At 48.1% G+C, this 121,896-nt stretch overlaps 2 protein-coding genes and 1 long non-coding RNA gene across 8 annotated transcripts; 1 reads left to right on the top strand and 2 right to left on the bottom strand.

The window, feature by feature from the left end:
• Nucleotides 1-557: 557 nt before the first annotated feature.
• Nucleotides 558-18,025, bottom strand: LOC133234342 (uncharacterized). Of its 2 annotated transcripts, none has more exons than XR_009732112.1 (3): nucleotides 16,960-18,025; nucleotides 2,627-2,675; nucleotides 558-1,119 (listed from the first exon to the last, which is right to left on the bottom strand). It is a non-coding gene; the product is annotated as an uncharacterized LOC133234342 (long non-coding RNA). The 2 variants fall into 2 exon arrangements; XR_009732113.1 differs by lacking the exon at nucleotides 16,960-18,025 and adding an exon at nucleotides 8,913-9,645.
• On the top strand, nucleotides 16,282-43,245 carry TSPAN3 (tetraspanin 3). The gene is made up of 7 exons (XM_061394738.1): nucleotides 16,282-16,562; nucleotides 30,041-30,232; nucleotides 30,482-30,556; nucleotides 34,264-34,365; nucleotides 35,321-35,473; nucleotides 35,728-35,811; nucleotides 42,338-43,245. Exons 1-7 carry the CDS (start codon nucleotides 16,500-16,502, stop codon nucleotides 42,428-42,430), a joined length of 762 nt encoding a protein of 253 aa, XP_061250722.1. The 5' UTR covers nucleotides 16,282-16,499; the 3' UTR covers nucleotides 42,431-43,245.
• A 17,096-nt stretch (nucleotides 43,246-60,341) lies between these two features.
• Nucleotides 60,342-105,047, bottom strand: PSTPIP1 (proline-serine-threonine phosphatase interacting protein 1). Of its 5 annotated transcripts, none has more exons than XM_061394733.1 (15): nucleotides 104,382-105,042; nucleotides 79,836-79,936; nucleotides 79,428-79,502; nucleotides 71,174-71,331; nucleotides 70,950-71,056; nucleotides 69,190-69,252; nucleotides 68,492-68,590; nucleotides 67,569-67,614; nucleotides 66,582-66,661; nucleotides 65,949-66,047; nucleotides 64,787-64,883; nucleotides 64,166-64,256; nucleotides 61,903-61,958; nucleotides 61,566-61,699; nucleotides 60,342-60,635 (listed from the first exon to the last, which is right to left on the bottom strand). In XM_061394733.1, the coding sequence occupies exons 1-15, from the start codon at nucleotides 104,415-104,417 to the stop codon at nucleotides 60,504-60,506; spliced, it is 1,374 nt and encodes a 457-aa protein (XP_061250717.1). In that variant the 5' UTR covers nucleotides 104,418-105,042; the 3' UTR covers nucleotides 60,342-60,503. The 5 variants fall into 5 exon arrangements, with proteins under 5 accessions (XP_061250717.1, XP_061250718.1, XP_061250720.1 ...); XM_061394734.1 differs by having other exon boundaries at nucleotides 71,297-71,331; nucleotides 104,382-105,040; XM_061394736.1 differs by lacking the exons at nucleotides 79,836-79,936; nucleotides 104,382-105,042 and adding an exon at nucleotides 73,634-73,786 and having other exon boundaries at nucleotides 79,428-79,501.
• Nucleotides 105,048-121,896: the final 16,849 nt, after the last annotated feature.

Genomic DNA, 121,896 nt, shown 5'->3' with positions numbered 1-121,896 from the left:
ATTAGTAATTCAGTTTCTTCAGTCACACTAGCCACATTTCAAGTGGTCAACATCCGTACATGGCTATGTGTGTGTTGCTCAGTCGTGTCAGACTCTTTGTAGCCCCAGGGACAGGAGCCATCCAGGCTCCTCGGTCCATGGGATTCTCCAGGCAAGAATGCTGGAGTGGGCTACTGTGCCCTCTTCCAGGGGATCTTTCCGACCCAGGGACTGAACCCACATCTCATGTGTCTCCTGAATTGGAAGGCAGATTCTTTACTACTGAGCCACCTGGCTATAACATATGCGTATTGGCTACCATTTTACCCAGAGAAGATGTGGAACATGTCCATCATTGCAGAAAGTTCTACTGGACAGCACTGACTGACGGTACTAACGGGTACTAAAGGGTAATGGGGAGATCATTACAATAGTACATGAAGAAATGAGGTTGACTCTCAGGAACCCTCTGCTCTGCCTGCTAGTACTGCCATTAGTAACTTCCAGTATGGAAGCAAGATTACAACAAAGATGTTAGGCAAGACCACTAGGGCCCAGACCCCTCAGGAATGGACACATGGCCTAGAATCCCCGCCAGATGAGGTGTTGGCCAAAGGCAAAGTCATCATGCAATAGATGGTAGAGGAAGGAGGTTATACACCCGAGTCAAGGCACAGAGCCCCGTATTCTCTACCCATATTTCCTTCCCTGCTCTGCCATCTATACATTTATATACTTTAATGAATTTCTCTTGTATTTCCCTTTAGTCCATGCTTGTATATACTGTTTGAAGAGTATTGAGAGAGAATTGGGACAGAATTAGAGAAGAAATGGACCTTGCCCAGAACTTGGAGTTGTTTACAGTAACTGATAAGAGAGTGAAGATATTTTCAGTTTGCCAGACTGGATTTTTTTTTTTTTTTTGCACTTCAGCATGGGAAGAAGTCTGAATTCTAGTAGGACTTGGTTGGTTTTGTTGGCTTCCCGGAGTGTGGCTCTTCCAATAGTTTTCCAGTGTTAAAGAAGAGTTGGTTTTCGTTGTTTGCAGTCAACGCCTCTGACTGGTACAGAAATATAAATACTGATGAGGAATAGACCACATGCTATTTGCAGATGACGTACTTGGCTTCCCAGAAATTCCTAGAGAATAAGCAGAAGAATAAATAAAGAAAAGAAAAAAATACATGAAATAATTTACTGTGGCGACCAGATACAAAATTGCTTTTGTATTTATCAGCTTCATTCTGGAAGGAAATGTGATCTTTAAAAATTTTTGATGTAAAATAAAACCAGACCCAGAAGGCTTTGAATATCAGACCATTTTGTCCTGAAGGTGCTGAGGAGAAGTGAGACCTGTATTAGGAAGCCAAACACAGGAGTGTGTGGGAGGGTGGGAGCTCCCTGGGCCTGGCCTGTTCCTCCTGAGAGGTGCCTGCTGCTGCTGCTGCCTGGAGCAGGGGCTGGGGATGGCTCAGATGGAGAGCAGCACCAGCTGCAGTGCACTCTGGTGGGGCCTATGAGGTCCAAAGTGGCTGGAGAGAGCTGGGAGGGGGGAATGAGAGTCCCGTGCAGCCCCCCAGGCCACAGCATATCCAAGGCCCTAAGCTTATACAGCCTCAGATATGCAGATGATACCACTCTCATGGCAGAAAGTGAAGAGGAACAAAGAGCCTTTTGATGAAGGTGAAAGAGAAGAGTGAAAAAGCTGGCTTAAAACTCAACATTCAAAAAATTAAGATCCTGGCATCCGGTCCCATCACTTCATGGCAAATAGATGGGGGAAATGTGGAAACAGTGGCAGATTTTGCTTTCTTAGCTTCTAAAGTCACTGTGGACGGTGACTGCAACCATGAAATTAAAAGACACTTGCTCATTGGAAGAAAAGCCATGATAGACCTAGGCAGAGTATTAAAAAGCAGATACACCACTTTGCCGACAAAGCTTTGTCTAGTGAAAGCTATTGTTTTTCCAGTAGTCGGGGACAGATGTGGAAGTTGAACCATAAAGAAGGCTGAGCGCAGAAGAATTGATGCTTTCCAACTGTGATGCTGGAGAAGACTCTTGAGAATCCCTTGGACTGCAAGGAGATCAAACCAGTCAATCCTAAAGGAAATCAACCCTGAATATTCACTGGAAGGACTGATGCTGAAGCTGAAACTCCAATATTTTGGCCACCTGATGTGAAGAGCTGACTCAATGTAAAAGACCCTGATGCTGGGAAAGATTGAAGGCACAAGGAAAAGAGCACAGAAGAAGCTGAGGTGGTTGGATAGCATCACCAACTCATTGAACATGAACTTGAACAAACTCTGGGAGATAGTGGAAGACAGGGAAGCCTGGCATGCTGCAATCCATGTGGTCCCAAAGAGTGGGACAAGACTGAGCGACTGAACAACAACAAAGCTTATACAATTGGAGGCCTTCTAAAAGGAAATCTAATACAAATTATAAGTACAAAATCAGGGACAAACACGAATAGTTACTTAGAATGAGAAAAGAAATGAAAACAACCCATGGACAAGAAAAGTTGATCTACCACAAATATCACAAAATCCCCCCAGAGAGCATAATATTTTTAATATTCTATAATTTTAATGTGCCTAGCACATCTTTTAATACCTTGTGTTCCTTGACTTTGGCTACATACCTTTTGATGGCCTCTTCATATGGCAATAGTATATAGTGTATGGCATTTCCTGTAAGGAGAACAGAAAGATAACTCAGTATCTCCCCTGGTGTGGTAGCTAGTTTTATTAATAGTTTAGGGAAGTTTCTTTCAGTTTCACATCTTGTTGGTAAAGTTGTAAATTTTTAGGATTGTTTTCAAATTGGGGGAAACTTCTATCCCGCTTCTTTTATACACGAGCTGTAAGCTTTCAGGGTAAGGACCCATCTTAAGAACTCTAAACTGATGGCTCGTTACCCAAAGCAATTCCGATGCATTCGCAAATTGCTACTACATCACTTTGAGCTACACAGTTGTGTACTGAAATTTCTCTTATGCTACACACGCTGTACTTACTGATGAGCGTGTGTAGGAGTTTTGTCATTGCAATCCTCGTTTCTCTAGGCTGTCTTGTTGTATTGGTAGCAATTTTGTGTGCCATTTCATCTGGAACTTCCAGGCCTCATCAGGACACGATGCATTAGTTACACGATGCATCAGTCAGCCCAAAATGTGATTCCATATATTGGGATGAGTAAAACATGCAACTTCACACACAGAAGCACCCCTTGTTTGTAGGACTGCTACAGTGCTCAAGTCCTACAGACAATTGACTTCTGATACGTTTTATTTTGCATCCCATTAAAGAGAAACAAAATGTATAGTACATTTAGAATTGTATATGCGGCATTGCCGAGTATATTCTTCAACAGGAGGGAGTTCCATTTTGATGGGCATCCATGAGAAATGAATCTATCCTCTGGTGGCGGAAGAATTTTCCCCAAACTAGTTTCTGGCTCTGTACCCTTCACACTTTGTTCCTCCTCCACAACCTTCCAGGGCTGGGTGTAGACACATCCATGTTTCAGTATGGCCTCTGGGCTGCATCTTCCTGTCCTGATAACGAGTGAATCCCCGTGGTGGGCATTGGTGGTTAGAAGAATTATTGCCAGAATGACTAGCAATATACAGAAGTGCCTATACACAGAAGTGCCTATAAACTACATAAATATATCCACTAAGTCAAATAAATTGTGTCTCAGACTCAGCTTGCCCTTAACCAGATCCCAAAGATGCCCATGGCCATACAACATCATCCAACATGAGTGGAAGTATGACAGAGACCTTACGGTGGAAGAGATAGTGGTCTTAACTGAAACATTTTACTTTTATAAGTTTTACAGAAACATTTATGACCATGTAAATGCATTGCTGGGCTGCCTCCCAGGGCTTTGGAGGAAGCCTGTGTAAATGAGCTTAATTAACATCACAGAATAGCTTCCTTCAGGAGCTGAGGGACCAGGGAACAGTCCCATTAATCATTCCTCTCACCAAAAAAAGCACACCACAGTCCACACAATGCCCCTCAGGCTCACGCTTTCATCTTTGCTCACTGCCGCGTCTCAGGCAGACACCATTGGTCCCGGTCCACAGATGAAAAATGGACGCCCAGAGAGGAAGGACCCTTGGCCACCATCACACAGCTGGCAGGTAACAGAGCCCAGCTCTTGTGTCCCAGTCCAGAGCTCAGGCGCTGCACCAGTTCCTGAACTGTCTCCTTTGCCCCCATAGTCATCCTGACAGAAGGCCGAGGACGGGGTCACACCTCTGTTTATAGAGGTGGTAGCCTTTGTCGTCACTCCTCATACCCACACTGACAGGACAGTTGGCAGGGCACTTTCCTGCTCAGGAGTTTATTTAACTCACAGCAGTCTGCAGCGTTATCCTCATTTTTCAGTAGAGGTTCATGGACATCACGTGGCCTGATAAAGACCCAAGTGCAAGGCTGTGGGAGGAGAGGCGCTGGAAACCAGGTCTCCCCACTCCTGCTTCAAGGCTCTTTTCACCACCCTTTTCTTGTTTCCCCTTTTGAGACCAAAGGGACCTCAGAGCATCATCTAGCCCAGTCCCCTTGTCCTGTAAATGAGAAGCTGAAGCCCAGAGAGAAGGGACTTGCCCAGGTCACACAGGAAGTGGGCAGAAGCTCCTAAGCTGTACATTTTGTCTCTCTGCCTCTTTTCTCCAGGCGCTGTAGAGCCATCGTCTGCCCCTCAGTGTCTAGGACGGCCCATTGCAGGCTGGCTCTTTAACCTCTGAGTCATCAGGCAACAGCCATACCCAGCGAGCCTATCACTGCAGTCCTGCCCAAATCCCTCTTCTTTGAAACTTGTCTCTAACCACAGCCCCTACTGAACAGGGAGAAGAGGCTCAGGCAGCCATGTTTGTGCTGAGTAACCCCCCATCCAGTTTGAGCAAAGCTAGAGTGAGTCCAGCTCTGGTGCTGACGCTTGAATAGGTTGGGAGTCTAAGTGATGGAGAAGAACCCAGACAGAAGCAAGTGCAAAGCTCCCTGACAGAAAGGCAAAAGCGTAAGAGACAACCCCCTGTCCCATAAGTTTCCCTATCACATGATTGCTAGGACTACTGAGTCCAGGTTATTTTTCTGTAGGATACATCAGCACACTTTCACCTCTGAGTCTGGTAAGTGGGTTTTTGCACCATGCATTTCAGACATTATAGAATTAGTTTTTAAGCAAGTTTAATGGGTAATACCTTCCTTCACATGGTTCACAAATGAAAACAAAAAGGCATACATTCTAAGGTCGTGCTTCCTCCCCTGTCCCTATACACCCAGCTCCTTAGCCTCAGAGGTAACCACCTTTGTAATTTCTAGTATATCTTTTACAGCTTTCTTTATGCAGATATAAGCAAATGTGAATATATGCTTCTTACTCCCCAATTCTCTTCCTTGGGCCAAGGTAGCATACTGTATATATTGTTCTGTATTGCTTTTTTCGCTTAATCATCCTGGCAATCATTGCATATGGTAAAGTGATACAATTGTTTTGTTTACAGTCAAATCCATAGTTTACATCAGGGTTCACTCTGTGTGCTGTACACTTTGTAGATTTGGGCAAGTATATAATGGCATGTATCCACCATTACTGTCTCATACAGAGTAGTTTCACTGCCTCAAAAATCCACTGTTCTTAAGCTGACATAGTAGATGCAGAGCCAGGACTTCACTCTAAGATATTGGACCGCAAGACCAGGCTCCTTCCACTGATTGGAGCAGCGCTGTCTCCACTCGTATTAGAAATGAACAGCTTTCACGCTGGTTCTTTACTCTTTTTCTACCCTCTGTGCAACACACTGGGGGTGTTGACAAAGCTGGGCCCAAATGATGGAAAAGAGCAATTTTCCTGCAGTGTGAGGCATGGGAGGCAATACTTGTCTATTTTTGTCTGCATGCACACACCAGGGCACAGCTAGCAGGGTCAGTAGGTCTTATGAGAGTAAATGGGGCTGTCGTTGACTTTTCAGTGCGCCAGCATCTTCATATGTGTGGCGGCCTTAATATCACCAGAATCGCATATGATAGGAGCTCCTAGCCCAGAAAGAGCCACACTGTTCAACTACAGACTTACTAAGGTCCTCCCTAGGTCATGGGATAAAGAGACACATAAGAAACAGGGGCTTATAGCACAGTCTATCAGGACCCAGTGTGGCAAGTGGTTTTGAAATGGAACAGGACACTCCTGAGGCTTCCCTGGTGGCTCAGTGGTAAAGAATCCGCCTGCCAGGGCAGGGGACAGGTTCAGTCCCTGGGTTGGGAAGATCCCCTGGAGAGGGAAATGGCAACCCACACCAGTATTCTTGCCTGGGAGGTCTCATGGACAGAGGAGCCTGGCGGACTGTAGTCCATGAGGTTGCAATGAGTTGGCCCGGACTTAAACGACAACAAAGGACCCTATTGTCCTTGCCCCTATCTCCTCTATCTGCCTTTTGTCTGTGAAAAAACTTTAGCCAAAGAATAAGTTTAATCAGAGAAGCAAGAAAATGCAGAAACAAAGGAAAACCGTTAAAGGAGACAAAATAATAATAATGTAGTCATTAATCGTCAAGGACCTTTAATTCCTTCTCAAGGGCTATAGACAATATTCTGAGCCATGTCCTGTAAACTGTCTTATGGATACTGAAACCCCCACCAGGTGGAAAAATTAACGTGATGACTGACTGTAGCCATGACATAAGCTGTCACAAGCCCAAGAATTGGTCTCAAGGAAATGGAAACAAACCAACCCTGGAACTGAAGATTAACTGTACTTAAAACAATCAAGATGACACAGGTCAGACCAGCAGTGACCAATTTCAAAATGACTGTCAGAGCTGACTGCGCTGTTTCTGCATGTAGCCCCCTCCCTCTCTCTGTAAAAGCTCTTGCTCCCTGATTCTCCGGTGGTAGATGGGCAGAGGGAATCAGCACCTGTACAGCTGTTGGCCCCCTCCACCCCAAGGCTGCCAACCTCCAAAATAAAGCAAGCTTTCCTTTCCACCAACCTGGCCTCTTCATTGGCTTACAAGCAGCAAGTAGCCAGACCTGTGTTCAGTAACGGTTTGATGGAAGAATGCATGGGGGGAGAGGGAGTTGTCAGCATTCAGGGAAGAGGATTTACCCCAGCCTGAGGGGGTAGATCAGAAAGATTTTTTGGAGGGGTTGCCTGAGCTGAATTTTGAAGGGTAAACAGTCCTTCAAGGTAAAGCTGGATGAGAATGGGCATTCCAGTCCACATGTGTAACATATTCAAAGGCCGGGAGGAGAGTGAGGACAAGGCCGTTTTTGAAAACTGTTAAGTGGCTCAGTGTATCCTGAGCCTCAGCCAGGGGCTTTGTTACAAAGAGTCATTCAGCCAAGCTGGGACTTCGGTCTCTATTCAGTAGACAATGAGAATTATTAAAATCCTGTAAGTGAAGGTAAGGCATGGTCAGAGTTGCATTTTAGAAAGGTCATTCTGGGAGATGTCTTGTTCTAAATGGTGTCTAGAGAGCAGCCCCCATTACAGCCTTCTGCACTTCTCACCAGAAAAAGCACAAAAATGCCAAACAATTTTGAAAATCAAAACTGACAGACAATCAATTACTAGCATCTGAAAGGCAAAACAATTGCTTGCCTGTGCTTCAACTAGGAAACAAAGCAATCCATTCACATAAATAAAGACAGAAATACACTTAATTCTCCTGCAGTCCAGAGATCCAAGCTATCTAACAACTGGAAAATTGGGCAGCTGCCCCTGGGCTGTAAATGGGATGGGTTTTTTTCTTTTTTAGATATCCAGCACACTGTTCTTAAATTCCTGTCCTTCTTGCACCTACCTTTTTGCAACTAAATGAAGTTGCAACCCCAAAATAACAAAAGGAGAGAAGGTAGGGCAGCCTGAGGCTGGCACTTAGCCTCCTGAAGGTGAAGAGTCTCAAGGTAAAGCACTGAGGTGGGAACAAGGATGGACGGGGAGACCCGGTGATGACCCAGGACACTTTTTCACAAACTCCACTGATCAGAATGGGAGACCAGACAACGGGAACAGAAGAGGATCCCTTTCCCTCATAGACTAAGAAGCTAGAGAAAGAATAGAAAACTGAGCTCAAGCGAAGTAGAAGGACGGAAATACCAAGACCAAAAATGAATGAAATAGGGAAACAATCAATTAATTTATTCATTAAATTTAGCAATGTTGCTGGAAACATTGTCTTTATGCAACTACCAATACTTCTACTAACCAGTACCAGTTACCAGTACTTCTACTAACCAGCTACAATTTATGAAATTCAAAAATAAGACAATTCACAAGGACATCCAAAAGGCAACAAATATCTAGGAACAAATCTAATGAAAAGTGTATAAGACTACACACATTACTGAGAGAAATGAATGAAGACCTAAATAAAGGAAGGGAGGGAAATACCATATTCATGGATTGGAAGATTCAAGAATATTCACAGAAATATCAGTCTCAATAACCTAAAAACTGGAGACAACCCAAATGTTCTTTACCAAAAGAATGCATTGTTTCATCTTGACATAATCATACAACTGAATGTATTCAATGCTGAGAATGAATAAATTACTGCTACTTGCAGCAACATGGATGAATCCTATAAATATAGCATGGAGTGAAGGAAGCTAAACTCAGAAGAGTACATATCATATGACTTCATTTATAAAAAGTTAAAAAACAGACAAAACTAATCTATGGTGTTAAAAGTCATGATAATAGGAGATACTGACCAAGAAGGGCTATGAGAGAAGATTTCTGATGCTGGTCACCCTCTATTTCTTGACCTGGGTGGTGATTTCACAAGTGTGTTCATTCTGTTAAAATCAAGCTGGGCTTTGTGCATTTTTCTGAATGCATGTTTTCATACAGTAAAAATTTTAATAAAAATGAGATAATTTAGGAAAAGGAAACTTGTGATATAAAGAACTTACAAGGCTTCTCAGATGCCGTGATCCCATCGAGTTCTGTGTCGTATGTGGACTCTGCTGCTCAGTAGTAGAGCTGAGCACTTTACTTACTTATGTATTCAATTCTTGCCAGTTAAATAGTGCTCTATGAAATAGGTGTTATTCTTAACACTCACCTCACCCTCTTTTGAAGAGACTGCAAAAATCTGAATGAAAATATCAGCAAATATCACTCGTCATTTTACAGATGAGGAAACAGGCCCAGGGAGTTTAAAGTAACTTCTCCAAGGCCACATAATGACCGAGGGGTGAGAACCAAGAGTCAGTCTGAGCAGTCTGGGCCCAGGACCCAAGTTTCCTGTCACTTCCCTGAATCAGCTTGTCAGCTGTTTCTCTTCTGTTCCACTCCTCTCTCAGTTCCTGGAAAAGTGTTTCTCAGCCTCCATAATTCATCCCACAATTCGTGTGGTATCTTTGCCATGTTTGATGACACTGAAAACAATAATGATTCCTATTGTGTTTCTGCACTTGCCTATAATGGACAAACTTTTTAAGAGCTTGGAGCACTGTGCCAGGAAACCAGCTGAACAAAAAGGCTTCTGTATTTTTGTCAGTAGAAGCAGAGTTGTGAAGGGCAGCATAATGTGCGTGTTCACTGCCAAGAAACTTGCATAATGATTTTCTGCATCTTTAAATCTCTGAATCCATTAAGGCTCTCTAATTGGTATTGAGTAATACATCATGTGAATGGCAAGTATTATTCACATCTATCCCCTTGCTTCTCTTCATATAATCTTTTATCTAGGAAATGTTAAATTGTCTCAGTTATCTATGCATGAAACAGTTGGAATCCTCAGTGTATTTTCAGCTATGTAAAATGTAAAAATGTAGAGAAAAAATTTTAAGGAAATATACCAAATTATTAACAGTGGTTATCTCAGAATTGTAACTTTTGGGGTTTTTCGTGGGATTTTTTTTGTATTCTCAAATTTTCTGCATTGAATATATATCAATTTTGAAATAACAATTTTAAAATTAGCTTAGAGTATATAAATTTTTATATAGTTAAATAATTGCAATTATGTCAACATATATATGTAGTAAAAGACTGGAAGAAATTACTCATAATTTATTTTGTTCTGGATGTAGAGCAATGAGTTTTTGTCTTCCTTCTACTCTATGACATTTTCTAAATTTTTTTAATGGTCATTCTATCAGTCAAGATTCTTGAATGGGGATCCTTCCAAACAGGTAAGGGGTTCAAATGTGGGAAAACTTAAAAAAAACACACAAATGTTTGCTACAAGCAGATATTATTGTTCAGTCGCTCAGTTGTATCCGACTCTTTGCGACCCTGTGGACTGTAGCCCACCAGGCTTCTCTATGCATAGGATTCTCCAGGCAAGAATACTGGAGTGGGTTGCCAAGTTCTCCTCCAGGGGATCTTTCCAACCCAAGGACTGAACCCGAGTCTCTCGTATCTCCTGCATTGGCAGGCAGGTTCTTTACCACTAGCGCCACCTGGGAGACCTATATATCTGTATCTACATTTTTTTCTCCTGTGTTCCAAATGGGGCTGTAGAGCTGGTTTAATAAAGACACTAATCACTATAAGCAGATACAGATTTTACAGTGCAAAAAATAAATTTATCGTTTCCTTTTTTGGTAAAACATAGCCACTTTGTGTCACACAATGTGAAATCAGACTTCATTTTACTTCATATGATATAGCTTAAGAAACAGGGTTTACTGGGGAAAGTTATCAGCTGAGAGTCAGTAAGAGAAGACATGCATGCCCCAGCCTCCCCTCGCCCCCCAAATAGATGGGCCACGGTCAGGTGCAGCGGGACACACAGTGGGTCTGCATTTCTGGGGATGAACCTCAGCCCCTCATTTGCTCTTTTTCTACTTTACCAGGGGATAAAATCAGCCTGCTTGAGCATAGGGCAGTCAGAATTTAGAATGCCAGGAGTTATCCAGAAGGCTGGTTTTCCAGAAGGAAGGATTCTCCCACTGGGTGGAAGTGGTCAGTAAGGGACAGTAGGAGTCATGAGGTCCAGGACTTAGCCCGGGTACCGTGATAGGTGTGCTGCTCACTGATCGAAGAGAGGGGCAGGTTCAGGGAAACAGCGAGCTCAGTTTGGGACACGAGGAGTCCGGACAATATATGTCACCACCACAAGGTCAGGTCCCCATCATACACTCTCATAGTGCCCTGAACCTTTAAATTGCACACAGGAGATGCACATTCAATCTCGGGTTCAAGAAGATCCCCTAGAGGAGGCATGGCAACCCACTTCAGTATTCTTGCCTGGGAAGTCCCATGGACAGATTAGCCTGGCGGGCTACAGTCCATGGGTTTACAGAGTCGGACACAACTGAAGCGACTGAGCATGCGTGCATCCCAAGTGCAATAAGTCAATCATGGCATGATTAGCATTGAACCTCCCTTCTGGATGGATAGTGAGCTCCCTAAGGTCTTTGCCCAGGTCTAACCACTTCACTACTGTACCTCCAGCACTTGACATAGGGTCAGGCACAGAGCAGGAAACTAGTAGATATGTGCTGAATGGATTAAAGAATATACCTGGAGCCATGCAGCAGGCTGTCGGGTACATGGATAGGAAACTGAAAGATCTAGGAGGAAACTCTAGAGTCAGGAAAGCTATGCATTTGGGTGGTAACTGAACCCAAGGCACTGGGTCAGATGGCTCAGGGCAGGTGAGAAAAGTCCGAGAGCCTAAGTCAAAGTCCTGGGAAACACCATCATCCAAGAGGGCTCAGGAAGAAGAGCAGCTGGAGAAGAGGTGGAGAACTAAGTGGGAAGTGGGTGGAGAATTCTCTAGTGGTCCAGTGGTAAGTCCACTGATGGACTCAAGTTGTGTCCACTTCTTGTCTATTGTAAATAATGCTGCAGTAAATGTGAGAGTGGGCTTCCCAGGTGGCACTAGTGGTAAAGAACCCCCTTGCCAACGCAGGAGACATAAGAGACGTGGGTTCAATCCCAGGGTTGGGAAGATCCCCTGGAGGAGGACATGGCAACCCACTCCAGTATTCTTGCCTGGAGAATCCCATGGACAGAGGAGCCTGATGGGCTACAGCTCATAGGGTTGCAAAGAGTCAGACATGACTGAAGCGACCTAGCACACATGCACAAGTGATTAAGACTCCATACTTTCATTGCAGGGGGCACGGGTTGGACCCCTGGTCAGGAAACTAAGTCCCACATGCCACGGGGTACAGCCAAAAAGAGAGAGAGGAGGGTATCCTGGAAGCTACAGGAGGAGAAATATTTAAACAAAGAGAAGTCAGTGGAATCAAATACTGGTGAGAGGCCTTGTGAGATGAACGACACCAATGCTTATGAAACCCTTGGGTGCCAGGCACTGTTCTGACAGCTCTGTGTGTCTTAACTCGATTAATTCTCACAAGGTAGGGACTATCATCATGATCTCCCCCGCTTCCCAAAGACGAGGGTATCGAGACACAGAGAGGTCACCGAGCTAGTAAATGGGAGGGCTACAGTTTGAACCCAGGCTGTCTCCAAGCCTGTGCTCTTCCCTGTTACAGACACTGCCCTAGAAGAGAGGGAACAGATCAGGTCATTGGCAACACTGGCAATTTCAGTGACGCTATAGGGTAAAACCACAAGGCAGTGAGTAAAAAAAAAGTGAGTTGGAAGCAAGAGAGTACAGACCAGCAGGCCAGCCCTTAACTACAAAGAGTGGTCTGACTGTGTCACCTGGGGGCTCATTAGACATGAAGAATCTTGGGCCCAGCCCCATCTTCTGAAACAGACCCTGCAATTAACAAGTTCCTCAGGTGATTCACATGCGCGCTGAAGTCTCAGCGAGCTGATCTTTCAGAACTAGATGAGCTTTCAGGAACGTTGATGGAGAGAAGAGAGAAAGAAAAATGCAGTTTTTCTTTTTTGGTTGGAGAGACTGAAGCAGGTTATAAATTTAGAACAGTGGTTTGCAACCCTGACTCCACATTAAAAACATGTAGTGTGCCGAGGCCAATGCCCAGAAGAAAGTCTTGTAGTCCTGGTGATCCAAATACGGGGGCAAGGTAGGGAGACTCACACAAGGAATCAAAGTAAGGAAGGACAGGATGGAGGTGCAGGTGCCAGGGAATTAAGGCCTCCTCAGGTAACTGGGACCCATTCCAGTGTTCTTGCCTGGAGAATCCCAGGGACGGGGGAGCCTGGTGGGCTGCCTTCTATGGGGTCACACAGAGTCGGACACGACTGAAGCGACTTAGCAGCAGCAGCAGCAGGTAACTGGGAAGGTTTGAGGCTGAAGAAATGCAAAGAAGATGTTTTGGGGAAGGAAGAAAAGCATCACAGTAAAGCAGAGAGAAACATTTTAGAGTATGGGGACCAGCAAGGAGATAGACTATCAAAGGGAATAACTCCTAAGAGTTAGGATTGATTGATTGACTTCTTACATTTTAACTGGGATATGATGTAGCAAGAATGGTGCTTTTAAAACTGAAGTCAGATGGTGTTCCTAGCCTGCTCAAAGCCTTGCAGTATCTTTCCATCACATATGGCTTACTAGGCCCTTGGTGATCTGGCTTTGCTGACTGCATTCTCTGCTTTCCACTGACCTCCTGCACACTAGGCTCTTTAATGTTCTTTTTCCTACTGATCCCATTTCTGCTTCAGGGCCCTTGTACTTACTATTCTCATCTTTGGTTCTTCCTCTAAATATTCACACAGCCTGCTGCCTAACTTCAGCTGGGTCTCCTTCCATGTCCTCTCAGAGGATTTCTCTCATCACTCTCTATGCCTTTCCTCTGAATTCTTTTCTTTTTAAAATATTTATTTTATTTTTTATTTTTAATTAGGCTATAGTTGCTTTTCAGTGTTGTGTTGGTTTCTACCGTACAAAAACATAAATCAGCTATATATATCCTCTCTCTCTTGAGCCTCCCTCACACCCACCCACATCACACCCCTCTAGGTCATCACAGAGCACTAGAGCTGAGCTCCTTGTGCTAAACAGCTGCTTCCCACTAGCTAGCTATTTTACACACGGTGACCTGCCTCTTGAGAAACCTATATGCAGATCAGGGAGCAACAGTTAGAACTGGACATGGAACAACAGACTGGTTCCAAATAGGAAAAGGAGTACGTCAAGGCTGTATATTGTCACCCTGCTTATTTAACTTATATGCAGAGTACGTCATGAGAAACACTGGGCTGGAGGAAGCACAAGCTGGAATCAAGATTGCTGGGAGAAATATCAATAATCTCAGATATGCAGATGACACCACCCTTATGGCAGAAAGTGAAGAAGAACTAAAGAGCCTCTTGATGAAAGTGAAAGAGCAGAGTGAAAAAGTTGGCTTAAAGCTCAACATTCAGAAAACTAAGATCATGGCATCCAGTCCCATCACTTCATGGGAAATAGATTGGGAAACAGTGGAAACAGTGGCTGACTTTATTTTTCTGGGCTCCAAAATCACTGCATATGGTGATTGCATCCATGAGATTAAAAGACGCTTACTCCTTAGAAGGAAGTTATGACCAACCTAGACAACATATTAAAAAGCAGAGACATTACTTTGCCAGAAAAGGTCCATCTAGTCAAGGCTATGGTTTTTCCAGTAGTCATGTATGGATGTGAGAGTTGGACTATAAAGAAAGCTGAGTGCAGAAGAACTGATGCTTTTGGACTATGGTGTTGGAGAAGGCTCTTGAGAGCCCCTTGGACTGCAAGGAGATCCAACCAGTCCATCCTAAAGGAGATCAGTCCTGGGTGTTCATTGGTAGGACTGATTTTGAAGCTGAAACTCCAATACTTTGGCCACCTGATGCGAAGAGCTGACTTATTTGAAAAGCCCCTGATGCTGGGAAAGATTGAAGGCAGGAGAAGAAGGGGACGACAGAGGATGAGATGGTTGGCGGCGTCACAGACTCAATGAACATGGGTTTGGGTGGATTCTGGGAGCTGGTGATGGAAGGGAGGCCTTGAGTGCTGGGGTTCACGGTGTTGCAAACAGTTGGACACGACTGAGTGACTGAACTGAACTGAGAGCATATATGTCAATGCTTTCTGAATTATTTTCTATCACTACTCAATATCATGTCATAAACCTACCTGCCTATTTGTTGAAGGTCTACCTCCTCTACCAGAAAGTGAGCTCCATGGGGGCAAGGATTTGTCTTGCTCACTGTTAAATACTCACCACCTAGAACTGTGAGGCACAGAGGTGGTACTTGCAAAAAGTTTAATGAATGAATAACTGGCTGCTGCTGCTTGGTGCCAATCAATAGGAGTTTGAGATGAAAAGGTGTTGCTGAGAGTGCCTGGAGAAGGTGATTATCTAGGGAGACTGTAGAGAACGAGATAATTAAGGACAACCAAATGGCCATCTTTGAGGAGGGCGTGCAGAGTTGTAATGGCAGGTAAGACAGTAAACAGTTTTGTGTGTGGCTGAGAATGTGGTTTCTGCCCTACACCACCTACTCTCTGTGTGGCTCTGGGTAAATTTGTTAATCTTTCTGAGCCTCAATTACCCACCAGTAAAATGAGGCTGATAACCGTGATGCATGCATGCGTGCTAAGTTACTTCAGCCGTGTCCAACTCTGTGCGACCCCATAGATGGCAGCCCATCAGGCTCCTCTGTCCCTGGGATTCTCCAGGCACGAATACTGGAGTGGGTTGCCATTTCCTTCTCTATAATACCTTCCACCTAAAGGTTGTGATGGAAATTAATTGAGCAGATGGTCATAAAAAGCCTAGCACAGGGTAAGCTCTCAATAATTGCTAATTAATATGATCAATCCCAGATTGGGAGAAGAGTTTGAAACGTTGCAATATAAAACAATGTTTATGTAATTCTGCTAAATCTTGTTCCCCTTTGGAATAGTCTACCCAGGAATAGACTCGATGCGTTTGTTACCTTGTCCCCAACCACACACATACACGAAAATGTCTCTGCCTTGCCAACCCCATCACCAGCCTTTTCTCCTTTCCGATGACTCTTCTGAGAGCTAGCCTAGGGCTTGACACAATAAGTTCTCCATAATTATTTGTTGATGTTCATTGCACGGCTCCCAGACAATGCTTAGGTGTTACTTTGTCAGGAAAATCTCAGTGTGGAGTGGGAGATAATTAGTTGTCTCTGACTTCCTTAGGAGAACGAACTAGGTAGAAAGATGGCGTTCTTCGGGCTCTGAATAACCTATAAGCCTGGCATGGCAAACCTAGCTCAATAGGGAGGGATTGGGTTTGGTCCTCTGGAACTTCCCTAGTGAACCATCTGCATCCCAAGGGCGGCCAGAGGCCAAGGGCGCTGAGCCCGCGTCTCCTTTAAGAGGTGTGGCCTCGCTGTAGCCACCACAGGAGTGATTGGCTGAAGCTGCCTGTCCCGGGGCGGGACTCGGTTGCTAGGGAGCGGCGCGGGCCCCGAGGAGACTGCGGCGGCTGCGCGTAGGAGCGAGGTGCTTGCTGGGGCTGGGGTGCGCGACGGCGCCGGGGGCTGCGGTGAACGCCTCACAGGCCGTGCAGTTCCCTGTGGGGAGGCGCCGTCGCCATTGCCACCTCGCCCGGTGAGCGCGTCCCGCTCGCCGAGCAGGGCCGCAGCCGACCGCCGGCACCATGGGCCAGTGTGGCATCACCTCCTCCAAGACCGTGCTGGTGTTTCTCAACCTCATCTTCTGGGTGAGCGTGGCCAGCGGGCGGGAAAGGGCGAGGGGCCGGCGGTGCGGCCCGAAGAGGCCTCGGCTGAAGCGCCGGTGGGGACCCAGCGGGGACACAGGCTGGGTCGCGGCTGGCGCTGAGGAGGTGGGGGAGAGACGGGAGTCTGCGGCGGAGACCCGGGAGGGCCTGGGCCCGGAGGCCGCTTCGCTTGGTACCTCCGCGGCCGGGACGAAGACTCGGGGTGTAGCGGGCGGTGAGGAGAAACCCTCGGGGGCTTCTGGCGGCCTCCGTCTCGGGCCCAACGCCCCGGCCGGCGGGCTCTGTGCCAGGAGCCCGGCGCTGAGAGCCCCCCCCCCCCCCCCCCCGCCGCCCACAACCCAACCTCCCCCCGGAGCAGCCTGCTGGACGGAGAGCTCACGTTGCAGATTCTTTCAGGACATCAGGCTCGAAATAGGATATTCCCCAAAGGGTCGGGCTCCTCTTTCTTTGTCAGGGCCCGGAGCCCCCGCGGCTCCACTGGCAGCCCCGAGGCGAGCGAGCAAACGGTGAAGTGCGGGGACGCTTCCGACTCAGGCAGGAGGAATTTTGCCTTAGAGCTCTTTGTGTGTGGAGAACGGGTCGACTGGTTACCAGCCCAGAAAACGGAAAGGTTTCAACTTGAGAAGCTAAATAATCCTGTGACCAGGAAAATCAATCATATTTGTTTGGTCATGGGGGTGGGTAGCCTGAGATTATAAACCTTGGTTAAATATGACTCGAGTGTCACAAGATCTAGAAAGGGATGAGTTCACTTTCAATAAAAGGTGGCTTATGAATTTTTTTGGACACGCCCCCAAAGAAAGGGCCCTTTATAAAGCACTTCATCTTACTTCAGGTCCTTATCTCGTCAGGGACTTTTGTAATAACCTGTGTTATTCCTATCAGCCTCTCCACCCTCTAGTTCATCTGGACCTTGCACCCGGATAAGTCTTATTAAGCTTTTCTTCCATCACATCACTTTACTTCATTTCAAAAATAAATACACACCCCTCCCCGAAAGCTTCAGCAGTAGAATAAAAATTCAATGCCCTCCTGGTATTGCAGCCAAAATCCTCAAATCATCTTTTCCTTCCTCGCGATTGACCATGTTCTTAAACACCTGGACACACTTCTCTGTCCCCAGTCTTCAGGACACTTCTTGAACATTTCCACTTTCCATCCTTTTGTATGTCTCCATTCACCTCTTTGCCACAAACATACCTAAATTGGAAGGAATCCTTTCCTTCTTACAACCCGGTTCCCTCCTCCCCCTGCAAAGAATGAAACTTTTCATATCCTGACTGCTGTTGCATAAAAGAATAACTACACATCACAGGGCACTTAACCACACACATCTTTTGCCATAAGAGAGTCTTTCAGGGTATGGTGTGATGAAAAGAATCCTGACTGAGAGTACTGTTCAGGATCACCCACGTGACATCAGGATTCCATGATTTCTTCTTTTCCGTTTAGAGCAGTGTTTCTTATACTTTAGTTTGACTTCGAAGCCTTTTTAAAAGGTAAAAGAATCTCCTAGTATCTCCAGATGAGAAACACTATCAGATAAGAAGATTCTTAAGTGTAGACTTAGCTTTGTATCCTTTACAGGCCCTTATTTTTTTACGGGCGTACAGTTTGATTTTGAAGAAGAATCTGTGTACTATCAGGTGACTTCTAGGCCTTTCAAGCTCAGGGACTGGAATTGTTAAACAAAATACTGGAAATACAGGAACCATTTTCTTTAAATAATTAAATTTTCATTTAAAATTGCAGTTTATTCAAAGATTCATTCATCTTTAGAAATTATATAAGTATATGTACTATTATTGGCACTTAGTGAAGAAGGTTATGTTGAACTTCGGTTGTGCTTTTCATGGTGGGTTCTTGCCAAGGCTGAGGTTAAACACCCTTTATCTAGGTTAGTAGAATAGTAAAATGTTTGTGAGGTGAGCTGTGATGAGGAAGTTAAGCAGACACGTAGGGGAAAAAAATGTGGCACAGAGCAGGATTCATGTAACACAACTAAGAAGGAAGCAGTATTAGCTGTGTCTCCCACAGAATTAGTAGTTAGGGACCAACTGTTGGAATCTGATGATGTTGGTAATCATAACTAAATTTGAGTGCTTTTTATACCCAGGCACTCTGCTAAGCACTTTAATGGAATAAAGCCTCATAACAGCCTCATTTGGCAGGGAATATTATGCTTCTCTTACAGATGAGGACATTAAAGTTTAACTTAAAGTGGCACACCCAAGGTGGGGCAGAGCCAGCCTTCAAACCCAGGGTGTCCTATACTCTAGAGCCTGTGATGTTAGAGCAAAGTGTGATTTCAAAAGACTTGCAAAGGGGAAGGAGCTCTTTAGGCAGAGTTAGACTCACTTGCTCCAAAACATGATTTTAACCTTGTTTAGAACTTCCACCAGCATTTAAATTAGACTGTTTAACTTGTCGGTTTAAAAAATTAGGTCGTCATGAGGAAGTACATAAAACATGTTAATCTGTTCTTCCTGGTTTTTTTTATTGCATTCTTCAGTTCTAATAAGTGTATTCTTTTATAAGTGGTCCGTTCCACCTTTTAATACCTTAATGTATAAGTGTAAGAATAAGCATTCCCTACATAGAGCATCTCTAACATTTATCTGGGTTCCCCTCGGCAACGTTTCCCTCATAGCTCAGTTGGTAAAGAATCTGCCTGCAATGCAGGTGACCCAGGTTCAATTCCTGGGTTGGGAAGATCCCCTGGAGAAGGAAATGAAATGGCAACCCACTCCAGTGTTCTTGCCTGAAGAATCCCATGGTCAGAGAAGCCTGGTGGACTACAATCCATGGGGTTGCAAGAGTGGACACAACTTAGCGACACAACTACCACTACCACTGGGCAACGTTAGCAAAGATTTTTTTTAACTGTTGCATTGGCTCTTCACTATCAACTGATTGTTGATAAGTGTTGAAGTTTAATTCGTTTGGCAACATATTTAAACTCTGTCTCTTAATATCTTGATATCCTGGTTCAGTTGGCAGTTTGTTCAGTGAGCTGTGATATGGAAATAGATATGTACTTGAAATGCTTAAAATCGGCATTAAATGATATAACAGCCAAAGTTGTTAATGTTGACTTGGTGTAGATTATTGTGGACAGTACAGTCTAAGAAAATTACTGTGGAAAGGCACAAAGGGGAAGCAGTGGTTTCTAAAGTCTTTAAGCTTGTCTTAATGGAAATTGAGAGCTCATCACCAAATTCCAAAATATTAGGGCTTGTAGCGTGAAAGGTTAATTTTGGACAAGTGAAGGGATGTGCAACTCGGATCTCTTTGTTTTTTACAGAGTGGCATAGCTTTAAATGTTAGTGTATTAGTGCTAGACCCATGATGATTTTTGGAAGATAAAAGTGTTTAGTTACTAAGTTTTGAAGGCTTTTAGAATAAACAGTCATTAACCTCTTCTCTAAACTGCACTTTTGCTCCAAGGTCAGACAAGAGCCTTAATTCAGTGGGTCATTTGATCTGACCTGGGAGGCCTCATCTAAAACAAGTTTAAATCAGTACTTGATAATTTCAGGTTTTTTTCTGTTCAGTTAATTGAGTACTTAATTAAGTCCCATGTTATACAAATTACCTTTACTTTTTCTACCCTAGAAGAAGAGCCAATTGGCTAGTGTTTATTTTGCTCACACATATCTTAGGCATTATAGAGACTGTAAGGGAAAGCTTTGTCCATGCTTGCAGAATTTCTAGTCTGGCACATCTGCTTAGGGTGTTGTTTTTCATCAGTATGAAAAGCCATAGTAACGCTACAAGGGCTGTGGAGTAGGAAATACCACAAGGTAAACACCTTTTAAAGGCTTTTGGAAACAACTTTAGAATGTCGCAGCTTCACTAATCATTCATTCATATGAAATACAAATCCTATTTAAAAGCCTTATTTAAGCTTTAAAATTTGTCTTGTCTTAAAAAAGTTTCAACTTTCATTTCTCTCTGTGAATACATAAAATTAAGGAAATGTGCTGTTAAGCAGATACTACACAAATGTTTAAGCACCCACTTTTTGCTTATATTACCGATAAAGTGGTGGAAAAGTGAAGATCTCTGTTCTTACAGAGCTTTACAGGACAGACAGTTAAAAATAAGCAAGAAAAATAACAGATAGTGATATGTTACGCAGAGAATTAAGACAGAATGATGTGATAGAGTGATTAGGTGGCTGCTTTAGGTTGGCAAAGAAGTCTTCTCCAAGGAGGTGAAATTTAATCTGGAATATGTGAAGGAACAGATGTTGGGGTGATTTGGAAGAAATGGGGGACATTTAAGACAAGGAACAGCCTACAGGCCCTAAGGCAAATTTGATGTGTTCAAATTACCAAAAGAGGTTTTAGCTATACCTTCATGCTTTTGTTTAAAAGATAAAAATTTATATGAAATATTTCATTATAAATGAAGAAAAACTGCTTGTCACACATCTCCATATACATGTTTTGTGTTTTCTAGCACATCTTGCACATCGTGGAATTTGTTTCTCTACCTCTTGTATTCCCGTCTTCATGAGTGACTGCTCCGACAAAGAATATGTCATTGGAGCACACCTTCAGCTAACAGATTTCTTTTTTCATAGTTGTTTCTCAGTTTACTAGAAGAAAAGCAAGTTATGGTATATGACAGGAGACCTATTTCTTGTCTTTGACAGTTAAGAAAATGAATTACTTCCAGTCTTACTGCATTCACAGTCATCTGTCCACTGGACCAAGTACCTTGTGGCTGGGAGTTATTAACTGAAAGAACTCAAAGCAAAGGGAATGTAGGAGGACTCTCTTTAATTGGCAATTTAAGAAATAGGTTGTTTATTACCTTTTTAGGGTATTTATCATGCTTTGAAATATTTTAATGAATTTTATTCCATAAGATCCAACATTAGGAATTTTGCAAAAAATTTATTCCATAAAATTTATACTTGCATCAAACAAGTATACCCTAAGACTCATTCATTCAGTAAATACTTGCTGAATATCTGTGCTTTACCTGTTTGAGAAATGCAAAAGGTATAGTTCCTGCGTTCTAATAGCTTATAGGAAGAGGGGTCAGACAGACAAGCAAAATCATTTAATGTTCTATTGAATTTAATTTCTAGCTGCTCCTCTCCCTCCCCCTTCCACATGGACAGTCTCAAGTCTTCCTTAAAAATGTCATCTCCTTCCTCCCTCCCCCTCTTTAATAGTTTGGTAGAGCCAGTAGCTGAGAAAAAGTATTTGCATTGATGTATTTGTTTTTGACTTACTAAAAGGAAATCTATAGTAAATGCTGACATACTGAATTTTACATTGTTGTTGCTATTGATTAAATACATAACCCAAGCAAAGGCAAACCTGTTATGAAGCTGAAACACCTCAGGTTCCAGTAGTAATAACTGACTCTTTACAGTTAGAGTAGGGTGTGGGGATAGAGAGTCTCAAAGAAAAATGCATATTTAAATACTCTGAAAATACTCTTTCAGATGACCCCTGGAGCCTAGCAATCTGAAAATATCTAATTTCCATGCTGTTACAATAGTTTGACTGTGGCAGTTGCAGATCTCCAGTTTCACTGCAGCCTGAATCTTTTGGATTTTTCAACTGGGAGATATAAATTGGATTAAATAGAAAAATTTTGTTAAGCTAGATGAACAATGATTATAAAAAGTCAAATACAGAAAACGTTAAATAGGACAGAATTGAGGAACGTGACCTTTGGAATATATCTCCAGAGCAATATTGGTTTAAAGGATTAAAATATTCTTTAAGAACAATGGCAATAATGATAGTGATATTGATAATGAAGGAAGAAGTGGCTTATTGTCAAAATTATACACCTCGAAGTAGGGTTTTGTTTTGCTTGTCTCCTTGATAGGTGATATTTATGGGGGAAAAAAGATGTGTACTGAAGTGATCAGAATTGTGTTAAGTAGTCAGAAAACATGTAAAGATGAGTCAAAGCCAGGCAGACCCAAAAAAGTCATAAACAAGGAAGATTGGCAGAGGTGCCTAAAACATTTGGGATTGAAGAGACTCCTGTTTTATGTTTTGGTTAAGGACAGATTTAAGAATTCATTTGTTAAAGAACAACAAAGTCTCAATTTCAGATACAATTTTAAATATTGACTTTCATGATTCTGCAAATATATATTTCCTTTTTAAAGAAGACACTAAAAAATATTTTAATATTACCATAATTTCAGCACCAGGAGACAACCAGTATTAACATTTTGGTGTTTATAAATATCCATGCATAAGTGTGTTTTTCCCCTAACATACCACAAGTGTGTTACTAAATTATGCTTCAACAAATTTAAGGGCTATAATGCAAATATATCTCTAGATGCTTGGGTTTTTTCTTTTTGTGTGTGTGTGTGTGTGTAGTATTCGTTTTAATTTTTATTTATTTTGCTTTACAGACTTGCTGTTTTCTGTCAAACTTCAACATGATCTTTTGTTTTTGCTATTATAATTTTGTTATTAACATTTTGACGAGTGCACCTTGTACAGACCTTTTGTTTCCGTCTGACCTCCTTTCTTAAGAATAGACTCCTAGAAGAACAGTTAATAGGTGCAAAAGCATAAATGCTGAGGCTAATGACGTGTTGCCAGATTGCGTTCCAGAAAGAGTCTTCTTATACTCCTGAGGGCTCTTCTGTCTGTATCCTTACGTATCTTTGAATACTGCTTGTCTTTATTATTGACCAGTTTGTTATGGAGAAAATGATATATTTAATAGCTTCCTAAATTCTTGGTTAAAATAGCTTTACTTTCTGTTAAGAGGATTTGAAATCTTTGGTATAGTCTTTTTTTTTTTTTTTCCCCTTGAGTGATAAGAGAAATGTGCAGCATTGGACTTGGTAGAAGAGTAATTCTATTTAATGATATGAAGTATTTTATCAGAGTAAGTCAAAACCGAAACAAATATGTTTGACTAGAGAATGTTATATAAGTAGAAGAATGCTGGAAGATTTCAAGTGATTTTAAGAAACTTATGGCTTGAGGGTGAAGTTTGGGGAAGCTTTCAGAAATCCACTGTATAGGACCTACCTGGTGGTCCAGTGGTTAAGACTCTGCACTCCCAATGCTGGGGGCCCTGTTCAATCCCTGGTCAGGGAACTAGATGCCACATGCCACAGCTAAAGATTTCTTATGCCGCCACTAAAGATCCAGCATGCTGAAACGAAGATCAAAGATTCCACGTGCTGCAACTAAGACTCGGCACAGCCAAACATAACTTTTTTAACTTGGAAGATAATTGCTTTACAATATTGTGTAGGTTTCTGCTGTACAGCAGCGTGATTCAACTCTAAGTATAGGTATATCCCCTCCCTCTGAAGCCTCGCTCCCGACCCCCGATCTCACCCCCTAGGTTGTCCTGGAGCACTGGGCTGAGCTCCCTGTGTTACACAGCAACTTCCCACCTGTGATCTGTTTTACACATAATAGTGTGTATGTCAGTGCTCCTCTCAGTCACCCCGCCCTCTTCCCCTGATGTGTCCACAAGTCTGATCTCTACGTCTGTGTGTCTATTCCTGACCTGCAAATAGGTTCATCAGTACCATTTTTTCTGTATTCCATATATATGCGTTAAATGCACTGTATAGAATTACCAGTGGATTCCTTATAGGAGAGAAGGAAGATAGGTACATGAGAGACTATTGTGACCATACAGAAAGCTCTGAGTTAAAAGTTTAAAAATAGATACGTAAGATGAATTTCTGCTGCTGTTTTTTCCCTCTCTGATTTTTGAAATCTGCGTTCTTACAAAGTCTGGAGTACACAGTGGTTTTTGCCAAGTCTTTCTATTTTTTCTCCCAACATTCCAATCGCTTCTGCTTTACCAATTGATTGTTGGAGGCAAAAATCACACAGAAGTAGTAGTTCTCGCAGGTGAGAAGAATTTGTCAGACTCTGCTTTTAGCTGAATGACTTCACATGGCCCCCTCATTTTTACCCTGTCCTGCAGGAAAGTCACTTCTGTTCTTCTTTGCTTTATCTTCACCCAAATGCTCCGTGGGATGCTTCTACCTTCACATTTCTAAATTTCCATATAGATACACTTTCACAGCAGAGCTGTTTCATCTCCTATTGTGGAATAGTCTGTTTAATTGTAATGTTGCCACATTCTGGTGGCAAGCTCACTGTGCTTGATATGCTCCCTTTCATTTCCTATTTCTTCTTTCTTAGACAAGTAAAGAATTTAGGAGTTTTGTGGATTTTAGTATTTGATCATCTCTCTCAGAAGATTTGAAAAGTACAGAAACAAAGCAACTAGTTTCTAAAACCAAAACACTGGTTTCTAAACTATAGAAAAATCAATCTTACATAACAATGAAATTTCTTACTTTAAAAGGGCTTTACTTTTGTTGTAGGGAGTGAAAGGTGAAAGGATAAAGTGAAGTGTCATACTTCTGGAACTCATACTTCTAAAATTTTCTAACAGGTAGCTTTATTTTTGGAGGAATAGCTTGGTGTTGTGCAAAAGCACTGAATTTCCTAAGGTTTTAAAATTTTGTGACAGTTTAGAACCATGAGTTTATTAAAGGGTAAAGAAGAGGGACTTCCCTGGTGGTCCAGTGGCTAAGACTCCACGCTCCCAGTGCAACCGGGGGAACCAGGTTCGAGCCTGCTCAGGGAACTAGATCCCACATGACACAACTAAAGAGTTTGCATGCCACAGCTAAAGACCTGGTGCCAATTTTAAAAAGGGTAAGGAAGAACAGTTTTCAGAAAATTATTTTTTTTTTCCTATTGTTTCAGCTTTCAGCCTTTCCCTTAAATTTCCCTTCACTTCTTTGTAAAAAAGATGAATATTTTTAGTATACTGTCCTCCACAAATCCTCCTTATAGGCTCAGATTTTCTCAGTGGTGACTAAAGCAGTTCAGCTGCTTCCAAGTTCTACATTTCATCCCCTCTGCAGCTGCTTTGTTGGCAAAGCCCAGAGCCTTTGATAGATATCAATCCCAGCATGACCCTTCAGAAGAAGGATTTAACCCTGTTCACCTTTTAGCCTTTCTAATAGCTGCAGCTCCTATGTTAAAAATCTTCATGACTGCAAGTCCCTAGTTAGGAATGAATTACAACTTTCCTTACATTTACCATATATGTCCCACCTGTGTTTGTCATTTGGATGGTTGGATGTCATTAAAGCAGTTGTTTATTGCTGTTTTTAGGTCTTCAGCTCTTGTTAGGACACCTTCTCTGTATTTTCAGAGTAACTGATGTCACTTCATAAGTTGTTTATTATACAACTTCTATACATGTCATTGGGCTTCAAACCTGCCTACCAATGCAGGAGACATAAGAGATACAGGTTCGATCCCTGGGTTGGGAAGATCCCCTAGAGGAGGGCATGGCAACCCACTCCAGTATTCTTGCCTGGAGAATCCCATGGACAGAGGAGCCTGGCGGGCTACGGTCCACAGGTTTGCAAAGAGTCAGACATGACTGAAGCAACTACACACACATACACACATACATGTCATTAAGAGAAGAAAATTTAGAGGACACCCTCTATGAGTTATTTGATTTATATAGTTTCATATCAGCAGTCACTGCAGTTTTTCTTAGTATGTGCAGCGACTATGCTGCTTCCCCCTGTATGTTGTCAAAATAGAAGCATTATGTTCTCAACTGCACTGTGTGATTTAGATGTTGACTAGTTTGCAGCCTAGACTTCTCTCAGATCTATTAGAAAAGAAACAGGCAGCTTTACAAATGGCATCTCCTCCTTGCATTGCATTCATTATCTGTCTGGGTGGACTAGGTGGAGGCTGGCCGCACTGAAAGTGTTTCGCTTGGCCCACGCCCAGGCAGCACCAAGGGTGAGTCTTGTAGGGATCTCAAACTCATTTCATATCTAAAATGGAAATAGTTCTTCAATGTCCTGTATTTCAAATTGTTGCGTACCTATATCTTCCAGTTTTATTTTCAATCAAATTTATGTAGCCTTTAATTACGTGTACTAGCACCTAAAAGAAGGACTTTATTTTAATTCAAGCCTTGTAAGAAATGAAGGTTGCCTATTAGAGTAAGAAAAGCCAAGAATCCAAAGAATAGAGAGATGACTGGTAAAGACAAACTGGATAAAATTTGATTACTTCATATATAGGATTTCTTCTAATTCAGTTTGGGGACTAAAAGTATTTACTGTAACAAAATGTGTGTACATATGTGTATGTTTGCATACCACACATATGTAGTCAAGAAAAACTAGTTTTTGGTATGAGTGCTAAGTATTCCATATACTTCTGTGGTTAATGCACCCAAATTATTAAACTGTGTCTCCTCTTTTCTCTCTCTTTTGTCTTCTATCATCCCATAATAATATGACCCCAAAGTAAGTATGTCAGTGAACTGAGGGTCTTTGAACAGGTTCAGTTGCTGTAAGTAAAGCATTTATAAACTAATGTATTCCAGATGTGATGGCCATTAATAATTAGGTAAGCTGGATTAAGTTGCTAATCTTGTTCGAATAGGGAACTAAAATCTGTAAGATTGAACTGAAGAGGAAACAAAGCAAATTCAAACCAAAGATTTATGATTGAGCTTGAAGGGCAGTTTCAAGGGAAGGGATGAGATGAGGTGTTCTCAATGAATTTTGACAAATATCTACCATGTGCCAAGAGCTGTTCTGGGTGCTGGATGGTGGTTCAGGGCTGAAAGACTGACGGGAAAAGTTTGTGCCCTAAAGGCATGCAGAGATTTATATAGTTATAATTTCAACCCTTGGGATAAATGCTGTTAGAGCTATGTAGGGGATGCTCTATGACCAAGGGCACCTAATCTGGTCTGAATGGTCAAGAATGGCTTCCTAAAGCAGAGGTGATATTTAAACTGCATCTTAATGGGTGACAAGGAGTTCCTGAGCAGATGAAGAGAGCATTCCAAAGAGAGCAGCAGAGGTAAAGAAGTGAGAATGTGTAGTACATTTGGAATAACGGCTTTCAGTTGCTCAGGGTGCGTGAGAGGTCGTGGAGTTCGAGCCTGAAAAGCGGGAAGGACAGCTTAGTTTATCAGAGGCGTTACTTGCTTCATCCTGATTTTAAACATGCTAATGCCTTGTTCTGGTTTATATTTTTAACAGAAATAACTGATCATATAAAGAACATATTATTAAGGGACAGAGGGAGGGTCAGCAAGTAAGGTTTAGGGTGACCAGTGGTAAGGCCTGAATTAAGACAAGCACTGCAGAGGGTTGAAGAGAAGTTAACAGTATTCAGGTGATGTTTTGAAAGTAAATCTGGGGCTTACCGGGTGGCTCAGTGGTAGAGTCAGCCTGCCAACGTGGGAGATACACATTCAGTCCCTGACACGGGACGATCCCACATGCTGCAGAGTAACTTACCCCATGTACCACGACTGCTGAGCCTGGGAGCCCGTGCTCCACAACAGAGTAGCCTCCACTCGCGACAGCTAGAGGAAAACCTGTACAGCAATGAAGACCCAGCACAGCCATAAATAAAATTTTTAAAAAATAAAGAAACCTGAAGGAGTTTGGAGATTGATGGGATATAGAGGTAGGTCACAGAAAGAGTATAGAGTAACTCTCAGGCATTTGACTAGGAAAAGTAACTGGTGCCGTTTGCTCTGAAATATGAAATATGAGGGCAGATTTAATGGAGTGAGCAGGAAGGCAGCGAGGGTTTGAGGTAGGTTGAGGTCAGGCTGACTGTGGGACTTCCAGATGGTGATGTGTAGTTCTGAGTTGATGGCTTAGGTGGAGAGCTACAGTGACTGGTGAAGCCGTAACTAGGCTAACCCAAGAAGAGCCTACAAAATGAGAACTAAATAGGGCTGAAGGTAGAACCCTGGAGATCACTGACATTTGTGTGGTAAAGGAGAGTCCCTAAAGAGAATGAGAGAGCAAGCAGTGCAAGAAATAGGAAGAAAGCCAGCAGTGGGGCCTCCTGAAAGCCACAGGAGAGTTTGAAAAGAATATGGTTTTTTAAATTGGCTCCATTATTCTAGTTGACGTCTATTAAAAAGTCCATGTTATTTATTTATTTCTGAAGTCAAGTTACTTTCTCAACTTTCTATAAATGGAGTGAGTCTTTTCCATCCAGATCTGGGTGATTCTTCCGGCCTAGTGTATGAAAATATACTAATGATGCCCAAGCTTAGAGTCCCACAGACTTAAACTGCTTTCAGGTTGAGAAGAATTAATGATATCATTGTGGAGGCTCTTTTGTAGTTTGAAAATTAATGCTGTATGTGTTAAATTTTAAAGAATGGTGAAATAACTCTTTTTATATGAAAGCCTCAAAATGCTCTCTAAATGATAATTCATTAAACCGATGTTTTAACACTTAGCCTCACACTGTATTTGCTCATTCACATAAAAGCAGGCAACACTGGGCTGTCAGCATTGTGATGGCAAAATTGACACAATAGCAAAATTGACAATGATGAGAGGAGAACGTATGTATTAATAAAACTCTGTAGGTGGAGCACAGTGTCTGCAGCGGCAGCTGTTTTATGACTTTCTGCATTCACTTTCCCTGTAGGTGCTCTAAAACTTTGTACCTCAAAGTGTAGCTCAAAAATCAGCAGCGTTAGCTGGGAGCTTGTTGGAAATGCAGAATCTCAGGTTCCACCCCCAGACCTACTGATCAATCTGCAGTTTAATAAGATCTTCAGGTGATTCCTATTCACGTAGTTCGAGAAACACAATTCTAAAGCATAAATAGACTTAAAGGGCTTGCAAGGGGCTTCCCTGGTGGCTCAGATAGTGAAGAATCTGCCTGCAATGCGGGAGACCCCGGGTTCAGTCGCTGGGTCAGGAAGATCCCCTGGAGAAGGGAATGGCAACCCCCTCCAATATTCTTGCCTGGAGAATCCCAGGGACAGAGGAGCCTGGTGGGCTACAGTCCACGGGGCTGCAGAGTCAGGGATCACTGAGTGACTAACACACACACAAAGGATTTGCGAAGTTCTTTAGTCATTCAGCCCTCTAGCTTTACCATTTCACAGTCTCAACCAGGACAGCAAATTTTTTAGAAGTGGGTATCATGTATCATGGTTATTAGTTACTATTGTATTTTCTTTCCCCAAGGCAAGAGATGAGAGTATAAATGCAGATTCTGGAGTCAGATTACCTGGGTTCAGGTCCTGACTCTGCCACTTGTCCTGATTTCCCCATTTGAGGGGGGCAGCCCTCCCCTCTGCGCTGATCTGTAATTGACTACAGAAGGCCTTTGGGGTGTGTGTGTTTTCATTCTTGTCATCGATATTATGTGTGGGATTAATGGTTTCTCAGTCCTAGATGAGCCAGCATGGAATTTGGAAGACTTTTCAACTTTAGTAAAGAAATGTTCTTACTAATGAATAATTTTCAGCTTCACTGAAAAAAGTCTACAAATAGATTTAAAAGTGGTGGAAAATCTCATTGAGTTCTAACGTGCCAAGAAATAGTGGGAATGTTTAGCAGCAGGGGTTGGAGAATTTTACCAGTGCTCTGACCTTGTTTTCTACAGGGAGCCGCTGGCATTTTATGCTATGTTGGAGCCTATGTCTTCATCACTTACGACGACTATGACCACTTCTTTGAAGATGTGTACACTCTCATCCCTGCTGTGGTGATCATAGCTGTTGGGGCCCTGCTCTTCATTATTGGGCTAATTGGTTGCTGTGCCACAATCCGGGAAAGCCGCTGTGGACTTGCCACGGTAAGTTAGTTCTTCCCTGACCATATGTGTTGTCATAATATGTGGGAATATTAATTTGTGTTACTTGCTTGACTTGAGCATGAAACTCCGTATTCTCTTTGGCTCTCTTTATAATTGGAATAGAATTAGCACTTGTCTTAAACTTGTAGCAGTTATCTCAGATAATTGCTTTTTATCAAGAGAGTATTTAGAGCTATTTTTTCATTTGTATTTAACTTTTGACAATGTTTCCTTACATTTTCCTTACAGTTTGTCATCATCCTACTCTTGGTTTTTGTCACAGAAGTTGTTGTTGTGGTTTTGGGATATGTTTACAGAGCAAAGGTATGTTGTCTACTGTAATTTATATGTTTTAAAAGGTGGTTTAAGTGTTTTGAGTGAAATAGAACTCATTTTCAGAGTAAACATTTTCTTTTGCCTTCAGTTTAGCCACCACTTGAAAAATATAAAGGTAATTAGAAATTATGTGTCAGGATTTCTTGTCTCATTTAATATAACAAAGTTTTACTCTGCTGCTGGCCTAGTTTTAGGTGGTGCTGGTTTAGTTGCTAAGTTGTGTCCAGCTTGCGACCCCATGGACTGTAGCCCGCCAGGCTCCTCTGCCCATGGTATTCTCCAGGCAAGAATACTGGAGTGGGTTCCCATTTCCTTCTCCAAGGGATCTTCCCAACCCAGGAATTGAACCCCGGTCTCCTGCATTGCAGGCAGATTCTTTCCGACTGAGCTACGAGGGAAACCCCTAGTTTGTAGACAGTTTTCTTTAAATGACTCTAGTTGTTGTTCAGTTGCTAGTCATTCCAGCTCTTTGCAACCATGGATTACAGCATGCCCAGCTCCCCCATCCTTCACTATCTCCCAGAGTTTGCTCATATTCATGTCTGTTGAGTCAGTGGTGCTATCTAACCATCTCCTCCTCTGATGCCCCCTTCTCCTTTTAACTTCAGTCTTTGCCAGTATCAGGCTCTTTTCCATTGAGTTGACTCTTCATATCAGGTGGCCAAAGTATTAGAGCTTCAGCATCAGTCCTTCCAACTAATATTCAGGGTTGATTTTCTTTAAGATTGAATGGGTTGATCTCCTTGGAATTCAAGGGACTTTCAAGAGTCTTCTCCAGCACCACAGGTCGAAAGCATCAATTCTTTGGCACTCAACCTTCCTTATGGTCCAACTTTCACATCCATACATGACTACTGAAAAAACCATAGCTTTTGACTATACAGACCTTTGTTAGCAGAGTGATGCTTTTTAGTATACTGTCTAGGTTTGTCATGTGAAAGTGAAAGTGGTAGTCACTCCGTCATGTCTGTCTCTTTGTGACCCCATGGACTGTAGCCCACCAGGCTCCTCTATCCATGGGATTCTCCAGGCAAGAGTGTGCCCTCCTCCAAGGGATCTTCCCGACCTAGGGATCAAGCCTACATCTCTTATGTCTCCTGCATTGGCAGGTGGGTTCTTTATCACTAGTGGCTTCTCAGTCTTTGTCATAGGTTTGTCATAGCTTTCCTTCCAAGGAACGAGCATCTCCTTGACTGTAGAATGATCTACAAATGAATAATAGGTCAGCTGAGAAATTTGTTCAAATTTCCTTAGTCCATAGATTCCCAGATTTCTATTTTAGAAGAATTAAATTAAGGATTTCATTTTCCATTGCCTCTTCAGGAAAAAATGCCTTGGTCCTAGACATAGAAAAAGGGAGTTGGTTTTCAGTTGCTCAGTTGTATTCAACTCTTTTGGAGCCCGTGGACTGCAGCATGCCGGGTTCCTGTCCTTCATTATCTCCCAGCTTGCTCAAACTCATGTCCATTGAATTGGTGATGCCATCTAACCGTCTCATCCTCTGTCGTCCCCTTCTCCTCTTGCCTTCAGTGTTTCCCAGCATCAGGGTCTTTTCCGATGAGTCAGCTCTTCGCATCAGGTGGCCAATGTATTGGAGCTTCAGCTTCAGCATCAGTCCTTCCAATGAATATTCAAGGTTGATTGCCTTTATGATTGACTGGTTTGATCTCCTTGCTGTCCAAGGGACTCTCAAGAGTCTTCTCCCAACACCACAGTTCAATGCATCATACTGAGGTTTGCAATCCTACAACTTGTTCCTGAGGAACAGGGGCTCTACCAAATGCCAAGACAACTATAGCCACTCCCTTCTTTCCACTTTTCTGGTCATTTCTTCTTTTCTTGCCCCTTCCTTTCTATTTTACCCACTTTTGCCTTCCACCTACAGCAGCATTTAAGGCTAAATAGGCTGCTTTAAATTAATTAATTTGGGTATAACTGAAAATCCCATGGACGGAGGAGCCCGGTGGGCTGCAGTCCATGGGGTCGCTAGGAGTCGGACAGGACTGAGCAACTTCACTTTCACTTTTCACTCTCATGCATTGGAGAAGAAAATGGCAACCCACTCCAGTGTTCTTGCCTGGAGAATCCCAGGGATGGGGGAGCCTGGTGGGCTGCCATCTATGGAGTAGCACAGAGTCGGACACGATTGAAGCGACTTAGCAGCAGCATAGAGCTGTTACGGAGAAGGCAATGGCACCCCACTCCAGTACTCTTGCCTGGAAAATCCCATGGACGGAAGAGCCTGGTAGGCTGTAGTCCATGGGATCGAGGCAACCCACTCCAGTATTCTTGCCTGGAGAATCCCAGGGATGGGGGAGCCTGGTGGGCTGCTGTCTATGGGGTCACACAGAGTCGGACACGACTGAAGTGACTTAGCAGCAGCAGCAGCAGCATAGAGCTGTTATGGCTTCCCTGGTGGCTCAGAGGATAAAGCGTCTGCCTGCAATGCAGGAGACCTGGTTTTGATCCCTGGGTTGGGAAGATCCCCTGGAGAAGGAAATGGCAACCCACTCCAGTATTCTTGCCTGGAGAATTCCATGGACACAGGAGCCTTGCGGGCTACAGTCCACAGGGTTGCAAAGAGTCGGACACGACTGAGCGACATCACACACTCACACACACAGAGCTGTTATGGGCTTCCCTGGTGACTCAGGGGTAAAGAACCTGCCCGCTAGTACAGGAGGCATAGGTTCGATCTCTGCACGGGGAAGATCCCCTGGGGAAGGAAATGGCAACCCCCTCTAGTATTCTTGCTTGGAAAATCCCATGGACAGAGGAGCCTGGGGAGCTGAAGTCCATGCATTAGCAAGAGTTGGACACAGTTTATCGACTAAACAACAACAACATAGAACCGATACAAAGGCATCCTAAGTTATTCTCTGAGCACACCTGGGATTATTTTCATTGTAACTTATGATTTGGAGTCAAAGACATGATAGGCTGATTTACTATTTAACCATTGCTGTGTAAGGTACCAGACAGGTATGCTAAAAAAAAGAATGCAGTGGATCATACCCCTGCCTACAGTCTGGTTATCAATTTTATGATCTTAACCACATGACTGATAAAATTACCAAATAGGTCTCATCATCTTAGAAGGGTAAGGAGAATCTGGTACAAGCAAACTTTATTAAATGACACTTTAGTTGCCACTCTGTTGGCAGTGAGGTATTTTGAAGAGTTGATTTCCTGATGGTTTTTGTTTTTTTTTTTAATCTGTTGATTACTTTTGCATATTTGTCCAAGTCTAAATAAACATTAAATAAGTAAAATGTAATATTGGTATTTGTCCCCAAAGTATCCTGTGGGTGCTTTTTAAGTTGTTTAATTTTTACCTCCTTTAGGAAAGGTAAATGAGTAGGTCTTCTAAGAACCCCATTTGAAAAAGGAGGGGATATATTTATAATTTAGACACCTATCTCAAGGCTCAACTGCTTTCTCCCTCTTTCATACATAGGTAGCCTGCCATCTTGCACACAATCATCTCTTTGATTGCTTTTAATCTAATGTAATATGTCTGACATTTTACCTGAGTCTACCTGAAGGCAGGAAGGGAGAGAATTTTTTTCTTACAAGAAATTCATAGTGCTATCTCGAAACTTTACATACATGCCATTTAGGCATTTAGCTGGAGCCTTGACTAATGTTACTTTCACCAATATTTTTGAGGGACTAGATTCTTTGTTTTGATTCAGGTGGAAAATGAAGTTGATCGCAGCATTCAGAAGGTATATAAGACCTACAATGGAACCAACCCTGATGCTGCTAGCCGGGCCATTGACTATGTTCAGAGACAGGTGAGTTCTCTTGAAGCTGATTTGTTTTTGAGAACCAATTGCTATTGAGTCAACATTGAACTTAGCTCTGTTACTGTGTAAATTAGCAGTGTACCTTTATAGCCATGGTTAGCGGCATAATGAGTCCAATATTTTTACCTTCACCCTTGAAAAGTTTTTTCCACCAGTACCTAGCATAGCCATAAGAAGCATCTGCCCTTCCCCCCAAAAAAATAATTAGCTAAAGGGGTGATAACGAGCGAGAGATTTATGTCACAGGAAAGTTGAGAGCCCAAATGAACTTTAGAGGCGGTAAGAAGTCTTTCACATACCTTTGGAAGATAAGACCGCCAAAGATAACAGACAAAACTGTAAAAAAAGAAAATTATTGTAAACAATTTGAAACATACCTAAAGGTAGAATCATCTAGTAGATCTTTGTATCCATGAACTCACCTCAAAATTTATCTACTTTCTGCCAATCTTATTTCATCTATTTCATCTTATTTCTTACTCCTGCATGTCTTTTGCTAGTTATAACTTAGAGTAAATCCCAGACATTTCAGACAAAAAATTTTAAATACTTTCTCTTTGGATATAATATTTAATTCAGAATCAGATGTTTAACAGGCAAAATTAAAGATTTTTTTCTTAGCTATAAACTACCCCTTGTTGGCAATATGATTTTTCAAACAGAGGGTCTAGAACCACTAATTATGTGTAGCGATTTAAATTAAAGTTAAAAATTCACTTCCTCAGTCAACACTAGCCACATTGTGAATGCTCAGTAGTTCCGTGTGGCTAGTTGTTACCATACTGAGCTTACAGACCTACAGCATTTCTGTCATTGCAGGAAGTTCTGTTGGACATCTATTGGTCTAAAGTAGCTTAAAGCTCTGCAGTGCACAGAACTCTGAAGTTCAACACAGGGCCATGTATTCTAGGAGGACTGATGTCTCTGTTCTCTTCTCTGTTAGCTGCACTGTTGTGGAATTCACAACTATTCAGACTGGGAAAATACAGACTGGTTTAAAGAAACAAAAAACCAGAGCGTCCCTCTTAGTTGTTGCAGAGAGACAGCCAGCAGCTGTAACGGCAGTCTGGCCAACCCCTCTGATCTTTATGCTGAGGTAAGTTCAGTTTCTTGACTAGCACTTGTCCAGCCTGGTAACCTGTTTTCTTGGTGACTTATCTCTACCTAGAACTTCTCTACCTTCTTTTACTTGCCTTTAATGTCATTTAATTTTAATATGTTATTTTCAAATGCATTATCTTTTTCCCTCTTATAGTTTGTCATTTCTATTTCTGCCAGTGAGTAGTAATGTGTGACCTTGCAGCTTTTCCCTTTTAAAAAGACTAATGAAGATGACTTTGGGTGTTTCAGGGGTGTGAGGCTCTGGTTGTGAAGAAGCTACAAGAAATCATGATGCATGTTATCTGGGCAGCATTGGCATTTGCAGCTATTCAGGTAAGCACAGCTAGCCAAGGAGTTATCAGAGTGTACTGATTCTCCAGTGTCAACACCGAATGGTTTTTAACCGCCAAGTGCAGTTAAGCTTTGTGTATATGGATAACTTGGAAGTGATTGAGGTATAGACACCAGTGTCCAACATCTTCTATTTCCTGTCTCCAGACATAGACCCAGAATGGTCCCAGAAACCAGAGATCTGGACGGGGGACGTCTTATTTTATTTTCTTGACTTGATTAGTGAGTGACTTGTTCAAAATATAGACTGTTGTCATAATGTATTCTTGGGAGGTGCTTTAGTAGAACTTCACACAATTGTTAAAAAAATCAAACTGCTTTATTTTAGCTTGGAGATGGAAAGCTTTATTTTAATTTTTTTTTTGTTTCTCTTTCCATTTCTTGCTTTCCTGTCTCCAAGGGATTTATATGTTAATATACATACATCAAGAACTGGCACTACACTGGTCTCTTACAGTAATAGGAGCAACTTTATCAGTTTACAGAAAAGACTGTTAAGTAAAAACTGAGGTTTAACTGCCCTAGTATTTGTGGATTTAGTTTTTTTAGACAGATTGGCATCAAGAAGTCTGTCATACTACTTGGCATATCTGGAAATGTCCCATGTCCCAGCTCCTACCAGTGAAAACAGTCTTTTTTTCCCCCTTATTAATAGCTTGTACAAAGTAGCTGGTAATTGTTTTAATTACCTCTCACTTTATCAAAAACAAACAAACAAACCCACACGTACCCTTTATACCTCATCAGTTCAGTTCAGTCGCTCAGTTATGTCTGACTCTTTGTGACCCCATGGACTACAGCACACCAGGCTTCCCTCTTATCACCAACTCTTGGAGCTTGCTCAAACTCATGTCCATCGAGTCAGTGATGCCATCCAACCATCTCATTCTCTGTCATCCCCTTCTCCTCCTGCCTTATATCTTCAATCTCATACCCACCTAAAAAAAAAATGACGATGACAATTTTTCTGCCCAGTTAAACTACCTACATTCCTAGTTTCTCAGGTATATATATTTTATCTTAGGGATTCTGTTAAAGGAATGTTACAGCTGTTTGAAAATGATTGAAAATCCTTTGCATCAGATCTGGTTCTCAGAGTATTCTTTAGTGTTCTTTTAGTATATTCTTGAAACGTGCTTCAGGTCCAGAGAATCTATTCTAGCACATTATTGACCAAGACATATCAACACCACAGGCATTAATTAATTTCTGCAAAAATCCCCCAGGCAATAATGTGTTAAAGTTTTTATATCATTTAATTGCTAGATAAACCAGTGTAATTGCTAATTTATATGTAAGTTGCTTGGCTTGTCTGCTATTTGTATATTTGAACAGAAACTAGTGTGTTTAGTAGGAAGTGCCTTTTAAAATGGCAAAAAGGTGATTGTTTACTTTGCTGGTATTCACACACCTCTGAAATGATTGATTAAAAAGCCTAGCTCTATTTGCTATGGTCTTTGTCCTTCTAAGCATTTACTCTGTGGCTCAGCGTAGCAGTAATCTATAGATCAGCAGGGATGTATTTCATATTTTCTCTGTGTAAACACTGTCATTTAGCTAAAAATAATGAAACATGAAGGTGGTGTCTTTACCCAAGTGAAATCCTGATCTGTGCATTTTTAATGACTTTATGTGTGGTAATAAAGCTGCATATATTAGCATGCAGCAGAAAAGCTTAAGTATATGATGCTTATGATCATGAAGTATGCAACATGTATATAGAAGGCTAATGAAAATCAACACTCAGATATGTCCCTCATCTACTTGAGCTTATTAACTAGCTTATTAATATTTCTTCATTAAATATTTTTCAGTGGGGACTAATAAACATTCTAACCAGTCTCTTAAATATGCCTTCTTATACCATGTTATAGGTAAATCACCGTGGCTTAAATAATATCTGATAAAGCTTTGATGTTTCAAGTTTAGCAAAACTAAGTCAGAGATTGAGAACTTTTGCAGACTTGAAACATAGTGGTTTTGAAAATTTTTAAAATTTTAGTTTTAAGAAAAGAAACATCCATTTGCAGTAAAGGATTTTCTAATATGTGTGAGTGCCTATAAATGTTTAAACTTTCGGTATTCAGAATCTGATGTGGATTGGTGCCCAGGATATGGAAAACCTAGGTGAAGGCAGAAACAGTTCAAAGAGCAATGAGCTTTTATACTTACTGTGATAGAGAAAGAGCTAGAAGGATGCTTGGAGATTCTCCAGTCCCTGTTCCCTTAGTTTTGAAGACCTTGAAATTGAGGAAGAGCAAGGATAGCATGATTTAGGACCATCACTAAATCTTGAACCTTGTCTCCATGTGTGCTCTGCCTCTGATTACCAATTGAAGAATTAAGATTCTCAAAAGATTAAATTCCTAAATTCTGTTATGAAATCTGACAGTGAATTGATACTTTAAGCTGGATGGAATACAAAATGTAATAGCATTGAAAAATTGTTAGCATTTTTCTTCAGGTTCTAAAGTGGGGAAGCTCTAAGAGCTATTGCGGTAAATTGTTTTATTTAATGGTAAAGAAAGATGATTTTTGGTAGTGTTGTGAATATCAAAACTATGCAAGTGCTGTCTCCTTTGATTTTGAGTATGATTTGTTGTACCGTTAAGCTACGTTTCATCAATGTTTTAAGACATAAAAGTGAATTTAAGATAAAATTTTCTCATAAGCTTAATTCACCAATAAGAGCCTGTTGTTTGAGTATTGTGGGCCAGTCTGCCCACCGCCTCTTTTGGTGTGAGCCCCACTCATTTTATGCGTTGTCCATGGCTGCTTTTGTGTTATGGTGACAGAGTTGAGTAGTTGACACAGAGACTGATTTTGTCTCTTGGTTCACAGAGCCTAAAATATTTACTATAATTGTCCTTTATGAAACATTGGCGTTCTAGTCTTGTTAAGTGGTCTAGGTTTGGGTAGGACCAAAATGATCAAGAAAAAAAACGCTGAAAAGAGTTAATTGTTACAACAGGATTTTTTAATATAAGAGAATGAAATTTTAAAGATTTTGCACACTCCTTATACTATTAGTTTGTTAATCAGCAAGATATTTCACTTCTTTGATAGTAACTAGCCTTTTAAATATACAAATAAAACAGTCTGGTCATAATAATAAAATCTAGATTTTTGATTTGGCAAGCTCTTTTAAGTATCAGGTGCAGATAAAGCTGTCTACAAAGGCAGTATGGGAAAAAATGGAAATTGTCAGTCCTTGGACAATGCTGTCACGTTCTTAAGATGGAATGATCAAGAGCAAAATTCTATAGAGAACTGCTTCCCAAGGCCATGCTGCTTTTTTCTGGTCTGTATGCCAAGTGTGAAGTAGGCTGAGACTGCTGTTTCCTTCCTGCTTCTTCTAACTTCTATTTTAATTCATTAAAATGAGTTAAAATACATATGTAAATAGCACTTTGGATTGGGCCCTTTAGATAGTTAAAATTGAGTGGCTTAATTCTGACCGTCTTTTGAAAAAAATATTTTAAGTAATTCCTTAAAAACTCAAAACCAAAGCTTGGGAAGCTAATTCCTGAGTAGCTAAGTTGTGGGGTTTTTTTTTTAATTTGGGGAATTTAATTGTTAACTTTTTGAAAATTCTTTCATTGAAAAGCCCACTTGATAAATTTTTCTGCAAATGATAAATATTTAATAATAGGTGAAACTCCTGCTCAAGTCTTGACCCCAGTTCTTGAGTCCCTCCTTGGTTAGATAAGCACATAAATATTTTTTATACAAATAGAAGCTTATAGGATGCAATTTTCTACTTTTTTCCTTAAGATAATTGTATGAAGCCTCCAGTTTTGAGAAATAATGCAGACAGAATCTTTATGTGCCTTGCACAGTTTCCCTCAGTGGTTAACATTTTGCAAAACTGTTATATGTCACAACCAGGACATTGGCATTGATACAATCCACTGGTTTTATTTAGATTTCTCATTTCTATATGTGTATTCAGTTCTGTACAGTTTTATGACCTGTTTGGTTCTTGTATCCACCACCACCACAGTCAAAATACTGACCAGTTGCAACACTGTAAGAGTCCCACCTGGTAGTCTTTTATGATTGCACCCACCTCCCTCCCATGCCTCCTCCCCCATACCCTGGCAACCACTAATCCGTCCTCCATTCCTAAAACTTCATCATTCTAAAAATACTATATAAGTGGAACAATATATGTAACCTTTTGTACCTTCTTGAAGACAAATTAATATGCTACCATGGCTACCTATAAGTATTCTATTTTTTTACCTACTTCATAATTTATTTGCATTAATGGGCATTTATGGAAGTGTTGCTATTACCAAAATGCAAGTAGTGAATACCCTCTGTATGTATGTGCAAAATCTATAGCAAAAAATGTGTAGCCTTTAAGTTCAGGGGTCAGAGAATAGGGATGACTTTTTGATAGGTATTTCTAAATTTTTCTCAGAAAAGAGTGTTTCCAATGTCCAGTTCTGATTACCTGGTGTAAAATACCTACTTCCCCATAATGCCATCTATAGTTGTGTATCATAGAGCATTTTAATCCTTGGCAGTCAGTTTTTTAATCATTTGCTTGATGTATTTAGCAGTCATTTTTGCTGTTGTCTGTGTGTTACATTTGGACTAGGTGCAGATTACTTCTCATGACTTGAATATTGTAGGGATAAGTTTCATTCTAAGAAATCACACTGCAGCTAAAACATTTGTGATATTTTTAAATCTGTTGTTGGAGAATTTCAATAATCAATGAGATTTTAATGTAGCAAAGCTTTGGAAATGAACCTGTAATACTTAGTGATGAGGTTTGCACTATAAGAAGTTATTGTGTAGCACTTAATTTTTTTTTTAATTTTTATTGGAGAATTTAATGTTATTAAACAGATTCGTTTCCAGGCATGAGTAGGATTTTATCAAGCTTATTGAATTGTTTTTAAATCAGTATAAGTTGATTTAATTTAAATTAAAGTCAAGAAAAAAAGGATACTTATTTCAGACCCCATTTTGAGAGTGCTGACTCCAGTAGAAGTTAACCAGCTGAAAGGAATGTGAGGAGGTGAGAATGGGAAGAGATCTTTTTCCCAACCAAATCAATAATTTCAGAGCTTAGCATTTTTATTGCTCAATTTAACATTGCCTGGGAACATAATTGTGTTTGATCTTATAGCTATTCTAAAAATGTTTTGATGTACAGTAAATGGAAATGTGTTTTTTTAGGAATTAGATACTAAACATGTCTAGAATTGGCTTAAGATATATAGTGAACTTCAACAATATCTACTTTTAAAATGTCTTAAAGGTACTTTGCACTAGTAAACACTCAGCAAATGCTGTTATAATGAAACTGATGAATTCAAGCAGAAAATATATATCCCAAATGGGTAGAATAGAGGCTAAGTAAGGGAAGAAGTTGGAGTGTGTAACTTCATCATGGAGAATTCAGACTGAGGACTTCCTTTGTCTCTGTACCTGTGTCTCATTAGTAATCTTCCACTTCAGACTTTGAGCGTCTAGTTATAGATCGGGTACATTCTGTTGAAATTAGATTGACCCCTGTATGTACAAAGGGCCCTGCCTTTTAAAATCAAATAACTGAGACCTTTCACTTTCAGTGAAAAGTTAGAACAGCACATTAATTTATTTAGCTCTTTAATAACTGTTTATATTTTATAAGAAGGCAGGTCAGAAATTCTAGACTCGTTTCTCTTTAATCCAGCTTAATCCTCTCACTTATCCAAAATAACATGGCATGACTTTATTACTATTCCAGTTTGCTACCACAGAAGGATTAGGCCTATTAAAATGATGAAGAAAGTGACCTTTAAAAAGTAATATGTACATAATATCACAGAGCTGTCCTGGATTTCAAAGATAATAATTGCGAAGCAGAAACCTTCAAACCACACTTTTTGGCATCAGGATTGGTTCCCCCTGCATAGGGATTTTGGGCTACTCATATATTGGGCTTTTTATTCTGTGGATTGTCATAAAGCCTATCTCCCCAAAATCCAGATGTGTGAAAGACCAACATTAGATTTCCTCATATGTAGTCTTGATCATTCCACTCTAGACCTTTGCTGTCTAGTATGGTAACCACTAGCCACATACATCTGAATATAAATTAATAACATAAAAAATGCAGCTCCTTAGTTGCACTAGCTCCATTTCAGGTGATCAGGAACCTCATGTGGCTAGTGGTACCATATGTGACAGCTCAGTTACGGACTGTTTGCATCACTGCAGAAAGTACACTTCTGTACAGCCCTAGTCTGGTCAGGATGGGGATGGCACTAGGAGAGCCTGGATATTCTGCTCGCTTCACGGATTATTCTTAGATGTGCAGCGGGGATGCCAAAACTGGGTTCTTAGTTCCTAAAAGGATAATGTGTTCATTAGAAATTGCTTACTGTTTGTGATTTTTTTGATGATTTGAGATCTTTGAACTGTGAAACAGTTCCATTGCCAACAAAGAACTACACACTTGCTATAAGAGGATTTTCAGCCTTTTTTCCCCATTGTTTTCTTCCTACAGCTGCTGGGCATGCTGTGTGCCTGCATCGTGTTGTGCAGAAGGAGTAGAGATCCTGCCTATGAGCTCCTCATCACCGGCGGAGCCTATGCATAGTAGAAAACTCAAGCCTGAGCTTTTTAGTCTTGTTCTGATTTGGAAGGTGAATTGAGCAGGTCCACTGCTATTGGCCTCCTGAGTTCATTTAGTTAAAGCACACATACACAGGTGTTGGACGGAGCAGCTTGACTCTTCATTTGTCTACCTTCTTACCTACCCACCTATGACTTTTTTTTTTTCCCTCTGTTTTAGCTGACTCTCCATGTCTGTAAGTGTTTTGAGTATGGCGGTAAATGTTCTAATCTCAGAACCGTTTGTGAGTTGCGTAGTGTGGTAGAATTAAAGGTTGACGTGGCCCTGCTTCTGTCACCTCCAAGCATAATGGGACTGCTGCTGTAGTATCACCAGGTCCTTTCAGTCTTCACGGTGGAGAACTCTTGGCCAAAGGTTTTGGGGGGAGGAGGAGGCAGTCAGCTGTCTGGTTAAAGTTAATACCAGATAGTGCCCCTCATCAGTGTCCTTTTTAAAAATATATACTATAGTCCAGTAAGATAGCAACTGTACAAAATGGCTAAGATAGATTTTAGAATCATACCTCGTGTATCTTGGTTCATCTTCAAAATCAGACTGATCTTTGAAACTAGCGGTTTTTAATCAAAGCTGGCTTTATAGGAGGAGTATAATGTATGCACTACTGTTTTAAAACAATTAGTGTGAGTGTGTGTGTACTTTTGTATGATTGAGCCCATTCATCGTAAGTCTAAACTTGTTAGAAATAATGTACCCATGTAGACTAGCAAAATAGTATGTAGATGTGATCTCAGTTGTAAATAGAAAAATCTAATTCAATAAACTCTGTATCACCCCCTCAACATGTGGTTTTTAATTATTTGGAGACACTTCAATTCCAGAGCAGCAGTATAATGTTTTAAATGTTGGTGCTATCTGTAGTTCATTATGATTTGCATGTGTTTCAGTTATATCTGTTGCAAAATTTGAAAGACCTTGGTATTCACAAAGCTACAGATGCTTTTCAGTCCAGTACATCCTGCAGATATGGAGCACCTACTGTATGTGTGGCACTGGGGATACAGTGATGGTGCTGTCCTCTTCAGGGAATGTGGAGTGCTAGTATTGCAGAATTTACAGAAGCAGGTAATTCTCATACAGTGCAGTGATTGTAGTGATAAAAAAAATGGGAGCCGGAAGGAGATGCCTGAAGAGGTCAGAGGCAACTTCTGGAGGAGAGACCCAAGCCCAGAGGCTAGATAGACTTTATAGAAGAGGGTACACAGGAGTGTGAAATGGGATGGGGTATGTAGGCAGCCACAAGGAACTCTTTGTGCCTGGGGCTGGAAATACAATGCTGGGAAAAGAAGTGTGGTAGACCCTGGGTCTTCTCAGGTCTTCCTTGACATGCTTTGGAGGCCAGGTTCTACTTGAAGGTGGAAGCAGTCATGTGTGAGCATGGTGGTGATGCAAGTGGACCTGTGTCATAGCTGCCCTGTGGCCATGGGGATGGGCTAGAGGGCCAGGCAGCCTTCAGTGGGGTGCGGACATGGTAGTTTAGGAGAGAACTCAGGAACTCTTTGGAGTGGGGCTCTGTTGGTGGAGGTGGTCTCAGGAGGAGTTTGGAGTAGGGGAGAATGGTGGAATTTGATCACTGGGCAGAGAGAAAGGGGAAGGATGGAAGGATTCGAGGATAAGTCCCAGGTTTCTGGCTTAGTCAACTGGGAAAACAGAATTACTTGCAGGGATCAGGAGCTAGTAAGGATCATATCTAGGGACATGAGTTCCTGTTCAGTTTTGGATCCATCAATTTTGAGAAGCCTAAGTTCTATGCAAGTCTGTCCTGCCTGAAAATGGAGATGATGTCAGAAAGGAGAGGAGTAGAGACTAATTTCTGTTCACAAAGTGCAAGTTAACCAAAACATGGCTGATTTTAGAGAACTGTAGGAGATTGTGACACCATCCTTCTGGCAGAAAATGAAGAACTAAAGAGCCTCTTGAAAGTAAAAGAGGAGAGTGAAAAGGTCACTTAAAACTCAACATTCAGAAAACTAAGATTATGGCATCCAGTCCCATCACTCCATGGCAAATAGATGGAGAAACAATGGAAACAGTGACAGACTTTATTTTCTTGGGCTCCAAAATCACTGCATATGGTGATTGCAGCCATGAAATTAAAAGACGCTTACTCCTTGGAAGGAAAGTTATGACCAACCTAGACAGCATATTAAAAAGCAGAGACATTACTTTACCAACAAAGGTCCGTCTAGTCAAGGCTATGGTTTTTCCTGTGGTCATGTATGGATGTGAGAGTTGGACTATAAAGAAAGCTGAGCGCCAGAGAATTGATGCTTTTGAACTGTGGTATTGGAGAAGGCTCTTGAGAGCCCCTTGGACTGCAAGGAGATCCAACCAGTCCATCCTAAAGGAAATCAGTCCTGAATATACATTGGAAAGACTGATGCTGAAGCTGAAACTCCAATACTTTGGCCAACTGATGTGAAGAACTGACTCATTGGAAAAGACCCTCATGCTGGGAAAGATTGAAGACAGAAAGAGAAGGGGATGACAGGATGAGATGGTTGGATGGCATCACTGACTCAATGGACATGAGTTTGAGCAAGCTCCAGAAGTTAGTGAAAGACAGGGAGGCCTGGCATGCTGCGATCCATGGGGTCGCAAAGAGACACGACTGAGCGACTGAACTGAGTAGGAGATTGGCTATGTTCTGTTGACCGAACCTATCTCCTGTTCCTGTCTGCTGCACGTTGGACAGGAATGTTTTGCTTGTCTTTGGGCCTTTGACTAGCACCTTCCCCATCCCCCTGCCGTGTCTCCCCATCCTTGCTTCCAGTTTTCCATATGTACCGTTCTGTGGCTGCTCTGTCACAGGTTGGAGCTGAGGTGAAAAGTAGCTGGACTGGAATGTTTGTTGCCCTCAGCTCTTTCTGCGAGACCTACCTAGATGAGCCTCCAGAGTAGGAAAATGCTTTGGGAAAATAGGCCAATTAGTAACCCACTCCTTGAACTTGCCCAAGAAACTAATTCCACACCACCCCCTTCACTCATTTCCCAGCTTGCCTGGTGAGAGAGCAACATCCTCTCCTGGGCTCTGTCAGCCAGACCCAAACCCATCATGCTAACAGTGGAGCCAAAAAGACAAGGGGAAATGGTAGCTCTGAGTCCAGTTAAACCATCCTAGTTCCTGTCAGCTCTAAGTTGTGCTTAATTCCTGGCGTAGTCATGGAAATGCCTTAATCTTTTGGGAAGCTCTGGATCGGAAATCTCTCCATGTTGACCGGATCCATACGAATTTCACTTACTACCTACCTACTTGGGCTTCCCTGGTAGCTCTGTTGGTAAAGAATCTGCCTGCAATGCAGGAGACCCAGGTTCGATTCCTGGATTGGGAAGATAACCCTGGAGAAGGGAATGGCAACCCACTCCAGTATTCTTGCCTTGGAGAATCCCATGGACAGAGGAGCCTGGCATGCGGTCACAAGAGTCGGACATGACTTAGTGACTAAAGCACCACCACCACCACCACCTACCTACTTAATATCTCCAGGGTCTCTGCCATACCACATGGAGCTGAGACTGGGAGTTTGCATTACCCTGAGACCTGTTCCCCAGGGCTTATTCTCTAGAGTGCAAAAGAGCCACTTTTTATACCTGAATTTAATAAGTGAGCTCTCCCACTGGACCAGCATTTCCCACCCTTGTCTGCACATTGGAATCACTGGGGGAACTTTAAGAATACAGATGCCTGGAATCCCAGAGCTTCTAAGGCGGCTTGTGGTATCCAGAGTGCAGTGAAGGCTGAAGAATTACTGCTGTAGTCATTTTCTTTTTTAAAATAAATGAATTTTATTTGGAAATACTGTGTTGGACACAAAGTTTGTTCAAGTTTTTCCTAAGATGTTACAGAAAACCTTTTGGCCAACCCAGTGATTTCAGACTTACAAAGAGTTGCAGGAATAAAAATTGTACATATGAGGCCCAAACATCCTTTGCTTAGATCCACTGAGTAACATTTATGCCACTTGATTTGTCATTTGTATTCTTGGATGTGCTTTCCCTCTGCATCATCGTCCTTTTGTTCTAATACTTAACAGTGGGTATTTCCTAGGAATAAAGATACTCTTCAACAATCCCAGTGCAGTGATCAGATTCAGTACAGTTAACTGATAGAGTAGTTTAAAATACAGTTCACATTCTGATGTGATAATGTCCTTTGTAGAGCCCTCCCCCCACGGTTCTGGATCTAGTCTCAGATCACGTATTACAGGGAGTTGTCATGTCTCTTTGGTCTCCTTTAACCTGGAGCATTTCCATGGTTTTGTCACTTAAGACATTGACATTTTGGAAGAATACAGTTTCTCCTTTAAAATGATGCTGCTCATTTTCGGTTTATCTGATGTTCCCTGTTGATTTGATGAGATTGTTTTGCATTCTAGATGCCTAGAACACTGTGTCATATATCCTCTCAGGAAATACAGTGTCATCTGTCCCTCATTGGTAATCTTAATTTTGATCACCTGGTGTATCATTTAGGGTCTCAGTTCAGTTCAGTTCAGTCGCTCAGTCGTGTCCGACTCTTCGAGACCCCATGAATCGCAGCATGCCAGGCCTCCCTGTCCATCACCAACTCCCGGAGTTCACTCAGACTCACGTCCATTGAGTCAGTGATGCCATCCAGCCGTCTCATCCTCTGTCGTCCCCTTCTTCTCCTGCCCTTAATCCCTCCCAGCATCAGAGTCTTTTGCAATGAGTCAACTCTTCACATGAGGTGGCCAAAGTACTGGAGTTTCAGCTTCAGCATCATTCCCTCCAAAGAAATCCCAGGGCTGATCTTCAGAATGGACTGGTTGGATCTCCTTGCAGTCCAGGGGACTCTCAAGAGTCTTCTCCAACACCAAAGTTCAAAAGCATCAATTCTTCGGTGCTCAGCCTTCACAGTCCAACTCGCACATCCATACATGACCACAGGAAAAACCATAGCCTTGACTAGATGGACCTTTGTTGGCAAAGTAATGTCTCTGCTTTTGAATATGCTATCTAGGTTGGTCATAACTTTCCTTCCAAGGAGTAAGCGTCTTTTAATTTCATGGCTGCAATCACCATCTGCAGTGATTTTGGAGGCCAGAAAAATAAAGTCTGACACTGTTTCCACTGTTTCCCCATCTATTTCTCATGAAATGATGGGACCGGACGCCATGATCTTTGTTTTCTGAATGTTGAACTTTAAGCCAGCTTTTTCACTCTCCACTTTCACTTTCATCAAGAGGCTTTTTAGTTCCTCTTCACTTTTTGCCATAAGGGTGGTGTCATCTGCATATCTGAGGTTATTGATATTTCTCCCGGCAATCTTAATTCAAGCTTGTGTTTCTTCTAGTCCAGCGTTTCTCATGATGTAATATCTGAGGTTAGTGAAAGGTAAAAAGTTAATAGGAAAATTTTAATATTAATAATTGTTAACCGAGTAAGAAGTCATTAAGGGAGAAAAGAGCTCTAAAGCGTCTGCCTAGAAAACAGCTACTACCCCAAGGATCAAGGTAAGAGAAGACAAGGAAGGAACTTAGAACAACAGAGGAGAGCCCTGTAAGCCTGAGAGGCAGACATCCGACAGGAACGTGCCGCCAGCCGTGTGCTGCAGAATCGATTCCCTGGAGGTGCCTGCTACACATGAGAGCAGAGAACAGTCACCGTGGAGGATGCTGCTGGGATCCAGGCCAGACTGGGACACAAATGGTCTCTTCCAGCCTTGTCTTCCTCTTCAGAGGCCCCTGTTGGCCAGCTGGCAAAGAGAAATATAGTTTGCAGAGTCCCAACTTTAATGTGGTGGGAAAGGAAGGCAAGTTTGGAGCTAAGAGGCAACAAATTAATACCTAGTGCACCTGGTCAGGAGGTCTTCCACTTTCTCCATGGTATAGTTGCTGTTTTATCCCCTTTCGATTCAAGCAGTCTCTGGAGACACTCTTAAGACATGCAACAGTCCTGCTCTTCAAACTTCTCCCTCAGTTTAGCAGATAGGGCTGACTCTGATCTGACTCAATCTTTCCTATGATGGTTGTGAAATACTGATTTTCCAATTCAGGACTCCTTCCTCATTTATCAGTCTGCACTCCCTTCTCTCCCAGTTGTTTATTTTTACGTATTTATATTCCTTGTAAACTGATGGGATTCTCCTTTTTTCCAATGATCTATAATTCATTATTGTCCTTTGGTTTTTGTTTTTGGTTCTCAAATAGTCTGGATGTAACCAGTGGGAGCCCCTTCAAATTGTCTCAAGACATCCTGACATTTTTTTTTTTTTTTTAACACTTCTGTAATTTCTGACGAAAGAGCTTCCGGATTCATCTTGTACCCACCTTGCCCCAGCCCTGGAATCATTGTTCCTCCGAGGGAACTTGGTCCCTGGTGCTAACTGTGCTTATCGCTGGTGGGGTGACTTTGCTTCTCATTCTGTCAGAGCTATCTTACTACCTTTTAAAACTTGTTTCTAATTTTTTTAAACAAAAGAAATAGTGCTTTAAAAAATGTAAACCATATGGACATCTGTAAGGAAAAAGTGCCTTCAGGTAAGCCAAGTTTAGTAAGTTTAAAGTCCTTCTACACTTTACATATACAAAAACAGACTTGATCTTGGTTTGTAGGTTTACTTTTTGCTGTTACGTGAATTCTATTTTGTCCTCTTGAATTCTATTTTATAGGTCCTCTTTTTTCTTCACAACAAAATGTGTACTCTTACCTGTATCGGACTGTAGAATTTGCTTTTTGTTAGCTGCATGGATATAGTAATACTACAATTAACCAATGTACAGTGGACAGACACTTGATTCCAGCCTCAGTGCAGTGAACACCTTCCTACACATACTGTCAGGCATTTAGAATTTTTTTAATTAAAAAAAAACTTTATTGAGGTAAAATTCACACAGCATAAAATTAACATTTTAAAGCGAACAGTTCAGTGACATTTAGTATGCTCACAGTATTGTGCAGCCACCCCTTCTGTCTAGTTCATTACCCCGCGTTCTACATTTTTACATGGACTCGAGGATAGATTCTTAGTAGTGGTTCACTTTGAGCTTTTAATAGATTGATGAAAAAGTAATTGTGGTTTCAGACCATGAATTTTAAATCATTATAACTAGGTTCAAACACATTTTTATTAGTCAAAATAGAAACCATTACAATCAGTACATTTTTGCCAATGAGAAATAAGTTTGTTTATTCCTATGGTGTAAAAATCCATGCTTCAGGATTCGATGAACTCTTAGTATTTTCTGCCTCCTGCTAGTTGCAGAATCATTTTCCCTGCAAAAAGTTGTTGAGATGCTTGAAGAAGTAGTTGGTTGACGAGAGGCCAAGTGAATATAGCAGATGAGGCAAAGCTTCATAGCCCAGTTTGTTCAACTTCTGAAGCATTGGTTGTAAGATGTGTAGTCGCATTTTCATGGAGAATTGGGCCCATTTTGTTGACCAGTGTTGGCTGCAGGCGTTGCAGTTTTTGGTGCATCTCATCGATGTGCTGAGCTTGCTTACTTCTCAGATGTAATGGTTTCACTGTGATTCAGAAAGCTGTAGTGGATCAGACGGGCAGCAGACCATCCGACAGTGACCATGACCTTTTTTGGTACAAGTTTGGCCTTGAGAAGTGCTTGGGCGCTGCTTCTCAGTCCATCCACTGCACCAGTTGTATAAAATCCACTTTTCATCACATGTCACAGTCCAATTGAGAAGTGGTTTGTTGTGTAGCATAAGAGAAGACGACACTTCAAAACAATGATCTTTTTGATTTGCAGTCAGCTCATGAGGCACCCACTTACCAAGAATTTTCACCTTTCCAATTTGCTGCAAATGCCAAATGACCTTATAATAGTCAATGTTGAATTCTTCAGTAACTTCTCCTGTAGTTTTAAGAGGATCCACTTCAGTGATTGCTCTCATTTGGTCATCAACTTCCAAGGGCCAGCCGCTGCACTCTTCATTTTCAAGCCTCTCATCTCTTTTACAAAACTTCCTGAATCACTGCTGCCCTGTACCTTTGTTAGCAGTTCCTGAGCCAAATGCATTGTTGATGTTGTGAGTTGTCTGTGCTGCGTTACGACTCATTTTGAACTCAAATAAAAAGATTGCTCGAATTTGCTTTTTTTCTAACATCATTTCTCTAGGCTAAAATAAATATAAACAGCAAATAAGTCATTAGCAAAAAAATTAAGTAAGAAATGTGCATGAAAATGATGCGTAACCACATTTATTTAAGAATGTATTCCAGTATCAAACAGTGAAGTTCAACAATGCAAAACCACAGTTACTTTTTCACCAGTCTAACCGATATATCCAGTTAACACTCCAGAAAAGTTATACCAATTTATATTCCCACTAGATGGGGAAACAGTGGAAACAGTGCCAGTCTTTATTTTTTTGGACTCCAAAATCACTGCAGGTGGTGACTGCAGCCATGAAATTAAAAGATGCTTGCTCCTTGGAAGAAAAGTTATGACCAACATAGACAGCATATTAGAAAGCAGAGACATTACTTTGCCAACAAAGGTCCATCTAGTCAAAGCTATGGTTTTGCCAGTAGTCATGTATGGATGTGAGAGTTGGACTACAAAGAAAGCTGAGCACCGAAGAATTGATGCTTTTGAACTGTGGTGTTGGAGAAGACTCTTGAGAGTCCCTTGGACTGCAAGGAGATCCAACCAGTCCATCCTAAAGGAGATCAGTCCTGGGTGTTCATTGGAAGGACTGATGCTGAAGCTGAAACTCCAATATTTTGGCCACTTGATGCAAAGAATTGACTCATTGGAAAAGACCCTGATGCTGGGAAAGATTGAAGGTGGGAGGAGAAGGGGACGACCGAGAGTGAGATAGTTGGATGGCATCACTGACTCAATGGACATGAGTTTGAGTAAACTCTGGGAGTTAGTGATGGACAGGGAGGTCTGGTGTGCTACAGTCCATGGTGTTGCAGAGAGTTGGACACGACTGAACTGAACTGAGCAGTATAGGAAATTCTGCGTTTCCCTACAGCCTTGTAGATGCTTTGGGTATTAGAAGATTGTATGTTTCTAGAAAGTTGTCCATTTCTTCCAGGTTTTTCCAGTTTGTTGGCGTATAACTTAATAGTATTCTCTTATGATTTTTTGTATCTCGCTGATATTGGTTATTTCTTTTTAATTTCTTACTTTGTTTATTTGAGTTCTCTTTTGTTTTTCTTGATGAATCTGACTAAAGGTTTTTCAATTTTGTTTCTTTTTTAAAAAACTATCTCTTGGCTTCATTGATCTTTTCTGATGTTTTACTGTTTGTTAGGTTTTAGTCTCTTAATTTACTTCCTCTCTGATCCTTATTGCATGTCCTTCCTGCTGCTGACTTTGGGTTTTCTTTGTTCTTTTTCTGCTAATTTATTTGAATGGTTGGTTAGATTGGAAACAAGATTTTGCTTGTTTCTTAAGGAAGGCCTGTAACACGATTAACTTCCCTCTTAGAACTGTTTTTGCTGTGTCCCATAGATTTTGAAAAGTTGTGTTTCCATTTTCATTTGTCTCAAAGTATTTTCTGATTTTCTCTTTGATTTCTTCTTTGACCCATTAGCATGTTGCTTAGTCTCCATGTGTTTGTGCTTTTCCTATTTTTTCCCCCAAATTGATTTCTAGTTTCATACTGTTATGGTTGGGGAAAACGCTTGTTGTAATTTCTTTCCTCAAATTTGTTGAGATTTGTGATCTATCCTGGAGAACGTTCCCTGTGCACTTGAAAAGAATGTATTCTACTTTTTTGGAATGTAGTGTCTTGAAGCTATCTATTAAGTCCATCTGTTCTATTATGTTATCTAAGACCCCTCTCCTTACTGATTTTCTGTCTGATGACCTCCACTGACGTAAGTGGGGTCTTAAAGTCCCCTCTGTTATTGTACTGTTAATTTCTCCTTTTATGTCTGTTAATATTTGCTTTATGTATTTAGGTGCTCCTATAATAGCTATATGTATGTTAATGAGTGTTACATTCTCTTCTTGTATTGATCCCATTATCATTTTATATATATATATATATATATATATATATACACACACACACACACACACATACACACACACACACACACACAAGAAACTGTGGAAAATTCTGAAAGAGATGGGAATACCAGACCACCTGACCTGCCTCTTGAGAAACCTGTAGGCAGGTCAGGAAGCAACAGTTATAAGTGGACATGGAACAACAGACTGGTTCCAAAAAGGAAAAGGAGTATGTCAAGGCTGTATATTGTCACTGTGCTTATTTAACTTATATGCAGAGTACATCATAAACACTGGGCTGGATGAAGCACAAGCTGGAATCAAGATTGCTGGGAGAAATATCAATAACCTCAGATATGCAGATGACACCACCCTTATGGCAGAAAGTGAAGAAGAACGAAAGAGCCTCGTGATGAAAGTAAAAGAGGAGAGCTTTAAGTTGGCTTAAAACTCAACATTCTGAAAACTAAGATCATGGCATCCAGTCCCATCACTTCATGGCAAATAGATGGGGAAACAGTAGAAACAGTGTCAGATTTTATTTTGGGGGCTCCAAAATCACTGCATATGGTGATTGCAGCCATGAGATTAAAAGACACTTGCTTCTTGGAAGGAAAGTTATGACCAACATAGACAGCATATTAAAAAGGAGAGACATTACTTTGCCAACAAAGGTCCATCTAGTCAAGGCTATGGTTTTTCCAGTGATCATGTATGGATGTGAGAGTTGGACTGTGAAGAAAGCTGAGTGCCGAAGAATTGATGCTTTTGAACTGTGGTGTTGGAGAAGACTCTTGAGAGTCCCTTGGACTGCAAGGAGATCCAACCAGTCCATCCTAAAGGAGATCAGTTCTGGGTGTTCATTGGTAGGACTGATGCTGAAGCTGAAACTCCAATACTTTGGCCACCTGATGCGAAGAGCTGACTCATTTGAAAAGACCCTTATGCTGGGAAAGATCAAGGGCAGGAAGAAAAGGGGACAACAGAGGATGAGATGGTTGGATGGCATCACCAACTTGATGGACTTGGGTTTGGGTGGACTCCAGGAGTTGGTGATGGAAGGGAGGCCTGGCGTGCTGCGGTTCATGGGGTCGCAAAGAGTCAGACACACTGAGCGACTGAACTGAACTGATGATTATATAACGTCCTTCTTTGTTTTTTGTTACAAACTTTGTTTTAAAGTCTTTTGTCTGATGTGAGTATCACTACCTATGCTTTCTTGTCATTTCCATTTGTATGAAATATCTTTTTGTATTTCCTCACTTTTAGTCTGTAGGCATCTTTAGCTCTGAAATGAGTCTCTTGTAAGCAGCATATAGATGGGTTTTGTATTTTCATCCAGTCAGCCACCCTATGTATTTTTATTGGAGTATTTAGTCTAACACCGAATGTGACTATTGGTAGGTATGTACTTATTGCCATTTTGTTACTTATTTTTGTAGCTTTTCAGTGTTCTTTTAGTCTTGTCCCTTGTGGTTTGCTGACTTTCTTTTATATATCTTTCTCTCTAGCTTTTGTGTGTCTATTGTAGGTTTTTGATTTGTGATTACCATGGGGTTTATATATGCTAACCTATATCTGCCTGTTTCAAACAGGTAGTCATTTAAGTTCAAACACATTCCAGCAGGTATACAGTCTTTACTCCCCTTCTCCACATTCTATGTTTTTGATGTCTTATTTTGCATCTTTGTCATTTATGCCTTTACTGGTTGTTGTAATTATAGTTGTTTTTACAGATTTTTGTTTGTTTTTTAATCTCTGTACTAGCTTATTGAAATGGTTGATCCTCAGCCTTTACTATATATTTGCTTTTATTAGTTGGATTTCTCCTTTCCTATAGATACTTCTTATTTTAGCCTTTTCCTTTCCACTTAAGGAAGACCATTTAGCATTTCTTTTAGGGTTGGTTTTGTATTCATGAACTCTTCAGGTTTGCTTGTCTAGCAAGTTCTTTATCTCTCCTTCAACTCTAAATTATTATCTTGCTGGGTAGTGAGTGTATTCTTGGTTACAAGTTTCCCCCTTTTCAGCACTTAATGGGGTTTCCTTGTATATGACTCTCTATTTTTCTCTTGTTGCCTTTAGAATTCTCTCCTTAACTTTTGTCACTTTAATTATGTATGATATGATCTGTTTGGGTTCATCTTGTTCAGGACCCTCTGTGCTTCCTATATCTGGATATCTGTTTCCTTCTTCAGGTTTGGAAAGTTTTCATTCATAATTTCATCAAATACCTTTTTGACCCTTCTCTCTCTCTCTCCTCCTTCTGGGACACCTATAATGTGAATGTTGGTACACTTGATATTGTCTCAGAGATGCCTTAAACTGGTCTCAATTTTCATTTTTCTTCTTGCTGTTCTGATTGGGTGGTTTCCATTATTCTGTCTTCCAGATCACTTTTGCATTCTTCTTTATCACCTAGTCTTCTGTTTATTCTTTCTCTGTGTTATTCATTTCTGTTATGGCAGTCTTCAGTTCTGATTGATTTTTAAAATATTTTCTAGTTCCTTTTAAAATTCTTACTGTTTATCTATTCTTTTCCCTAATTCAGTTAACATTCTTATTACTGGTGCTTTGAACTCTTTATCTGGCAAATTGTTTGTTTCGTTAGTTGTTTTCTCCAGTACTCTTGCCTGGAAAATCCCATGGATGGAGGAGCCTGGTGGGCTGCAGTCCATGGGGTCGCTAGGAGTCGGACACGACTGAGCGACTTCCCCTTCACTTTTCACTTTCATGCATTGGAGAAGGAAATGGCAACCCACTCCAGCGTTCTTGCCTGGAGAAATCCCAGGGATGGGGGAGCGTGGTGGGCTGCCGTCTATGGGGTCGCACAGAGTTGGATACGACTGAAGCGACTTAGCAGCAGCAGCAGTTGTTTTTTCTCAGAGGTTTTTCCCTTGCTCTTCCAATTCAAACCCCTCCTGTCTTCTCCTTTTGCTTACCTTTGTCTCTGGAATTAGGTGAAACAGTTACCTACTGCAGTCTTGAAAAGGGGTATCCCTGTGTGGGAGCCACCCTACACAGTATGCATGCACCCAGTGACCTTGGTGGGGGAGCCAGATCTGACATGAACACAAGTCACATCTTTCTCCGGGGTCTGCTGGCAGCCATCCCCTGGTTAGAAGGTGGGGCTGCAGAGAGAGGGGCTAGGACCGCAGCCTCCAGGGGGGTGGGACACTGGTCAGAGACCTTTGTAGTTTCAGTCTGCCCTCTCTGCACTGTTTCAGAGGTAAGCAAGTCTGTGCTTTTCCCCATGAGTGGAGTCCAGGTGTGAGAGGTGACTTCCGTTATTTTCAGTGGCTGTCACTGTGCTATCGGGGCCAGGACTGGATCTCGGGTTGCTGGGGGCAGAAGTTCTGAGGGGTTAAGTCCGTGCTAGCTGTGTTCCCCTTAAGTGTGTGCTCTCTGCCCCCATCACTGGCACCCTCACCCTAGAGAGGAGCAGTGCTTGGGCAAGGGAGATTGGTGGTGGTGCTTGGAGCAGGCCAATCAGAGATCTAGAGAACTTCTGATGTGCTGCTTGTGAGAGCGGTAGTAATGGCTGCCCCTCCCCTGCTCAGACACTGCTCCAGGTCTGAGCCGCCTCTGTCTCTCCACTCAGCTGCTGCCATGCTCACCCTGGTGTGTAGCATCAACACAGAGCAAGCAGGACCTGTGTGCAGGCTCGGCGTGGGTGGGGCCTGGGCTGTGGAGGTCTGGTCACAGCAGACAGGTTCTGAGGGACCACCTGGGTCAGCGCGTCATGGCTCTCCCCTCCCTGCTTAGACACTGCTCTGGATCTGGGCTACCTCTGTGCCTCTTGGCCAGGACAGCCCTCGCCTGGGTGTGGAGCGGCTTTGTGGAACAAGTGAGGTCAGAGCTGTTGTTCAGCTCAGGCTAGGGTGCATACCAGGGTGGTGGTAGGAAACTAGTCAGACCTTTGTAGTTTCAGTCTGCCTTCTCTGCCCTGCTTCAGGGATAAGCAAGCCTGTGCTTGCTCCCCGTGAGTGGGGTCCAGGCTTCCCACAGCCCTTCTGTTTGTACCGTCGGCCCTCCAGCCAGCCAGGGGATCTCATCTTCCTGGGGCACCCAGTATGTGGCTGGAACCACTCACTCCACAGGGAGGATCTCTCTCTGGGCTCTTGCGAGTCCCCTCCCAGGGCACGAGTCCTGGCCTGGTCACTGCTCCTCTCTTTCTACCTGATTCTCTGTGACTTTCTTACAGCTGTGTTCGTGCAGAAGTCTTTTCCCTGTCTCCAGCTGGTTTTCAGTGAGCATTGTTCCACATGTGATGTAGTTTTGATGTGCTTGTTGGGAGAGATGAGTTCCCCACCCTCCTACTCTGCCACTTTGATCTGTTTTTGACACTCTGGGTTGGCCTGTATCTTTTCTTCCCATCCAGTAGATGAAAAGATGTATATCTATGACTCTTAGCTAGGCCCAGGATATTTTCAAAGCTGTTCCAGCCATTTGTGTCTCCTGGATTTCCAGTGTGTATCGTCTGCCCAGTTGGATAGGTTGTTTTGGGCTTTTTGTTTTTCTTATGGATCTTAATAAACAAGTTTACTTGGGAAACTTTTCTGTGAAACTCAGTGTGTGCTGCTGTTGTGGTAACGGGATTATGTGCCTGATACATTTCCTAATTGGTTATTGTTGGTGGGTAGGAGTCCCTGCTCTATGAGTACTTGATCTTATATGCTTGCATTTCTTGAAAATAATTTGTGTGTCCTATGTTGCTCTTTATCGCAGTGTCCTTGAGATTTCCTGAGGGTATTGTGCAGGCCCTTGCAGAAATATCCTAAGTTTACCTGAATACCTTTTTGGACAGTGTTGAGTGTATGGCTAGTTGTGTTGACTATGTTGACTCATACACTGGTCGTGTCTCTTGACTTTATCCACTGAAAGCAAAATGGATATGAAAGTTATAATAGCAAAGAAAAGAGACCTGTTTATCTTTGTATCCTCAGCACCATAGTAGTCAGAATGGACACTCAGTATTTAAAATCAGTCACTATGATGCCATAAGAAGTTGGTTTTCAAACTTTCTTTTTGCAGCTGAAGTACCCATTAGAAAAGTTCTCAACCCTGGCTGCATATTAGAATCACCAGGAGAATGTTTGAAATATTTATGCTCAAGATGAGCTGGCAGAGAATTGGATTCAGTTTGACTGAGATGGGACCAGAGCATCAACATTCAAAAAAAAACTTGTTAGGTGATTCTACTGAGCAGCCAAGGATGAGAACCACCACTGGTCCAATACGTAGACGCTACAAGTAGAGTTTGAAATTGTGTGGGGCTCGCCTTCCCCTCCCTTTGGCCCCTGATAGGGCTTCATTGAGCACAGTTTGAAAGCCACATCCCTGTGGGCTTGGTGCTGAGGATGGGGTGCCCACTTGCTGGCGGTGACCTTGTGCAGGGCTTGGGCTGCTGCTTCCCATGCCAGGAGGGGAAATAGGCAGAGATTGTGGTTCAGCCAGACGGAGCCTAACAGATACTCCTGTGCTGAGGTTGCCCAGCCTGGGAATAGCTGTGGGAGGGTGGTTGGAACTAAGTGTTAGACCCCACTGGTGCTTGTGTCCAGTTTGGCCAAGTAGCCCATTGCTTCTCCTGAACTACTTCTCCTTTACTCCTTGTCACTTTCAGGAAGGACTTACTGACGTAACTACAGCTCCCCCGAGGGCATATTAAGATGAGAATGCTATGCCAAGCCCAAAGTTACTATTGATTGCAGCCAAGGTTTGGAGGGGGTGGTCCTTTTTATTAAAAGTGATCATCTCACGCTTTTCATTAGCACTTCTAATGTCTAATTTTGAAATTTCCAAGGATAGCAATTTATACAGGAGCTCCTTGCACCCATCTTGCCGATAATGGTACTGAGATCCAGAGAAATTGTACCTTGCCTAAGACCACACAAGGAAGCATGAGCCTCGATTTCAGACCCTGATGCTCTGACTTCAGAGGCCATGCTTTTCCTATCTGTTCTGCTCCATTTTTCCTGTGAGGAGCCCTCTGTCAAGAAGAGGGGTGCAGTTATTTATACACTCCATTACCCACACGCCAACTCCCTGTTTATCGGTCACCATCTCCTCTGCTGGGAAGGCTGACTGTCCAGCTGAGGTTGTGACCTCGTGCACAGAGAACGGAGAATGCTGCAGAGGCAATGAATCTGACCTCAATTCATTTGTGGGTTTCTTTCTCCCTGCTATAAATTGTGACCCAAGAGTTGCTCTCAGTTCTGTTCCGTGGCTGCCAAAATGACTGGAGGGCGGGCCCTGTTATCCGACACTCGTTACCCATCACCCTCCAGCGGTGTAGACATTGCGGCACCTGTCAGAGCTGTTGATAAATATCTAGGCCAGTGGTTTTTAAAAAAGATCTTTGCAGTTGGATGGAATGCTCAATCAAGATGACAAGGTATTTTCAAGGAATAAATAAGTAAAGCACTGAAACCTAGGGCTTTCTCTTCTTTTCTTTCCTCTCGGCTGCTCCTGCAGGGCCTGATGCCAGTGGCCAGTCTGCTGGGCTCTCCTGGGCCTTTGCTCAGACTGTGTCCCTGCTGCCACCCCGCCTCCACCTTCTACTGCACCTGAGGAGGGAAATCTTCTCATCTCCTTTCTTTCCACTCTTCCCATTCCTGCCTCACATCCTATAAATTTCCAAGTGCTGTTGATGTATTTCCCTCATCCTTCCAGAATTGCTCTCCAGCTCAGTTGCCACTTCCCAGACAAGCCACCATCATCTTCGTGTTGGCCAGCCTGCACATGGCCTCCTGGTCCCACTCTTACCCTACTTACTGTCTGCCTTGTATCAGAGGGCTGATAGTATCTCTGTGCAGCTTCTGGGGTGAGCGAACTCTTTGACACCATCCCTTCATCTTAGCATCCCCCCTGCCCCTGTCTCAGTTTCAAATACAGTGTCATTCACACAGAAGTCATTAAGATACCTTGCTTGATTGAATTACTTCTGACAGGTCTCGTATCTGGCTGACCTAGGCAACGCTTCTGGCTGCCGGTTCGCACTGGCTTTCTTCCACATTTACTCCTAGGGCCTTAGGTGTGGCGTGGCTGGAGCAGGGCTTTGGCAGGCCTGGGGCAGCTGTGGAAGTTATGTTTCTGGGGCCAAAAAGAATGGCCTGAGAGCATCAAGCCCAGAAGAGGAGCTTGGCCACCTCTGCGCAGGGTGGGCCTGTGTAGACCTGGGGCCCCTGCCTGGTGGATCTGCTGTGTTTGAGAAGGAGTGGCAGGCAGCTGGGTCAGGAGACAGTGCCACCCACACCCCGACCCAGAGGCCTGCAGGCCCCTACCAGACTGCACCACGGCCCCTCTGCTTCGGCAGACTGTCACCTGTTTCTTGCCTGGAGCTAAGCTTGCTCATCCCCAGAATGTTCCAGGTGTTCCCTCCTCCCTGTGCTCACACACCGCCCTGTCCCAATGCTCTTCCCTGCCTTGTGTCCTGTCTGCTGCTGCCCTGCTCTAGTCCCTCTGCCCCTTGGAAGCCTGCTCTCCCCCATCCTGGCTCTCGTGGGCTTCTCCCTGATCCCTCCCTGACCCCTTCCCCATGCTCCCTGACCCCTACTCCCTCCTCCCTGACCCCTCCCCCATCCTCCCTGACCCCTCCCCCATCCTCCCTGACCCCTCCCCCATCCTCCCTGACCCCTACTCCCTCCTCCCTGACCCCTCCCCCACCTTCCCTGACCCCTCCCCCACCTTCCCTGACCCCTCCCCCATCCTCCCTGACCCCTCCCCCATCCTCCCTGACCCCTCCCCCATCCTCCCTGACCCCTGTGGCCTTCTCCCCTTGGCAGGGACCCCGTGCTAGGTTGCCTCCCCATCCCCAGCAGACCCAGCACAGACCCCACTGGGGCCTCAGTGACGACACTGCAGGTGGGAAGCTCTGCTTTCCTGGACTCCTCCCCTCCTTTACCTCCTCCCAGTGCAGCACTTGGACACAGATGCCAGGAGGAAAAAGAGTGCTCCTTTATTCCCTGTGGGAAAGACTGCTGGGGAGCAGCTGACTCCTCCCGTGAGGGCAGGCTCTGTCTGGGGCCCCCCGCAAGGCCAGGGGGTGGCTGGCCCCACTGGCAGGACAGGTCCAGGGAGGGGCTACTGTCTCTTCCTTAAATCTTCTCCAGGTAGGAGCCAGGGACAAAGCCACGCTGCCCGTTCCGTTGTACCGTCCACCAGCCGTCCTCCCCTTCCAGGATGACCTCCAGGATGTCCCCCGCAGAGATGTTCAGCTCGTCAGAGTTCTGGGCAAGAGAATGAAAACACATCTGGCTGAAGGGGCCTGCTTGGGAGGGCCTCTGGTCAGGTCACCCCCCACCCCAGGCAGTAAGTGTCTCGCAGCTGGGCTGTCAGCTGAGACATGCCGGCCTCCTGTGGCTGCAAGAGAAGGCCACTCCAGGCTAGGGCAGCCCTGGGAGACCAGCCTCTTGTCCCCTTGGTTTGTCACAACCTGGGGCTGCTTCCCTGGCTTTTCCTCCAAGCTGCTCCCTTCTCCCGCTCCCTGCCTGAGACACAGCAAGCTAGCAAGTCAGGAGCAGGGGTGTTTGCTATTCCCCAGGACAGCCAGCCCTTGTCTTGCAAGCACACCATCATTCTCCTGGGCTGTGCCCCCTCCCCAGGGCACAGACTTTGGGAGTCAGTGTAGCCAGCCAAGCCCCAAGGAGATGCTTCAGTCCCAGTGGATCTTGGGTCCAGCTCTGTACCCCTCGCCTTAAAGCAAGGACAAATTAAGAGTCTCTGGGGATCTGGGCACAGCTGCCCTGTGGCTCCTTTACTCGTCCTCTTCTTGTGAGCTTCAGAAAATCAACCATGCACAGCTGAGGACCAAGTTCTGACCATGACTTGTTCTGGGCACCCATGGTCATGGGGAACAAGGCCTTTACCCAGAGCCTGCCCCTCAGACCACTTCCTCGGGTAGCTCCAGCTCCACCAGCCAGCTGCACACATGCATGGCCCAAGCAGTGCCCACACCTGCCTGGACACCATGTGACCCAGGGCCTGGTGCCGTTCATGAGCTTTCATTCAGCAGGTGTGCACCAGTCCCCTCCTGAATGCCAGGTGCTATTCTGAGGGCACCCACCCCAGCACCCTCAGAGTGCATGTGCCCACATGTGAGCACACCCTTGGGCATGCTGGTGTCCACGCAAGAAAGAGGGGAGGGCAGAGGGCCTCACCTGGGCTGTGTAGTCATAGAGTGCCCTATAGTCCTGGCCTGGCATGGTGGGGGGCCCTGGCGCCTCCTGCACGGCGATGGCAGCGTAGACACCCTCATTCCGGTCAGGGGTAGGAGTCAGGGTCTCTGTGGAGGCTGAGTACAAAGTGAGGTCTGGCACCCGCCCCTTGCAAAAATCAGTAGCCCCCAGAGGGCCCCCTGACTCACAGCGTCCTCAGACTTGCTCAGCTTCTTCCCATCCTCCAACCTCCCAGCTATTGGAGGGCCCATCTGTGCCAAGTAGACATCCTCTCCTCTTCCTCCCCCCAACCAGGGTGACAGTTGTCACCCCTAATTACCTGCAGAAGCTGCTGACAGTGTGGTCTTGGGACTTCCATGCAGCAGCCCAGAAAACCTGGGGGCAGGAAGGACAGGTGAGTCAGGGCGGGGGAAGTAGATGAGGCAGGGAGCCTGCAAGGTCAGCCCTAGCTTCCAGGCACAGATGTGACTTATGGGGTGCCCCTGGGCATGAGGGCTCTCCAAAGGGTTGTCCCAGTGGCTCTTCCCCGGCAGCAGTCTCCCAGTCCCTTACCCTGTAGATGTCTTCCCAGTACCTGTTCCCCGCAGGGCCAAATTGGCGTGCTCCAGGGCCTGGGCCAGACCCCTCTCCAGCCTCCCCCACAGGCAAAGGAGCTGTCCCCTAGAGCTCAGCCCACTCACGCCCTGCTGGGACCTTCACCAGCCTGGCCAGCCCCGCCACTCCCCGACCACACAAAGTGGTCGTCCAGGAGGAAGTGTTGAGCTGATTCACCCCTTCCTCTGTACTTGGTTCAGACCTGGACTGAGCTAGAGTCATGCAAGTATGTTGAATAAAAGAAAAAAAAAGTGCAAGAGGCAGACACTGGGCACCTAGTACGGAGGCCCATGTGGGTGCCCTGAAGCAGAGGTGCTGAGAGCTTGGATGAGTAGAACCTACCTTCCTGGCCTGGTAGGTTCAAGCTAAGTCTACAAAGACTCAGCTTCACCAAACAGAGACTGGGTGTCAGGCATGGCCAGTGACTGGGAGAGGAATGCAGAGGGGCAGGTCGTACAGGCAGAGGAGTCTGGGGAGTGGAGTGGACCAGTTTGGGGTGTATAGGAGACAAGACTGAAATAGGGACAAGGCCAGACACCCAGGGGTCTTGAGGGCTCAGTCAGGGGCAGGGCCTGTAGGAAGCTGCCCTGTAGTGTGAGGTGGGACCCAGAGACCTTCCCTGGACAGCATTTGCAGAGCTGAGGGTCCAGGACAGAGCACATGGACAGGTGAGCGTAGACTTGGCAGGCGTGGGAAGGTCTGATGCAGACTTGCCCTGCCAGGGAGGGTTAGCCCAGCAGGCTGGGGCTGGAGGGACTGAGCTCGCCGAAGGTGTGGGTGCCCCGCCGCACTGCCTGCCTTCCCAGGGTTGTCTACGCTCTCGACTCCGTTCTTCCCTCCACTCACTTCCCCTGCCCCTCCCCAGCCCTGCCTGGCTTCAGCTGCCCCACACAAGGGTCCCTGCCTGTCCTCTCCAGCAGCCAGGCTTCCCCTGTGGGACCGCTTTCCCTCTTTTCTCTCGTCCTCATCAGACCCCTCCTCTCTGTCCTTTCTCGGCCCTGCCCCAGGTGGCTCTTCAGGCCTGTTGTCTAAGTGACCACATGTGCAGAGAGGTCCGAGTCCTCTCTGGTTTTGGTGTGACAGTGAGGGTGGGAATGCCCGCCTCCTAAGGTCCTTGCTGACTCAGGGTTCCTGGAGGAGCAGGTCGTGGGGCCCACGGGCTGCAGAAATAAGCCATCCTTGGAGGGCCAGGAGCTCCGTCGCCTCCACCCCCACCCACGCCCACCTTTCAAAGACAAGGCCTCTGCACTAGGTTGGAGGGAGAGAGGAGGTCATGGAGGCCTGGGGATGGGGCACAGGTGCCATGTGAAGCCCACAATGCTCCTTTAGATGCCCACAGATGGGGCACTCGGGAAACTGGCTGAGGGAGTTGGAGGGTGGGTGCACCCTGAGTAGACAGCCCTCCCAGCGGGCTGTCGCCCCCCAAGGCCTAAACCAGGAGGGTCCTAGGGTCTGAGTCTGCCCCCAGCACAGGCCCTGGGCCTCGAGGAGGTGTGTGAGTTGTGCAAGTGACACACGGGCCTGACACAGGACCCTGGCACCCACCACAGCCAGGCCAGGGAAGGGGGCTTGGGAAAAGCTGGAGAGTCCTCCAAGAGCACTGGCTGCAGGGCCCGCCCCTCTGCCCTGATCCTGTGCAGCCGGTGAGGGGCCTGACAGGCCGAGGCTCCGACCAGGCCAGCAGCAGAGCTCAAGGGGTGAGCCCGGCTGGAGTCTCCCAGCACAGTTGCTAGTGAATAAGTGGGGTACGACTGTTTCATGCCTGGCTCCCCTTGGGCTGAGGGTGTCCTGAGGCTAGATTGAGTCTGTCTTGTCCCCCAAGAGTGCCCTGCACCTAGACACTACACCCCAGGCACACAATGGGTGCCCAATAAATACGTGGGGAAGAGCCAGTTGCAGGAGGAGGGGCTGGTCCCCTTCCTGGCAGCCCGCCTCCCCCTGGCCCCGCTCTGTGTGTCCCAGCTGGCTGGTGTCCAGCAGGCGCTCACCTCTTTATCATACCACAGGACGGCTGGACGCCAGGGCTGCTGGACAACGGGGCCACCTCCCGATCATAGTAGTTCTGGTAAGGCACCGGCGCTGCAGGTGACAAGTGCGAGAGGCCCCGGGTGACGAGGGCAGGGCAGGCGGGACCTGTGCCCTTTGACAGCCCATCCTCTCCCCCTCCAGAGACCCAGACCGGGGCCCCACCTTCCCATCCTGGCCCTGGCCTGCCCTGGTGCTTGAGAAGGGGGCCCCCTTTCACTTCCCTGAGAGATCCCCCTGTGGGTACCACCAAGACCGAACATTCTAGACTCAAGATTCAGTGGTGCCAAACCGTGAGTGGAGTGGGGGCTCTGAGGCGGCTCCTGCCTCTCCCTACCCCGTCTCCCCTCGAGTGTTACAGTGTCCTAGGCCCCGCCTGTCCCCTCTCTCGAGAAGGCAGCACACTAAGGACCCAGCCAGGGGCCTGCTCTGTCCCTGACCTTCCCCTGGGCCTGGCACCTAGAAGGGAGCTGTGAGCCACCCTGCTTCTGTCCTGGCAGTTGAGGCTCAAAGAACCCAGGCCAGGCCTTCCAGGGAAGGTGGACCTGGACCCAGTGGCCGTGTTGCCCACAAGCAGGCCTCACCTGGGGGCTCAGTGCCCGTGCTCTTGGCCTGGATGAAGCCGTCAATGTCGGCATCCACGCTGCAGCCTTCCAGCGTCACCCGCACCTCTTCGTAGAGCTAGGGGTGGGGACGAGCAGAGGCTGGGGGGCCAGGCTTCACCTGGCCCACATTGTCAAGCCTGCCCCCCTCTTTGGGTCTGAACCCTGACAAGGGGCCTTGACGTGTAACTGCCCCAGGCCTGCCTGAAGGGCTAGAGCCCTGGCTGGCAGCTTCTCCTGTTTCCTGAACACCTCGTGTGTGCACATTCCTTTGCATCCTTTGCATTCCTCTCCATCCTCTGTGGGAGACAGGACTTCCTCATTTATAGATGAGGAAGCTCGAGAGAGTGACTTGCCCAGGGTCACAAAGCAGAAAGTGAAGTTAGTGCACTGGGCTTTGGATCTGGCATGAGAGGATTCAGAACTCATACTCCCTCCTCTACTACAAGGCCACCAGGTGGGCTCAAGTCATTTGGGGGGAAAGCCCCCAAAACTCCACACCCATGGGCAGAAGGGATTAGGCAAGTAACTGGTGGGATCAGGAGTCAGGGCTGAGAGAGAGCGAGGGCTGCATCAGCAGAGACCAAGGCCCCTGGCAGGAAGGTGGCCACTCCTTTCTGCTGAGGGGGGCCGACCCGGCCCGTAGAGCTCAGTAAGGGGTTGGAGCCAGAACACCCTGGAGATATCTGGGGACAGAAGAGGGACTGAACCTCGGCTCCTGCAAGCACCAGGCATGGAGCAGGGAAACCCCAGGGTCCCCCAGCCTCTCTGCAAACCTCTGAGGGGCTGTGTCCACCTCCCTTCTCCTCCCCTTCCCAGCGGAGGGAATAGAGCTCCAGGACTCTGATAGAAGAGTTGAGGCCTTGAAGCAGGGGCAAGCAGAGAGGGCAGACGCCGGGGTAACCACAAAGCACACCTCCCAGGCCAAGAGGCCATGGCCTGCACAGCACTGAGCTCCCTGTCGTTGGGGCCTGGGGGAGAGGCTCGGTGCTGGGCTCGGAGACCCTGAGGCCAGGGCTCAGGCCGCAGAAGACTAGGTCTGCTCATAGGCTCAGGTGGACTTCACTGTCGCTTCACTGTCGCTCGGAGGCCACCCTCCCCTCACGGCTCCCCGCACCACCCACTCCCTGCCCTCAGCCCCCACCTCATCGTCCTTGACGCACTGCATGGAGAGCTGGTTGCAGTGCACCCACAGGGAGTTGCGGAGGATGGTCAGCCGGTCAAACTCCTGCAACTGGAAGGCCTGAGGAGAGATGGGGGTCACTGTAGGGCTGGGCCAGGCCGGGCCCCACCCACAGCTCAGCTGGAGTTGACCAGCCAGACCCGGTGGGCTGAAGCCAAGCCTAAAGGAAGCCTAAAGGCTGGGGGTCCCCACCCCCACCTCTGTGCCAGCCCTTGAGGCTTCTGGGAAGTTGAGCTGCCTGTGGGACTCTGCCCCCTGCCCTTCCCCAGACCCTACCACACCCCTGGGGTGTGTCTTAAGAGGAGCACTGGACCCTGAATCCTGTCTCCCAGGCCCTGTTCATCAGCCCAGGGAAGCTATGGGTTCTGTTCAAGCTTCAGTTGCGGCTTCAGCCAAAAGGGGTGAAGGATCCCTGCCTGCCTGCCTGCAGAAAGGGACTCCAAGCACAAAGCCAGGCAGGGAGCTCCCTGGGGAGGGCCTTAGAGTGAGTGGATAAGTGAAGGAAGGCTGGCTTTCCCCACTGCGGCCCCCTCTTCCCCCACGAATCAGCTGAAGGGGGGACGAGCATCAGCTCCGCGCCGAGGGGCCACTCACCTCGCAGGTGGCGCGGTGCTCCTGCTCCCACTCACTCCGCACCCTCTCCAGCTGCTCAATGTTCTGCCTGTATGTTCGCTCTGGAAGCGCAGGGGGTCCTCAGGGAGGCCAGCCCACCCCGGTGCTCCCTCAGCGCCCTCCTCCTCCCTGGAGAGACCTGCCCTGGCTGCTGGAGCCGCAGGTGAGCTCTCGTCAGGGCCCCTCACCCTGGTACTGCCCCTGGAGAGGTGCTCAGCGCCCACCGTGTTCCAGCTGCCTCGGGCTGGGGCAGAGCCTAAGGTCAGAATCTGGGCCTCTCACCATCCCACCTTCTAGAAGCTGAGGCTCAGAGGGGGCGGCCCTGGAGGAGGGTGAGGGGGAGCTTTGGGAGCTGGTGGGCTGGGAAGCCAGCGGGCTTGGACCGTGAGATCTGTGCCCCCCAGCCAAGGGAGCGCCTGGGTGTTGGGACAGGTGGTATGGCAGAAGGCAGAGCTGTGTCAGCAGAGGTGAGGGGTGTTGGGATCTTCTGGCATCGGGAGGAAGATAGAGGAGACAGATGCCCAGAGAAGGCTGTGATGTGTCTCAGTGTATATGAGAGAGAGAGGTGTATGTGCAACGAGTGGGCCTGTCTCCCTCGATCAGTGGCTGTGAAGGTCCTGAGCCCTGGAGCCAGACGGCTTGCATTCAAATACAGTTACCACCACTTACTGCCTGTGTGACCCTGGGCAAGTTAAATAACCTCTCTGTGCCACAGTTTCCTTACCTGTTAAGAAAGGGGGATAGTAGCAGTGAATGCCTCATAGGATTGTTGTGAGCATTAGTAAAAACATGCAAAGCACCAAGAACAGTTTTGGCAAATGCGAGAAAACGCATTTTTCATTTTGCTTGCATAAGGAAGCAAGAGTGAGGAGTGTGGGACTGTGTCCCGAAGGTGAAGGCAGTGTGCTGCCGGGGGAAGGATGTCCAGGCTGCCCACCCCCAAGCTGAGGAGGCGGGCTAGCCGCGTACCTGCCTCCATGGCTGAGTCCTTGCACTGCTTGGCTTTGTTCTGGCTCTGAGGAGACAGAGGGAAAGGGCACTGAGGCCCGGCCCCGGGTGCCTCCCAGCCCAGACCTCGGGCTCCTGGCCTCCCTGGGCCTCCCTGAACGGCCTCTGTCACAGCCTCCCTGGCCACCTCTCACAGGGCAGGGAGAGCAGACACTAGCTCTGAGGGGGACACTGCAGAACCAGTTGAGGGTGAGCTCCATCATTAACTCCAGCCTCACCCCACAAAGGACCACAGGCTGTTTCCAATAAAATAGGAATAAAACGGAAACCTGGTCATGCAGACACATGTGAAAACTAGGCCTGGAGACCTAGAGCAAGAAACACAGACCTGGGGCTCAACAGCCACTGCCGGACCTGCTGGGTGGGGCTTGGGCTCTGTCCCTGACTTGCTGCCACCAACTCATGTGCAGGCCTCTGCCCTCTCTGGGCCTCAGCTTTCCTGTCTGTGCAATGGGCCAAATGTGTTCTTGGGTCCTGGGGGCTTTGATATTCCCACCCTGGCCAAGAGGCCAGAGTAGTCAAGAGCTTGGGTTCTGGACAGCCTGGGTTTGGGATGCTTACTCTGTTCCTGCCTGGCTGTGAGACCTTGGACAAGTCACTCAACCATCTCTGGGCCTGTTTCCTCTCTGGGACATGGGCCTACTGAGCCCTTCTCTGAAGGGTTGGGTGAGGGTTAGCGTCTGCCCTGTGGGCTCTGGGCCTGGGCTGCAGTGGGCCTGCTCTGAGGAATGGGTTGTTGGGTGCAGCCTGGAGATAGCAAAGGGGATCAAACTTACTGTCTAGACCCTGAGATTCTAGGAAACCTTGCCTGGGGGAGTCTGCAGCTCCCCTTCCCGCCCTGCCCCAGCCCCATGAGATCACCCAGCCTCAGTGACTGCACGTACCTTCTCCACCTGCTTCTGTTGACCGTTGGTGCTAATGCGCTCAAAGGCCTGTTCAGCGTCATCCGCATCCCGGCACTTCTGCTCATACGTCTTCTTGGACTGGGGGGTGTAGAGGGATGTGACTTGGGGGCCCCAAGGTGAGGCTCCTGAGCCCGACCTCCCTTCTCCCTGTCAGGGGCTATAGGTGGAAAGGGGGCCTCCACACCAGGGACAGAGATCTTGGGGTCTGGAATGGAGATGGAGAAGGGAGTCTTGTTCCCAGGCCCCCCTCCCCACTGGGGACAGTGTAGCCTGGTCCATGCCCCCGCCTCTTCAGAGGTGTGGTCACATCAGACCACCTGCAGGGCTCAGGAAATGCCGTGTGTCATCATGATGCCAGGCCCTGTGTACGCAGTCCTTTCAGACAGCTCAGGAGTCCTTTCTCCCTCCACCCGCGGAATCCCCAGCTGACAGCATGTGTGACCCTGTAGACTGCTGTCTGAGACTGGTTGCTTACCCATCAGTCAGGAGCACCTCCCCCCTCAACAAGGGTAGGGGGCAGAGCCCCCAGGGCTGATCTGCATGGCACCCTGGCAGCCAGTGCAGCTCCAGGAACCTGACAGGCCACTGTGCCTGTTGCTGGATGGAAGCCTGAGCCCAGCCCTGTCCCAGGGCTCCTGGGATCCACACCCCAAACCCGGCCGCCCCTCCAGGCTCACCTCCATGGCCTTCTTGTGGAGCGACAGCTTGCTCTTCTGGACACGGTCCATGACAGCCTCGTACTGCAGGGGACATGAGGCTCTGAGCGTGGGGCTGTAGCCTCAGGACACTCCCCTAGGCCAAGAGGACGGGGTGTCCCTGGGAGGAGGCCCAGCCTCCCCTTCTGGCTCTGATGGGGCAGTGAGGAGCTGCCCTCCCCCTCCATCAGCCTGCTCGCTCACAACAGCTGCTCCCAACAGAAAGCTAGAGGAGTGCGGGGCATGGATGTACCCCGGGTATCCTCTCCCTGCAGACCACCCCACCCCCCAGCCAGGACTTGGTCTCTAGCCAGAGAATACCCAGCCTACAACACACATGTGCACACACCCACACTGTCCTTCACTCACAAGCCTCTGTAACCACGCATAGCAGTCACACTTGTGAGGACCCCAGCCACACTGTAGAAGGTGTCATTCTGTCCAAAATAGCTTTTGCAGACATCACAGCCTCACCAGCCACAGGAAAGCTTGAAATAGCCATCTCAGAGCCTCACAGACGCTCTGCAGGCAAGTCCCAGGCTCAGAGAGGTCACCTGCTCCAGCATCTCAAGGCTGGGCTGACTTGTGGGGTGGGCTTTGAGGGCCCATTGTCTGCTCAGGAACCCAAATTTAGAATCCCAAAAGCCTCAGGCCCCAGTTGGGCAGACAGGGAGTACAGTCACGTGAGATTTCTGCGGTCAGAGCCACTCGTCAGAGCCGGCACCCTGCCTGTGAAGACAGAGAGGGCCTGGTTCTCGGTTGGGTCCCTGAAGCTTGGGAGGTGGACATAAGCGTCCCATCCTGCAAGAGGGAGACTGAGGCACAGAGAGGGCAAGTGGCTTGGCCAGGACACCCAGCCCCAGGCTGCCCCAGCCATGAACTGTTGCTTTTTTTTTCCCTTCACAGGTCAGTTGTGTGGAAGTTTCCATTTTCAATTCTTTGGACAGTGTACAAAGATGCTCCCTCTCCAAGCAAGAAGTGTTTCTGCGTGCTGACCTCTCCCACTCTGTCTAAGTTCCACCCTCATCACTGAGGCCCCAAAAGGCTGATCCTGTGTCCACACCTGCCTTCCCAGAGGGCCACATACTCAGCCAATCAGAGTCTCAGGCTTGGGAGGGGGCACTGGGACACAGAGGGTACCAACCCCACCTCTCATCCAACCGCTGCAGCTTCTCTGACAAGTCGCCTTCAGTCTCTGTTTACCTACCTCCCACAATGGGGACCTCACTTCCTTCCCATGCATTGAGGGACAGCCGTCCCCTGTGAAGAATACCCCGGGATGCTAGGGCAAGCTCAACACCTCCCATTCCCCGCAAGCTCTGTCTACCTCGGCCTCAGGCAGCCCTGCAGAGTGGCTGCAGTGACGGGGCCCCCAGATCTTCCTTTCTCCCAGATAAGCACTGTTTCTGGTGACTCCCTAACTTAGGTTGCTTCCTTTGGATACTCCCAAGTTGTCGAGTACCCTCCATAGCCTGCTGTAACGGGATGATCGAAAAGGCCCATGCCCTTCACTCTTGGCATGAGACACCTCAGTGGGAAGAGCCCCAGAGGGGCCTACAGGCTGGAGAGCCAGGCCCTGGTTCCACCGCCTGGCCTCTATCCACACTCTTCTCTCCTCCAGATCACCATCACCCCCAAGCCTGGGGTGCTGCCCCGCCCTCCATCATGAGAGCCCAGCCTCCACTACCATTGCAGTGACCACCGAAGTCTCCCACCGGGCCCATCCCCAGCACCCGCCTCACCTTCTTCCTCTGCTCCTTCTGCCTCTCACGGAACTCCTCCAGGCTCCGCAGCTCCTCGCGCAGGGCCAGGGCCAGCTGGATGTGGGAGCTGCCCACATTCTCCATTTCTGGGGGCAGAGTAAGGACACTGGTCCCTGGCATCAGACTTGATGGGCCCCAACCAGTGACACACTCGCCCCTGCCTGGACCAGCCCAGCCCCAACCCCACAGCTCGTCTCTGTTACCCCCAAGTCCTCCACCAGCCTCAGTTCCCAACCAGAATCCACTCATCTCCATCAGTGGGGATCTGCTGTTCCCAGACGGTCCTGTCCCCCTGCAGCCCAGGATGGGGAACAGGCGGGACTTACGCTGCTTCAGAGAGTCAAAGGAGGCCCTCAGGGAGCTGCAAAACAGAAAGACCAGGGTCGGTAGGACAGTGAAGGGGGACCTGCAGTCCTGGCTGGGCCCAGGGACTTTTATTTTGGTGGGAGGGCCCTTGGTCACTTATACGCGCTGACCTAGACCCAAGGGACCTTCACTCAGCCCATGACCACTGACTCAGAACTCAGGCTGGGATTTCTGGAATGCAAAGCGCTCTCTTTGGAAATTACAAAGCAATCAATGCCCCCGCTCCCATCCCCCAATGCTCTTGGCTTCTGCACATCTTCAGGCCTTCCCTCTCTCCCTGGAGCCCCTCCCCCATAGTCCTCTCCCAGATGAACAGAAGCAGGAGAGGGTGGGGTTCAGACTTGGCAGGGGGCCTGAGGACGTCTTGGAGGGAGATGAAGGGCAGCTATAGGGGAAGAGGGTGACAAGCAGGGCAGAGGTGCTGAAGGGGAGAGGTGTAGGGGCCTTTGGGCAGGAAGAATGGGATGTACAGTTGAGTACAGCGAGAAGCTGAGGGGCTCCCTGGTCCCTGGCTTGGTGGCTGAGTGGATGGTGGTGACACCTCTGAGAGGGCTCAGGAGAGAATATCGGGAGTTACTTCAGGGTGCACTGAGTTTGGGGTACTTGAGAAAACACAGTAGGAGGCATCAGTCTGAAGGGAGGACACCAAGGAGGAAGCAAAGGGAAGGAGCTGGCTAAGCATGGGAAGTGTGGAGGGTGATGCCTGAGGGTAGGGTTGCCAGGTGGCATAAATAAACATACAGGACACCCAGTTAAGTTCAAATTTCAGATGGACAACAAAAGCCTTTTGAATATAAACATGCCCCATGTAAAATTTAGAACATACTTACGTTTTAAAAATATTTGTTATCTGAAGCTTAATGGGACAGTCTATATTTTATCTGGCAGTCCTGCCAAGGGGGGCTGTCACCCAGAGCAATGAACAGAGGTGAGGTCTGAGCTAAGATGTCGGAGCTCACTCAGAACCCAGTCCTGTCTGCTGCTGATGGGTAAGGGGCACTTTGGTCAGAACAGGACTGATGGAAAAGTGCCTCTCCCAACCCATCTGCTCTCCAGCAGAGGCCTCTCTGAGGGGCGAGCTCCCCTTCCTGGCAGAGGAGGGAGGTGACTTGGAATCCCAGGTGAGGAACCAGGCTAGAGCTTCCTGCCCTCGAGTCCCATGTGCATTAGAAGCAGACCCTGGAGCCAGGTGCCTGGGTTCACTCCAAGCTGTGCCACACACTCTCTGTATGACCTTAGACAAATGGCCTAGCCTCTCTATGCCTCAGTTTTCCCATCTGTAAAATGGGGATAATGATATCACAAGCAAAATGGTTGTGAGGATTAAATGAATTTATATGTATAAAGGTCTCTTAAGACCTGGTGCAAAGTAGATGCTTTGCAAGGGTTGCTGTCATTATGCCACCCTCCCCTGAGCCCACATCTGCACACCCCGACCAGTCCCGGGGGTCCCCCAGGCCCCTGAACCTGACCTGAGCTGTACCTCCCAAATGCCCCACCTAAGAGCTTACTACACACACCCCTCTTATCAGAAATGCCCATTGAATTCACCTTCGGGTTGGAGGCATCCCCTTGAAGCAGCCCGCATAGATTGGGTTCCCTTCCCATCACCCCCTACAGCCCTGTGGGCTGATGGGTACCAAGTCTCCAAGTGCACAGAGACGGTGTGTGGAGGTTGCAGGCTGGCTTGTCTACTCTCACGGGTAAAATTCTCTGCCTCTGACTATGGCCCCTTACCCAAGGAGACAAAAATACGCTGCTGCTCCTTGCTCACCGGGCCACCTGAGGAGCCAGAGCCAGAAGGCAGATGCCAGGTGAGGCGTCCTGTCACTGGCTGCATCCCTGTGCAGAGCAGCGTGCCTGCCCCCTGGTGGCCATATGACCACATGACACCCAGCGATACAGCTCTGCCCACCCCCGCCTGCGTGCCTGTGAGCGTGCGTGCTATGTCGCTTCAGTAGTGTATGACTCTTTTCAACCCTATGGACTGTAGCCCGCCAGTCTCCTATGTCCACGGGATTCTCCAGGCAAGAATCCTGGACTGGATTGCCATGCCCTCCTCCAGGGGATCTTCCTGGATCAGATGGCAACTCACTTCCTGGATCAAACCCACGTTCTCTTTTGTCTCCTGCATCAACAGGCGGGTTCTTTACGACTAGCACCACATGTGGTGAAGACTCCCCCCGCCAGCATCTCCTCACCATCCTTGCAAGGCAGGCTTCACAAGGGGCTCCCTCCTCCCACAGGGACTCTTAAGAAACCGACCAGCCGAGCGGCAGCAGCAGCAGCAGCATCACCTGGCAGTCCTCAGAAGCGTAGCTTCTCGGGCTCCACTGCTGTCCTCCGGGAGCCGAAGCTCAGAGGCAGGGCCCAGCACACTGTTTCAACAAGCCTCCAGGTGCTGCTGATGTACATTCCAATGCGGGCCTCATTATTTAACGCTCACAACTCTGCCAGGCAGGGAGGGCACCATCATTAGCCCCATTTCACAGATGAGAAAAATAAAGGTCAGAGAGGTGACAAAACTGACCGTGGCTACAAAAGTGGCAAGTGGTGTAACTTTCTCTTCTTACCAGAGGAAGGAAAGGGTGAAGGCATGGTGACCCCACTTGCCTTGGTAGGGGGTGGAGAGGTCAGGACTCTGGCAGAACTGACACTTTGCCAGCGGTTACATTTCCTTCTTGCACACGCATCTCCTGCCTCAGTCGACCCATTTACGGTTAGAGCCTCTCTAGGCCCAGCACGGCCACCTCTCTACACCCCATCCCTCACCCACAACATGACTACATCCGGCCAGATCCCTCCCAGAGGCCAGGGCCTGCAACCTACTGGTCCTCACCTCCCTTTGGACCTCACATCCCACAGACACCTCAGAGTGTCCGAAACTGGGCTCTTCACCCTACAAACCTGCTCCTCCTCCAGGGCTCCCTTCTCAGCAAAGGCACCACACCTACCAGGTTATGCACACCTCCCCAATCTGTCCATCCACCTCTCACTGCCACCACCCTAGTCCCTGCCCCATCACCTCCATCCCTCCTACTTCACTTCTCATCTCTCATCCTTGTTCTCTGCCCACAGTCATTTGGCCACTTACCAGTTCCTCCTACATACCATGTTCCCTCTTGCGCCAGGGCCTTTGCACATGCTAATTCCCTATGTCAGCATCTTTGCCTGGCTCTCCCTTCTGTCTCTTCTGAGCATTTGTTCCTATTGTCATCTTAGGTTGACACATTTGTCTATCACTGCACTGAAATAAGAGCCTATTGAACAGGGGTAACATTTGGTTCTCCTCCCCGTTGTCGCCAGGATCACAGCCCAGTGAATTAAACTCAATACTCGATAAACCCCAAGGCCTTTTTCAACTCCAGATCACTCAGGGAAATCATCACCCACATTTCCCAGAGACGTTCGAACTGTGGTGCTGAAGAAGACTGGAGAGTCCATTGGACTGCAAGGAAATCAAGCCTGAATATTCATTGGAAGGACTGATGCCAAAGCTCCAATACTTTGGCCACCTGATGCGAAGAGACAACTCATCAGAAAAGGCCCTAAAGCTGGGAAAGATTGAGGGCAACAGGAGAAGGGGACGACAGAGGATGAGATGGCTGGATGGCATCACTGATGCAGTGGACATGAGTCTGAGCAAGCTCCGGGAGATGGTGAAGGACAGGGAAGCCTGGCGTGCTGCAGTCCACGGGCTCACAAAGAGCCGAACACGACTGAGCAGCGGAACAGCAACAGCTCTGCTGGGTCTCCACCGCGTGTCAAGGACGGAAGCCCCGTGCAGGCCTCTGCCTCGTCAGTCCCCATTGCCCTTTTCAACCTGGCTCTCAGGACACTCGGCCCAGAATTCTGCTTCAGACAGTTTGAATTTCCAGTGTCAGTGTCTCCTTCTGTACTACTGTGTGACCCGCACGATCTCATGGCCCCTGCTTTGCCATCCTCACCCCTGCCCCCTGCCAGCCACGAGGCTCCTGCCTCCCAGCTCCCAGGAGAGGGCTCCTCTCACTGCCCCACACGCTGGGCCCGAGTAAGCTGGCCTCCTTAGAGGAGGAGCAGCCCTGATAAGAACACGGGCCCCCTCTCTCACTGCAGTATCTTCAGTGATACCTTCATTCTCTGAGCTCGGAGGAAGAGAGATGATGGAAAAAAAAAAACAACCCTTCTGACAGGAAAGCAGCGTCTTAGGCTTGACAACTGGGGATGAAGCAGAGACGTGAGTGTTTAAGGATTCAAGTGGGGGCTGTCCTTGCTCGCAGGTACTATTGGGTTGGCCAAAAAATTCAGTTGGGTATTTCATAACATGGAAAAATCCAAAAGAAATTTTTGGCCAACCCAATACAAAGGGACGCACAGGAAACTGACCCCAGCCCTGCCTCGATTCCCCTTTCTGAACCCCTACCCTGTGCAGCTTCCACGGCTTGTGTGGGACTCGGCGCCCTACCCGGAGCAGGATGAGCAAGAGAGGGAGATAACAGCTTTCTTGGGGAGGCGGTATTTCAGGCAGAATTCACAGGGGAGATATGAGGGCATCAGCCAGAGCAAAGGCCCCACGGTTGGAAGGAGAGTCGAGGGGAACTTTCTGCAGGGTTAGACGTGTGGTTCAGGCAATACTGAGAAGCCGCCTGCACCCACCTAGTGCTTCTTTAAAATGCACTGAAAGAGCTTGTGGGGATTCCCTGAGCTGGGGACCAGGTCTTATTTGTGTGTTCCTCATTGCCACTGCCCAGCAGATGCTTGCTGAGTTCATGTGTGAACGAGGTGAGCGCTAAAAGTCATCTAAAGGCCAGAATAACCTCGTCTCAATGTATGTGGCTATGTCTCAGGCCTTCTGGCCAGTCTGAGGTCAGGGGATGACGCAGAAATGCTCTGTCTTCAGGTGGCAGGGGTCGGGGAGTCTGGATGGCTTGCCCCTCTCAGCTCTTGCTGGGCTATTTCTGGGGTCACGGAAGCCCTTGGCTTTGGTCGTCCTCCTCCACCCTGTTCAGTCTATGCACCTTCAGCCCCCTCCATTCGTCCTCTCGGGGGCTGAGAATGAGCATCCCATGGAAGACAGGGGGCTTGGCCACGAGGAGGCACGGGGCTCCCCACTTCCCCAAGTGACGGATGGGCCCTGGAGGATGAGCTTCCAGCCCCCACGTGGAATAGCCAAGCCAGCTTTGCCAGGTGCCAACCTCAACACAAGCTCATAAGTCTCCATGGCAACAAGGAAGTGACCCATGTTGTCATGGTTGCCACTCATCCTACGCACAGAGAGCCCCTCCAGGTTGGTGTAGGACAGGGTGACCTGGTCTAAGCCAAAAAGCTGACAGGCAGGCAAGGCCAGAGTGTCTGGGAGAGCTTCCTGGAGGAGGTGGGGCATGAGAAGGCCCTGGAAGAAGGTTCTAATGCAAAAGACCAAAAAAGGGGACGAGAGTGAGGTCACCCCCAGTGGGCTAGACCCCAGATTCAGGACAGTGGGGCCCTTTGTTTCATTTTAAAACCTTTGAGTCCCCATACCCCCAACATAGCTTGGGGCATGGCACACACTTAGATGGATGATGGATGCTTGGCCCATAGTTAAAGAAAGCAATGACTTCATGGTCTCACCAACCTTAGGACATAACTCACAGAGCAACACTTATTAAGCACCCACAGTGCATCATCAGCTGAGCTGGGAGCTGCAAGGGGGCAAGGCCCTAAGGGAAGCAGCAGGTAGGCTGGGATAGTCCAACCCCTGCCTCCTGCTTCTCTGGCTCTAAATGTGCCCTGAGCTTTCCAGCCTCCAGCCTTTGTCCACGGTCCTCTCCCAGGAGGTGCCCTCTGCTCTGCCCTGCTCCTCTGGCCACTCTAGCTCACTGGGGAACTCGGGATGGGGCTGGTTCTCACACGCACTGCTCCCAGCCTGCTCTGGAACCTGTGCGGGGGGGGCAATGAGGCCCCTGTGGGTTTTTTTCCTGCCTCTCCTACTGCTGGGGAGGCTGAGCCCTGGGGCCTGGCCCTGCCAGCCCATGCTCCAGCTCCTAAGTGGTAGGCAGCAAGGTGGACCCTGACTCTGAGCTCCTCGCCCTGGTCTGGGGCTCTACCCTGTTGCTCCCACCTCAGAGGCAGGCTCTCCCTCCAGGGACCCCACCCTCCAGCTCTCTGGGCCAGAGAAGGGCTGGGCCTCAGAGGAAATGGTCTAGCCGGGCCAGGCAGTCTCCTCAGTGCTAAACTAAGCCAGGTGACCCCAATTTGTATGACTCATGGAGGGGCCCATGAGATCGTAATGACCTTCGATGTTTCTCAAGTATCACTGTGGCTTAGGGCTCTCTGCTTGACATTGTGACTGCCCAGAGGAACTCATGAGTGTGACTGTTCACAGCTGAGGACCCAGGACTCAGAGAGGGGGAGTGACCACTCCAGGGTCACACAGCAAAAAGGGTAGGGCAGACCTTGCCCCACCTGGCCTCCTACAACCACACAAGGAATCAGGGCCGCCCAGAGCCTCGCCCTGGCCACTTCATGGTTCTAAAGATAGGGCCAGATACTGTGCACCTCTCCACCCTTCCCACTGCCCGCCTGGCTCCATTTCCACTTTATTCTCTTCACTGGTGGTTTCTCCTTCCCTGTTTTAAGTCCCCTGTGACTCACAGCCCCCTGAGTGTGCCTCATACTTCCTGCCTCCAGCCTGACCTCCCACTGTGGCCCTGCCTGGAGCACCCCCTCCATATCCCCCAGGAGGGCTTGTCTCTTGCTGGGAAAGTTCTCCTTTTCCAGCAGCCCTGGGAGGTCAGAAGGCAGGTGGGGACTCCTGGATCATGCTCCCTTGATTCCAACCCTGTCTGGGAATACAAAGAAGGTCCCCGTTCATTTTCCTTACTGTGTCCTGGTAAAGAATGCCCTTCTCTGTACCCAGCTTGTACCCAGCCTCAGTCCTGCCATTTTTATCTGCTCAGCAGCCCACTGGAGTGGACAGATGAGAACCAAACTCAGAGAGGTTAAGTGACTTGCCCACAGTCACACAGCTCATAAAGACCAAGCGGGGACTAGAGCTCCTACATTCTTACTCCTGGAGCTACGGTCACGCTTTCTGGTCCAAGGCAGGACACTTGGGCATTGAGCATCCATGTCTCCTGGCTCTTCAACCTTCCTCTAGCCCTCCCTGAGTCTTCTCTGGCTCCAGGTTCCTGGTTGGAAGAAGGGTCGCCTATGTCTTTAGGAGACCTGGAGAGTGTTGTTTATTCATCTCAAATGAGGTGACCGGGTTCCAGGCTTTGCAGCTGACAGGCTCTGGGGCCACTTTCCTTGAGCAGAGCCAGACCCCCATGGGGAACGGGGGCAGGGGTGTGGGCAGGGGTTGCTATGGCAACCGCAGGCTGGGTCAGGTCTCTGGGTTCCAGGGGAGGAGGAAGAGGATTCAGTCGAGCCCTTCCAGGACTTGGAGTCCTCTCCGCCCCTCGGCCTGACTCAGCCCTCACCCAGCAGGGAGAGTCCACCCTTCCTCACCACTGCTAGAACGTTCTCCTTAGCTGCCCTCAAATTGAAACTGTCTCCGCACCTGCGTCCCTCTCACAGCCTGCATGCAGAGGTGCTGGCCCAGGGGCTTCCCAGCAGCAACTGCCCTCCCAGCCAGGCTTGGGCAGCCTCTAAGGAAGGCTGCACTGTCATCCCCTCACTGAGGAGGAAACGGAAACCCCAAGTGTCAGTGACCAGCCCCCCCACCCCCCACCGCTTCAAGGTCACATGGCCAACGGGTGAGGAGCAGGCACCCCCACCTCTGGGCCACACGTCCCTCCTGGAAGCTCGAGCTGAGCCAATGCTGCAGGGGGCGCGGCAGCCAGTGGGGTCCTGTCACCCCTCGCCAGGGCTCTCAGGACTTGGATGGAGACCCCCAGGGAGTGTGGGCTGTGCCCCTTGCCCAGAGAGTCTCCTGGGAGCTCAGACTGTGGGCTTTTTGCCCCCACAAAGAACCTGACCTTGCCCAGAGTGCCCAGCACCCAAGAAAGCTGCCCACCAGCCACCCTGCCCCGGGAGCCACTCAGACCCTCACTGGCCCTCCCCATCCAGCCCACCCCAGGAAGCCCTGAACCCTGTCGAAAGTGCCCGGGGAAGCAGGCGGGGCCCCCTTACTTGATCTCCGTCTGGCCACCTGCCTTGCGGGCGATCTGCACCAGCTCCTTTCCGTACCGCTCCTCCGCCTGGGCCCTGCAACGACAGCCCCCAGGCACCGGTCTTGTCCATGGCTGCTGGCCAAAGCTCACCCTCAGACGGGCGCAGACACGTGGCAGGGTCTGCCCGTGCAGGCTCTGGCCCTGCAGATGCCTCCTCGAGACGGTTAAGCCTCCAGCCCTTCTAAATAAACGTTGGCTGAATTCAAGCACATCTGATGGGACATTAGATATATTTGCCCACTTGGGGGAAGGCCCAGGCTGGGAAAAACAGGGGAATCGTACTCCTGACTTCTTAGAGTAGGGGTGGCCTGCCAGCAGCCAGGCTGGCCTCGGGGCTCGGCCACCTCCCTTCCCTCCTGGCGCTCACCTCTGTCTCAGCAGCTCCTCCACATCCTTGCACATCTTCCTGCCATCCAGCAGCCGCTGCAGCAACACCTCGTAGCCCGTGTGAGCGGTGAAGTCCCTGCACTGGGACACAGGACAGAGGGGCGCGTGAGGGCCACGCTGGGGAGCCCTGTGTGCAGCCTGGCGAGGACCCCGCTGACTGCCGCCAGGACCTGGCTTCACCATCAGCCTCCATCTCCCCTATCTAAGGACAAGCTCTTGGGGTTCAGTACGTGGCCTCAGGCAGGCACACAGAGGGTCCCCCCCATCTGTGGAGGCACCAGGTGGAGATGAGCCCTGCAGGGGATCAGAGCTCACAGTCACGCTCTAACCTAAGGTGGCCTGGGGAAAGGCCCCCACCACAAGCCTCCATGATGACAGCCTTAGGAGGTGCCTGGCACCATTCACCCCTGTCGCCTTCTCAAGAACCCTCTTACCTCAGGTGCCCAAGTGAGAAAACTGAGGCACAGATGGGTGAGGTGTACCCAGGGTGACCCAGCCTGAAAGCGGCAGGCCTGGCATTGAACCCAGGCTGTCTGGCTCAGGCCTACACCCTTCAGTCCTACCCTCTACAGCCTCTGCAAAGAATAGCAATTGCTGTTCCCTGACAACCCACTGTATGCTGGATGCCACGCAGGGCTCACCCTGTGGGCTCAGGGCATCCTCCTGCACCCACTGGGTGGGGTGAACGTCGAGGGTCAGGATCCGGCTCTCACAGTGCTGAGAGCAGGGCTTCTATGCCTCTCAGCCTGGCTCCCATCCATTTTTCCCCCCATCCATTCTTGAGGAAGGACCCCAACCCACCAGAGTACTCAGCCAGGCAACTGGGGCCAGCCCCGAGAGGCAGCACCTACCTGTTTTCTTTTCCATTTCCACAGACCATCCCCCATCATGAGCCACAGAGATGGGGGAAGGGAGCCCCCGCTTCGATGCACGCTCCACAGCCCCGTCTCACAGCTTAGTGAATCAGCAGGTCTTTCCCAAGGCCACACACACTTGAGTCAAGAGCTGGCCATTGCTGCCCCATGCCTCCCCTCAAATGCTGTGTTGTGGGTGTGAGGGGAGAGGCAGGGAGAAGTCTAAATCAAGGAGAGCTTCCTGCAGGAAGAGGTATTTGAGCCCGGCTCTGGGCTTCCCAGGTGGCGCTAGTGGTAAAGAACCCACCTGCCAGTGCAGGAGACATAAGAGACATGGGTTCAGTCCCTGGGTTGGGAAGATCCCCTGGAGGAAGAAATGGCAACCGACTCCAGTATTCTTGCCTGGAGGATCCCAGGGACAGAAAAGCCTGGCAGGCTAGAGTCCACGGGTTTGCCAAGAGTCAGACACGACTGAAGCAACTTAGTACGCAGTGGGAAGAGAAGGTGTTGTTTTTCAAGGTCTAAGGAGAATCGGATGCAGTAGAGAAAGGCAGAGAGGCCACAAATTGTACCAGCTGGCCCCGTGCCAGGCCCAGCCCACCTTCAGTCAACTCAGAACGGTAGAATCTGCCAGCCCACAGGATGGTTAGGATCCCGAGTGCATGCCTCCTCCATAAGCAGCCCTAAAAGTTCCCAAGACTAGGCTCAGCTGCCCACAGGCTGATGAGCAGCAGGCCTGGGTCTTGGCTGGCTACTCAGGGCCCCAGGCAGAGTGGTCAGCCCCCAACGCCCACAGGCCTCTCTGCCCCAGCGTCTAGGCTGGTGTGGCTGCCCCAGGCTCCATTTTTGTAGCTTTCATGGGCCACTTGCTACTAACCAGACAGCGGACCACAGCTTCCTGCCCCAGCCTCCCCCCTGCCCCTCCGGACCCCCAGGACAAAAGCCAGTGGCGGCCAGGGAGGAAGATGGGTCCTTTCTGCTCCTTCCCTGCCCCTGCCCTCTCCCCCTGAGGGGTCACTCTGAGCTGGACACCACAGACCACCAGAACTAGGAAGCGTCTTGTCCAGTGCCCCTCAGTCCTTGGGGAAACTGAGGCCTAGAGAAGGGGAAGATGCGCCTGAGGTCCCACAGGCAGAGCGGGACGAGGACTTGGACTTGCAGGGCCTGTTGTTACCCCGCCATGCCTCTCGGGGAGGGGAGGGCTGACCAAGCCCAGCCCCGCGGCAGACTCTCTGATCTTTCTTCCCAGCCCCTACTCCCCAGAGGAACCCCTCTGTCATTACAGAGACCCCCGAGTGGAAAGAGAAGCAAAAGCAAACCTACATTGGCCATTCTGGAGGAGGTGGCAGGCAGAGGGGCTTGCAGGCAGGGTCCTTGGAGCTCAAGTCCCCAAAGTTCTGCAGGCTCTAGAATCTGGCCCAGCCCTGACTCAGAGCAGGTGGGGCTTCGGCTGGGTGAGCCACCGTCACCAGTGAGTAGGTTGTTCCAAGGAAGTGCCAGACTCCCTGGGGGCTGTTCCCGGCTGGCCTGCACCCCCTCCGCCACCCCACCTCAGTTGCCTCCTCCGGGGCTTCTGACTCAGGGCTCAGAGTGGGGCAGAGTGGGGCTCAGGAAGCTGCTGAGGAAACGAACTAGCTAATCATTCAGTTAATCAATTAGTCCTGCAGGCTCACCGCCCTCCAGGGGCCCACCCTGGCCTTTCCTCCCGGCACCTAACTAGCTACAGCCTGTAGGTATTCTGGGTTCCCTTTCAACCCCTTGTTTACAGGCTCAGACGGACATTTCCACAGTGTGGAAGCTACGAGACGGCAGGGCCTCCCACCTCCTTGTGTCCCCCCGCAGCCTCCGTCACCTGAGACCTGCCTCTGGCCTTGCCCTTGGTGAAATAGTCATTTATTGAGTCCACCAGCCACACACGATACCAAGAGTATCACAGCTGTCTTCTTATTGGAAAACACCACACACCCAGGGAGTTAGGGTGGTGATGAGGAGGAAAAGAGGGTAAGTGACTGCCCGAGTTCCCTCAGCTGGTGAAGATCAGAATCTAGGATATGAACGCAGGTCAGCTTGTCCCCGGGCTTCCCAGCTGGCACTAGTGGTAAAGAAGCCACCTGCCAACGCAGGAGACGTGAGAGGCGCAGGTTCGATCGTTGGGTTGGGAAGATCCCCTGGAGGAGGGCATGGCTCCTCCCTCCAGTGTTCTTGCCTGGAGACTCCCATGGACAGAGGAGCCTAGCGGGCTGACAGTCCATGGGGTCTCCAAGAGCTGGACACGACTGAAGTGACTGAGCACACATGCAGTTTGTCCCCAAAGCTACATCAGACATTCAGTCCAGTTCAGACATTGGTAGTCCAGCAACTCTGTTACATTTTGAAACATCAAAAAAAAAAAAAAAAACCCTCTTTTGAAGATGATTACTCAGACTCCCTCTGCCTCAAACCAAAGCCGTGTTTCCGTCTGTCATTCAGTTACCATGGATTCTTAGAGGCCAGCTCCGTGCCCGGGCTGGGTCAGAGGAACGCTGCCCTGGAGAAGGGCCGGCTGGCTCTGCAGATGTGAGCGGACAGCCAGCAAACGGCCAGAGGCCCCACCCTCGCCATGTGGCACCTGGGGTGATCCACCCCAGGGCGGGGTGCCAGGTGTCAGGCAGATGCAGGTCCCTCCTGGGGAGACCTCCCCCAAGCCGGATGTGGGACCCCAGGCCTTGCCATCCACTCTGTGTGGCCATTCTTGGCCTCCCTTGCCCCACACTGGTCAGATCAGGGCTACAGGAGAAGGTGTTCCAGGCTGCTCCGGCCAGAAGCGTATTCCTGCCTCCACCTGAAAGGGGCATGCGAGAAGCCTACGAGCTCGGGGCTCTGGTCTCTGCTCAGGGATGGCCCACCTGCTCCCTTGGCTGGATGGCCCTGGATGTGTCACAGTCCAGGCCGGCAAGCCGGCCCCAGCCCTGCCATGCCCCCACTGCGCAAGTACAGAGGGAGCTTTGTGCCCATTGCCACTTCCTCCTTGTCACACCCATGCCATTCTTGGTGGCTGCATTGGCTGGGCCACAGAGACCAGAGCCCCAAGCAAGCCACTTCCCTTCTCAGGACCAGGTTTCCTCATCTAGGAAATGCCTGGGGAGGACAACCTCTCCTGGCCCCAGACAGCCCACCCCATGTGGGCACAGCCCCCTGGGGGCAGACTGGCTGCCAAGTTTAGGGATGGGGCCCAGACCTGGCCCGAGAGACTGGACAGAGTTTAGCAGACCATTTATGGGTTCACACCCCACCCTGTGGTCCTGGGCGCTCTCAGCTTCCAGTTCCCTCCCTGTAACAAGAGGCCTAATGGTTCCCTCCACCTACAGTTGATCTAAGAAGCCGGTGAAACAATGTACACAGATGAGATGAGGAAACACAAGGTCAGAGGTTGCCCTGAGCTGGCGACGGGGCTGAGGATTATTACCCCTATTTTACAGATGACAAAAACGGAACCCAGAGAGGTTAGCTACCTGCTCAGAAGTCGGTGGGAAACAGCCAGGTTTTGAGCCCTGCTCTCCCAAGCCAGAACTTAGCGCATCCCCCACCTCTCTGCAAAGCCCTGAACTCAGTAGCTGTTCAGCAAGAGCAGCTCCCCATGCCTTGCCCTGGCCCCCCCTGGCTCTCACCAGCCCCTTCTGGCTGGCTCTCACCGGACGGAACCCAGCTGCTCAAGGCTGGAAAACACCGAGTTATCCTCCTACTGAGTTATACACCCTTCCCCACCAGAGGGTCCATTTAAAAGGCTGCAGAAGCTTTTTCAAATGTTCCCTTACATGAAATTCCAGAATATAAAGTATCTCAGAGGACAGCTAAGCCTCTCACCTTAGAGGGAGAGGCCTGGGATTTGGTCACAAGTCTGATCTGCCAGGAAGAAGCTGGGTACTCTTGGTGAAGCCCTTGTCCTTTCTGGGGCTGCCTGACTGTGTTATGGGTTTGGGGAGAGGAGGTGACCTTCAACTGTTCTTTCAGCCTGGAGGCTGCTGTGTGTCTGTTGGCTTTTGGAAACCATGGCAACCATAACTGCATCTTACCTGGAGATGTCTGAAGTCAGGGGTGGGCTGAAGCTGCCCAAGGGGAGTCTGAGGGAGTGTGAGGCCTGGAAGGGAGCGGTTGGGGGCTGACACCCATACATCTCCTGGGAACCAAGTGGAGGCTGGGAAGGTGGCTGGGAAGAGCTGCCTGTAAGTCTTGGCTGGTGAGAAATGCCTGGCAGCCAAGAAGGAGCCCTCGAAAAAAGCTGCATGGAGTAGATGATGGGGTGCAGCTGGGAGGGATCAGACATGGACAGCTGCAGGGAAGAGAGTGGGACAGCCAGGGGACAAGGTCCCCAAAGGACCTGCAAAAGTAGCCAGGAGAGGAAGAGCTGACCTGTGGGCATCAGTCACCTGCTGCACCAGCAGCAACTGCACCAGGAAAATAAGACCCTTCATCCCTTTAGGCCTTCCAACCCCACACCCGCGCCGGCTGTAGAGACGCCAGAAGCAGTAAGCAGTGGGGGTGACAGAGACCGACCCTGTGCTCTGCGCGCATCATAGGCTTCCAATCACAGGCAAAGTCGGGGAGACTGGGGAGCTTTCAGGTGAACAGGAAAGTGAGATCTGGATACGAGGTTGAACTGGAGGGAGTTAGACCTGAAAAGGACTGGACACGCTCTATCACACGCCCAGGGGTGAGGAAGGGAGAGCTACCACTACCGCTTTGGAAGGCGGAAGGAAAAAATTAAAGCTTCCTGCTTGTGCCTTACCAAATTCAGAGACTGTTTCATAAAATGCTTACCATTCTTCTCAGAAACCTTTCTAATGACTGACATGCTCTTGGGTTGCTAGGCTCTTTATATATTTAATCTAACTTTTTTTTTTTAAATCACCTTTTACTGGTGGGAGAAGAGACAGAGCAGGGAGACTGGACTCACCGCTTTCATCTCAGGAAGCTCCAGAAGCCAAGGACAGCAATTTTGAATACGGTTATAGGCTGCACGGTACTCGGGCGACCTCGCCTTCTAATTTCACCACAATTTAACAGAAAGGATTTCTGTGGCCAGCGCCTACCGTGGCTAGCTTACTAGCTACCAGTCCACTGTTGCTTGTCTGCTGTGCGCAGAGAAGCAAAACCACTGGGATTGTCAGAACACCTGAGGAAGTGAGTACTGAACTCTGGAGAAGGCAGAGCGTGGGGCGGTTTGCCTCCTGGGTCCCAGTGCCCATGTCTGTACAGCAATGCTCAGCAAATAGACTGGACAAAGGCTGCGAACATAGGGAGGCGCTCACGTGGATGTGCCTTCATGACAGCTGGCTCCTGAGCCGCCCCGAGTAGAAGACCAGACCATTTGTTTGCAGTTCAATGACTAGTTACCCAGCACCTTAATTAAGCCAGACAGACCTGTCCCCTCTACTTCATACAACATGTTACTACCCCATTGTACAGATAAAGAAACTGAGTCTCAGAGAAGATAAGTCAATGAATAGCAGCCAGGATTTTTCCACTGCCCCACAGCTAGTACCCTACAGTAGGTCTCGTCTCTACCATTATTGATTGCTAAACTGAGAGACGGCAAAGAACAGATACTCAGGTATGGCTTGGATGAATGGGTGGATGGATGGATGAATGGGTGGATAGATGGATGGATGGATGAACTGATGAACCAGAGACTTCAGTGAGCAAGCTGGATGTTTACCCAGAGAATCCCAGGAGGAGAGCTGGGTACAGAGGGCTGGGTACCAGGCCTCAGCCCTTGAGGAGCTAGTAAGAAATGTGATCATTTGTAGGCCTTTGTAGGGCCTTCAGGAGTAGGCAATGGCACCCCACTCCAGTACTCCTGCCTGGAAAATCCCATGGATGGAGGAGCCTGGTAGGCTGCAGTCCATGGGGTCTCTAAGAGTTGGACACGACTGAGTGACTTCACTTTCACTTTTCACTTTCATGCACTGGAGAAGGAAATGGCACCCCACTCCAGTGTTCTTGCCTGGAGAATCCCAGGACGGGGAGCCTGGTGGGCTGCCGTCTATGGGGTCACACAGAGTCAGACACGACTGAAGTGACTTAGCAGCAGCAGCAGCAGCATAGAGCTGTTATGGCTTCCCTGGTGGCTCAGAGGATAAAGCGTCTGCCTGCAATGCAGGAGACCTGGTTTTGATCACTGGGTTGGGAAGATCCCCTGGAGAAGGAAATGGCACCCCACTCCAGTGTTCTTGCCTGGAGAATCCCAGGGACGGGGAGCCTGGTGGGCTGCCGTCTATGGGGTCGCACAGAATCGGACACAACTGAAGCAACTTAGCAGCAGTGGAGCCTTCAGCGAAAGAGGGAGCATCTGTGTTTGGTGTCCCCAGAGCCTCAGCCAGGACTCACAGGGAAGTAGACAGGGAGGCCAACTCCAGATCGGTACAAAGAAGGACTTTCCAAGAGCCCATGTGGCCCCAAATATGGAGCACAGGTAAGTCGCTTTGCTGGGTTGAGAGTGCCCCGTAGCTAGGATCTGGTAAGCAGGTTAGGGATTCTGCAGAGAGGATTCAAGCCTCAGATGATGTGTCCTACTAGGTGTTCTGAGTCTGGATGTCCCCTGACTTAAAGACTGGAGGGGTCCATCTGTAAGCAGGCAAATGTGGGGTGACTTATGGCTTTTCTAAGATGGCTCAGGATAGGTGTCAAAGGGAGAGAGCCAAGAAAGCAGTAGACTCTTAAGGAACAAAGCACATTGAACGTGGTTAAATGAGCTAATCTGGGGCTTGGGATTAGAAATGAGTTTCCAGAGGGCTCTAGATCTCCACTGAGCCCTGGGCTGAGGCCTCTTCACCCAAGCAGCCCCGTTGCATGGTCCCTGAGATGTCCAGGCCCTTGACCTGGGGCCCAGCTGGGCCACAAGCTTTGGAGAACCTGGAGACCTGGGGTTGTTTCCTGCAGCCTTGGGTGAGGGGGAGAGTGGAGCTGTTAGAGGCCTGTGAATGTTCAGGGGCTCCTAGGAATCCCACATTGCAGAGTTTGGAGGCCGGGGAATAGCACAAGTACCAGAAAGGGACCTCCTGTGCCAACCTGGGGCCTCATCTCAGTAACACAGACCCTGGGAGGATTTGAGGATGAGAGAGGTTATATAACTTGTCCCGACTTCAACACCAATTGTGTGGGCGTGCTGGCTTCCTACTTTGTGACTTTGTTGTTTCAAGTAGGCCTCCTCCAACATCAGGAAGGAAGGGCCTCCTCTACGCGCTCCCCTTCCCCCATCCTGTGAAGCACTGCTCACTTCCCCTCCATTCTTAAAGGCCCAGCTCAATCCCCCACGTCTTCCTCCTGCGTTAAGAAACCAAAATGGGCAGAAGTTAGCACAAGGGACAGGGCAGGAAGGGAACACAAGTCTGGGCAGAGGCCTGGAGGTGGCATTGAGCCCCTTGGGTTCAGGAGACTGGAAGCCTGATGCTCAGAGCTGTGAGCAGCGAGGGGGCTGAAGGGCCAGGGCAGGTGTCTGAAGAGGTGGCCTGAGACCAGCTCGGGGAGAGCCCCGAGTCAGGCAGAGCCAGCGGTGGGACCCTCCCAGAAAGTAACGGGAACCAGGGCCAAGTTCCCAGGTCAGGAGTAGGGAGCAGGGCGGGTGGCATGTGGAGCGGTAGAAGCCCATGCCCTCTATGCCTCTAATTCTCAGAGAAGCCTGCAGTGTCAGGGCTGTACCCTGATTGCCCCACGTCACAGGTGACAACTGAGGCTCAGCAGCCGCCTACAGTGCAGGAGCCGTGGGTTCGATCCCTGGGTCCGGAAGATCCCCCAGAGGAGGGCATGCCAACCCACTCCTGCATTCTTGCCTGGAGAATCCCCATGGGCAGAGGAGCCTGGTGGGCTACAGTCCATGGGGTTGCAGAGAGTCAGACACGACTGAAGTGACTGAGCACACACGGACGCACGGAAGATGAGTGGCTGGCCCCGGTCACACAGCTCCTCTGTAGGTGGGCAGGAGGCAGGTGTCAGGCCAGGGCTGAGGGTAGGTGGGGAAGGTGGATGGAGGTTACTGAGCCACCACAAACACTAAGCCCCAGAGGAGACACTGACCCATAAGCAAGGACAGGCAGTGACCACACCCTGTGCAGAGCCAGCCCCATGGCTCCTTGCTGCACAGGCTCCAGCTTGTGAGTGACCAGCCAGGAACTGGGGGCCAGCACCAATAGCCAAGGCTGTGTTTCTACTTGTCCCTTTCCCCAAGCATCACCCCTTCCACACCACATATACCTGCCATGGCCCATGGGTGCACCCCCTTATCAAGAAGAAGTTCAGGCAGGGGGTGTGGAAAGAGTCCAGGTACCGGGTTCTGGTCCTGGCCAAGCCCATGCTTACAGACAATGTGAACTTGGGCAAGTTACTTAACCTCCCATGCACAGATTCCCTCCTCTATAAAATGACTGTGAACACACTGCCCTCCTCCCAGGGGCCCTGAGGACTAAATGAAATAATATACGTAGGAGCCCAACAAAGGTCATCCTGACACTTAATGAGCTCCTGGAAAAGGGTGGCCATGGTGATCAGTATATATTAAGTGAAAGTAAACCAAGAAAGGAAATAAAAGAGGAGAGCTGGGTTTGAGTCCTAGCTGTGACACTTATCTCGACTGGTTGCTTCCTGTCTCTCAGCCTCAGGTTTTTCATCTGTAAAGCGGAATGAACACTTGGACTCCGATGCTCACGGGGCCAAGGCGGGGTGTCTTGCTTGGTGGTATAAACTGCTGCAGGGTGAGAACTGGCAGATTCTTCTGGGTTCAAGACTTCCTCAAGACAGAGGTGGGCCCACTCCTCACACCTCTCCCCAAAGGCAGGAAGAGACCCCTGGCAGCCCCTGCAGAAGGCCCCTCAGCCTCCTCTGCTGCCCTTGGCAGGTTCTGGACCTCAGAGCTGACCCTTGGGCTCTGGTTGCAACACCCTCCAAGCCCAGGGGCTTTCTGGGTCTCCTGTACCTGCTGGGGGTCTGCACGTGGGGCTCCTGCCTTTATTAGGTCATTAACATTCATTTGACCACATCTGTCTTTTAACCACAGTGATAGATTTAATACAGACAAGGAGCCAGAAACTGAGAGGGTGGAGGGACTCAACCATGAGGGCAATGGAGTCCAAGCAGCCCGCTCAGTGCTAAAGGCAGTGTGAGAGACAAAGATGGCACCTGCCACCGTCTTCGGGTTCTGCATTAGAGACTGGGAATTGCTTTAGCCTGGCCAGCACAGCCAGCGGGTATCAGGCGTAGAGCAGCACTGAGGGAAAGCAGATCTTTAAGTGGAGCAAGATGCCGCCTCTGGGGGCCTGGGGCTCTGGGGCTGCCTGAGGCAAGCCTGTCCTCTCTGGGACCGTCGCTGCTTAACGTTCCCTCCCAGCATCACTTGCACCCACACGTTGTTGGTGTGTGTTTAGTCGCTCAGTCATGTTCGACTCTTCTCGACCCCATGGACGGGAGCCCACCAGGTGTCTCTGTCCATGAGATTCTCCAGGCAAGAATACCAGAGTAGGTTGCCATTTCCTCCTCCAAGGGATCTTCCTGACCCAGGGATCGATCCTCTGTCTCCTGTGTCTCCTGCATTGCACCAAACATGTTGGTAGGACTCAAACCAAGGCCACTGGGTCCTGGAGTGCAAACTCCTCCCCTCGCTGAACCTGCAGCCCTTCTAGGCTTAGGGGTGGTCTGCATCTGAAAATAAAATTCCAGCAATGGCTCAGCAGCTCCTGCCCTGCCCTGAGGCCTAGTTTTATCTGCTGGTCTTCCCCTGACCCTGGAATCAGCCACACTGTTCCTTTGGCTCCAGCATCAATTTGCATCCTCATCTGGGTCAGAGTGAGAACAAGTGCAGACGCCAGCTCAGCACCTACTGTGCTGCCTTCCAGTAGCGCAGATCCTCGTGCTGTGCAGACCTTCATGCCCCACAAGTGCAGTTTTCATGACAGCTCCACGGACACTGATCCAGACGTCTCTGTTGATCCCCTGCCTACCACCTCACCCTGTTTGCGTGGACTGACCCCAGCTGACCTTCCTACCACCTGCAGTCTGGGGTTCCCAGGCCTGGGAGAGTGGTCTCAGAGCTGGTCCAAATGAAGGGGAAACATTCAAGAGGTGACAAAGAAGGGGACTTCTTTTGCTTCAGTGGCTGCCAGTTGGGAAGTTGAGGATCAGAAATCCTGATTTTCAAAGGCCTCTCGGGTCTAAGCAGGCCAAGGCCAAGGTGGACATCAGTTCCCTCAAGGCTTTCTCATGGTCCACTGAAGAAGTAGGTGACCCCAGCCTATGGGACAATTGTGCTTGAAGAATGAAAGCTGGTGGGGACTCAAGGAAGCTCAGAAGTCATGGGCCTTCCCAGGGGCCAAAGGTAGGGCAACTCTAAGGAGGAGCCCACCATCCCAAGGGGATTCTCTCAAAGGATGGTGTCTCTCCACGTATGTCCAGGCTTGGGAGAGTTAGAGGGGGGTTGTCATAGACTGGTGGCAACCTTATGTGCGCGTGCTAAATCACTTCAGTCATGCCCAGCTCTTTGCAACCCCATGGACCGTAGCCTGCCAGGGCTCTTCTGTCCATGGGGATTCTTCAGGCAAGTATACTAGACTGGGTTGCCATGCTCTCCTCCAAGCGATCTTCCTGACCCAGGTATTGAACTCAAGTCTCTCAAGTCCCTTGTGTCTCCTGCAATGGCAGGCAGGTTCTTTACCACTAGCACCACCTCAAAAATGTTCAAACTTCAGTTTCTTCACCCATAAAAACACCTCAAGTGTAGAGAAAAAGGAACCCTCCAACACTGTTGGTGGGACTGTAAACTGGTACAGCTACTATGCAGAACAGTACAGAGGGTCCTTAACAAACTAAAACTAGAGCTACCATATGATCCTGCAATCCCATTCCTGGGTATATATGCAGAGAAAAGCATCATTCAAAAATATTCTTTCATCCCATTGTTCATTCCTATACTGTTCACAATAGCCAAGACATGGAAGCAACCTAAATGTTCATCAACAGATGAATGGATGAAGAAGATGTGGTACATATATTCAGAGAAATACTATTCAGCCATAAAAATGAAATCATACCATTTGTAGCAACATGGATGGACCTAGAGATTATCATACTAAGTGAAATAAGCCAAACAGAGAAAGACAAATATCGTATGACATCGCTGAAATGTGGAATCTAAAAAAAAAAAAAAATGAACTTATTTATAAAACAGAACTAGATCCACAGGCAGAAAACAAACTATGGTTACTTAAGGGGAAAAGCAGGGAGGGATACGCTAGGAGTTTGGGATTAGCAGATACCTGTGGCAGTGGCACCCCACTCCAGTACTCCTGCCTGGAAAATCCCATGGATGGAGGAGCCTGGTAGGCTGCAGTCCATGGGGTCGCTAAGAGTTGGACACGACTCAGCGACTTCACTTTCACTTCTCACTTTCATCCACTGGAGAAGGAAATGGCAACCCACTCCAGCATTTTTGCCTGGAGAATCCCAAGGACGGGGGAGCCTAGTGGGCTGCCGTCTATGGGGTCACACAGAGTCAGACACGACTGAAGTGACTTAGCAGCAGCAGTGTGCTCTGCTAAGTCACTCAGTCATGTCTGACTCTTTGCGACCCCATGGACCATAGCCCCCCAGGCTCCTCTGTCCATGGGATTCTTCAGGCAAGAATATTGGAGTGGGTTGCCATGCCCTCCTCTAGGGGATCTTCCTGACCCAGAGATCAAACCTGTGTCTCTTGTGTCTCCTGCATTGGCAGAGGGGGCTCTTTACCATGAGGCTTTCCCAGGCCACCTGGGAAGCCCCAGTGATACTGATGAACCTATTTACAGGGCAGGAATAGAGACACAGATTTATACTAGAATTCTGGAGTGGGTAGCCTATCTCTTCTCCAGGGAATCTTTCTGACCCAGGAATCGAACTGGGATCTCCTGCATTGCAGGCGGATTCTTTACCAGCTGAGCTACCAGGGAAGCTGCAAAAGAGAAACTGTTAGTGGTCAGTCGTGTCCAACTCTTCATGGCCCCATGGATTGTAGCCTGCCAGGCTCCTCTGTCCATGGGATTCTCTAGGCAGAATACTGGAGTTGGTTGCCATGCCCTCCTCCAGGGGCTCTTCCAGACCTAGGGACCAAACCTAGGTCTCCCACTTTGTAGGTAGATTCTTTACCATCTTAGCCACCAGGGATACTACTATATATAAAATAGATAACCAACCAGGGGCTACTGTATATCACAGGGAACGACACTCAATATTTTATATAATCTTAAGGGAAAAGAATCTGAAAAGAATGTATATATATACATATATAAAATATGTATAACTGAACCACTTTTTTGTATACTTTAAAGCAACATTGTAAATCAACTGTATTTTTTTAATTAAAAATTAAAAAAACACCTTAACGCAGGACCTTAATAGCCAACAACATTAAAAAAAAGAACAAAGTTGGAAGACTCACACTTTCTAATTTCAAAACTCACTACAAAGCTATCGGAATTAGAATAGTGTGGTTTTGTCGTAAGGACAGACTTACAGACCAATGGAATGAAATAGAAAGCTAGAGATAAGCACTCACATATACGGTCAACTGAGTTTCAACAAGGATAAGACCATTCAACGTGGAAAAGACCATCCTTTCAACCAAAGGTGATGGGGAAATGGATATTCACATGCAAAGGCATGAAGTTGGACACTTACTTAACACCATATACAAAAACTAACTTAAAATGGATAAATGACCTAAATGTAAGAGCTAAAACTATAAAACTCTGAACAGGAAATAGGGGGAAAGTTTCAAGACATTGAATTGAACAATGATTTCTTGCATATGATACCAAAAGAACAGTCAATAAAAGAAAAAATAAATTAGACTTTATCAAAACAAAAAACTTTTTTCGTTAAAAGACAGTATCAAGAGAGTGAAAAGACAATCCACAAATTAGGAGAAATATTTGCAAATCATACTTAATTACTATCCAGACTATATAAAGAACTTTAAAAACTGAACCACAAAAAGATAACCCAATTCAAAAGTAGGCAAAGGACTTGAATAGACATTTCTCTAAGGAAGATAAACAAACTGTCAATAAATGTGTAAAAATATGCTCAACATCACTAGTCACTGGGAAATAGGAATCAAAACACCAGTGAGGGACTTCTCTACCTGACCCGTGGTTAAGGGTCTACACTTCCACTGCAGCAGGCCCAGGTTTGATCCCTGGTCAGGCAACTAAGATCACACATGTCGCAAAGATAGGCAAATAAATAAATAAAAAGAGCCAAAGTTAAAAAACAAAAAAATGAAATACCACTTCATGCCTACTGGGATGCCTATGATTGGGGAAAAGACACAGGAAATAACAAGCCCTGGTGAAGATGAGGAGAAATTGGAACCCTTGTGCATTGTTGATGGAATGTAAATGGAGCAGCTTCTGGGGAAAATATTGATAGCTTAGCAGTTACTCAGCATGTTAAACATAGGATTACTTATGATCCAGCAACACCATTCCTAGTTTTATACCCAAAAGAACTGAAAGCAGGAATTCAAACCAGTATTCAGTTCAGTTGCTCAGTCACGTCCAATTCTGTGACCCCGTGAACCGCAGCATGCCAGGCCTTCCTGTCCATCACCAACTTCCGGAGTCCACTCAAACCCATGTCCATTGAGTCGGTGATGCCATCCAACCATCTTTTCCTCTGTCATCCCCTTCTCCTCCTGCCCTCAGTCTTTTCCAGCATCAGGGTCTTTTCAGATGAGTCAGCTCTTCACATCAGGTAGCCAAAGTACTGGAGTTTCAGCTTTAGCATCAGTCCTTCCAAAGAACACCCAGGACTGATCTCCTTTAGGATGGACTGGTTGGATCTCCTTGCAGTCCAAGGGACTCTCAAGAGTCTTCTCCAACACCACAGTTCAAAAGCATCAATTCTTTGGCGCTCAGCTTTCTTCACAGTCCAACTCTCACATCCATACATGACCACTGGAAAAACCATAGCCTTGACCAGATGGACCTTTGTTGACAAAGTAATGTTTCTGCTTTTTAATATGCTGTCTAGGTTGGTCATAACTTTCCTTCCAAGGAGTAAGTGTCTTTTAATTTCATGTCTGCAGTCACCATCTGCAGTGATTTTGGAGCCCAGAAAAATAAAAGTCAGCCACTGTTTCCACTGTTTCTCCGTCTATTTGCCAAGAAGTGATTAGTACATCCATGTTCATAGCGACATTTTTCATAATATATGAAATGAGATAAAAACCCAAGTGCCCAATAACAGATGAATAGATAAACAAAATGAGGTATACACGTAGCATGGAATATTTTTCAGCCATTAAAAGGAATGAAGTTCTGATACATGCTAAAACATGGATGACCCTTAAAGACACTATGCTAAGTGAAGCAGGACAAATACTCCTGATTCTACTTATACATGGTCCCTAGCATGGCAAGTTCATAGAGACAGAAAGTAGAGTAGGAGATGAGAGGAGCAAGATAAGGAGTTATTATTTAAGGGGTATAGAATTTCTGTTTGAAATGATGAAAAAGTTTTGGAATTAGTAGTGATGGTTGGTAGAACATTATGAGAGTACAGATGCCACTTAATTGCACACTTAAAAATGATTAAAATGGTAAATTATCTGTTATGTATATTGACATTGGCCACAAAAAAGTAATTGTATAAGGTTAAAAAAAATCCCCTCTATCCTCTACTAATTCACAAGTGAGTCAAATGAGGTCACATAAATGGTAAATGCCAGATGTATGCTCATTGTCAGCAATGGCCATGTAGCAGAAAAACCACAGTTCTCAACACCAATGGAGAACTTTGAAAACTACTGCTCCTCCGCCCTGAAATTTGTGTGTAATTGACCTGGAGCTGCGACTGGGCATTGGGGTTTGTGACCCCTGTCACATTTCTGATCTTATCTCCAACCACTCTTCACCTCCATCACTCTGCCCCAGCAGCATAGGCCTCCTTGTCCCCTGAATAGGTCAAGCACCCTCCTGACTCAGCCCATCACCCCTTCTTTTTCTCTCCAGTATGGCTTAGCTTCTGCTTTTCTATTTCCGCAGTTGGGAACCCTGATCCCATCTGGCTGCCCCATCCCCACCCTGGCTGCTAGTCTCTGAAGCAGCAGCAGATACTTCCTGTTGCCCAATAGTGGGTGGCCTGTCAACACCAGGGAAGGGCCTGTCACTCACTGGCCTGCTTCTGTTATCCATTGCTCAGGGTGTCAGGTCTCAGCAAACCACCACACACTCTTGCTAATGTCAAGGGCGCTCTGACCTGACCGGGGAAGGTAGCAGCCAAGCCTAGCCCAGCAGCCCCAACGTCCATCTGGGTGGCACCCCCAGGCCCACATCCCCTCTATAAGCCATGGTTTTCTCTCTATAAAGCAGGAATAAGAATACCAGCCTCATGGGGCTATTGCATCTTGTTACCTGAAGCCACAGGAATGACTGTCAAATGGTGGAATTTAGTATCCAGTGGTGAACAGAGTTGGGGAGGCATCCTGAGATTAGGAAGACCTACATATGAGGCTCACGCTGTAGGTGCCTATCCAGTTAAAAGTCAGGATCCCTTGGGATCTCTTCCTGGTCTACTAGCTCCCAATGCTGAGCAGCAGCACGTGGTCCCCTGAGGACTGTGCTTAGTGTCTCCATCCTCAAAGCCTTTATCTCAGTTGAGAATCACTCTAATATCCTACAGATGAGGAAACTGAAGTTCAGAAAGGAGAAAGGATTCTCCAAGTTCCCCCTCAGCAAGTGAGGGGGGAAGCTTCAAAGAGGCCTGTCCCCATTCTGAGCCTGGAGCATAGAGAGTGTGACTAAGCCCGCGAGGGGGGGGGCCTTCCGGAGCTAGTCCAGCAGGATGCCCTAGCTAGCGTGGGCAGCCCCCAGGGCACCGGGTACCACTCTCTCTTACTAGAAGTGAGGCAGTTTCGATTTCCGCAACTAGTTCCCTCCATCGTTTCGTTTGCAGCGTCAGACAGGCTCTAGCTGAGGCAGACAGGCATCCTAACCACAGCCCACAGCCTCCAAGCTTTTTTGCATGAGAGGAAACATCCGTCACTGGAGAGGGTGAAGAAAGGAAGAAAGGCTCTCTGCCTCCACTCAAGGCTGGTCAAGAGCTTTTAAAGCCCAGCCGGGGTCTTCCCTTCCTACAGTCACCCTATGCAATCCTCTGGGCCAGAAAACCCGTCTTACAAACCCACTGCACCCGCTCCCCCTCCACACCTTTACCCATGCCAGGCCTTCCACCTTTGCCCTCCCACCAGCTCCCAAGTCCTCCCCCACCTTTCCAGGCCCAAGCAGGGCCCTCCCTCTCCATCCCAGGGGCTAGCAACCCTGGCTGTGTGGAGGTACCGGGAGAAGCCAGCCAAAGTCCCTGAGTTCCTGGGAACTGGACAACAAGGAGGACCTTGAGAAGCAGATCTTGTTTTCCACTAAGAATAAAATCGAAGGTGTGGCTTACGTTCTTGACCCAGGACAGAGCAGCCAGGAAACGCTACAGGGGAATACCTGCAGGCATCACAAAAGTGGGGCAAACGCGACCTTGAAGCTCTGCAGTCACCGGCTGCATCAGACGGTCGACCGCATCCTATGGAGTGGGTGTGGAAGAACCAAGTTCTTGGGTTCCTGGGGGCACACACACCACAAAGTGTGCACAGAGTATATGGAAGAGTTCACGCTACTGAACCACAAATGTCACCTAAAAACACCATCTCAGCTTGAAAACAGGAATTGCTTAGTTTTGTTTTTTAAACATTTTCCTTTTAATGGCATATGTAATCTGTGATCATTTGCAGAAAATTATGGTGAGAGAGATCAACTTACTTCCAAAACCATGGAAACCAATGTTACTGAATAGGGAGCCACCCTTTAATCCTTTAGGAATTATAATTGAACCAAGAACTCACCAGTCCTCCTTGGATTTAGGGGCAGAATGCAATAGGGTCCGACAGAGCTAAGGGGTGTCCCTGCTCTGCCTGGGTTGTATGACCATGAACTCGGCACTTGACCTCCCTGTGTCTCCGTTCTGGACATGGGAGGCCATTGGCAAGTCCTTCCCTGCAAGGTGGATTTGGGGACACATATGTCACAGGGCCTGGTGAATAAGGGATGCTGAACAACAACCAGGAACAGCCGCCTCTCCCCTGAGAAAGACGTATCTGGGACTCAGAGAAAAAAGAATTTTCACAGAACAGGAAATAAACATCTTCTTTTTCATTTTTAATTGTGTAATGTAATTTTCATTGGGTAATATATTTACATGGTTCAACAATCAAACGCTATAGAAAAGTACATAGAATATTCAATGCCACCCAGCCCTGAAACCCATCAATCTTTCTTCTTTCACTTCCCCCAAAAGGCCATCACTTTAATTAGCTCTCTGTGTGTCTTTCCCGAGATTCTCATTGTTAATACAAGCCCATGCATGTGTGCTAAGTCACTTCAGTTTTGTTTGACTCTTTGCAAGCCCCTGGACTGTAGCCTGCCAGGCTCCTCTGTCCATGGGATTCTCCAGGCAGGAATACTGGAGTGGGTAGCCAATCCCTTCTCCAGGGGATCTTCCCGATTCAGGGATCGAACCCAGGTCTCCTCCATTACAGGCGAATTCTTTACCGTCTGAGCCATCAGGGAAGCCCTAGTACAAGCCTATACCAACACTCATGCTTATTTCCCCCCACTTTTCACAATGGGTTGCATACAAGACACATCACTTGGCTCTGTGCTTTTTACACAGAACACCATGCCTCAAGGAGCTCTGCAACCAGCACAGAAAGAGTCTGTTCTCATCCTTTTCAATAGCCACGGCCAGGAAGGCACAGGGAAGGCAGTAGGTGGCAGCAAAGGAAGGCCAGCCAGGGGCCCCCCTCTCCCACCTCCTGCCTCTACCATCCCCTCCTGCTCAGGAGAACCCCCTCCTCAGCCACTGGCCTCCTCGGCCTTCAAGGCCACAGGGCCCTGCCCTGCTGCAAGTCCATCCACAAAGCCTGAGTGGGCTTTGATTCCCAGCAGAGCCCCTTCCAGGCCACTCTGATCCCTCTTTCCTAGATGAAAAGTTTCCTGCCCAGCCAGAGGACTATGAGGGGTCCCCAAGTGGCTGCTAGTGCCAAATGCCTGAGAACTGGCCACACCCTCCCACCCAGGAATGTCTCCTCATGTGGGAAACTTGCAAGAAGTGGTCGTCAAGTGCAAAATCTTGATACACAAAGATCGACCCAGAATGCTAAATAGTTGGCAATAATTTCTGTTGTTTTTTAAGACAGCATATTAAAAAGCAGAGAAATAACTTTGAAGACAAAGGTCTGTATAGTCAAAGCTACAGTTTTTCCGGTGGTCATGTATAGATGTGAGAGTTGGACCATAAAGAAAGCTGAGTGCCAAAGAGTTGATGCTTTTGAACTGTGGTGTTGGAGAAGACTCTTGAGAATCCCTTGGACTGCAAGGAGATCCAACCAGTCCATCCTAAGGAAATTAGTCCTGAATATTCGTTGGAAGGACTGATGCTGAAGCGCCAGTACTTTGGCCACCTGATGTGAAGAACTGACTCACTGGAAAAGACCCTGGTGCTGGGAAAGATTGAGGGCAGGAGGAGGAAACGACAGAGGATGAGATGGTTGGCAGCATCACTGACTCAATGGACATGAGTTTGAGCAAGTTTCTGGAGTTGGTGAAGGACAGGGAAGCCTGGCATGCTGTAGTCCATGGGGTCGCAAAAAGTTGGACACCACTGAGCAACTGAACTGAACTGAATCCAAATGTCCAACAGGGGACTGTATAAATAAATCACATGTGTGTGTGCTAAGTCACTTAGTCATGTCTGACTCTTTGTGACCCTATGGACTGTAGACTCCTCTGTCCATGGGATTCACAGCATGTCCACCAAATCCACAAATTGGAGGACTGTACAGTCACTAACAATGGTGTTTTGAAGATAAGGAAATCACACCCAGGCCCACGCACGTTCAAGATAAAATTATGTCGAGAAGAGGATTGTCCCCCCACACTCTCCTCCTCAGTAGGGAACCTCAGAGTCTCAGAACCGGAGAGGGGAAGAGGCCACAGTAGCTGATCAGACAAATGGGGCCTCAGGCCTCTCCCCCAGCCCCTAGACCACGCATCCTTGGTGAGTCATTCCCCCACCGAAGGAAGTGGTACCTCCTCTGTCCTCTGTTGCGGAGCTCAGCACCTCCTCACTTAGCGTTTCCAAATGAAGCTGGAGCCCAGCCTCAAAAGGGAGAAATGTAACCTCAAGTCAGAGGGAAAAGTTCAGGCCTGGTTTCTCGGTCCCCTTTGATGGTTTCCGCCCAAAGCCATGATGGTGGGAAGAGCAAGGCATGAGAAGGAGTATATGTGGCCATTACTTTTCCTTTTAACAACCCCGAAAAAGACAGGATGTGGGTCTTAATAAAACCTGGTCCAGAACTAGATTTTCCTTCTTAAAACAATATCCTGTGACTTCTTTGCAAAGGCGGTTGGATGTATAGGTCTGGGAGGCAATGAGAGGGCAGGAGGGAAAAGTGCAGCTCAGAGCAGTGCTCTGGGTGCTCCCTGTGCCTGGTCCATTATCAAAGAACTCTAGACTCCAGAAGTCGATCCTGACTTCTGCTGCTGCTAGGTTGCTTCAGTCGTGTGCGACTCTGTGTGACCCCATAGACGGCAGCCCATCAGGCTCCTCTGTCCCTGGGATTCTCCAGGCAAGAACACTGGAGTGGGTTGCCATTTCCTTCTCCAATGCATGAAAGTGAAAAGTGAAAGTGAAGTCACTCAGTCGTGCCTGACTCTTAGCGACCTCATGGACCGCAGCCTACCAGGCTCCTCCGTCCATGGGATTTTCCAGGCAAGAGTACTGGAGTGGGGTGCCATTGCCTTCTCCTGACTTCTTCTAGGGAAAGGTAATCTGACAGTCTCATTCAGCTGTTTGGATGGGGGATGAGGATCGGAGGGCCCAGCTTAGACTACCTAGTAGAGAACACTTCTCAACAAATATCTGTTGAATGTAACTAAAGCAAAATGAAGGAGAAGGTGGGTTCAGGAAGGCAGTAGGACTGTGGAGGCCCTTACTGTTCGTCCACTTATTCTATTAACATTGACCAAACACACAGCCCACTCACCAGCCCTTTGCTGAGGATGCAGACAGGTGTTTCTTGCAATACACTTTGGCTGCTGCTGGGAGCAGAGCCCCTGCAAGGAAAGCTGTGTATACTGGGAAAAGGAGTGGTAATCCCGCAAATTCTCTGGGATTCTCTGCCCCTCTGCCCGGTGTTGAGTCAGGTTCCAGGAGCTCTAAGGCCCTGTCAGCTCGGGCACCTGGTACTCTTATCCTTAGCTTTCTTTCCGACAGCCCCCTGTTCTGAGGCTCAGTTACAAACTTCCTGCAAAACTGTGATCTTCTTTATCACTGTGTGTGTATTAACAGAAATCAAATGATCCTTTCCCTCCCCTGTGGCTAGCCCACCCCAGCCTCACTCCCACAGAAGCCTGCATCTGAACGTGAGGCTGCAGATAGAAGGAGGCTATAAATAAATACTGCATGGTCACACTGACAAGATGGCAAATACAGGCCTACTGAGGGACAGGACTGGTCAACTCTACCACTTCTAACCACTGTGTCTGCTTTTTATAAGTTTTTGTCTCCTCTCTTACTATCAGGCTACCAGCTATCTGTGAAACTGTCTCTAACAGGTCAGTATCAGTTCAGTCGCTCAGTCGTGTCCGACTCCTTGCAATCCCATGGGCTGCAGCATGTCAGGCTTCCCTGCCCATCACCAACTCCCGGAGCTTACTCAAACTCATGTCCATCAAGTCAGTGATGCCATTCAATCATCTCATCCTCTGTTGTCCCTAACAGGTCTAACAGGTCAGGCCCACCAATATTTAATCAATCAGATTCCATGTAGATCCCTACTATTTGCTCTATCTATAGGTCAACAAAACCACATGACCGAGCTTGTTAAAACTGTGGGTAAAATCAGAGTTCATGGGCCCTAACTAAAAGCTATAGGGCATCTGGAATGAGTAAAGTATGCAAGCTTAATGCAAACTCGTAGAACCTCAGAAACCACTTTTGTTTCCCTGCTCACAATGAAGTGCTACCGTGAACAGGGCTGGCTCTCACCTGTGTTTCAGATGGTCGAGGCTGCCAGGTAAGGGGAGTGCTGTGGTATTAGACACGATCCTTCTAGCTCAGGGGCTTCCTTCCACTACACACCAGCCATTTACAGGCAGTGTGTTCCCAAGCTGTGGTTAACAGTATTGCCTGGGCATGGGATGGGGGAAAGCCAGGGGGAAGGGCAGGCTGAGCCCTGTCCCTAACACCTGCACGGCGGTTGGATCACTGTATCTTTTCCATTTTACTGCTTTGTCTGTAAATTGGGGTTCAGAAGACCTCTGTGGAGCCCATCGGATCTGATTTCTCTGGGAGGTAGGAAGGACTGAGTTTTTCCCTCCTTCACCAACGTGGCCCAAAGATCCAGTGATGGGCGCTGTGGCTAAAGAGGTAGTGAAGCACCTGAGTGAGAGCAGACGATGGGGCCAACTGTCCAGGTGTCACCCAGCTGTGTGACTTTGGCAAGTGGCTGAGGCTCTCTGTGCCTCGGCCTCTTCTTGTGAACAATAGGTGTCACAATAGCATCCACTTCCTGGGTTTAAATGAGTCAATAGATGCATAGTCCTGAGGACAGCACCTGACCCATCTTTAGTGCTCGGGTTAGTTGTCCTTGTGGGCTGGGCCAGGCTGAGCATCTGGGACACGTGTTAGGATTCAGAGCCCGGGGGCATCAGCCCTTCCCTCCCTGCTTTGGCCCTCCCTAGGGAAGCAGCACCTCTACCCCAGGCCCCCGGAGCCAGCAGCTGAGGAGAGGAGAACTTGTGGGTGACTCAGAGGTGGGGCGAGCACACAGTGTGGGGGGATGCCGCACAGGAAGCCGCCGCAGGTAGAATGCTGCCGCCACACCCTGCTCCCTCCTGTACCACCTCCCCCCTTCCTGCCCAGACCCTGCCTTGGGGCTGCTCCTCGGGCCAGCTCTGTCCTAGGGAAGGTGGAACCAAAGGCTCTGGGCTGGACCAGATGTCCTGGAACTAAAATACAGGCAGGGTGTGCTTGCCCCGCCACGGGCTGCTAAATGCCTGGATTTTCAAGTGAAAGTGTGGGTCTCCCAGTCATGTCTGACTCTTTTGTGACCCTATGGGCTGTAGCCCACCAGGCTACACTGGAGTAGGTTGGCAATTCCTTCTCCAGGGGATCTTCCCAACCCAGGGATCAAACCCGGGTCTTCTGCATTGCAGGCAGAGTCATTACCATCTGAGCCACCAGGGAAGCCCTAACCTTTCCCCAGTTTTGCACTTCAAGTTGGAGCAATGATGTAGTGACTCACTGTCCAGTCTGTGCATCCCCTGCTCACTGCAGCCCCCCACCCCTCGCATGGGTCCCAGCTGCCAGCCTGGCGCTTGGAAGGGGCTGAGGCAGGTCTGCTTTCCTTGGCTTCTCTGGGCTGGTCCCAGCCCCTCTCTGTAGAGATGGGGAGATGGAGGCCCAGAGAGACAGCCCTCTGCCTACTGTGCAGTTAGAGCAGGCGGGAAGCGAGCCACTCAGACTCTGGCCATGGGCCCCAAGGAGAGCGTAGCCCGGAAGGGAAGGAAGACCTGGCTCGTTAGCTCTCGTCCTCCTGGCTGGAGGCCCCAGGAAAGGGCCCAGGGAGGCCAGACTGTCGGCTGAGTCCAGGCCGACTGAGCAAAGAGCCAGTGTCCTCTGCGCGGCTGGAGGGGGTGCCCTCAGGACAGCCACGTTCCTCAGCTCTAACCAGAGAGGTCTCAGCTTTTCCCTGGGAGCCACTGGGAACAGTCAGCGCTTGAGAAGCAGAGCAGTAGGCTGAGAGACAGCAGGAAAAAAAGGCAGTGGGGTCCAAATGGGTCTTGCAGGCTGTGTGGCCTGGGCCCAGCAATTTCACCCCCACAAGCCAGCTGGGCACTGGAATTTCTCAAGGAAAAAACTTGATTTACACGTGCGCTGAATTTAAGAAAGCGAACAAGGAATTGCCCAGGCCTGTTGCCTCCCTGAAGGACCCCTAAAGTCTGCAAGGAAGAAGGGTGAAGAGGGGTGGGGTAAGGGCAAGAGATTGTGCTCCAGCGAGATGCAGGGGATTTTGTTACATTAGATCCCCTTGTTTAGCTCTCCCATTCAGTTAGTATGTTTGTTAATTATCTCTACTCAGAGAGGTAAAGCTCAGAGAGGTAAAATGACTTGTCCAGCCTCAAAATAGCAGAGCCAAGATCCAAATTCAAGTTTATCTGGTCCCCAGACCTGTGACCCTCCCTCCTTTACCTCACAAGTCCTCATCAAGTTCCCAGCCATATATCATATGCTCCTAAAAGGTTCCTGCTGTGGAAAGGGGGTCTTCCAGAGGAAAGATCTGCCCTGGGATCCCAGAGAATATCCATCCCTTGCTTGCTGAAGTTTGCAGAGGAATCAGTATCCCAGACTGAGGACCCCCATTGTCCACTTCCAACTCAGAAACAGCCCAGGTCACACCCCTCACCCCGTGACGATAAAGGATCAAAAATCAGCCATCATTTTTATGAGAAAACTCCCCTCTGGGAGCCACATCCCCAACCCACCACCCTGAGGAAATGTCAGCTGAGCTGGCCTCCCCAGGCACACTCCACTTGCTGAAACCCACAGCCGTCTTCACTCACCCAAAAGGCATCTTTGAACTGAAGCTGAGGCATCATCCTCAGGCAACCGCCACGGCAAAGCTTGCTCTCCTGCCACGGTCAGGGCTGAACGAGGGCCAGGAGCCAGGCGCACCGTCCCAGTCCCTGCAAGGCTGGCCCGGGGGGCCCCCTCCCCGGCCGGCGGCGCCCTCTGCAGCGCCTCCGAAGGCAGCCGTAAGCCAGAGACTGCCGGAGGGAAGAAACGGGCTCAACCTGTTTTGTTTGGGGCTAGAATCAGCGGCAAAATGAGGAAGGGCTGGTGCCCAGTGATGGGAGGAAGGGCCCCACGGTCCGGCCCGGCCCCTCGCCAGCCCCGCGGAGATGAGGACTCAGTCCAGGCTGCAGGACTGAGAGCAAGGAGGGCAGCCCCGGGTCAGCGAGGCAGTGGCCAGCGGGAGAGGCGGTCCCCGGGGCCTCCGCAGCAAGGTTTGTGCAACCTCCCCGGGGCAGGCTCCAGGGCCGGCGCCCCACAGGAAGTGGAGCCGCCCCGCCTGCCACCTGTCACCCTGCTACGCGCCTCCACTTGCCCCCTTCCGATGTTCTAGCGGGGAATGTTCTCTGAGCCACAAACTCAGCGAGCCTGAGGCCCATTACAGTTGTGGGCAAGGAGGAGGGCAGGAACCCAGGTGCTGTCACCCACCACCCCAGCCCCAGCCCCAGCCCGGCCCAGGTCCAGAGAGGCCAGACTCTCCACCCGTCACTGGAAAACCACTTCAGGAAGGGAGGGGCTCACCCAGACCAGAACATCATCACACCCTGCATGCACGATGCCCCAGTCCACGTCCTGCCCTTGAGGAGGTCACAGTCTGGGGGCAGACATAGCTGTGGGCTGGGGGTGGGAGGAAGGTGAGAGCACGGAGGTAGAGGGAGCAGGTAGCTAGGCCAATGGAGAACAGCCTCATGGAGCCTGCCTCTTCTCCAGGTCTCCAGATTAGACCCTCTCTGGGGCAGGAAGTCCCCTCTGAAGATGGAATCTTCAGGCAGGAAGAATGTTGTTGGACTGAGAGAGACAGAATTACAGAGGCATAAATTGGGGAGTTTGAAAAATCCAGGTGGAGGCCCCTGTTTTTGTTCTGTCTGGGCCCTACCCTTCAGAAGGACTTGAATACACCCTCCAGCTCTCCAAGCCTCGGTTTCCCTGTCGGCCACCCCTAATCTTTGGAAAAGATTAGGGAATTACTGGAATTTCTGTTTTTGGTGGGGCAGGTGCTGGGGCTCTCTCTGTGTGTCTGGTATTACCTTGGGAAGAGCCTTGGACTGGAGCCCCAGACACCTGGGGAGGAAGGGCCTGCCCACTCAGCAGAAGATGCCGGCGGGGGGTGGGGGGGCAGAGCCCAGGGTGGGTTGGCAGGAAGGGATGAATCAGGATTGTCCACAAATCACCACCCTCAGCAATGCCTCCCTTACCACTGACTGTGGTGATCAGACAGATGAGAGCTGCCGCAGGAGAGAACTAAGCTCCCAAGTACCAGCAATGTGAGCCCGGGGTTAGAGATGGGGCACACCCATACCTCCGAAATAACCACCCAAGAGATAACTCGCTGGGGAGAGCTGCAGAGCAGTGGGGCCATGGTGGTAGCCCCCTACCTCCAGAATCCATGTGTGTGTGTTAGTCACTCAGTTGTGTCCCAACCACGGACCATAGCTGCCAGGCTCCTCTGTCCATGGGGATTCTCCAGCCAAGAATACTGGAGTAGGTTGCCAAGCTCTCCTGCAGGGGATCTTCCTAACCCAGGGGTTGAACCCAGATATCCCGCTTTGCAGGCTGGTTCTTTACCAGCTGAGCTATAAGGGAAGCCCAGAATCCCTAGGATCTAGCTAATAAGCATCTCCAGCATTGAAAGCACCCCAGTTGGATTTTCTGTTGCTTGTAGCTGAAGACAGCTAACGTCAATATCACCTTGAATGACGAAGGCCAAAGGCTGAGGCTGGACCTCATCCCAATGGCATCACCACTTCTGATAGCCCCTACTCAGCCTCCCTGGCCTCAGGTTTCCATCTACCAAATGGAGTGATGCTTCTAGTTCTGGAGACAGACAAGAAACCCTCAGTTAATGACAGGCTCTTACCCTCTTATTCCCCTGGAGGACGAAACTCAACCTGCTCCATTATCCTTGTCTGAAAAAATGAATGGGCAGAGGAGCCTGGTGGGCTACTGTCCCTGGGGTCACAACGAGTCAGACATGACTTAGCCACTGAGCACAACACACCCTCTTATTAGCAGGAAACTTCAAGTCAGGCTCTCTCCCCTGCCTCTCCAGGGGCTCTTCCCATCACCCCTCATAAATTTCTGCTCAAAACAGCCCTCTTCCTTCCCCCCAAAGGTCCCCTCTCTACTCCTACCTCCACAACTTTGCCTCTCTCTGCTCCCTAGCCTCCCTCCTGACATGCCTGCCTTCATCTTCCTTCCCTGCACAAATCCTCCCATCCCCCAATGCCCGCCACAAAGCTCGCACACATGAGGCCTTCCTTTCCCAGCCAGGGCAGGCCCAGATGGATGGCCATGCTGGTTGTGGGCTGAAGCGATTAGGGAAGGAAGTAATAGGAGGATTCTAAAGAGACTCTAAAGTGCTCTGCTGTAGACAGGCCTTCCTCCTCCCTCCTCAACTCCCCACTGAGGCTCGGCCACCTCGGTGGCCAACAGCCAACTCTGCTTTGGTTTACACTTGCTGAGTACTGGGGGCATCATTAAGCCTTTTACGTGGACCACCTCATTTAGTCCTCCCTTATCATCATCCTCACCTCACAGAGGGGCAAACCAAAGATTAAAGAATTTATGTGACTTGGAACTTGTCTGGTGGTCCAGTGGCTAAGCCTCCCCCTTCCAATGCAGGAGGCATGGGTTTGATCCCTGGTCGGGAAACTAAGATCAGCAGGGTATGGCCAAAAAATCAAAAAAGAGAAAAGAGTTTATCTGATTCGTTCAACACCTCACAGTCGGTAAGTGGAGTGTTGGGCTTCAGACTCAGGTTTTCTGATGCCAAAGCCCATGTCTTAATTTCCCCTCGTGTCTGTTACCAACAACCTCTCTTAACAGTGAGTTTCATCCTTCCTTTCTCCAATTCTGCCTCCTCCAGAACCTCTCACTCTGATCCAAAGCTGGAAAAGGTGAGTCCAGGGAGGCTGTTGGGGCTGGTGGCTCTATTGGATGAGAGTCCAGCCCTGGCGCCTGATCATCGTCCAATTTCCCTTTGTTATTTGCACTGCCTAAGGATGCTTTGGCCCCAAAGAACATAAAACCAGAGGGTCTGATGTGGATGACATGTGTTATCATCCATATACGTGGTTTGGAGGCAGCATGGCCTGGGTGAAATTCATTAGGGCCCCGGCTCAGTTTCTCTGTGACTCTTCTCATTTACTGTCTCCCTTAACTTACTGTGCCTCAAAGAGTTGGCCATGACTGAGCAACTGAACTGAACTGTCTCCCTTCTCCAGCTCCAATGGCTCTGGTCTACGACTGCACACATAGCCACAGAGGAAGAAAAGGGATTCCTCTCCTTTTGTCTCATTTTCTTCAAAGTCCTCCCTGCCCGGGCTCTGGGGAGACCTCCCTTCATGTCTCATTGGCCAGAATGAGACAGAATCACATGCTCAGGTATGGCCATCACCGGCCTCAGGAAGGGGATGTCTTGACTGGGGTGATGGGAATGTTGAGAGCCAACCACCACGACCACCACAGCGCTCTGTCCACCAGGCCCACAAACACTGCTGGGTACCAATTCCTGGCAGGCCCTGCTGGGACTGGGGCTCAGAGAGGACACAGACCTGGTCTCTACCCTGGAGGACCCACTTATGGGTTCTAGAAAGATCTCTCCAAATGGGAAGTGGTTGGGAGAGGGTGAGACCAGAAGAGGGTGTTATAATAACTCTGAGAGAGGGCTGAGCCCTAGGTGGGCAGGCCAGGAGGAAGGGCTGGTGGGACATTATGGAGACAGAGGAGAAGGAGGGAGACAGTTGAGTGCCTCTGAGAAGAAAAGGAACTGCTCTCAGGCCTCCCTTCATCACCAGTTTCCCTGGGGAAGGGAATCCAGTCCTGAAAATCATAATCACAGTTGCATCAAAACATCATTCGCCTTGAGGTCCAGGCAGCTGTGCTTGGAGCCAGACTTTGCTCCTATTTAAGGAGGGAGTCTCCCATGAAGGCTGAGCCCCATCCTATTTTGCATGACATTTGAATACATCTCCTGAGGAACTCAAACTCAACAAGTAGGAGATCCATGGATTGAGAACAAAATGCAAAATCAGTTATTACAACATTGCCACAGCCAGCCCCTTGGAGGGGTTTTGCTCCTGAAGCCAGTTTATCCATCCTCTTGAGCCAAATAAACAACAAAAACAATAATACGAGCCAGCATCAAGGGAGTATTACTGCCCGAAGGATTTGCATGCATTTTACATGCTTGATCTCACTGATAGCTCTCTACCAGGACCAGCTATGTCATTTGCAGCATCAATGCAAAATGAAAGTGTGGGGCCTCTTATTAACAAGGCAAGGGGAAAATTGCTGTTAAAGCTTCTAAAATATAGTCTTTCCCTTTCCCATGTTCTGTCAACTTGCTTCATTTGCTATTTAACGTTGCACCCCCTTGGGCATGGGAACACTTGAGGGACAAGCGCCCTCCATCTCTTGACTCACTTTCAGAGGAAACCCACCAGAAGCTGGGTTTCCCCTCCTGCCAGTCACCAGACTGCATTCTCCGGCTGGGGGCAGGGAAGTCAAGCCAGGCATCTCCCTTTCTCACGGTAGAGGGTGATCCCCAAGACTACTGCACGCTCATACCAGGATGCCCTAGGTACGGGTCAGGAGTGGGCAGGAGACCTGAGTCACCTGCTGAATGCGCCACGGTGCTGTCAGCTCAGTGCGGGGACAGCTGCTGCCATGCCCCAACCTGAAATGCTGCCAGGCAACACTGAGCCTCCCCACACCTATGCCAGGCCCTGCTGGGGGCAGAGGGTGGCAGTGGTGGCTAGGCAGGAGTTGGGAGGGGAAAGCTGAGGACCCATCAGGGGAGGTGGTAGGAGACAGGGCCATGCATGCGCCGAGGCTCTAAGCCCTGAATCCATGCCTCATTGTCCCATCAGACTTCATTTAAAAACAGAAATCCAAAGATAGTATTATAAAGGGTTTCAAGATGCACATCCTTGTAGGAAACCCTGCTCACTACTGCCTGTTCTCCACACATCAGCATGACATTTTCAGACCAAATTAGATCCTGTACTTTCTATTGTCACCTTAGCTATGATTTCTCAATGCTCTTTGAACAACAGTCATTGGCCTTACATGGCCTGTAGATCCTGCATGATCTGACCCCAGCCTACCCTTCAACCTCATCTCAAACAGGAAGAATCTTGAGCAATAGGTTGGAGCCTTCTAGAAAAGGGAAGGTGTTGTAGAAAGGAGCATCTCAAAGCTCCTTGGTGACATTAGGCATTCAGAAGGCCCTGACCATGAATTTTATTCGGAAATAGCATCACCAGTGGTCCAGGGGGCATTTGTCTTGCCCCTCTCTGCCTGCAATTCAGGAGACCTGGATTCTATCTCTGGGTCAGGAAGATCCCCTGGAGAAGGAAATAGCTACCTGCTCCAGTATTCTTGTCTGGAGAATCCCATGGACAGAAGAGCCTGATGGTGCACAGCCCACAGGGTCACAGAGCCGGACATGACTGAGCGACCAACACTTTCATGTTCGCTTTTCTCATTGTTGTCTTGATAATATCTGCCATTGTCCAGGCAGGCCAGGTGACACAGTATCTTTCCTTCCTGGAGAAGCAGAGTGTACTGCCATGATGCTGGCATGGCTGTGAGGTGCCTGCTCACCTTATCTACCCCATGATTGAATTGGAATGTTCCTGGACCCAAGCACCATGGCCCACTGTTCCTGGGGGAAATGCGTCAGGCTCCTCCAGTTGGCCAGAGGCACATGTCCACCAAGCTGGGGCCCCCACACTCAACCGCAGCTACCCTGCCCCGGAATGGAACAAGCCCGGCTGCAGAGCATCCACTGGCATTTCCTGAGCCTTCTTATCTGGGGACGTGGAAGCAAACAAGGCAGAGCTCCCGCCTGTCTGATGGGGGAGGCAGCCCAGTGTGCTGACTGCAGCACAGCGGTGGGTGCAGGAGAGAGGGGAGTTCCCCTGCAGGAGGGGACCTGGGGCCTGAGTAGCCGGAAAGGAGCTCCCTGGTGTGACCAGTCAGCAAGGAGTTTCCAGAATGACAGTAAAGGCCTGCTGGGGTCTCAGCACACAGAGCTGTGTGCTAAGCACACACGCCTGAGGTCTCATGTCATCCAGCAGATATGGAAGCTGAGGTTCAGAGTTCAGCTAACTTGTCAGTGCGTGCATGTTTAGTCGTGTCCAACTCTGCAACCCCATGGACTGTACCCCGCCAGGCTCCTCTGTCCATGGCATTTTCCAGGCAAGAATACTGAAGTGGATTGCCAGTTCCTGCTCCAGAGGATTTTCCCGACCCAGGGATCAAACCCACATCTCTTGTGCCTCTTGCATGGCAGGAGGATTCTCTACCACTTGAGCTAGAGTCCCACCCTAAGTGGAGTCTTTCCTTCCTAGAGAGTAGGGCTGGAAGTGAGGGACCAGGGCAGAGTCTGGGGCTGAAGCCTGGTGAAGAGGGAGGGGAGTGAGGGGAAGTCAGCAGCTGAGGAGGAAGTTCAGGGACCAGGGGCCCTGCAGGGTGGGGGCGGGGCTCCCAGATGGCCTGTCTGACACCTGGGGACATCCTGGTCCCAGATCTTTGCAGAGGGGCCTGTGGATGTGGCCTGTGGCCCTTAGGATGTGCTATAGATTCTACTTTTCAGTTTGCCCCAGAAAAGCAGTTGCAAAAACATAAAGCTTCTTCCCACTCACGCAGCTCTTCTGAGTTGACAAGGAGCTTTCAGATTTACTAATTTGCAGCCACCAGGGTGTGACTCTAAGTTTCCAGTCATTGTCACTCTTCAGAAGCCGAGTGTTGCTGGTGTTGCTGGCCGGAAGGCTTAGAAGACATCACAGAAGTGCTAAGTGGCCAGCGGGTGGCCAGCAGGGTCACCAGGACCCCCCACCCAGCCCCGTAGATGTGGGGGAAGGGCTCCTTCGGTGAAGGCTGAGAACCACCATCGCCAGTTCACCAGTCAGAGGGTGGAGGAATGCAGAGGTGGAAGGGCCCGCAGAGACCCTCTCAAGGGTCTCCAATGGCAAGAAGGGGGCCTATCAGAAGACCTGTGGGACTTGGTTAAAAAACATAAGGCCAGATCTCAGCTTAGACTTACTGACTGGGTAGGGGCAGGGAATCTGTCAGTTTCTAGTCACCGTCTGTGAGTCAGACGCACACGCTTAGAAGGGAACTCCTCTCATTCCCTTACTGCTCCATTTTACAGGTGGAGAAACTGAGGGCCAGCAGGACAGAACCACTGAGCGGATTCTTTTTAATAACAGAGAAGGCAGGGTATAATCACCTCCCACCCGCCATTCCTGCTCTGGTCCTTTCTAGCCTGTTTTGGTTTGTGTTTTCCATAACGGCAGCTGTCTCAAAAAAGAGCATCAACAGTTTTTCAAAATCCTCTCCCCAGTTGGGCTGGTCTTCATTTGGTCAGAAAGTATCTTTGCTCACAGTAAGGCAAAGCTTGATTTTGGCCCAGCTGGTGTTTAATTATTACTGAGATCCTGACATTCAAAGGCAGGGGACCTTGATTTCAGTCTTGTCTGGGCCAGAAAATCACTAAGTCGAGAAATGGGGAAGGGAGCACGGATGCAGCAAAGGAGATAGCATACACCAAGGCGCAGAAGCAGGGGGCGACTGGGTGTGTCCAGCTGAGGGGTGGGAGGTGGGGGGAGCACTAGACTTGGAGACTGAAGAACAGGATTTGAATCCTGGCTCCAGCCTCACCTCACCGACAAGGTTCCTCGTCGGGAACAAGGGGATGATGAGCCTATGTATTTAACAGAGTTGCTCTAAACTTTATACAAGAAGTTTCTAACATGCCTGGCCCAGTACTTAAGACATGACATCATCCAGCTCAGCTCGTGTGCACAGAGGCCTGTCAGCCCACCGCGATGACAGCATTTCAGACCTGGCAGTGTTGCTGCTATAAGGTGCTGTGCTCCCAGGCAGTGACTGGAGAAGACGTACTCCCAGGACTTCAAACAGCAGAATAAAGCCCAGGACTGGCTGGTGGCCTGAGCAGTGTGGAGGGCATGACGATAGACTCTTATCAGACGGCGAGACCCCATGTTCTTGGGCAGCCGGTGCTGCCGAGCTCTCGAGTTTCTTCCCAAGCCCTGTCCTCAGCAGCACCCCTTTCCAGATATCTCTGAAAGACATGTGTTCTCATATATATTATTTAATTTTTACATTTTATTTGGATATAGTTTAAAAAGTAAAGAGTACAAGGAACTCTCATTCTCTTTCCCCAGATTCAGCAGATTATTTACATTTTTGCCACAATTCATTATTATATCTCTCTCTGTACTTACACAGATATGCAGATGACACCACTCTTATGGCAGAAAGTGAAGAGGAACTAAAAAGCCTCTTGATGAAAGTGAAAGAGGAGAGTGAAAAAGTTGGCTTAAAACTCAACATTCAGAAAACGAAGATCATGGCATCTGGTCCCATCACTTCATGGGAAATAGATGGGGAAACAGTGGAAACAGTGTCAGACTTTATTTTTTTGGCCTCCAAAATCACTGCAGATGGTGATTGCAGCCATGAAATAAAAAGACCCTTACTCCTTGGAAGGAAAGTTATGACCAACCTAGATAGCATATTCAAAAGCAGAGACATTACTTTGCCAACAAAGGTCCATCTAGTCAAGGCTATGGTTTTTCCAGTGGTCATGTATGGATGTGAGAGTTGGACTGTGAAGAAAGCTGAGCACCGAAGAATTGATGCTTTTGAACTGTGGTGTTGGAGAAGACTCTTGAGAGTCCCTGGGACTGCAAGGAGATCCAACCAGTCCATTCTGAAGGAGATCAGCCCTGGGATTTCTTTGGAAGGAATGATGCTGAGGCTGAAACTCCAGTACTTTGGCCACCTCATGCCAAGAGTTGACTCACTGGAAAAGACTCTGATGCTGGGAGGGATTGGGGGCAGCAGGAGAAGGGGACGAAAGAGGATGAGATGGCTAGATGGCATCACCGACTCAACGGACACGAGTTTGGGTGAACTCCGGCAGTTGGTGATCGACAGGGAGGCCTGGCGTGCTGCAATTCATGGGGTCGCAAAGAGTCAGACACGACTGAGCGACTGAACTGAACTGAACTGAACTAATTACATATGCTTAGTAATGAGGTAGATACTATCTGAGTAAGCTAGAGACATGGAACCCTTTACCCCTAAATTCTTCAGTGAGTATTTCCTGTGAACAAGGACATTCTCTTACATAACCACAGCACAAGTTTCAAAACCAAGAAACAACATTGTACAGTGTTCTTGTCTATCCCACCCCTCAGTCACCGTTAATTCCATCAGTTGTAATGTCCCTTAAGTCTATTTTTCCCTCCTGGTCTCCTTCCATCTCTGACAGTTCCTCTATCTTCCCTTGACATTCATGACCCTGATACTGTGGAAAATGGCAGGCTGCTCAGTTTGTAGAATGTCTCTCCATTTGGGTTTGCATCTGGTTCTTCCCTCATGATTACATTCAGATCACACACTTTGTATGACAGGAACACGACATAAGTACTTTTGTGTTCTTCTCAGCGCATCGTATCAGGAGGCACATGAGGTCAACTTGTCCCATTGTTGGTGATGTTAACTTTGGTCACTTGATTTAGGTGGTGTCCACCAGTCTTCCCTTTCATGTTTAATAAATATCTTATAGGAAAAATTTTAAGGCCATGTAAATATATGTATCTGTTCCTCATCACACCTTTGCCTGCTTGTTTTGACATCCATTGACGATTTTCTGACTCCACCCTTCCATCTATATTTATTAGTTGGCATCCTACTGAACAGAAGTGTTCCCTTTTCCTCATTTATCTATTCATTCATTTATATTAATGAAGACTCAGGAATTTCTATTTCAATAGGTTATAATCTGTTATTACTGTTATTTATGTTGATGCTCAGACTGCCCCAGATTAGAGCAGTTTCTGTTTCCTTTTCATATGACACTATTTGTTTTTGAGTATTTCTTACTTACCTGCCCCTAGCTCTAGAATCAAGGTTTCTCCAAGGATCCCTGGTTGCTTTCAATGGTGAGTCCAAAGTTTTGCTGTTTTTATTTTTAAAGCCTTTATTGAATTTGTTACAGTATTGTTTTTTATGTTCTGGTTTTTTGGCCTCAAGGCATGTGGGATCTTGGCTTCCCCACTAGTAATGGAACCTGCACCCTCTGTCCTGGAAGGTGAAGTTTTAACTACTGGGCAGCCAGAGAAATCCCTGAAGTTTTGCTCTGAACTCACTGCTCTTTACCTTTGTCTCCCAAAAATGGTTGGAGTAGATTTTTAAGGAGTCATGATTTTGTATGAATAGGTGAGCTGAGAAGTTTCAGGTCATTGCTGATCTGAGCCCTGAATGATGGATGGCTGCAGTTTGGAGGAGCCTAGAGAAACATGAATTCTTTTATTATTATTATCATCATCATCACTATTAATGACAATAAACACTTCCATTCATTCAGTGGTGCTGTGTGCCAGGCTGGGAAGAGGCAGGGTTGCCTGCTAGGCTGAGGGTTTGGACTTCAAGCTTGGAGCACTGAGGGACCATGAAGATCATGCCTCTTTCTAGGGCTGCCTTCTCACCACCAAAAGTCAAGAACTTGTGGCCAAATCACACAGAGAGCCGAAAAGGAGACAAATAGGACAATAATCTGACACCCTTTCCCAGCAGAAAGCATATGACAAGGCCCAGGAGCTAGTGCAGGGGAAGGGGAGGAAGTGGTGAGATACAACAACCCGGACATTTCGAAACTGCCAGGCAAGAAAATCAGGAACCATCGTGCTCAGAGGATGTGACTCTCCTGACGGGACTCCCTCAGTACAAAGACAAAGACCTGTCACTCGTTTGGTTTTTTTTTTCCCCCCTCATCCACACTTTTCAAAGCATCTAGAGAAGACACAGGTTTGTGACCTCTGAAATTTCTCTCCCACAGGGCTGCCATGTACGGTTGAGTAGGTGGTTCACTGCTTAAGACGTGAAAGACGTGAAGCCCAGGTCCCCTTCCAAAGGACCTGCTGCCCCGCTGCAGGGAGAGTACCCAGCATGGAGTCTCCAGCTGTCAGTTCCTTCCTTCTCAGTTGCAGGGGGCCGCCTTACCTGAGGTCACACCTTTCTTGGCCTGACTATTGGAGGCAAAAGGATAAAGGCCCCTCCATTGAGATCTGATGCTTGGACAACTCTGATGACCTGGTGCTGGGTTTGCTGAGCTTGACTGAGCCTGAAACACAGGTTGACTTTCCTCTGCCCAGACCTGCTTTCTCCCCCTTCCTTTCAACAGATGTGGCTCTCTAATAAACATCACGTGCTCCAAACTCTGCCTCAGAGCCTGCTTGTGCAGAATACAAACTGCCACACAAGAAGGTCCAGCCAAGGGGATGAGTGAGGGCTGAAAACCAGAGCTTGCTTCTGTAGCCAAGCAGTATGACCTGAGACTTCACCCACCAAAGTGGCACCATTTTCTAATTCTCCTCCAGCCTGCCTCAGGGCTTCCCTGTCCACTGTGCTCTGTGGTCACTCTCTCTGAGCAAGCCCTTTTCCTCTGAGCTCTGCACTTCCCCTTTCCACTCTTCCCTTTGATGCAAGAGACCCAGAGCAGTTCTGTCTCCTATTTGCAGCAGAGAAATTGTCTGGTAGACATTTAAACTTAGAAGACCAGATGGGGAGTCATTCATCTCTCCAGGGAGTTGCCTGCCTGGAGGATGTCAGAGATAGAAGGACTCCATAGACTTCTGCAGGTGGGCCTGCCAGTGCCAGCAAAGGGTCAAGTGAGCTAGTCATGGAACCAGGTGTGGGCAGCCTGTCAGAGCCCACCCCTGGCCTTGGGACAGCCTCGGGGGACCTGGTTAGTACCTGGATTCACCTTACTTTCCAGTATAGAACGAGCACTTCCCTTTGGTTCTCATCCCCTTGGTCCTGCCTTTTCCTGTGGCCTCTAGCCCTCTACCCACTTCCAGCTTCCTCTCCTTCCCACTCCCCTCCTCGGTCAGCCTGGAAATCACTTCCTCCCTGTTTGCCCCCAGACCCTCTTGTTCACTTTCTCTGGCCCGTTCCTTCTGCTCCGTTGCCTGCAGGGCTGCTGGGGCCTCTGGCTTGGCCAATGTAGGAAGACTTGTGCCTGGGCTGGTGGAAGCTGGAGCTGAGGCCTCACCCTGCAGCCTCTGCTTCCGGAGGGCACTGGGTCCCCGCAGTCCCGACCAGAACGCTGTCATCTGTGGTAGTCACCATTACTGTGCTCCTACTGTGTGTCAGACACCGAGCTGTGCGCTTCAGATCTACCATCTCTCGTCCTCAGAAAGCAACTCAAGGAGACTGTCATTGCCCCTGTCACAGGAGAACTGTACAGGATGAGGAAGTTAAGGGTCTGGGACTGGAATCCCAAGTCTGTATATTCAAATCCCCATCCCCAGCCTATCTTTCGCCTATAACCCCCTACCTCTACACAGACTTAAGTCCGGCCAGTGCTACAGCAGCCACTCTAGGGTGCCCCTGAAAAACCAATTCAGAAAGACGCTTGGCAGTAAATATGGAGGAATTACTGAGGAATTTTTAAAACTTGATACATTGTGTCCAGGAATTCCATGGCTAGAAACCTACCCAGAGGAAATAACAAGAAACATGGGAAACAATTTATGTACAAAGATGTTTGTAAAAGTATTATGTATCATAGGGGGAAAAAAAATCCCCCAATCTACATATCTAAGCCTAATTAAATTATGGTGTTGCTCTGCTGAAAATATGCTGCAGCCATTGAAAATATTTATAAAGAGTTTAATAATCACATGGAGAAAACATTTATGACTAACGCCAAATGAAAATAGCAGGTTATAAAATTATACAGCTTGATCTCAACCATGCAAACTTGCTCTGCAATTAAAATGAGAATAAAGTGCGAGCCTTCCGCAGCTCCTCTTCTTCCATGTCCCCTACCCCATGCAGACTCTCACAGCAATTCCCACTCTCGTGGTGTCTCCTTGCTTTGTCTCTCCCCACTGAACCATGAGGGTTTCAGACGGGGAGCAGTTGGTCTTCTTCCTCCCTGATGGAGCAGCAGCCAGACAGAATCCATTGCTGAGTAGACACTCAATCCACCTCTGAGGAATGAATGAGCAAATAAGGAAAAGGAAGGGGTGGGAAGGCTGGCACAGGCCTCAAGCTGCTCACTTCCTCAGAATCAGTCTCCTGACTGGCACAATCTTAGACTTGCCTTTTCCTGCCCTGGCTCCAAAAGCCTTTGACAGCTTTGTCACCTGAGAAACAGGGCGGAATTTCCCCTGAGCAGCTCAGGATGTACAGGAGGGAGCATCCCTGTGACCCTGGGCCAGGGGGTGGAGACATGCCTGAGCTGCCTCTGGCACCTTATACACACCAGTCCCGCCAACCCTCACAGGTGTGGCATATTAATTGAAAACTCCCATTAACATTTACAAGCTTCCTCGGTGGCTGAGACCGTAAAGAATCTGCCTATAATGCAGGAGACCTGGGTTCTATCGCTGAGTCAGAAAGATTTCCTGGAGAAGGGAATGGCAATCCACTCTAGTATCCTTGCCTGGAGAATCCCATGGACAGAGGAGCCTGGCAGGCTGCAGTCCATGGGGTCACAAAGAGTTGGACACAACTGAGCAACTAACACACATACACGTTAACATTTACAGAAACTGAAACTTAGGGTCATAATTTGCTCCAGCTCTTACAGGAGTAAGTGACAGGGCTGGGTTTCAATCTCCAAAACCCACCCCTGGACTATAAAAGTGACCTCGGCCTGTCCCTTCTCCAGTGTGAGCCTCAGTTTCCCCTCTGGACAGTGAGGCTGCTGATTCCAAGGGCTCAGCTGTCCCTTTCCACTCAGATAGCCTGTGATGATAAAATGTCCCAACTCAAACTCCACTTTCCTTTCTCCAAACTCCACCCCCACACACCCCCCACCCCCCACCCCGCCCTGAAAGTTACTGGAGGCAGCTTGGAGCCTTGAGGATCATGGGACTGCAAATGAGCCAAGTGACGCCATGCCCACAGACCCTTCACAGATAGCCTGGGGCTGGAGAACAGCTCGTGCCCGCCCCCACCTCCCTGGATACCAGCAGAACGCTCTGGAGCATTGGAGCATCACATCCAGCCTCAGAAAGACACGTGTATCAGGTTGCTGGCCATTTCCCCTGCTGAAACCCCTGGGCTGGTGTCTGGGGGTCCTGAGAGTGTCTTCCTGCCGTCTTTGCTCAACTCAGCTCTCATGGCCAAAGGGCTCCAAGAAACATAGTCATCTCCCTCCACTGTCAACACACACCCTGCCTATGAGAGAGACCATCGTAGTAACAGCCCACACCTGCACAGTCTCCCACCCACTCCAGCCCAGCAAGGTGCCCAGGACAGGATGGCAGTCCCATTTTACAGGTGGGCATCCTGAGGCCCAGAGAAGGACAGTAATTCTCCATGAGCCACACTAGTAAGTGGCAGAGCTGAGACTAATCTCTAGCCTCTCAAGCCAGTGTTTTTAGTGCTTTCCCGCCAGAGCCTGTGCTTGTCCCATTCAAGTGGTACACATTTATTAACCCTTGCCACAGGCAGGCGGAGAAGGCAATGGCATCCCACTCCAGTACTCTTGCCTGGAAAATCCCATGGACGGAGGAGCCTGGTAGGCTGCAGTCCATGAGGTCGCTAAGAGTCGGACACAACTGAGCGACTTCACTTTCACTTTTCACTTTCATGCATTGGAGAAGGAAATGGCCACCCACTCCAGTATTCTTGCCTGGAGAATCCCAGGGATGGGGGAGTCTGGTGGGCTGCCGTCTATGGGGTTGCACAGAGTCGGACACGACTGAAACGACTTAGCAGCAGCAGCAGCCATAGGCAGAACACTGTGGGACTGCAAAATAGGCAAGACACAGCCCCTCCCCTTGAAAGGTTTGCAGTTGAATGCAGCAGGGGAAGAAGCAGGGGTGAGGTGTCAGAGATGTGGTTTGCGAAGCTGCCCGGAATGGTGGGTGCAGAGCGAGATGTCTGGAATACCTGTTGAACGAAAGGCAGATGGACTGAATGAATGAACTGCCTTATTAACAACAGAGAGGGGAAGCGGGGATGGAAGAAATTGCCTGAGCCAAGGTGTGACACACAGTTTGACACACATGCAGGATACACATCTAAAGAAAGGAGAAACAAAGCTAAAAATAGTTCAGGAAGGCCACATTTTGAACCACTGTAAATGCCAGGCCCAGAAGTTTCAAAGATCCTCCGTAGATAAGAGTTGCTGTTACAAAACATGTTTTCGGACCTTCGTTTAGCAGCAAGACATGAATGATCAGGCAAACAATGGCAGCTCTGGGGAACAGGGGTGAGGGGTGAGGGGTGAGCCTGGAGGCAGAGGGGCAGGGGAGGACTCCCGAGAAACATGAGGAGGCTGGCCCCGGTCCGGAATGGGATGGATGTGGGAGAAAGGTGTACAGGTCTGGCTTCTGACACTGCCTTTCTCTGCTCCTAACAGCTGGGGTTCCCTGCTGGCCAGCCTCAGCCTCACCCCATCCCAGGGGTCAGTCCTGACTCAGGAAAGGAGGACAAGAAGGCATCCAGCCGCAGGCATCATCAGCTCTGGCTGGTCATCAGTTTCTTATCTGGATGAAGCACAATAACACACAGTGGGCACTCAATCCATTACTGTAAGCCTAGACCCTGAGCTGCACTTTCCAGATAAATGTCACTCCGGATGTGGGACCGCCCTGCCCCCAGCCTGCCAGAGCTGGAGTCATGGCCCTGAATCCCAGCTCAAGCTGCCTATAGTCCAACGCTAGGGGCCATCTGCCTGCCCAGCCATAACACCCCTTAGATTGGGATAGTAGAAAGAGGGAGGCAGATTTGAAGCCAGACAAACTGGGGCTTGACTTTAGCTCTATATTCTTGGAAAGTTACTCAACATCTCTGAGCTTCGTTTTCCTTATTTATAGGAATCAGCCAATAATACTCATGTAACAAGATGTTAAAGACGGGGCTTTTCTGCTCCCACAGAGTTTTGACTGCTGTCCAAAGGTGAAGACAAGAAGAGACTTCAGGGAACTACTTGAGCTTGTAGGACCTGCCAAAAGAGGGCTCCAAATAGACCCTGAAGGGCTGCCCAACACCCGCCTTCGGCTCCATATAGAGGTGAGGGCAGAGAGAAGACTGATGAAGACGATCCTGAAGAGAGTTTAGGGGAACGCTGATGTTTCTTTTCCTCTTCCCTCCTGCAGATTCCAAAAATGGCCTTGGGGCTTGATCGAAAGATCTCTTTCTCTGGAGAAATTCTCATCTCTGCTTTCCTTGAGGTTGGCTGTGCTACCAGGCACACTCTTTCCATGTGGCCACTCATGGCTGTTCAAGGCTTACATCCTTGTTTTAATATCCTCAGACAAAAAAGAGACAGCTTCTTATTCAATAGTCCATTCAAAGTTCCAGCCTGAGTTTCCTTTGCCTGATTGGGGTCATGTGCCCATCTATGAACCAATCACTGTGGCCAGTGTGGGATGTGCTGCCCTGATTGGCTGAATCTGGGTCACATGTCCTCTCCCGGAGCCTTGTGAATTAAGAGTAGAGGAGGGAAAGGAGAGAGCTGCAGAAGAGGGAAAGGGATGAAAGGAGCCTGTGTGCCTCTTTTCCTGATCAGCATATCTCCTTCCTCCCCATTATTCTCTGTCTCAGCACCTTCCCGGTTTCCCTCATTGTTCATATTGCTATTTAGAATTACATATTTGTTTCCTTGAGCTTCCCAGGTGACTCAGCGGTAAAGAATCTGCCTGCCAATGCAGGAGACGGAAGAGACGCAGGTTCAGTCCCTGGATCGGGAAGATCCCTTGGAGGAGGAAACGGCAACCCACTCCAGTATTCTTGCCTGGGAAATCCCATAGACAGAGAAGCCTGGCGGGCTACAGTCAATGGGGTTGCAAAGAGTCAGACGTAACTATGCACACACAATCTCCAGCATCGGCTCCAGACCATTGGAACCACACAGCTCTTGCTGCAACTCGCCCAGTGCCTGACATATTGGCATAAATGGGTGTTACCCTCATAGTAAGTGCCCTTTCTCCAGGAAGGGACCATGCTTATTTCCTACGAGTGTGTCACCCACCCCAGCCCTAGGTTGCCCCAGAGGTGCTTACACTCCATGGGCTTCTACTCGTCTCCCCACACTCCCACCCCCAAGCTCACTGGCCTTGCCCCAGGCTCTCCTTAACTGAGAGTCATGCCCATGGGACAAAGGTCCAGAGGGCAAAGACAAGACCTCCCCCCGCACTGTCCTTCCACTGCCCACTGTGTGTCTGTCATTCACAGAAGTTGTGGCTGTGTCTTTCTGGAGAAGGCCATCTTCAGGTGCTACTGGGG

The sequence above is a fragment of the Bos javanicus genome, chromosome 21 (assembly GCF_032452875.1).
Source record: "Bos javanicus breed banteng chromosome 21, ARS-OSU_banteng_1.0, whole genome shotgun sequence".
Taxonomy (NCBI): domain Eukaryota; kingdom Metazoa; phylum Chordata; class Mammalia; order Artiodactyla; family Bovidae; genus Bos; species Bos javanicus.
Note: the sequence above shows the minus strand (reverse complement) of the source record. Positions and strands in the feature narration are given on the sequence as shown.

Coding starts and splice junctions, on each gene's coding strand:
- PSTPIP1 (XM_061394733.1), bottom strand. CDS start 104,417: ATGATGCCTCAGCTTCAGTTCAAAGATGCCTTTTGG. Junction 69,253..70,949: donor AGAAGGAGCAGAGGAAGAAG/GTGAGGCGGGTG, acceptor TGTCCCCTGCAG/TACGAGGCTGTCATGGACCG. Junction 64,257..64,786: donor CACGGGCACTGAGCCCCCAG/GTGAGGCCTGCT, acceptor TGTCACCTGCAG/CGCCGGTGCCTTACCAGAAC.
- TSPAN3 (XM_061394738.1), top strand. CDS start 16,500: ATGGGCCAGTGTGGCATCACCTCCTCCAAGACCGTGCTGGTGTTTCTC. Junction 16,563..30,040: donor TTCTCAACCTCATCTTCTGG/GTGAGCGTGGCC, acceptor TGTTTTCTACAG/GGAGCCGCTGGCATTTTATG. Junction 35,474..35,727: donor CCTCTGATCTTTATGCTGAG/GTAAGTTCAGTT, acceptor TGGGTGTTTCAG/GGGTGTGAGGCTCTGGTTGT.